Source organism: Nuphar pumila, chromosome 1, assembly GCF_984573655.1.
Source record: "Nuphar pumila chromosome 1, dmNupPumi1.hap1.1, whole genome shotgun sequence".
Taxonomy (NCBI): Eukaryota; Viridiplantae; Streptophyta; class Magnoliopsida; order Nymphaeales; family Nymphaeaceae; genus Nuphar; species Nuphar pumila.
The window spans coordinates 117067710-117211888 of record NC_143249.1 but is presented as its reverse complement, the minus strand read 5'-3'; the positions used below and the strand labels follow the sequence as shown (position 1 = coordinate 117211888).

Here is a 144179-nt window from a genome sequence, read left to right as displayed (position 1 = left end):
ATAATTCTCAACTTTCTGGATGGAGGACATTTTTGTCCTTTTCTCGAACCGTCGTTTTCCTTTTTTTGAACGGAGGACATTTTTGTCATATTCTTGACTCATCATTTCATGGCAAGAATAGTAAGAAAGGGTATTTAAGTCTTTGCAATCACACCAGACTTTGACGCTAACTGATGCTGACAAACATGGGGATACGAGCCACACATGCTTATATACGTGACACTCATTCGGACCCCCGAACACGCACGGTAGCAAACAATGCATCTTCGGGGGAGAACACACAACACCCTCCCCACTTTCAGTGACACACAAACGCGCCCTAAAGCTTTGGGCCAACCATCTCTTTCCACGTATGGTCTTACACAACTCTCATTGTGAGGGCCTCGTACGACCATAAGGGGAAAACATATTTGCTACCCTAATGCTCAAGGAACTCCGGAGCTCCTTCGGGAGGATAGTATTTTACCAAATTTGAATTCATGTGTGTTAAGCATTGTGAAAATAGTAGGAATCAACCTTGAAACATATTTTTTATGTAAAAATATGATTTTCTTATTTTTGAAAATTAAATACATTATATGTTATTGATTTTATCCATTTATCAGTCTCTACTAGACCAAACATATTAGATAACATCGGTAGAGTCAGACGTGAAAAAAATTGTTTTTCACTAAGAGGTTCTTTACACAAGGCAAGCAAATGTTATCCCTGCTTAAAGTGTCTAGTTAGTGCAACAAAGATCAAAAGTAGTTAAAGGGTACTGAAGCGTTTGGTACCAAAGATAAGCCCTTCTTGATATGCTAGTAGAAAATATTTTGTATTAACGAAGAGAACTATCGAGCTGAAAATCATATATACACGTACAAGTTGTATCAACTCAATCTAGCCATATAAATGTATTCAACATGGCTTGTTTGCTAAGGATCAGACCTTGGATCATGTTTTTTCATCGTAAGAACATGATTATTTAAATTATAAAGTTTTGATACATCATTGGCTGTTGATTTTTTAATCTTTTAAAAACTTACATGTAATCAGATGATTCAAAACTTACATTGTAAGAACGTGATTATTTAAATTATAAAGTTTGATGTAAAAAAACTGAACAAATAAAAAAAAGTAATTTTATTAGATCTTTGTTAGTACTATATATATATATATATATATATATATATATATATATATATATATATATATATATATATATAAGTATGTATATGTATGTATGTATATGTATAAAAAAACTTTTCTTGCGATACTAAAAAGATACTGACATCACTACAAGAAAATCGTGGATTAGCGACAACTTATATCCATCGTTAATTCGTCGCTAAACAGTTTAGCGACGGATTAGCGATGGATAGAGGCCATCGCGAATTTTTGCTCGCTAATTAGCGAAAAAACTTATCTGTCGTTGATTTCGTCGCTAATTTGTGACAGATTAGCGCCGAACATTATCCGTCGCTAAATTTTTTAAAAAAAATTTAAATAAATGATCCCTGTCGGGCGGTATTCCGGCAGCAATAAGCCGGACTTATACCGCACCCGACAGACATTGCACAGAATGATCACTCTGCCTCGTCGCCGGACTTGTATCGTCCTCCGTGAACCGGTGCTCTCCGGCATTGCCGTCCTCCGTGAACGGACGTCGTCGTCCTCCGTGAGCCGGCGTCGTCGTCCTCCGTGAACCGTCCTCAGTGAACCTATGCTCTTCGACGTCGCCGTCCTCCATGAACCGGCGCCGTCATCTTCCGTGAACCGGCGTCGTCGTCATCCTCCGTGAACCAGCATCACCGTCCTCCGTGAACCAGCGTCGTCGTCCTCCGTGAACCGGCGGTGACATCCTCCAGCGATCGTAGACCGTCCTCCGGCGTCGCCGTCCTCCGTGAATCGTCCTCCGTGAACCAGTGCTCTCCGGCGTCGCCGTCCTCCATGAACCGGCACCGTCATCTTCCGTGAACCGGCGTCGCCGTCATCCTCTGTGAACCAGCGTTGCCGTCCTCCGTGAACCGGCGTCGTCGTCCTCCATGAACCGACGCCGACGTCCTCCAGCGATCGCCGACCGTCCTCCGGCGTCGCCGTCCTCCACTCTCATGTACATGCTCTCCAACGCGCTCTCCGACATCGCCTTCCTCCGAAGAAGTCGGTTTAAATCGAGCGCGATCGATTTAAATTTCGAACGGGGAGAGAGGGAAAATTTCGCGCTCGGTTTAAATCGAAAATTAGCGAGGGATTTAGCGAGGGAATTTTCCCGTCGCTAATTAGTGACGGATTAGCGACAGAAAAATTCCCTAGCTAAATCCCTCGCTAAAATGTTTTTCTTGTATTGAGAATTAGCGACGAAACAATTGTTGTCGTTAATCCATCCCTAATTAGCGACGGATTAGCTAGAGAAAACTTTCATCGCTAATCCGTCGCTGCTTAGCGACGGATTCATGAAGAAAGTTTTCTCTAGCTAATATGTCACAAATTTGCGACGAAAAAAATTCGTCGCAAATTTCCGTCGCTAATTAACATTTTTCTTGTAGTGCATGTATGATAGTGAGACCACAAACAAAATGTCCACATTTGGTTCCAACAATTGCCCTTATGTCATGCATAGAGCAGCTAGTGCATGACTCGGCTTGGTTCGGCTCATCAGGAACTCGTTTGTGATTTTGTGATCCATTCGTATAGTTGGTGATCTGAGCCACGAGCAGCTCATTTAGCTTAAACAAGTCGAGCCCGAACACAAGGTGTTCAGCTCGGCTCGACTCGATAGTGCTTGTACAGATAAAAAATTTATATTTTTATGAATAATATATATTTTGTGTAATATATAAAAGGAAGAATGCATAAAATATATAAAAAGATGAAGATGAATGAAAAATATATACATAAAATATGGACTATTAAGTGTAATTTATAAAAAAGTTATATATATTTTCAAGTATAATATATAAAAATGTATATATTATGTATAAATAACATGAAATGCTTTTACACGAGCCAGCTCGTGTTGGGCTCGTCTCATTCTTGAACGAGCTGAACTCGAACTCAGCTCAGCTAAACACGAACATGAGCCGAGCCACAAACTCAATCCACTAGTAAACAAGACGATCCCGAACATGCCCAGTTCGGTTCGTTCGGCTCATTTACCAACCCCAGTCATGCATCACAACCTTATCATCGCTCTTCTAAAAAACAATGTGCCGCAATCGACTCCATCTTTTTTTAACATTTCTCCTCACAACTGTGGCCGTGGATTTATGTCTAAAAATCTCTAAATTTTTCAACGTTTTCTATTTTAAAATTTTTCATTTTTACCTTCTTTTTAATTATCAAGTTATGGGATTAACGCTCCTTCTTTCCAGGCAGTTATTCAATCACCCATTACAGTGGGGTTCGAACTTACATCATCCCATCACATGGTGATTTGCACAAAATGCACCTACCAATCAGATGAGGCCCTCCATTGATAATTTTGCATTTTTACTTGTACTACAAATTTCAAGAAGCAAAAAAAAATCAGGTTTTTCTTAGGCATCCTACCTTCTTTATAGGAATTTGTAAAGACCATTTTCTCCTTTCTTAGAATAAAGATAGTTCATGGATATTAATGGTATTTTGGGAAGGAAAATATAAGGAAAGGTGAAAAGACAAATGGAATTTCTCTTTTCAAGAGCGGGAGAAGCTGCCTTTGACCAGAAAAGGGAGAGGGCATGTTTGGAGTGAGGGAAGCAGAAAAGAGTTGAAGGGCAAAGTGGAGACATGCGGACCCGTTGTGGAGGGTACAAATCATTATTGACATCGTGCACATCCCTTTTGCTTTTGGTCCAGACATTAAAGTATATCATGTATATATATCCATCGACCTAAGTTATCCTAAATATACTACCTAATATTAAGTCCATCAGATGAGCCTGGGATTGCCAAGCAAGCAACCTTTTGATTTTGAACTGTTATCCCTACAACTGACATGCCCCGTGGGGTCGTCCAATTTATTAGGGTGAGTGTCTGGATGTAAGGCTCCGGACATCACATGTTTGATTCTCTCTGAAATCAAATTCACGCGATAGGTGTTAGAGACTTTCATGTTTTTTTTGCTTTTTTTTTATGAAACTTCACTTGACATAAAGACCTGGACTCAGCTTGCCATACTTATGGTCGTCGTGCCAGCGGTGTAAAGCTCCAAGACTAAAACCCCAGACCTCAGAGCTTATGCTGGGTGACGTAGTTGGAACGGGCCTTGGCTGGGCCTCTGCTGTTAGACAAGCAGCCGGGGTTCAATTTTCGTGGGTGTTATACTCTTTGTGTAAGCCAAAGAGGTGGCTTCATGGGGTCAAGGGGCGAGCTTGGGTTTACACCCCTTTGAGGGTCATTTTCTTATTCGTATATGAAAAAAAAGGCCCTACATTAAGAGCTTATGCTCAGTGTCAACTTGCACATAGAGATGACCCCATGTAATACTTGTGAATTTTTTATAATTATTTGATGAATAAAGATGAATTTTATGTTTTAAATTTTAGTTAAATTTTTTTATTTGAATTTTATTTGAAAATTCAATTTTAATTTGGAGTTAAATTTTATTTAAAAGTTAATTATAATTTAAATTTTAGTTTTAATTTGAATTTAAATTATAATATGACTTTAATTTGGATTTGATTTTAATGTGAATTTGAATTTAAAATTTAATTTGGATTGAATTTCAGTTTTGATTTAAATAGAATAAAGTTTCAATTTAATTTGAAACTAATTGAAGTAATTAAGGTTTTGAACCATAGGGTGGGATGCCCCCCCTATGTGGGCCCCTCCTATTTTCCCTACTTTAATTAAAGTCAAGCAAATTAATTAGTTTTCTAATTCGATTAAGAGACCTAATTGGCTAAGGGTTTATAAGTTTTCTAATTTATTTAAAAGATTAGTTAGCTAATGGGTTAAAAGTTTCCTAGTTGTTTTAGGGATCTTAGTTAAATAGGATTTCATAAAATGACATGTAATTTTAATAGATTTAGATTAGAAAAGTTAGAGAAAGAGTTTCCTTATAGGATTAGGAAACCCTACAAAGACCTATAAGAATGAGAGCTTTCTACCCCCTCCCACATGCCCCCTAGGTTCTTTCTCGCTATCTCCTATCTCTCTCCCTCTTCCTTCTTTTTCTCATAAACCTTTCTTGGAGAAGGGACAGTCTAGTGTGGTTGCATCTTAGTGGTGCATAGGTAGAGGCTGAAATCCGATAGTTGATTCAATATAGGTAAGTACCCTAGTTGAAATTTCTTGTATTTTGAGATTTAACCTTAGTTCCAGATATGAATTTAAACTTAGATAAGATTTTTTTTTCTGAATTTGTAGACTTGTTTGGTTGTAAGTTATTTTTGAGAGTTGTTTCAGACGTGTGAAGCTGTAGAATGTGAGATTTTTATGAAAAATGTATGAAAAATCTATACAAATAGATTCAGATCTAGGATTGATTCATGTGAATCCAGATCTTGATTCAAGTTTATGATTTAGAATCATAGATTGAATTTATGTGTGGGTTTTGCATCAGTTTCTATGAAAGTATGCAAAATAGCACATGAAAGTATGAATTTTGAATTAATCAAACTCTAAATCTTGTATTCTTTTGTGTGTTGAGCAGGTTGAAAATGTTTATTCCATGATTTAATATGGTTTTGAAGGATTAAAAATTTCATTTGGAGGTTTTCACAAACCTTAAATCTTTTTCAAAAATCAGTTTTGAGAAAAATGTATTATCTTAAGTGAAAATATTAGATATTGTGTTTAATTAATGCTATACATGATATCTCTATATTTTCAGCATGTTTAGGTATGTAAATGCATGAAGATAATATGGGATTGATGAATAAAAATTGTTGGATGCATATTCCTATTATTTTTAATAAAAACATAGTTTTTTATATGTTTTCTTGAAAAATGCATGTTGTTTTGTATTTTTATTCTAACCAGCCTTAAAGAAAAATCTGGTTCTTTAAAATGGTAAACTCATAAATCTTAAAAATTTAGAGAGATGTTCTGAACATATGAAAGCAATCTTCAAAAAAAAATTGGGTTCAAATGAGTTCTGGGTTGAAATATATGGACCTCTGCAAGTCAACACAAAATTTTAGTCTCGATAGAAAAAACTGTGTAGACTGCATATTTTTGTAAAAAACATAGCTCCTAATATATTTTGGGTTTGTGATTGATATTTTTATGTATATTAATTTGTATATTAAAACATACATGATAAAAATCTTGTAGTCTGATTCTTTATGGTTCAAAAGTTAAAAATTATGCAATATCATTGTAAAACTTGTAATTTTTTAAAAGCAGTCTATTAAAGAATAGAAATAACTTATATTTTTTAAAATTTTAATTCTCTATAGAAAATGAGTTTTAACTCAAAGTTTTTAGAGACTTGTGTCAAACATATCAAGCCACCCTCAGTAAAAATCTCAGAATTTATTTTATTTTGTGTAATGCATGGTTGACTGATCATTGGAACAAATGAACCAGACAGGACTATTATGTGAACAAAAAAGAGTTAGTGGTTTCTGAATTTTAATTCTCTAATCCGTAATGAGTTTAAGTCTAGGTTTTTTCTTGTAGACAGTCATCGTATATGCAAATGTACAATAAAAATCTTAGAGCTAAAATAATTCTATATTGGTTATAGCAAAATTTTTACTCACAGAGAAATTATATAATAACAGTTCTGAATTAAGAACTTGAAATTTTATGCATGTCATGGTACTGAAAGTGAACCAGATGGTCATAGATTCGATTTAGAGATGAACCAGATAGGTACATGACCTATTAGTGTACTGTATGTAAGACTTTTGAGGTTGCATGGTTATGCCATCACTAGTAGGCTGCACTCTCCAGCCAATCCTGAACATTGCTCTGATCATTTAATCTTGCCAGAGGACCCTCACTCATCCACTTCTTGAGGAAGGTCCACATTAACCTGAGTCTTAGTGTAACGCCCCAACTTTTTATAGTGAAAATTTTGGAGTAATTTTTTTTTTGAAATAGCGGAAGTGCGAAAAACACAAGTCGGGTGCATTACAGGGTACAACAGAGAAGTACTAAACATACCATTCATTAATTAAAACATTAATGTCATTAATTACATCCCATAATAGAAATGTAAATCTAATAATCAGAGTTCAAAGAGAAAACACTGAAAAAATGAGATCTCTTGACTACTTCCAAATGCGACGCCACAATGCTCCATTTATGCGCTGCCTGAAAAACATTTAAAGCAGAAGGGTCAGACTTTCCTGTCTGTGTAAGAAGCAATGTATTTATATGTGGTGCTCAGTGTCCTGTGTACAGATATGTGCAACAACTGCAGATATAACTAGCATGAAAGTTTATATAATTCTAAGAAGATAATTATGATTTCTAATTCATGATACAATGCAAAAGATGACTGAACTAAAAATATATTTATCTACATTAGTACAAGCTGTAGATTCCACAAGTTTCACTAAAGCCAAATCAACCGTATATAATTCTTCAGAGATAAGTTTCTAGCCAACTTAAATTATTTAATGCTTATCTTACTCTTACCCTGTGGGTACGCACAGGCATAGACCTCGTAGCGGACCGAGACCATACGGTGAGATGCCTAGTTCTCACGAAAACACGAACGTCCATGAAGTTTGTACCACCTACCCTCTCCAAGGTAGACCATGGGTCGAGTAACATACATCATTCTTTCAGGTGTACCCAGAGCCCGAAGAATCCGGTAACATATACCGTCTTTCAGGTATACCCAGAGTCTCGAAGGTTTTATATTTCATTTTACACTTTCTTTATAACCAAGTGCGAGTTATCGCACTACAAGGGGTCCGGTAACATACATCGTCTTTCAGATGTACCCAGAACCCTAGGAAACCAGTAACATATACCGTTTTTAAGTATACCCAGTATCCCGGGAAAACCAGTAACATATACCGTCTTTCAGGTATACCCAGAATCCCATAAGTATTATATATGTGCATAATTTTCATTCTTGTTTTATTTGGATCCAGTAACATACACCATCTTTTAAGTGTACTCATAACCTAGGGAAAACTAGTAACATATACTGTCTTTCAGGTATACCCAGTATCCCATATTTAAGTTATATAATGCATATTTTGTATTTTGTTAAATTCTTAGTGCGAGTCATTGCACCATACGGGTTTTCCAAAATTTCAACCCACATCCGGGGTGATCTAAGTGTATGCACATTACCCACTAGAAGCCCAATAGGCGGCAACCATAATTTCTCAGAATTCTGGTTCAACTTTGTGTCGAGTACTTATACATTCGGCATTTTAATTTTTTGTTTATTAGCTTGAGTGTACGTTTCGTACCCCCATTGGTTACGCCGCAACATGACATTATCCAACTTTATCATTTCTTGAGTGCTTGTTTGGGACTCCCAAAATTTAGCGAAACCACATGTTCATTCTTGAACTCTTATAATATCCTGAACAAGAAATGATCTTCGTTGTGCAAATATCTGTATCATGTGTGTTCCATGTATTGGACATAATCCCAAGGTCCATATGTGAATCACATATTTAGTTAACCATCAAAACTATTTCCTTCATAGATATTTCAATTGTATTTCTCCTAAAAAGTCTTTAGAAGAGCTTTTCTAAAAGAACCCTTCATGAAAATCATTTAGAAAACTCTTTACTTAATTTTTCATGTTTTTAGTCGACCAATAGACTCATTGGTCCACCAACCTTTTTGCTTCAAATCTTCTAAGCAAAAACGTTATTTTTTTTTATATATATAAAATTAGTCGACCGAAAGTTTTATCAGTCGACCGGACAGAATCTCTGTTTTCTGGAAAATTTAGCAGCATTCGACTGAAGGGTTTATCAGTCGACTGATCATAAAATTAGTCGACCGAAAGTTTTATCAGTCGACTGGACAGAATGTCTGTTTTCTGGAAAAATTTAGCAGCAGTCGACTGTAGGGTTTATCAGTCGACTGATCATAAAATTAGTCGACCGAAAGTTTTATCAGTCGACTGGTCAAAATGTTCGTTTTCTGGAAAAATTTAGCAGCAGTCGACTGAAGGGTTTATAAGTCGACTGATCAGAATGTCTGTTTTCTAGAAATTTTAGCATCAGTCGACTGAAGGATTTATCAGTCGACTGAACAAAATATCAAATCTTTTGGAAATTTTAGCAGCAGTCGACTGAAGGTTTTATCAGTCGACTGAACAGAATATCAATTTTTTGGAAATTTTAGCATCAGTCGACTAAAGGTTTTATCAGTTCACTGATCAGGATATTTGTTTTCTGAAAAAAAACTAGCATTAGTCGACTGAAGGTTTTATCAGTCGACTGAACAGAATGTCTGTTTCCTGGAAATTTTAGCAGCAGTCGACTGAAGGTTTTATCAGTCGACTGAACAAATTATCAGTCGACTAACTATTGTTCCAGTCGACTAATTTTGCCGTTTTTCTGTAACTTTTAAAAGGGTGTGTCTTTTTATTTTTCAAACATTTTGATCATTCTAAATGGACTGTTTTGCCACTCCTTTCATCCTCAATGTATGGGATCTTTCAACTATAAATATGAGTGCATTCAACACTCAAGAACATCAAATCCAATCGAATTATCCAATAGGAATGATATATCTTTATTTTTACCATGATTTGAAATAGCAATAACGTATACATAACTTCAGACTTGATTAAGATCATTCCATCTACAAAGTATGAAAAGTGTATTGAACAAGAAAATACAACCAAACAATAATTTCATGAATAATAATCCGAGATACTTAAGGTTCCACGCCATTCGCCTACTTAAATTTTGTTTCGATCTTGAATCCGTCATGGCTAACGCCCACACCACAAATATATGCATTTCCCTACATAGATTCGAACTGTAGGTTTTGATATGAGTACTACATGACACTAGGCACACACATAGGAACATAATGCCCTTACAAAGAACACCACAGTGCCCCAACGTTGTCCAAGGGTGAGAACCATTGGCTGAACCACTACATATTGACCTATTGGCGAGTAGGTGTTTCAACTCATGCCACCTCGGTCTCGAGGCCCTAAACATACCTACATATATGTGGTGCTTGTCGCGTAAACTCCATGATATTGCAACATAGACGTGCAACAAGACATCAATCACTTACATACAAATAGCAATGCTCCTTACCTCTTTGGAGTCTCACGACGGCAAGGCTGCAACCCCTTCTCTTCGTTAGAGCGGCACCCCACGTCGATAATGGATGTTCACGCATTCAGCAAGGGAGGTCCACACAGTCCAACAATGGAGGTCGACCAACATCGTGAGAGAGAGAGAGAGAGATACGTCTAGTGTAACTCCTTACCAAAAAAACTCTCATTTAACTCCTCTATTTAGGTGGAAGTTACTAAATTTTCAAAGCATTAAATCTTCACCCAAATCTCACATTTTTGGTGGGTGATGTCTATTTCCAACAATGCCCCCTCCTCTCTTTGGCATAATTTCCTCTAACTTCCCTCACTATTTGCTTTATGGGTATCCCTCTTCCATGTCACATGGGATTCTCCTCAATCCTTGGTAGAGCTAGATGAAAAACCAAAAATTTAGGCTTAACTTAATCCCACGTTTTTACCCTTTTCACCAAGGTAGAAATCATCACTTTCTTGTAAAAAAAATAATTTGTGCACAGGGGGGTTTTGAACTTGGGTGGTGGTATCACACACCGTGTGTCCTACCACAACACCACACCATCACTTGGTGTTTACTTTTGTAGAAAAATCTCTTTATGTCACAATGGGACATTTTTCCTTGTTGATGGATTTCTTTCGTTTTCACATGGATTTTTCACCTGTTTGGTCTAAACTTGCACTCGCTTACTCTAATCATGTTTCGGATCTCACGCTATCATTCTGAAACCATCAGTTTCCTTACTTGGCCTTGTGAACCGGGTCAGATCATCGGATCTCGTCAAAGTCCGGATCCAAGTACCCTTTCCAGTATTCGTTATTGGGTTCGCTCGACTGGCCCACAAGCCTCAATATTACATTGAATATCTCATAAACCATATTATCTCACGTAAACACACATTTTTATTTCATTAAAAATTCTTTAAAATTCATGGGTTTTACATCCTACCCTCCTTAAAAAGGATTTCGTCCGCGAAATCACAAACATCACTCGACAAAAAGGTTATGTAATTTCTTACTTATTGGCACGTCTTTTCTTTCAATGGAGTCGAATCAGCTTAAACTAAATTTTCAGTAGACTTCTTCGGGCAAAACTTAGCAATATATCCTGGTTGCTCACATTTGAAACACTTGCCATTATAGAGAGGGCAAACTCCGAAGGGATGATCTTCGTTGCATTGTCGACACTTGTGTTGGTCATTTGGTTGTTGTGATTTCCTTTGTTGTTGGCGGTTCGGGTAGCCTTCCTGTCGCATTCTCTTTTTTATAGGTGGTGTGAACTCCCTTTCACTAGGATTTTTCTCATTAGTACTCACATAAACCTTGATTTGTTGCTCGGGTTTATTCTATTGGTTTTTTTGCTCTTTGACCCAGTCTTCTTCCAATAGGGTCGCTACTTTGATGGCCTCATCGAGTGATTTTGGCCCTCGGGTGAACACCTTGGTTCTCAAAGCTGACTTCAATCCACGAGCAAACTTCATTGCTCGATCCTCTTCTACGGTGTATACATTTGGGCAATATCGTTCCAGACAACGAAACTTAGTGATATAATCCGCCAGTGTTGTTGCCCCTTGTTGTAGGTCTAAAAATTCTTGCATCTTCTTACTACGTTCATGCTTAGGAAAATATGCAGAGTTAAAAACCTCAATAAACTCGTCCCAAGTAACCTTTTCATTCTGGAACTTGACCGCATGGATTGTGTCCCACCACTTCTCAACGTGGTCCTTCAAACGATAGGTACTGAAGTTCACCTTTTGTTCCTCTGAAACATTCAGAACACGAAAAATACGTTCTATCTCACGTATCCATGTCTCCGCAGCTTCAGGGTCCGTCTTGCCCTTAAAAGCAGGACGATCCATTTCCATAAAGCGCTTGTAAGTGACTGTCCCTATGTTCTGACTATCTTGGGCTACCTATTGGAGGTTCGCACCCACTTGTTGCATTGCAACCACCTGCTGTTGCACAACCTCGGCAAGGTTGTTCACAGTGTCCATGATGTCGTTGCACCTAGCCTCCCATGCCATCTATCAGGACAGAAGCATAATAATAGTTAATCGTTAGGTTACACAATTATGCTTGCTAAGTAATATCCTTAGCAATCTTTCATAGTTCTCAAATGTACGATACACAATTCAAACAGTGCCACAATAAAATTTATTGGTGCAATAACTCATTTTATACATATATTCTTCGAACGACCTCAAGCGACACCGCATAAGGCCGCTATCGTCAGAAAATCACCATTCTAGATGACTCACGTTAGAGAACTTCCGCTCTAATATACTATCTGGAGAATTACCACTCCAATATCATAAAGAAAGAGTCATCAGTCAAATGACATCGTTAGAAGATCATCATTCTAACGGCATTGTTGAAGAATCACCACTTCATTAGAGAACCATTATTCTATTGACATTGTTAGAGAATCACCACTCTAACGATATTGTTGAAGAATCACCACTTCAACAACCTCATTAGGGAATCACCACCCTAATGGCATCGTTAGAGAATCACCACCCTAACGGCATTGCTGAAGAATCACCACTCCAACAACCTTTATTAGAAAATCACCACTCTAATGGCATCGTTAGGGAATCACCACCCTAACAGCATCGTTAGAGAATCACCACTCTAACGACATTGCCCAAGAATCACCACTCCAACAACCTTCATTAGAGAATCACCACTCTAATGGCATCGTTAGGGAATCACCACCCTAGCAGCATCGTTAGAGAATCACCACTCTAACGGCATTGCTGGAGAATCACCACTCCAACAACCTTCATTAGAGAATCACCACTCTAATGGCATCGTTAGGGAATCACCACCCTAACGGCATCGTTAGAGAATCACCACTCTAACGGCATTGCCGAAGAATCACCACTCCAACAACCTTCATTAGAGAATCACCACTCTAATGGCATCGTTAGGGAATCACCACCCTAGCGGCATTGTTAGAGAATCATCACTCTAACGGCATTGCTGGAGAATCACCACTCCAACAACCTTCATTAGAGAATCACCACTCTAATGACATCGTTAGAGAATCACCACTCTAACGGATTTGCTGGAGAATCACCACTCCAACAACCTTCATTAGAGAATCACCACTCTAATGGCATCGTTAGGGAACCACCACCCTAGCGGCATCGTTAGAGAATCACCACTCTAACGGCATTGCTGGAGAATCACCACTCCAACAACCTTCATTAGAGAATCACCGCTCTAATGGCATCGTTAGGGAATCACCACCCTAGCGGCATCGTTAGAGAATCACCACTCTAACGACATCGCTGAAGAATCACCACTCCAGCAACCTTCATTAGAGAATCACCACTCTAATGACATCATTAGAGCATCACCACCATAATGACAACGTTGGCATTACCCGGAATTACCACCTGAGCCAACTCAACTCACCACAATCCCTTTCCACTGTGGTTGGGAAACAAGAATTCCCACAACGCTCTTTCAAAAACCATAACACCCAGAAGTCTGGTGTTATGTAGTCCCCAACTATGACCCTCTGAGGAGTCGATTGCCATCATCGGCAACCCAGAAGCCATTTGCTAAGCATATAACATCATTTACGTTCTCATCACCAAGAACAACTGGGGATCTACAACATTCTCCAACGAGGAACTCAAAGGTTTAACGGGCACAGACAAGGCTTTCACCTTCTGTCCGAAAGATTATTTGGGAAGGTACCCCTCATCAATGATAGAGTCACTAACATCTCCAATGAAGTTGGAAAAAGGAAAAACATTAACTTAGAGCCTCATCCGATGACTCTTATCAACAAAATCATCGTTTCCAATGCGATTGGGATAATAATTTTGATATTTGTTATGATTCCCCAAATCAGTTTCGAGAAGGTAGAATACGCGAGAAGTCCCTGGGTTTCGCTCCAGAACTTCAACTCTCGCAGGAGTTGACACGAGACTAACTTGGGAAGCTATGCCCTCAAGTGCATCCACGTTTCCCATCTAGAAAAATATATACCATACTTTAGGTGGCACTCATCTTCTATGTATCCTCTAATGGGTCACAAGATGTAAATTGTCACCCACCAGCTGCAGTGCAGCAGCCTGTCGGCCTACCACTTCGGCGAGGTTATGTAGCATCTCCATAAATCATTGCAACGGTTTACCCAACCCATTCGTTTGGGAAGTAAAAGGCCATTATAACCTTAGTTATAACTCCATGAAAATATAATATGCAATTATATGTTTTTATCTCTACATTAAGAAAATCACATTTCTATATACTTACAGAGCCATCGCGGTCGCTGGAAGAGCCAAGATCTCAGATTTTTCAGTCCTGCTCTGATACTAAATCTGTAACGCCCCAACTTTTTATAGTGAAAATTTCGGAGTAATTTTTTTTTTGAAATACCGGAAGTGCGGAAAACACAAGTTGGGTGCATTACAGGGTAAAACAGAGAAGTACTAAACATACCATTCATTAATTAAAACATTAATGTCATTAATTACATCCCATAACAGAAATGTAAATCTACTAATCAGAGTTCAAACAGAAAACACTGAAAAAAACTGAGATCTCTTGACTACTTCCAAATGCGACGCCACGATGCTCCATTTATGCACTGCCTGAAAAACATTTAAAGCAGAAGGGTCAGACTTTTCTGTCTGCGTAAGAAGCAATGTATTTATATGTGGTGCTCAGTGTCCTGTGTACAGATATGTGCAACAACTGCAGATATAACTAGCATGAAAGTTTATATAATTCTAAGAAGATAATTATGATTTCTAATTCATGATACAATGCAAAAGATGACTGAACTAAAAATATATTTATCTACATTAGTACAAGCTGTAGATTCCACAAGTTTCACTAAAGCCAAATCAACCGTATATAATTCTTCAGAGATAAGTTTCTAGTCAACTTAAATTATTTAATGCTTATCTTACTCTTACCCTGTGGGTACGCACAGGCATAGACCTCGTAGCGGACCGAGACCATACGGTGAGATGCCTAGTTCTCAAGAAAACACGAACGTCCACGAAATTTGTACCACCTACCCTCTCCAAGGTAGACCATGGGTCGAGTAACATACATCATTCTTTCAGGTGTACCCAGAGCCCGAAGAATCCGGTAACATATACCGTCTTTCAGGTATACCCAGAGTCTCGAAGGTTTTATATTTCATTTTACACTTTCTTTATAACCAAGTGCGAGTTATCGCACTACAAGGGGTCCGGTAACATACATCGTCTTTCAGATGTACCCAGAACCCTAGGAAACCAGTAACATATACCGTTTTTAAGTATACCCAGTATCCCGGGAAAACCAGTAACATATACCGTCTTTCAGGTATACCCAGAATCCCATAAGTATTATATATGTGCATAATTTTCATTCTTGTTTTATTTGGATCCAGTAACATACACCATCTTTTAAGTGTACTCATAACCTAGGGAAAACTAGTAACATATACTGTCTTTCAGGTATACCCAGTATCCCATATTTAAGTTATATAATGCATATTTTGTATTTTGTTAAATTCTTAGTGCGAGTCATTGCACCATACGGGTTTTCCAAAATTCCAACCCACATCCGGGGTGATCTAAGTGTATGCACATTACCCACTAGAAGCCCAATAGGCGGCAACCATAATTTCTCAGAATTCTGGTTCAACTTTGTGTCGAGTACTTATACATTCGGCATTTTAATTTTTTGTTTATTAGCTTGAGTGTACGTTTTGTACCCCCATTGGTTACGCCGCAACATGACATTATCCAACTTTATCATTTCTTGAGTGCTTGTTTGGCACTCCCAAAATTTAGCGAAACCACATGTTCATTCTTGAACTCTTATATTATCCTGAACAAGAAATGATCTTCGTTGTGCAAATATCTGTATCATGTGTGTTCCATGTATTGAACATAATCCCAAGGTCCATATGTGAATCATATATTTAGTTAACCATCAAAACTATTTCCTTCATAGATATTTCAATTGTATTTCTCCTAAAAAGTCTTTAGAAGAGCTTTTCTAAAAGAACCCTTCATGAAAATCATTTAGAAAACTCTTTACTTAATTTTTCATGTTTTTAGTCGACCAATAGACTCACTGGTCCACCAACCTTTTTGCTTCAAATCTTCTAAGCAAAAACGTTATTTTTTTTTATATATATAAAATTAGTCGACCGAAAGTTTTATCAGTCGACCGGACAGAATCTCTGTTTTCTGAAAAATTTAGCAGCATTCGACTAAAGGGTTTATCAGTTGACTGATCATAAAATTAGTCAACCGAAAGTTTTATCAGTCGACTGGACAGAATGTCTGTTTTCTGGAAAAATTTAGCAGCAGTCGACTGTAGGGTTTATCAGTCGACTCATCATAAAATTAGTCGACCGAAAGTTTTATCAATCGACTGGACAAAATGTTCGTTTTCTGGAAAAATTTAGCAGCAGTCGACTGAAGGGTTTATCAGTCGACTGATCAGAATGTCTGTTTTCTAGAAATTTTAGCATCAGTCGACTGAAGGTTTTATCAGTCGACTGAACAAAATATCAAATCTTTTGGAAATTTTAGCAGCAGTCGACTGAAGGTTTTATCAGTCGATTAAACAGAATATCAATTTTTTGGAAATTTTAGCATCAGTCGACTAAAGGTTTTATCAGTTCACTGATCAGGATATCTGTTTTCTGAAAAAAAAATAGCATTAGTCGACTGAAGGTTTTATCAGTCGACTGAACAGAATGTCTGTTTCCTGGAAATTTTACCAGCAGTCGACTGAAGGTTTTATCAGTCGACTGAACATATTATCAGTTGACTAACTATTGTTCCAGTCGACTAATTTTGCCATTTTTCTGTAACTTTTAAAAGGGTGTATCTTTTTATTTTTCAAACATTTTGATCATTCTAAATGGACTGTTTTGCCACTCCTTTCATCCTCAATGTATGGGATCTTTCAACTATAAATATGAGTGCATTCAACACTCAAGAACATCAAATCCAATCGAATTATCCAATAGGAATGATATATCTTTATTTTTACCATGATTTGAAATAGCAATAACGTATACATAACTTCAGACTTGATTAAGATCATTACATCTACAAAGTATGAAAGGTGTATTGAACAAGAAAATACAACCAAACAATAATTTCATGAATAATAATCCGAGATACTTAAGGTTCCACGCCATTCGCCTACTTAAATTTTGTTTCGATCTTGAATCCGTCATGGCTAACGCCCACACCACAAATATATGCATTTCCCTACATAGATTCGAACTGTAGGTTTTGATATGAGTACTACATGACACTAGGCACACACATAGGAACATAATGCCCTTACAAAGAACACCACAGTGCCCCAACGTTGGCCAAGGGTGAGAACCATTGGCTGAACCACTACCTATTGACCTATTGGCGAGTAGGTGTTTCAGCTCATGCCACCTCGGTCTCGAGGCCCTAAACATACCTACATATATGTGGTGCTTGTCGCGTAAACTCCATGATATTGCAACATAGACGTGCAACAAGACATCAATCACTTACATACAAATAGCAATGCTCCTTACCTCTTTGGAGTCTCACGACGGCAAGGCTGCAACCCCTTCTCTTCGTTAGAGCGGCACCCCACGTCGATAATGGATGTTCACGCGTTCAGCAAGGGAGGTCCACACAGTCCAACAATGGAGGTCGACCAACATCGTGAGAGAGAGAGAGAGATACGTCTAGTGTAACTCCTTACCAAAAAAACTCTCATTTAACTCCTCTATTTAGGGGGAAGTTACTAAATTTTCAAAGCATTAAATCTTCACCCAAATCTCACATTTTTTGTGGGTGATGTCTATTTCCAACAATGCCCCCTCCTCTCTTTGGCATAATTTCCTCTAACTTCCCTCACTATTTGCTTTATGGGTATCCCTCTTCCATGTCACATGGGATTCTCCTCAATCCTTGGTAGAGCTAGATGAAAAAGCCAAAAATTTAGGCTTAACTTAATCCCACGTTTTTACCCTTTTCACCAAGGTAGAAATCATCACTTTCTTGTAAAAAAAATAATTTGTGCACAGGGGGGTTTTGAACTTGGGTGGTGGTATCACACACCGTGTGTCCTACCACAACACCACACCATCACTTGGTGTTTACTTTTGTAGAAAAATCTCTTTATGTCACAATGGGACATTTTTCCTTGTTGATGGATTTCTTTCGTTTTCACATGGATTTTTCACCTGTTTGGTCTAAACTTGCACTCGCTTACTCTAATCGTGTTTCGGATCTCACTCTATCATTCTGAAACCATCAGTTTCCTTACTTGGCCTTGTGAACCGGGTCATATCATCGGATCTCGTCAAAGTCTGGATCCAAGTACCCTTTCCAGTATTCGTTATTGGGTTCGCTCGACTGGCCCACAAGCCTCAATATTACATTGAATATCTCATAAACCATATTATCTCACGTAAACACACATTTTTATTTCATTGAAAATTCTTTAAAATTCATGGGTTTTACACTTAGGGTTCACATCCTCCCTTGGTGAGGTGCCTCCTTCGAGTCATCTCCCCCTCCTTAGATGCTTTCAGAATGACAAACAAGATTATGGCCACAATCTCTTCAAACTTTTTTACACATTTTGCCTTAGATATGGGTCACTTTGAAATTGTCATATGTTATTTGGTTAACATTTAAGGTGTTTGTTGTTAATTATTTGAACACATATTTTTGGATTTACAAATGATGCATTTTTTATGAAAAATGTCAGACACCAAAATTCTTTGCATTGGATGTGGCTTAAGTTCCATCCATGTATCAAGCTTACTTTGTGCTTTTATAATACATAGGATGACCTAGTTCATAATTTTTTCTCTTTCGCTTTTTCTCTTGTGCTTTAACACTAGAAGATGATGTGAGTGTAGACCCGTACACTAGAAGATGATGTGAGTGCAGACCCGTTTGACACATTTTTCTCAATGGTCATATTGTATTAAACAAATTCAAAATTATCTACAATAACAAGACAATAAATATAAGTAAACAAACATGCAACAAAGACATAGTACATAGGCTATTGAAAAAATATTGCAAAAAACAAACATACACTACAAGAAAAATGTTAATTAGCAACGAAAATTTGTGACGGAAATAATTCATCGCAAATTTACGATGGATTAGCTAGAGAAAACTAGTCATCCCTAAAAATGGAATTAGTTGCAAAATAAGCGACAAAAAAAATTTCTCTCAAAATCTGTCGCTAATTAGCAACAAAAACATTCAATTTCAAACTCTGTCACAACTTCGCGATGGATGAGCGACATAATTTTTTTGTCGCTAATTAGCAACAGATTTTGAGACAAAAATTTTTCATCGATAATCCATCGCTAATTTTTTATGTAAAATGGCCCATCTAGGGCACAAAATTCTCTCCTCCCCTTGCTCTCTCTCTCTCCCCTCTTTCGTCGATCCACCTCCCTTTCTCCTCCCTCGCTTGTTCCCCCTCTATCGCCTCCCATCCTTTGAGCAGACGCTGACGATCGAAGCTGTCGGCCACCCCTCTGAACACCACCACCGTCTCCTCCTTCTTCCCTGCTGCCATCGATGACCACCGACCATCGGCCACCCCCTCTTCGATCGCCGCCATCTCCCCTTGTTCCCTCAGCGACCCCACTGACGACCCACCACCTGTTCCTCCCGCTCCGGCAACTCGGTCGAAGTCCACCAGCGACCACGCCTGTGAGCTCGCCTGTTCACTGCCTCCCATACCCTCACACCCTTTCTGGGTTCTCTGGTAGTGCCCCAACATTTTGTTTGTTGCCCTCTTCTTCTCCTATGTTTTTTCGGTGACGCCGACCTCCTCCTCTAGTAATCTCCCTCTTTATCTCAATTTCAACATGCGCCTCCCCTCTGTCCCTCTTTCCAACCTGTCGGCAAAGGGCCTTTCCCCCCTATCACTGGTCCTTTTCGGCAGGGGCTCCGCCCCCCTACCCTTTTTTGTGCACGGTCGATACACAGATCCGCCCTCTGCCTTTGTGTTTGCTCGACCGACAGGGGGCTCTGCCCCCTGCCTTTGTTTTCATTCGGTCGATAGGGGGTTCAACCCCCTGCCTTTGTTCTCTTTTGGCTGGCAGGGGGACTTCACCCCCTGCCGCTGATGCTTCTTGGTGGGGTGTTGAGCCCCCATCTTTGTTTTCATTCAATCGGCATGGGGCGGAGCAACCTATCCTTTCAGTCAGTAGGGGGCGGAGCCCCTCTGTCCCCTATCCACTTTGTTTCTTTGGTCGGCAGGGGCTCTACCTCCTTGCTGTTGTCTTTTCTCATCGGGCAGGGAGGGCGAAGCTCCTATCTGAGTGGTTCTTCTGCAGACAGGGGGAGGGGGCTCTACCTTCTGTTTTGTTTTCTTTCATCAAACAGGGTGAGGTGAAGCTCCCTGTCTATGTCTTTGTCTTTGCCGATAGTCTTTGTCATTACAGGTGCGCAACAGAGTAAAATGCATGATGCTTAATGCTAAGCATCACATGCGGCTTAAAATATGATGCGAAAAGAAACAAGAAAAATGCAAATGCAAAAGCATACAAATAGGATAAATACCCGTGGTGAGTAAGTGATGCAAGCGCATCACATGTTATTTACTTTCTTAGATGCAACACTTTTTTGCTCACACACTCACTTAGTTGTGAATATCTAGGACTGTTTTACTGGAGTTTGGAGATGATGCTGAACAAAAATTAAATGTATGAAAATAAAAGTGCTCTTATTTTTATAGTTCGAATTCCATGCTAGTCATGATTGTAGTTAACGAGATATTAGAGTGTATTTGTTGTAGGTATATGTTTGATATTGTTGTGATATAAATGATCGAATGTATTACAATATTTGACATGATTATCCATGCTTGTATGAAGTTATTTTTTATTTGATTATATAATCCATGTGAAATTGTATCATAAAAACATGCTTAAAATGAATGTATCATGTTTATGAATGTGATTTTATCTTTCTAAATATCTTTGTGATGTATGTAAATATGATGTGATGGTGTTATACACAAAAATATTGAATTATCAATGCATGCATAATAGTTCATGGAATTGCATTTCATGTTAAGCATGTTTGTGGTAGAGAGAGGAATAAAAATTATGCATTAACTGAAACAAAAAAATTGCTCACCAATAATCACCAAACAAGAATTTCTAACAGATTTGTAAACCACAACAAAGTGTTAACCAACTCAATACAAGCAACAAGCAAAATAAAGACTTTATGACATAGCAAACCAACAAGGAGAAATTAGTCATTTCATTCCCATTAACTTGGAAAAATAGAACCTACTTTGTAATTTTATCTGAATGTGTGGAAAACTACTTTTGCTAGACAATAGTTTTCTTGGAGGTGAATGACATCATATATATATATATATATATCAAATCATTACATCCACCATCAATGCATAATAAATTAAATATTTTCTTCATCATAGCATTATTATGATTCTCTTTTAACTGGTTAAGATAATATCCATAACATCATAGGACAAAATGGCTATAAACCGTGAATGGATGTACTGTAGGATAGTTGATAATGAGGTGTCACTTGAATATATGGATGGTGTTAACAGTTTTATTGAATTTGCAACGGCAAGTGTCAGTATAGTAGATCCCACCAGTCGGATTAGGTGCTTCTGCAGGATGTGTAAGAACAATCAATTTGTACAACCTCATGGAGTTAGACATTACATATATAAGAAGAGTTTTGTCAGTGGTTATCAGAATTAGATGCTTCATGGTGAAGAATTTTGAAATAATTTGAACGCACGGGTGGATGTGGTGCACGATAATCTATATGTGGATTAGGTGCCCCCTACACGATGTGTTCGTTTGATTGTCACCGTTGATTTCTACCCAGCGACCATCCATTCCGACGACAAAAAAATGCGTTGTGAGCAGGCACAACTGAAATAGAAGGTCCACCTACACGGTTGTTTGGCATAGAGATTTTAAGATGATTGCGATACTTTCCATATGGACTGACAGATGCCCGTAGTGCGATGCCCTTCATTGAATTTGGGAAGAATCACAATTGGATAAAGAAATCTATATTTTGAGAACTACCATATTGGCCAACCTTATTGATATGACATAATTTAGATGTGATGCATGTGGAGAAAAATGTGTTTGATAATATGTTCAATACGGTAATGAATGTCAAAGAGAAAATGAAGGATAATTCGAAGGTCCGTATGAATTTAAAAGTAATATGTAAAAGACCAGAACTGAAACTCCAAGAGTATAATGGCAAAATACTGAAACCAAAGGCAAGGTACATGCTTGGACCATATCAACTAAAGCAGGTATGTTAGTGGTTGAGATTTCTAGATGGATACGTCTCTAACATTGCTCGGGCTGTGAAGATAGATGAGGGACAATTATATGGGTTGAAGAGTCATGATTGTCATGTCATCATGCAATGGTTGATTCTCCTAGCATTCCATGATATGTTAGACAAACCTATATAGGGTATTATCCGAGTTGAGTCAATTTTTTAGAACATTGTGTGTATCGGAAGTTATAGTAATTGAGGTAAAGAATCTGGAGGATTCTGTCGTCACTACTATTTGTCAGCTAGAGAAGATATTTTTGCCAAAATTTTTTGACATTATGGAACATGTGATCATACACTTTCCATATGAACTTAAGGTTGGTGGTCCTATGCAATATTAGTGGATGTACACATTTGAAAGATATATTTTTATTTATATTTTTCTCTCTAATGCTATTGAGAATTTATTGTATTACGAGATATATATTGTTGACAAATTCATGTTTGACCTCAAAAAAAAGGTTTGGATTAAAGCAAGAGTGGAGGGTTCAATTTGTGAGGCGTACACTTTAGAAGAGATTTCAAATTTCTCATCTATGTACTTTGAACCTCATATTTAAACATGTTACACTTACCCACCTCGTAATGATGATGGAGAACAAGTTACTGTGGCTGACAAACTATCGATATTTAAACCACTGGGCATTCCTTTGGCAGTTACTAGTCAAGACTCTTGGAAGATCAAGGGCAAGATGCAATACAAATCAATATCCTTTTTAATTGCTCAGAGATCGACCCCTACATCAAGTAAGTATACATAATATGTTATACTAAGTTCTCTATATACGTACATAGTTCAGTAATATAATTATTTATTAAGTGCAGACAATTTGATCTGGAGTTGCGAAGAGAACATCCACATCTCACTGATTCAAAAGTACAGAAAGAACGTGAAAATAAGTTTGAGGCATGGTTGAAAGAGTTGGTAAGGACAATGACATACATTCTTTCCGTGTAACCAACAATATGAAAGTGTACTAGGATCGAGGCAACAAGCACTAGAGGGGGGGTGAATAGTGCTTTTTAAAAATAATCTGCGGAATATTAAAGGATTTTGCAATTTGAAAAGCAATCACACAAAGAACACAAGATTTTATCCTGGTTCGGTCTATCCCGACCTACATCCAGTCCCCAAGCAAAACCCGCTTGAGATTTCCACTATCAACCCTATTAACTACAAGATCACACAGACAAAAATCGGTCTCACTTTCAGTAACAACCCTACTGAAAGCAAACAACTCCTTTAAACCAAGGAGTCATTCTTTTTACAGAAAATAAGTAACAACTTACAATACAACCTATGACCCTTTCTTTTGAATGCAAATAAGATGCAATTGGATTTTGAGGTTGTTGAAATACTCTACTCACAAATTCACTATCTCTGAAAGGGATTTGAGTGAAAAACTGAAGTGAAAATATCAAGTGAGTGAGAAAATAAATACTTGAATGAATAGGAGTGAAAAGCAAGAAGTAAATGATTCAAATCGATTGAATTCTTGTTGTTTTGAGTGTAAAATGCACTCATATTTATAGTTAAAAAATTCCATACGTTAAGAGTATGAAAGGGTGTCAAAACAGTTCATTTTGAATGATCAAAACATTTAAAAAATGAAAAGACACGCCTTTTTGAAGTTTCAGGAAAATGACAAAATTAGTCGACTGAAACATCAGTTAGTCGACTAATAGTTACTTATTAGTAGACTGACAGTTATCGTCGGTCGACTGATCTGTTAATCGAGCCGTTTGAAAATCTGAACTTTTGAAACTTAGTCGACTAGAGAAAAATTAGTCGACTAATAATATCATCAGTAGACTGAAAAACCTTTCAATCGACTGCTGCTAAAATCTTCTGAAAAACAAACTTTCTGTCCGGTCGACTGATAAAAGCATTAGTCGAGTGCTGCTAAATTTTCAGAAAACACATGTTCTGTTCAGTCGACTGATAAAACCATTAGTCGACTGCTACTAATTTTTTAGAAAACAGACATTCTGTCCAGTCGACTGATAAAACCTTCGGTCGACTAATTTGACAAAAATGATTTTTTTTAGAAAATATGGTGCGAAAGGATTAGTTGACTGGTAAGTCTATTGGTCGACTAATAAACACAAAAATTTAAGAAAAGAGTTTTTTAAACAGATTTTCAAGAAGGTTTCTTTTAGAAAAGTTTTTCTAAAGACATTTTAGGTAAAATGCAACCTAAATATGCACTTTAAGTAAGGCTCTTACAAGAATCTAAGACTTTTTAATGAATTAAACATTTGCACACTAGTCTTCAAAGATTCTTCATCGAATTCTTCAATTTCTTCATAGCCTTAGCTGAAATGCAGTTGATTCCACTTGCTCATCATCAAAACCTTGTACTTGAAGTATCATGTATGGCTTTATTGTTGTAACAATCTACCCCTTTTTGATGATGACAAACTTAATCAAAGATGAAGCATTTAGATGCATAGATGAAGATTTTACTCCCCCTATCAATATGCTACAAAACATTAAAAGTTAGTACTTTCAAAGCACATATATCACATATTGATTGGTTTGCATTTCCATTCATCATTACTTTATGCATTTATAAATGCATTCACTCAAAGCTTACTTTTTTTCTCTTAATTTCGCATTTCAATTTTAATGTAATGCTATCTTTTATCTTTTTCTCCCCCTTTGTCAGAATAAAAAAGAGTAAGGGCAGAAATAGCATAAGCAAAATAGATATACAAGTTTAAAATATTACAACCCATAAAGTATGAAAGTTTAGACAACAAAGATCAGAAAAGTGAGTTGAGCAAATCCTTGATTGAAGTAATCTCTTTCTGAATCGAAGATAGTTGTTGAGTCACATCCTCACGAAAAGTGTGTTGATGCAGCTCCAAAGCTTCCAGTCTCTGCATAACTTCATCATTGTCTTGACTTGTAGAAAATTTCTTTCTTTTTGCTTGAGCTAAAGGTGTCGCAGAAGATGGTGAGGGTTCAGAAATTGATGGTTCAGTAGGATCAGATGGTTCAGTTTGATCAACATTTAAAGGAGGCAGATATTTAATTTTCATTCTTTTAAAAATTGTTTGATCAAAGAACTCTTTCTGCTCAATATATTTTTCATTTGTTAAAGGAACTTTGAAATGTCTGAAAATACGAGTTAGAAGACAACCATAAGGAAGAAATGGTTTTTGTTTCCACAAATTTGTAAAATACAAATTGGCCCAATTTATAAAAATATTTCCAAATAAAACATAAAGAGCCGTAGATAGATCTGTGGAATAGTAATCAAAAGAACCAGTTTTAGGTAGAACATTGTGGGCAAGGATTCGTCCAGCAATGCGTGCACGAGTTTGAAGATTAGTATTTTTGAAAGGAGGGCAGTGAGATGCACCTAGAAGAAGAATTTGTTCAAAAATTCTTTCATCATTTAGTTCAACAGTGTTGAAAAGAGTGTCTGAAGGTGGAATTTCTAGAATTTCTCCAAGCAGTTTAGAATCAAACTCGATTTCTACATCACGAACAAGAGAAGAAAGAACTCCAGTTTCATGATTAATTTGTAAATTTGCGTAAAACAAGTGAATCAGAAAAGGATAGTGAAGGGTATCTGCACAGGCATCAAAAAGATATGAAATTCCAGGAAATAATTCTCTTATGTTGTAACGAGAAAACAGGTGAAACAGTACATTTTGGCCTGGTAAAATAGGTAGTGCAGAAATTGATCCAAAAGTATCATATAAGAGAGGATTTCAGAGTAATCTGAGTGAAAAACCATGTCTTGAAGAAGGTGTAGGAGGAGGAGAACCTAAACCTTTTGCAGATGCAGACTTCGTACGAGGCAAGATTAAAAACAAATTTACGAAAAAAATGTCGGCTTCCAAATGACGTCCGGCAAGGGGAAAATGTTGTCCGGCGTTTAAAAATGAAGGAAGATACGGTGGCTGACGGCGAGTGTGAAGGCTGCCACAAGGGGATTCTGACAATGGCTAAAGATACACCGTCACGCAAGAGTGTTCTGGCGTGTTTTGAAGATATGCTAGTTACTGCAAGAGGATTCTGACGTTTTAAGATCACGGCCAGAAGATTCCAGCGTCTCCTTGTCATGACAAGAAAATTCCGGCGAAGATCGAACGTCACTCCGAGGGTTTTTCGGAAGAGAGAGAGGAAAGAGACCAAAAAGGGGTTTTTGTTTTAAGGGTTTCGTTCCTTTAAAATAAAAACGAAAAGGTGTGAAAATAAAACGATGCCTATTTAAAAAAAAAACAGGTGTAAAAAAAATCCAAGGGGTATCGGGACCCTTCATTTAAAATTTTTAAAAAAATTTAGTCGACTAAAACTTTATCGGTCGACTAAGAATGTGTGACTTATTCTAAAAACATCAGTCGACTAGAAATATATCGGTCAACTAATATGGTGCGATACATTCTAAAAATTTTAAAGCATTAGTCGACTAAATTTTTATCGGTCGACTAATATAGTGCGATTTTGAGATATTGTTCAAAAATTAGCATTTTTATAAATCCAAAAATGAGCAAATACCTAGTTCTCTCCTAATTCTCATAAAATCTTCATTTTTAAGAGGTTTAGTGAAGATATCGGCATGTTGTTCTTTAGTGGAAATAAAATTTAATAAACTATCTCCTTTTAACACATGATCTCTTAAGAAATGATGTCTAACTTCAATATGCTTAGTTCTTGAGTGCTGAACAGGATTTTTAGAAAGATTTATAGCACTAGTGTTATCACAATAAATAGTTGTTGTGGAGTAATTCAAACCAAAATCTTTTAAGGTCTGTTTCATCCATAGTACTTGTGAACATGCTAAACTAGCCGCTATATATTCTGCTTCAGTTGTTGAGAGTGACACTGAATTTTGATTTTTACTAAACCAAGAGACTAAAGAATTTCCTAAGAAATGACAAGTTCCACTAGTACTCTTGCAATCAGATTTACTTCTTGCAAAATCTGCATCACTATATGAAACTAAATCAAAGGAAGATGATTTTGGGTAAAATAAACTGAAATCTGAAGTATCTTTTAAATAACGAAGAATTGTTTTACGGCAGTTAAATGAGATTCCTTTGGATCAGCTTGAAATCTTGCACACATACAAACACTAAACATAATATCAAGTCGACTAGCAGTTAAGTATAATAGAGATCCGATCATACCTCTGTAGAGCTTAGTATCTACACTTTTATCATTTTCATCTTTATCAAGAGAAGTAGTTGTACTCATAGGATTCCTTCTTGATTTCAATGAGTCCATCCCAAATCTCTTGAGAAGTTTTTTTGTATACTTAGCCTGATTGATGAAGATTTCTTCTTCAGTTTGCTTTATTTGAAGTCCAAGGAAGTAGTTTAATTCGCCCATCAAGCTCATTTTAAACTCTTCCTGCATAACTTTAGCAAATTCTTTACAAAGAGAATCATTAGTAGAACCAAATATTATGTCATCAACATAAATTTGCACAATAAAAATATCTGAATTAAGATTTTTAATAAATAAAGTGGAGTCTACCCGACCAATGGAAAAACTAGATTGTTCTAGAAAATTTTGTACTCTTTCATACCACGCTTTTGGTGCTTGTTTGAGTCCATACAAAGCTCTTTTCAATTTGTAGACTTTTTTCTGGATATTTCTCATTTTCAAAGCCTGGAGGTTGCTCTACATAAACTTCTTCATTGATGTGTCCATTTAAGAATGCACTCTTAACATCAATTTGATATAACTTGAAGTTCATGTAACTAGCAAAAGCAAGCATCATTCGAATTAACTCTAATCGAGCCACTGGTGCATAGGTTTCATCAAAATCTATGCCTTCTTCTTGATTATAGCCTTGTGCTACTAGCCTTGCTTTGTTACGAATGACTTCACCATTTTCGTTCAGCTTATTTCGGAAGACCCATCTTGTTCCAATTACTGGATGATCCTTTGGTCTATCAACTAGATCCCAAACATCATTCCTAGTAAATTGGTTAAGTTCTTCAAACATGGCCAAAAGCCAAAATTCATCATCACAAGCCTCATTGATATTCTTTGGTTCTAATTTAGATATGAAAGCAACATTTGCAATATATTTTTCTAATTGCCTTCTAGTTTGGACACCACTCTTTATTTCACCAATAACTTGTTCATGTGGATGATTAGGAATTTCTTTCCAAACCGATTGAAGAGGAATATTTTCTTGAGAAGTACTCTCTATCAAGGGTTCTTCTTGAAGTATTACTTCTTCTCCTTCGCTTAGAGGTATAATCTGCTCACAATTCTCATCAAATGCAACATGTAAAGATTCTTCAATACAAGATGTTCTTTTGTTGAAAATACGATAAGCTTTACTTCTAGAAAAATATCCAAGAAATATTGATTCATCTGATTTTGAATCAAACTTATCAAGATTATCTTTGGTATTTAACAAGAAACATTTACTACCAAAAATTTTGAAATATGAGATCTTTGGTATACGATCATAATACAATTCAAAACACGTTTTATGTAAAATTGGTCTAATAAGAACACGGTTCAAAACATAACATGTTGTATTTATTGCTTCAGCCCAAAAGTATTTTGGTAAATTTTTATCTTGAAGCATGGTTCTAGCACATTCTTGCAAAGTTCTATTCTTTCTTTCAACAACTCCATTTTGTGGAGCCACTCTAGGAAAAGCAAAGTTGTGAGATATACCATGTAAATCACAAAACTTTAGAAAAGATTCATTTTCAAATTCACCACCATGATCACTACGAATTTTAATTATAGATGTAGATTTTTCATTTGTAATTCTTTTACAAAGTTTAGAAAATTCCAAAAAAGCATCATTTTTGCTTTTTAGAAAAATCACCCATGTAAACCGAGAATAATCATCTACTATAACAAAAGCATACTTGCTACCATTCAAACTTTGAATTCTAGATGGTCCAAATAGATCTAAATGTAAAAGTTCAAGAGGACGTTTTGTTGAAACTATATCTTTTGCTTTAAAAGAACTCTTGATTTGTTTACCCCTTTGGCAAGCATCACATAAGTGATCTTTCTTATATGGTATTCTAGGTAGGCCTCTTACAAGATCATTCTTGGATAACTTTAAAATAATTTTAAAGTTAACATGTTCAAGTCTCTTGTGCCATAACCATTGAATTTCATTTGAAACAATAAGACATTTTTCATTAAAAGTGGGTAATTCATCTAGATATAGTTCATACACATTGTTCTTTCTTTTACCTTTAAAAATGATCTTTTTAGATTGAAAATCAGAAATTAAGCATAAATCATTTTCAAAAGAAACATGAAAACCTTTATCACATAATTGACTAATAGATAATAAATTATGCATTAAACCATCTACTAAAAGAACATTTTCTATCAAGGAAAATTTTGGATTACCAATACCTATTACTTTTCCCTTGTTATTGTCACCAAAGGTGACGGTTCCTCCATCCTTATTTTAAAGGGTGGAAAATAACTCCGGCCTTCCAGTCATATGTTTGGAACAACCGCTGTCCAATATTCATTTGCTCCTTATGTTGTGTACCTACAACAAAATTAGAAAACAGAGCATTTGACCCCTTTCTATTTTTGGGTCCATGAGAGTTAGTCTTAGGAACCCATATCCATTTGGATTTTGGTTTCCTTTGATAATAAATATTCTTTCTATAAAAGAATTTATCATGTCTAGAATAATCATGTTTAGACTTATAAGCATTATAGTTTTCATGATTAGATGCATTTCTATTAGAACTAGAAAGTTTAGTTCTATGAACAAATGATTGAGAATAATGTCTTTGATTTTTCACCACATAGTTTGGTCTATTTTGAGTATCAAAGAATCTATATCCCAATCCGGTTTTATTAACCGAGCATCTTTGAGAACCAAGAAGTTTTTTTAGATTCTCTTGACCATTTGTGAATTTGGTCACTATGGAAAGAAGATCATTTGATTTTTCTTTTAGACTAGATATTTCTTTTTGTAAGAGATTGGTTCTAACTCCAATTTCTTTTATCTCAAATGCTTGGAAAGAGTTTTCCTTCTTGAGATCTTCTATCTCTTGAAGTAACACTTTATTTTGAGAGTCAAGAGTTAAATTTTCAGTTTTGAACTCTTTATTTTTAGAACTTAGACTCTTAAATTTATCATATAAATCATTGAATGCTTCTAACAAGTCATCATAGTCAATTTGACTTACCGAATCTTCTTGTGCTACAAAGCACATGTTGGCGACTTCTTCATTTGATTCTTCATCGGAAGAGGAGTCACTATCATCCCAACATGCTTGAAATGCCTTTTTCTTCTTGAATTGGTCCTTGGGCTTGATTTTGAGAAGAGGATAATCTTTCTTGATATGTCATGCCTTTTTGCAGTTAAAGCACTTGACTTCATTGGGATTGGAAGAATCTGCTTTCTTTACCTTTCTTTGATATCTTCCCTTTTTGATGAATCTTCTGAATTGCCTTGTGATGAGGGCAATATCTTCATCTTTATCTTCTTCTGAAATTTCTGAGTCAGAAGTAGCCTTAAAAGCAAGAGATTTCTTCTTGGGCTCTTCTTCTTGTCTGTCTTGAAGTTGGACTTCATATGACATAAGGTTACCAACCAAATCTTCAAGAGTGAGAGTGTTAAGATCATTTACTTCTTCAATAGCAATGATTTTTCTCTCCCATTCAGGAGTTAAATACCTTAGAATCTTTCTGACTAAATCCACTTGTAAATATTCTTTTCCAAGGAATTTCAAAGTGTTAGTTATATCGGTCATTCTAGTTACCATGTCCGATATAGATTCATTTTGCTTCATTTTGAGCAATTCAAATTTATGAACTAGAGAAGCAATTTTAGATTCCTTTACCTTTGACGTACCTTCGTGAGTCACGAGAAGAGTATGTCAGATTTCATTTGTTGTAGAGCATTGGGAGATGCGATTGAACTCTACCTTGTCAACGACACAAATATAATGCATTCATTGCATTCGCATTAAGTGACACAGTTTTCCTTTCTTCATCGGTCTATCGGTTGAAATCAGTTGATGGAGTTTGGTACTTATCTGAAACAACTCTCCAAATATCGAGATCCATGGATTACAAGAATATTGTCATTCTCACTTTCCAGTATCCATAGTTTGTTCCGTCAAAAAGAGGAGGATGAACAGAGGAGCATCCTTCTTTGTGCTGAGATGTTGTAGTTGTCATGCTAGATGATGATCAAATCAGAATAATAGCAAACCTGCTTTGATACCAAATGAAAGTGTACTAGGATCGAGACAACGAGCACTAGAGGGGGGGTGAATAGTGCTTTTTAAAAATAATCTGCGAAATATTAAAGGATTTTGCAATTTGAAAAGCAATCACACAAAGAACACAAGATTTTATCCTAGTTCGGTCTATCCCGACCTACATCCAGTCCCCAAGCAAAACCCGCTTGAGATTTCCACTATCAACCTTGTTAACTACAAGATCACACAGACCAAAACCGGTCCCACTTTCCGTAACAACCCTACTGAAAGCAAACAACTCCTTTAAACCAAGGATTCCTTTTTATAGAAAATAAGTAACAACTTACAATACAACCTATGAGTCTTTCTTTTGAATGAAAATGAGATGCAATTGGCTTTTGAGGTTATTGAAATACTCTACTCACGAATTCACTATCTCTCAAAGAGATTTGAGTGAAAAACTGAAGTGAAAATATCAAGTGAGTGAGAAAACAAATACTTGAATGAATAGGAGTGAAAAGCAAGAAGTAAATGATTCAAATCGATTGAATTCTTGTTGTTTTGAGTGTAAAATGCACTCATATTTATAGTTAAAAAATTCCATACGTTGAGAGTATGAAAGGGTGTCAAAACAGTCTATTTTGAACGATCAAAACGTTTGAAAAATGAAAAGACACGACTTTTTGAAGTTTCAGGAAAATAACAAAATTAGTCGACTGAAACATCAGTTAGTCGACTAATAGTTAGTTCTTAGTAGACTGACAGTTATCATCAGTCGACTGATCTGTTAATCGAGTCGTTTGAAAATCTAAACTTTTGAAACTTAGTCGACTAGAGAAAAATTAGTCGACTGATAATATCATCAGTAGACTGAAAAACCTTTCAGTCGACTGCTGCTAAAATCTTCTGAAAAACAAACTTTCTGTCTGGTCGACTGATAAAAGCATTAGTCGGCTGCTGCTAAATTTTCAGAAAACACATGTTCTGTTCAGTCGACTGATAAAACCATTAGTCGACTGCTGCTAATTTTCCAGAAAATAGACATTCTGTCTAGTCGACTGATAAAACCTTCGGTCGACTAATTTGATAAAAATGATTTTTTTTTAGAAAATATGGAACGAAAGGATTAGTCGACTGGTAAGTCTATTTGACGACTAATAAACACAAAAATTTAAGAAAAGAGTTTTCTAAACAGATTTTCAAGAGGGTTTCTTTTAGAAAAGTTTTTCTAAAAACATTTTAGGTAAAATGCAACCTAAATATGCACTCTAAGTAAGGCTCTTACAAGAATCTAAGACTTTTTAATGAATTAAACATTTGCACACTAGTCTTCAAAGATTCTTCATCGAATTCTTCAATTTCTTCATAACCTTAGCTTAAATGTAGTTGATTCCACTTGCTCATCATCAAAACCTTGTACTTGAAGTATTATGTATGGCTTCATTGTCGTAACACAATATGTTACTTAATTGGTCGTATTTGAAATCATTGTTTATGCTTGTAGGTCCGCCATGGTGATGTTAATGACCAAGTAATATGTGATTTACAAAATAGTCCGACCAAAGTTGTGCAATGTTATAACGAGTACATCATAAATGGTTATCGATTTCATACAAAAGACTATGGTGTAAACAAGTCAATGATGAATAGTGGCGTGTGTGTCAAGTGTAATAGTTACGGTAAAAATGAACTTGACTACTATGGTGTTATTGAATAAATAATGGAGTGGACTTACTTAGGCATAAATATCATGGTAACTTTATTCAAGTGTCATTGGTTTGAACCCACAACAACAAGAGTCGACAAAGCCTTAGACACATGATATGTATGACTTCTCTTATGGTTACGATGTCACACATGGTTTGCATGTCACATCTTTATTATCCTATGACACACGTATGAAAGAATGTGATCCAAATGATATACCAAGTGGATGGTCGCCCAATGAAGAAGAAGGCAAAGAGGATGAAGAGGAGGAGGAGGAAGAAGAAGAATATGAAAGTCAAACAAGTGATGAGGAAGCATACTCGAGCTAGTGAAATACATCTTGTAATACATACCACATCACTTTCTTATATGCACCATCTATTTTAACATTATATCTTGCATATCATGTTACATTCTACAGTAACTTAGCATGTACATGCACAATTCATACATAGTTTTAAAACTGATTCATGTAGGACCTTTAAATCTTTATATATTTCATGCATATGTCATGTTCATGCTAAGATCAAGAGTTATGTGACTGATCCAAATAACATTTTTATTTGTTAGAATATGGTTCATGGAGGTCACATTGGTCGAACACCCAGTGGTCGAGGACCAAGTGGAGGCCGTGGGACAACATTAGGTAGATGTCTTTGTGTTATATTTAAACATAAGCATTCATTATGTTTTTGCTTATATGTTGATATAAAAATTGTTACTTGTTAATTGTCTTTATAGGATCCCAAGTCAGTGATAGCCAATCTCAACCTTCATCTTCACGTAATGCTTCGATAGATATATTATTTAAATAATTATATATTTGATTAGTTTAAATGTGCATCGTATGAATTTCTAACTCATTATTCTATATATGATGTTTAGACTGCATATGATACACCTACACCAGCTATTCATACACATCACGAGTCAACGTCGGTTGGTATGTATAGTTTCATAATGGTTAAAGTTATTTACTCAACATGTAGATAGAATGTGTACAAGGATTTACTTATTTTTGTACAATAGTCCAAGAGAGTCATACGGATGTTGGATCTTATCAGTCTGACACATGACGACTCATTGAAATAGTGTATATTGATAGTCGATCATAAGTATTTCATCATCACTTGTCCAATACTTATCTTATAAATAGTGTATATCGATAGTCGATTGTTAATGTGTACCAATTAATATGCAACGCGAGGTTCGAGCCACAAAAAGTGATTCAAGAAATTAAGAAATCACTAGTTCAGCATCTTTCAAGACCGATCACTTAATGGAAAGAGTATTCGAAGGAAGTGTTGGATAGATTATGGTTCTCATTCATGGTATATAATCGTTTATCATAACTAATGTGTTTCATATTTAATTTTTTGTAATAGTCATGTGTACTAACTTTTTGAAATTATTTGTAGGCTTCAAATCGCTTTGCGACTGCGAAGGAGGAGCAAAACGCGAGGATAGTATGGAAGAAGGTGGTTGTCAGTCGATTTGCCGACATGCTTCATAATATGAAGACTGTAGCAATAAAAGCAACGGGTGGGATAGATGATCTACTACAGTGGAAGGGCCATGACCATTCTACTATCAAGACAAATTATTGGGATGCAATGTTCAACAAGTAGGTGAGGCATGAATTTTGAAACCGCTCAGCAAAGGCTACACAAAACTGAGCGAAGATGCCCGATGCCCATCTACAGACAGGTGGTTCAAGGACTTTTGGGAGCCACCAGAAGAAAATGGTAACTTATCAATATATATATATATATATATATATATATATATATATATATATATATATTGTCAAATTTATAAGAATTTTTGCATACTTTATGATTAATTTTTTTATCATTTAACCTTGCAGCAAGCTGAAAAAAAAGGCACTGTGCCTTACAAGGATGTGTTTGTTGAAACACATAAGCGTAAAAGTACGAGAGAGTTCGTATTAGAGAAGGTGAGAGCGACAATGGTATGTATTTATTATATTAATAAATATTATAATATACAAGTTACCATGAATTACATTATCATAAACATTGTAATTCTTAATTATTAATTCATACTGTAATCATTACTTTGTAGGAGTTATTCGAGCAGCAGATGGTAGAACGATACGACGATGACTCCACTCAGTATCCGCCTTTTGATCCTGTAGCATGGGTGACTACAACCGGTGAACCCAAAAAAAGTCGTGTGTTCGGGTTTGGGAGTAATATGAACACCACAACAATCATTGTCTTCTCTAGCCATGGCTCTCAGATTTTTCTTACTAGCATTAACTCTCAGCATCCGATTGACTCTGCTATTTCTTGGGATGGTGTTCGCCAGCTTCTTTAGAACACAATACATGACTTTTTATATGAAGCCATTACCAACTCTGTCCATAATGAGTTGTGTAACTTTTTTCGGGACAAGAGAACTTCGTCTGTCTGCAATATGAGCTCCGGTGTCTGTCAGGTATGTATATCATTTATTTCAATACATATCTAAAGTTTCATGTCGTTAGATTTCAATACGTATATGCCTATCAACTCAGAACCTCAACACATATATGCTTTATTGAATCACTATTAAATTTATTTGACAACCTTAAAATACATCTATGCATGATTGAATCACAATAACCTTTTTTTGACAATGTTGGCATACATATATGCATGATTTAATCACTATAAAATTTTATTGATATCATTAGAATACATGTATGCATGATTGAATCAGTATAACACTTTTTTGACAATGTTGGAATACATATATGCATGATTGAATCACTATGGAATTTTATTCATAGCATTAGAACACATGTATGCATTATTGAATCACTATAAATTTTTTTGACAGCCTTAGAACACATATATGCATGATTGAATCACTATGAATTTTTTTGACAGCCTTAGAATACATATATAAATGATTGAATCAGTATGGAATTTTTTGGACAACCTTAGAACACATATATGCATGATTGAATCACTATGAAATTTTTTGACTACCTTATAATACATATATGCATGATTGAATCACTATAAAAGTTTTTTGACAACCTTAGAACACATATAAGCATGATTTCATCACTATAATTTTTTTTGACAACCTTAGAACACATATATGCATGATTGAATCAGTACAAATTTTTTTTTACAGCATTAGAACATATATATGCATGATTGAATTACTCTAAAATTTTTTTGATAACCTTAGAACACATATATGCATGATTGAATCACTATGAATTTTTTTTGACAACCTTAGACCACATATATGTATGATTGAATAACTATAAATTTTATTTGACAACCTTAGAACACATATATGCATGATTGAATCACTGTAGATTTTTTTGACACCTTTAGAACACATATATGCATGATTGAATCACTATAAAATTTTTATGACAGCCTTAGAACACATATATGCATGATTGAATCACTATAAATTTTTTTTGACAACCTTAGAACGCATATATGCATGATTGAATCACTATGAAATTGTTTTGACAACCTTAGAACACATATATGCATGATTGAATCACTACAAAAATTTGTTGACAGCATTAGAACATATATATGCATGATTGAATCACTATAATTTTTTTTTGATAATCTTAGAACACATATATGCAGGATTGAATCACTATGAATTTTTTTTGACAACCTTAGACCACATATATGTATGATTGAATCACTATAAATTTTATTTGACAACCTTAGAACACATATATGCATTATTGAATCACTATAAAATTTTTTGACACCTTTAGAACACATATATGCATGATTGAATCACTATAAAAATTTTATGACAACCTTAAAACACATATATGCATGATTGAATTACTATAATTTTTTTTGACAACCTTAGAACACATATATGCATGATTGAATCACTATAAAAAAATTTTGATAACCTAAGAACACATATATGCATGATCGAAACACTATGAACTTTTATTGATAGCCTTAGAACACATATATGCATGATTGAATCACTATGAAATTTATTTGATAGCCTTAAATGACATATATGCATGCTTGAATCACTATGAAATTTTTTTTACAACCTTAGAACACATATTTGCATGATTGAATCACTATGAATTTTTTTTGTCAGCCTTAGAATAGATATATAAATGATTGAATTAGTATGATTTTTTTTGACAACCTTAGAACACATAAATGCATGATTGAATCACTATGATTTTTTTTTACAACCTTAGAACACATATACGCATTATTGAATCACTATGAATTTTTTTTGACAACCTTAGAATACATATATGCATGATCGAATCACAATGAACTTTTATTGAGAGCCTTAGGACACATGTATGCATGATTGAATCACTATGAAATTTATTTGTCAGCCTTAAAAAATATATATGCATGTTTGAATCACTATGACATTTTTTTGACAACCTTAGAACACATATATACATGATTAAATAACTATAATTTTTTTTTGTCAGCTATGGAACAAATATATAAATGATTGAATCAGTATGAATTTTTTTTAACAGCCTTAGAACACATATATGCATGATTAAATCACTATAATTTTTTTTGACAACCTTAGAACACATATATGCATGATTGAATCACTATGAATTTTTTTTTACTGCCTTATAACACATATATGTATGATTGAATCACTATAAAAGTTTTTTGACAACCTTAGAACACATATAAGCATGATTTCATCACTATAAAATTTTGTTGACAACCTCTGCATTCTGTTAATATCCTTCATTTTATTGCCAGTCTATGTGTCATTCAGGCATGTTACTTTGATTACCTTAGATTAGGTGCATTGCATATAATTTATTTCATTATATTTTGTTTATCAATACTAACATTTTGGTTCTCTTGTAGGATGATCAGTGTGGAGGAGCTGATGGAGTCATGGATTAAGAGGCAGATCGAGACAATGAAAATGATGATGCTCTGAATCTTGGCGAGGAGTAGCTTCATGTATTGAATTTGTTTCACGTACTTGTTGTTTCAAATGAAAGTCTTTGTATATGTTCACTTATAACTAATTAAAACTTGGCGAGGATTATACTGGGTTGTTAAATTTGTTTCACTTATAACTTATTTTAAATTTGTTTCACCTACTTTGTATATGTATTTTTTATGTGTACTTTTGTTTTTTCTACACATGTTATATAAATTGTATAACGAGAAATTTTTTCTAGATATTTATATTTTAAACAAAATTGTTTTGTTTTTTTTTATTTTATAATGGATTAGCGATGAATATTATCCGTCGATAATATTCAGCGATGGATTTTTTGAAGAAATTTAGTCACAAAATGGTGACGGTATTTGGCGATGAATAATATTCGTGGCAAATTTAGCGACGAATTAGGGATGAATATTTATTTGTCTCAAAAATTGAATCAGTCGATGTTTTGCGATGGAAAATAATCCAATGCTAATCCGTCGCTAAATTGACGACAAAATTTAGAGACGGATACGTATTCGTTGTTAAATTTTTGCGACGAATATGTATCTGTCGCAAAACCAAATCAGTTCTTATTTAGCAATGGATCATGGCATTCGCTAATCTATCACAAATTAGCGACGAAAGTAGTGACGGATCAGTTCTGTCGCTAATTAGCAACCAAGGAATTACAATGAATGCTATCCATCGCTAAGCTGTCGCTAAACAGTTCAACAACGATTTTATGATGGATTAGCGTCGGATAGCATCCATAGATAATCCACAAATTTCTTGTAGTGATAATAGCCTATTGACAATGCAAAAACCCAAATTATTAAGGAAACAACAAAAAAATCAAGCAATGTTTCCAACATACTATATGTATCATACAAGATACGCAACATATAAACAACCAAATTGGAGGATAGAGGCATACAAATCATTGAAAAAATTGGAATAAACGATTGAACATGCAAAGATAATTTGAAAACCATGCAATTCTTATACAAAATAACTAACTCATGCCAATTGTGTAAAAAAGATAATTGATTCAAGCCGCAATTTTAAAAAAATAACTAGTTCATCTGTTAAAGATGTGCATATTAGAAAAAAATTGTCAATGATTTTGGAATACTCGAGAATGAAGTGATGCCGATGAATCGACAAAAATAGTTGCCACAAAAGTCGATGGTGAAAAGCTTGTTGAGGACTACAAAGAACTATAGTTTATGAGAAAATAACATTGGGGTGCGGACAATTGGTTTTTATACTCAATCCTTTACAAGCGCGACCCTCATGAGGTATATGCGTTGATTATTACATATATGTGACTTTAGTTCAGTATTTGTAAAATTATATGGTTCAGTTTAACTTCACATATATTTTTGTGCGAGCTTCGTGAGGTATATGCAGATTAAGTAAGATATTTGTGAGGCTACGGAATTCAAATTAACTTGATGTTTGCACATTTTTTTATATGAATTTAGTATTATATATGCAAGCTTAGTCATGTATTTACGAAGTTTCGAGGTTTGGGTTTAACAGGATATTCACAAATATGATTACACAAGCTTCGTGATGTCCATAAAAAAATGTTTAGACTTCCTTTTAAGTGAGAATTTGTGATACCGAATGAGCATAGTGATATATCATGCGAACTTAGTGAGTTTTGCACATGTGAGTTTTTTATTTTGAAATTTGGACATGGGACAAATTTAAAAAATTGTGGGGCATTTCGAGAAATGTGTCATTTTTTGTTGTACATTACAATCATTTTTCGTGATTATAATGGGTGAAGGGGTAAGGAATATAAATTTTTCCTTTTTCTTACTTGTTCTCGTCCCTCCTCCCCCTCAATATCTTCCTCCAGGGCCTCCACTTGCCACCTCTTAGTCTCAACTCGATCAAAAGGGATTGGAAAGTGATTATGTAAATACATAAAAAATTAAAAGAAATACATAAAAAGCAACATGAGTGCAGGCGGCAGCACAGAAGAAATGACATGAATAAAATGATATAAAACGAACACACAAATTTATCTAATACGAAAAATAATAGGAAGTGAGGGGGAAGCAAGTGGGAAGTAACAAAAAGCAAGAGGAAAATGTTGGGAAGCTAAAATGAGTTTTCCATATTTTGGAAGCGAGTTTACCAAAGCTTTTCCTCCTTTTGGAAAAGTGAAGAGTTTTTGGCTTTTGAAGCCGCTTTCTTATATGGAAAGAAACTTTCAGCAACTGTGGTTTTTACTATGAATAGCAATGCTAAAAATCTAAAAAAAATTGTAGATCTTATATGGTAGGGAGCAACGCATGAATGCTGCTATCAATTCAAGTTTTTCAGCATTTGGACACTGAACATTTCAGGAAATTGTAAGCTTCGGATTCTAAAAGCCTCATAATAATATGTCTGTTTGGACAAAGTAAAACCTATTCCCAAACCTGGCACTCTTTGACCAAACTGAACATGAACCGTCTCATCTATGCAACAACCAGTTTGAGGCAGGCTTCGCCAGTTCAGTACGTGGGGCCCACAACATGGTCAGCCAGACCCAGTATTCACGAGCTTGTTGCTGTAGAGGCCCAAGTAGATCGGGTTTGGTCATAACTCTGATCCGATCCAGCACCTTATTCTTGGATTTGGATTTTAAATTAATATCCCAGTGAATAATCACGTCATGTTCAGATTCATCCAATCATGCTTTTCTGGATTTGGATTCTGATTACAATTGTCTGTCAGATATATGTTTAAGATGTGGATCAATTCCAGATCCAGTACTATCACCATACAGGATCCAGACTCAAATTCAAGTTCACTTCACCGGATCTTATTTGAACCCCAATGCCGATTTGTATTCATTGCTTAGCGTTGAATTTTTGGATTGGGATCAACCCTGGCCCAGCCTGTCTCCTATCCATTTAAACCCCTAGTACAAAGCCAGTGTCTAGGGCACTTAGTTTTCAGTTCTTCAATTGATATGAATGTACCTATGCATTTTAGATTAAGGATGGGTCTGGTGGGGTCCTGGTCCAGCTCCAAATCTCATTGAACATAGTCCATAACGGCGTGATACTCTAGTCCAATCAGATCCGCCATTCATTCTGACCAAATTTGGCAACACTTGTCCAATCAGATCTCAGACCTGGAACAAAACAGTTGGCCATATGGACCCACAAGCTGATTGTTAGGACCTAGATCAAATCCGACCCAAATTTTGGCCTGAGGCATGCTAGATTCATAGCTCTCAGATGCTCTTTTGGATTTTTATGGACCATAGATTTCAGGTACTGTTCAGTATCTGCGTGGATTCATCCACGTACCGAGAAAACTCAGATTCTCTGGCATTTTGCATTGTACAGTACAATGTGCGAGTACAGTGCAATAACCTAGTTTATCCCACTTTTCTGGATATGTGAGTCCAAAAAACAGTCCCACTGAAAGGAGGGAATAAATGCATGTGGAGAAAGGAGGGAATTAGACCCAGCTCTCTTGCAGTGGACCGTAATTCCCTTTTCTCCTATGGCCAGAGGAGTTATATGTGCAAATTGATCGGATTCATCCGGACCTCCAATCCGAATAATATGCGTTATTTTTCGGCATGGATAGAAAATTAATATATGAATGTGTATTTGGACTTCATCGTCGGACCTTTTTTGGATTACGATTCAAACCCGGATCAACAATTTCTATCAAATGAATGTCTGGATCCCAATCTAATCCAATACATTTGTACTTTTTATACATAAAACTATGATTTCTAACCTTTTCTACAGGACCCAGTGTCACCATAAAAAAATTCGGATATAGACATAATTTCATCACACTGGATCTGAGAACCGATCCAACTCTCAACGGACCCAGTCTTGTTCAAACGATTCAGTGGCATGTTCCGGCTATGATTAAAAAGTTGTCCACGACACAGATAGAATCCACGTAGTGGTGCGAGATCAGATCCAGATCAAACCAATCAGCACGATCCAAATCCATTTTCAACACCCTTTACAGTTCACTCTTCTAACTCTCTGGTTCCAAGATTCCCCGCCTTGACCCCAATTATCCCAATATCCATGGTTCCAAACGTAAGAAACGCAAGAACCGAACCATAAATGGCATTTTTGTCATATCTTGTTAAGGTATAGGGTGATTTTCGGTATTTCCTGCTGCCCGACCCGTCTACGGGAAGAAAATAAAAGCCACCTGCGGCTCGAGGAGCTGCCCGAGGGCAGCGCTGCTGCGGTCCACAGTGACACGTCTTCTCCTTGTTTTGAAATGTGTAAAGCCATGCAGGGAGCGATCATCTTGCTCGGATCACTTGATGCGAAAAAATAAAATAATAAATGAAATAAATAAAATATTGAGGGGGCTTAAAAAGTTGTGTGGGAGGAAACGATGGCCGCTCATCACGCTAGCTGGTTGAAGAAATGGATGGTCCTCACGAGTGGTCAAAGTCAAACACAAAAATGCTTCCATTTCTGGAGTCCACATCGAGAGCGTTAGCACGCAAGTTCGTCCCCGTCCTTCATTGCAAGATTTTGGAGAAAAATGTATTATATATATATATATATATATATATATATATATATATATATATATATATATATATATATATATATATATATATATATATCATACCGAATCCCAATGTTTTTTCATAATTTCATATCAGGTATTACCTTTTATATAATCCCCAACACACTGTAAATAGACAAAAAACAGACTTCCCGTTATCATTATCTAGTTAACTTGGATAAAAAATGAGTTAATCCATATAAAATCCCCGTTATCATTATCTAGATAAATTGGCTCCAAAACGAGTTAATTTATGTAAAATGCAGCAGAGGAAGAACATATCGACTATCGAACTCACAACAGTGTCTTTCAATTTAGATGCTTTAAGTTTAAGCTCATGTAAAAATTACGGACAATTACGTAGATGACCCTTTCTTTTATTGGAATTACTATTACAAACTGCAAGCTAAGAAATATGACAAACATTGCGCTTTCGTATACTATTGTAGTTTTTTTAAGAACAAACTTACATGGTCCCTGATTTTTTCAGGCGACAACCTAGACAAGTGGTTCAACCAAGGCACCTAATTTTTTAAGCCGCAAAAAGGTAAAATCGTTAAAAAAAAAAATCAAGTGATCACATTTGATATACTTTGATTAATGAATTGGCCATGCTTGACAATCTCGACCAAAATAAGAAAATGTGCCAAAAGTGAATATCATCTACATCATTGTTCATAGAAATTAACCCCATGTCTCCATTAAACAGTTTTGACAAAAGGACGAGTTCAAATCAAGAACTTTAAAAATATAGGTCTGTTTCTGAAATTTCAAGTAAAATGTAGATCCTTACATAAAATTTTAGCAAAGATTATTTTCTCTCCCAAAAAAGTGGTGCATCTGATCTTCAATGGACCCTTACTGGCCCAGGGCCCTGAATGAATCAAGCCAAGGGATCCAGTAAAGTCTTGATATGTAGAGATATGGGTCTAGAACAAGGTCTGGTGATCCAGAGAACACACCGATCACCTAATCAACCAATCACATTGGAGAGCTTCATATATTGTCAGCTACGAGACCCATGCTCTTCCATGTGATTGATTGGGCACAGTGATCAGATGATGCCATTTTCACCCTATGTTATAGGGACACGTTAATTTTGGCCTTTCTGCTTAGTGACACATGACATGAATACATGTGACATGTGTAAGTAATATTTTATTATTTTAAATGAGTTTTTTATACTTTAACAATATATATATATATATGGTAAATATTGGTTACTAATGAAGTGTAAATCTAAATCATAGGTGCAAGTTGTATCGACTCAATATAACCATATAGATGTGTTGGTCATCAAGCCTTGGATCATGTAAAAATGTGATCTTTTGAGTTATGAAATTTTGGCATATTATGGAACATTGATTTTTAGACTCCTTTAAAAAACTAATTACTTGTCATATTCATATGATTCAAAACAAGTTTCCTGCTAAACAAACGATGTAGATCACAACACTATAAGAAAAATGTGTATTAGCGACGGACGCTATCCGTCGCTAAGCCATCGTTAATCCGTCGCTAAAGACATTAATGATGGATTTTGTGACGGATAGCGTCTGTCGCATAACCCTAGTCGCTAAACTACGACAGAATTTATCTGTCGCCAATCCGTCGCTAAGTAGCGACAGATTAGCGACAGATCATGTTTGTCGCTAGTTCATCGCTAAATAAAGACAAATTTGGTTATGCAACGAAATTTAATTCGTCGCTAATCCATCATTACTATTTAACAACATATATGTATCCGTCGCTACTCCTTCTATTGCAAGGCAGGGACAGGGTTCTCTCTGTCCCTGTTTTGTTGCAACTCACCGACAACTGTGAGGTTGCCGGTGACCCCCGTATTTAGACAACCAACGAGAGGGAGAGGCTTACCTGACGGCGACCGGCGACGGCTGCAACACCTCCTCCCGATTCTCCCTTCACGCTCCCTCTCTGCTCCTCTGGTGATCGAACAGGGAAATGAGAGGAGGCCCCCCATGGCTTTTATAGCCATGGGGGTTGGTCGGTTACCCCCTCCCTCCTTCTGCATTAATTGGGGCAGCCTGCTTCCTCTCCCACGATCTGCTTCGTGGGAGAGGAAGGGGCGTCATCCCCATCTCCTTCTGTAACCCCCCCACGATGGGGGGAGCGTTACAGAAAGGCTCCTAACGCAAGATAGGTTGCAGGGATTTGGTGTTGCTCTGCCTAACCGATGTCCACTATGTTTCAAGGAAGAGGAGCCCATGTTCAGTTTCTCTGATTATTTGGAAGTTTCTCTATTTGGAAAAAATCGAGCTCCTCAATCCAATTTTATTGTGGAATTAAAATGGTGGATGACGTCACAATTTCATTCCTCTTGGTTAAAAACATGCTGGGCTGTTACCTTTCACATTGTTTGTTGGAAGATTTGGGGATTGAGAAATGCCTCGTATCATGAAGGAGTTCTTCCGGTAAGATCAGTCATTGCTGGAATTGTGTGGTTAGCATGTACCGAGCAGTTTGCTGCACTTGTTTGGTCGGTTTTTGAGAACCCTATCTGGTTGTTTGTTAGAAGTGGGCTGGTTGCGGATGATTACTGGATGGGCAAATCTACTACGTTGACTATCTGGTTTTTACCGAATGTTCATTTAGAAATTATGATTTAGTCTCCTTTACTGCTTACAATCAGGATCAGTTCTTCTTAGGGAGGAGGAAGAGGTTAAGGAATTTCATAGAAGGGGAGTGTTAGACCTTTTTTTCAGAAAATTCTTCAGGGCTCGCACGCTGTGATGATTTCCAATAATATGAGGTGGTGCAGGGCAGTGGCTGATGCTGTTGAGGGGCGACATGCATCATCTATCGCCTGCTTATTTGCACGGCATGTCTATGTTGACAGTGTTCTTCATAAGGGCCCCTTGTTGGCGCTGGGTTTTGTTCTTTTGATGTTGCGTTGTGTTGGAAGAATAAGGCACAGGATTGGTTTTCCCCTTTGGGAGATCATTTGTAATTCCGTTTTTTAACTCTTAATATAAATCCAAGTAAACCACCACCCCCAACCCCCGCCCATCCTTAAAAAAAAAAAAAAAGTGGCCATAATGAGGTACAGTTATACACGCATTCACTATTCAGTTTTGGATGTAAAACTATAGAACCCAATTAGTAAATCGGATTTCAAATGCTTTACCAAATCTGACTTAAGGGTAATCGGTCGGTTGAATATCGTAACCAAACCAACATCCCCACAAATATTAGCACATTAGCTTCCAGGCCTCTGTAGTAACAATGTGCGAGTAAAGGCCCATTTATTTTACGAGAAAATGAAGCGGGTCATGTTCCTGCAGTGGTTGAAACAAGCACCTATATTAGTATATACAGGCCCCACATTTTCGTAGGCAACAAGGCATGACTTTATACCCTGGAAACAAGTGGGCCCTCAGGGAAGAAGGAAAAAGAAAAGAAAGCCTTACATTGTTGAGCACACAAATATACCATTTGGAACATGCATTAGACGATCTTTTAACTGCAAAATTATGCTTTTGTATATATGCAACTTACATAGAATAAGATTATAGCTCAAGATATTGATTTCCAAAGCTTATAATTCATTCAAGGGCCAGAGGCAAGTCTAAGGCATTGGGAGTTCCAAAATCACTGCTGTCAATACATGTAGAACTATGAAACATCCAATTACTCATCTCCTCGTAATCCCCTTTATCTTCATCTCACAAGTGGGATCAGCAAGTATTCCGCATAGAATAGCTGCAAGAGAGAGAGAGATAGAGTTAATACTTGTCAAATTAATACCCCCCTGATTAGGTTGAGAAACTTAGGACAAGCTGGGTTTAAGAGCCAAGTCACCAAGCAAATCTGCCAAGTTGCATAATCTTTGACTCGGCCTAGAAATTAGGACGCAAACTGGGTCAGGTTCAAAATCATCAAGGACGCAAACTGGGTCAGGTTCCAAATCATCAAGCAACGTGGCTAAGTTGCAAAAACATTGAACATGTGCTTCCTATCAACAACTTGGATAGCAAGACCTGACAAGCCTCCAGTTGGTAAAACCCTTGAAGTTACAGCCTGCTTTGACCTTGCGGCCAAAGATGCCCCTCGTGGGTTTCAAACTCATGGCATCCCATCAACGGTGACTTCACAAGTGGCCCCACCAGATGAGCAGATATATATATATATATAATGTGTTTATACATTACTGTAATAAGTAAAATAACCAAATAGGGGTATTTTAGTCTTTTCATTGTCTTGTAATAGGTTGTGCCTATTAGGGGCACAACAGTCTTTTATATTTTTATTTACTATATTTGTAATATTGTTTGGCATTGAGGGCACTTAGGTAATAGACCCTTAGAGTCGTTGGGACCTCTCCAATGGCTCTATTTATAGCCGTTGAGGAAGGTCCAAATGGCCCTTTATGTCCTATGTTGTGTATAAATAGGGGAGTTCCACTCTTGTAATGGCAATGCTTTTCTAAAGTTTTTTGGTAATACAATTTTTATATTTTTTTATTGTTCTCTTGGCCCTTAAGTGGCCTATATGTGCTTATGTAATTGACCCATAAGTGGTCCTTGTGCTTTTGAATATTGTGTTCATGTAAATACATAAGATGCACTTGTTCTTGTTCTTGTTTCATTACAGTGGGCAAGGTGTCCTATCAGTCTTGAATCACTTAACATGGGCAACTTAGATGAAGAGAGCTGATTGCTTCAACATCGTTGGGTACCCTCAAACCATTCAACTCAATCATCAGTACCAACAGCCAGAACCCAGTTAGCCAACCTATTCCAAGTTGATGGATCCAGCTCAAGCTTAGCGGCAAATTGAAGTGTTGAAAGTTGCTTAAAGTCTTAGGTCAGCTCACAGAGCCATTATCAAAGTTAAGGACCGAACTGACTAACATTAGTTCTGCTTTTGTTTACCTTCCAAATGAACATGTAGAAGGATGTGATGGCAACTTTACTCTTCAGATCGAGAGACCGTGCACGATGCCATAGGATAGATGCTAGGGTACCATGGCCCAATACCTGTGTCAAATAAGAAAGATGAGAATAAACAAAAACAAGTTGACTAAATCTGAGAACCACAAGAAGGCTGAATGAACACCGAAGTAAGATATTGCAGAAAGTTTGTATTCAGGGAATTGGACATGATATTTTGCCACAAGGTGTTTCCTCCAATTGTTGCTGTTCATTCTGAAAAGTAAACTTGAGCTTGGATGGTTATTAACATTGCTCAGTTTAAAATTACCAAGGACGTTTTGGTAGACAGGAAAAATAATGATGCAGGGGTTTGGACATTGGAAAATGAAATCTTGGAAGTGTCCCGATGTTTGACAGATCAATCTGGCTGATCTAAATTTGGGGGAGGTTGCTCAAGTCACAAAGTGAAGCTCATGGTTCTTATGCTGATTCAAGCACAGAAGCACCTCTAAAAGTAACAGAATTAGAACGTACCATCACAAGTTTACTCCAAAAGCATGAAGAGATGGACCCTACAACAATGGCAGCACCATATGCCATCTGCAGAAGATATATACAAAGCCAAAACACCTGGTGCAGTGAAGAGGGAGAAAAACAAAATTTGATCAATACAAGTAGGTGAACCAATGGATTGGAATTGTGCAGGACAAACAAGCAGAAAAAGAATACCAACCCGCTTTTGACCAAGTCGTACGCTAAAGGATTGAATTCCAAAAATTCGATCTCCCTCAATGTCAGGAATGTCCTACCAAAATATTTGGTGAAAATCAGTGAAAAGGATACCAATAAATAAATCAAGATGACATTCATGAAACATGCACAGAAAGAGTCCATAGTTACCGGAAGCTTCTTGCTACATGGGGAAACTTGTTTCCCTAAAAGCTCACTTTGGAAGCGGGAAACTCCTCGCTTCCCTGAAAGGAAGGGAAGCTTTGGGAAACCCTCGCTCTTGCTTCTTGTCACTTCTCAATCACTTCTTCCTCACTTCCTATGCTTTTCATATTAGAAAATTATATTTTTTTTATAATAAGCTCGAATGTTGGTTTTATATTGTTTTATATGTGTGTTCACATGATTTCTTATTTGCTTCAGCCACACTTCATATTGCTTTATATGTGTTTCCTTTTTATTTTTTCATGCACTTGCATAATGGTTTCATAACCGTACACTTGCTTCCCCACTTCCGCTTCACGCATGGCTTCTCCTATCTATTTTGTTTCCTGATAACTATGAGAGACACTAAAATGTTGGATATGAAGTTACTACTAAGAAGTTGTGAATAGAACACATAGGATAGGGCCTGACATGTATGCTTGAAGAAAATAATTGCAGACACCAACAGTGTCATAGCAGCGATTATTTTCTTCAAAGTAGTCCCTCAAGATCATTAGGCTTACAATGTTTGCACAAAATCATATTGACCCTTGAGCTACACTGAAAATGGGAAACATATTATCAACTTTCCATCAGAGAGAGAGAGAGCACATTTAAGTTCAATACATTGCCCTATGCGAGTATCGACAGAAAACTAGGCAGAATCATTAATTCTTTCTCTTACAAATAATCTGGCAAAAAAACCAAGCCAAACCCTATAGAACAAGCAGAGCAAACTCATAATCCACATTAACTCAAAAATCCGTGGCGTTGACTGAAGTTTGTATATAAGCAACAACCACACACTAGAATATTCAAACTTCAAAGAGAAGTAGAATATCTAAAGGGAAGTTATTTTAAGTATGATCCTCACCTTGAACAATGCTATGACAACCGAGAAGAAACTCATAAAAGCTGTTGCAAATATCAATGGCCTTGTAACAATGGCTGGTCTTTGGTAGACAAAAGTCTGACAAATTCAAGATAGCACTATCATGTAGTGATACAATATGATAGGAAATGAAAATGAACTCCATTAAAGAAAATTCTCAAGAAAGAGAAAGAAACACAAAACAATTTCCATGGACTATTCCAAAACAGACCTGCATATGCATGAAAAATGCAAGTTGGACGATGACAGCTCGGACTGCCAGGATACATGATGCAGCAATCAAGGCATGCTGTTTCCATCTCAAAAATGGCAACTGAAACAATCACAACAAATATATGGATTACAACTATAAAGTTTATAAAAAGTAAACTAAACACAAAAGTATTAAAACATAACAAGGCCAAATTTGCCAAGACAAAGCATGTGATGTTCTTAAATTCAAAAATAAAAAGCAAAAACTACGCTGGTCGAAATAAAGATTCAAGCCATACCATGCAACAATTATCCTTGACGATGATTAAGACTGAACCATTTATATATGTAATGAACACAGTTGAAAAAGGTGCTAGATTTAGACTGGCGTATGTCACAAGACAAGGTGGAGACATTTTGTCACAAGGTGCTGACATGCCCAAAGAACTTGATGCATACCTCAACACAGAGACACATATTAAGTGAAGTTTACATCTTGTCTCGTGCCTCATGCCTAGGATTATGCCACTTGAGCTACTTAGAGACTCAAACCTCACTAGAAGTTTTCTTCTTTTCTAATGCCGAAAAAAATGACGCCCTGTTGATTTTGAGGTTATATTTCTTCCAAAAGGGGGTCAAGCATTGGGTTTTTATTGCAATTTTCAGTTATCCTTTATTTTTATGAAAAGAATAAAGTGAAATCATGTATGCTTAGGCCTCAATGCACCTTCTAAAACCTTGGTAATAAGATGTTATACAATCATTTTATAGTCAACATTCTCCTCTTCGGTAACACATACAAATACTCTAGGAGGGTAGTATAACTCAACGACTAAAACAAGAACATAACCAATGGGTACACATAACTCACCACATTGAAAACAATATTTCTTGTCTACATATAATGACATTCAAAACAAGTGTATCGGTGATTAGAACAAGAGCATAATCACAATGCCAATAATGGGCTAAAATCACACACGAAGGTGTGAATAATCATCTCTTGTCTACATATAATGACACTAAAAAATCAAGTGTATCAACTACTAGATCAAGAGTATAATCATAAAGCCACTAATGGGCTAAATAAACACACAAAAGTGTGAATAAACATGTCTTGTCTACATAAAATGACACTTAAATAAGAGGCATAATAGGAAAAAATACAAAAGGTAAAAGAGCTTGTAATGAAAACAAACTAATGCCATTAATTTGTACAATCTTTTGAAACATCATGATTTAAAAAATAGATAGCCATTACATATAAACATAATTATGAGCATCTAATATAATAATGGCTAAATAAACAAATGAGTGATATAACACACTCATAAAACCAAAGATCAAACAACCGTCAGTTAGAGCCAAACTATAAGTTGACAATCTAAACTAACATAACCGAGGTACACACAACTCACCCCTACAAACAAACTTTGGTTCAACAATAAAAATATCAAGATAAATGATGCATCATATAAAATTCTGTGATGGACACAACGAATGCTATAAGAAGGCAATAAATACTCACGAAAATCATTTTCCAAATAAGTGAGTTCAAATATAAGAACTGATTTGAAAAAACAAAGTTTCAAATCAAATCCAATAACGATAGATGAAAAACTTATCTATGCACAACAAGATGTCAATTGATGCAATCATATGCAATGCAATCATAAGCATCGTTAATATAAGCAAGCTATATAGAGAGATAACTCAATATAGATTACAAGTCTAATATGATACAATCAATGCCATATAACATTAAAAAGGACAAAAAACATATATAGAGATTCACAAAGAACCATATAAAAAACCAAGTGCATACACAAGTACAACTAACCATGGATACTCACAAAGAGATTAAAAGAACTCATGCATATGCAATAATCTAAATAACTTAAAGCCACATATCTTATACAAAAGACATACATAAAAACAAATTTAAGCATATATGTAAGTGACAGATTTAAGGCACTAAGGGAACAATATAAAAAATTATATTTTATAAATAACAAGTATGCAATGAATCAAGAGTCTTTAATTAAGAAAATAGATGTCCGCCAAAGATCTAAGTGGACAAACACGTCCATCAATAATTGACAAGTACTAAAGTGAATCATGAGGGAAACGCCTATAACCCACAAAGGGAAAACACAAAGAAGCTTCTCATGATTCTTAACCCAATATTTCATTAAAAACTAAATGTGTAATATGAACGTAATATTTAAATCAAATGCAAAACATGTAAGATAATGTTCATTAAAGAGGCATGAGACTAGGAAAATAACATAATCATAAGGAACACAAAAAAAAAGCCAACATGAGAAACACCCAATATCATAACTATTGTCCCACAAAAGGACCATAAACGATATTTATTAAAGTGAAGACTTCCCATAAGAAATTATGCCCAATACCTTATGCATGAATAAACAATCTTATTCATCATGTGTGGCGATCATAAGTGCATAAGGATCAAATATCAATATAATTCTTTTTTTCATAAGCTAGATTATAATTTGTAACACTTCATATGCTACTTTTAATACACCAAGAGTAAAGAAAAAAATTAAAAACAAGTTTAAGCAAAATTTCATAAGATCATACTTATGAAATACACACAAGCACAAAGTGCATACAAAACATTAAGGAACTAAATAGAAAAACACAAAATATAGACAATATTCATCTTTATTGAGCATAAATGCTTAGAGAAGTATTAGTTACAAGAGAGGGGTTCAACCCCTATTTATACACAAAGAGAGAGCATGGGGTTCTATTGGGGAGCTCCCAATAGTCGTTGGGAGCTCCCAATGGTCACAAATGTGATCGTTGGGGAGCCCCTAATGATTGTATGGTCTTTTGACCATAGAGCCCATGCTCTTTATCAAAAAGACTTTAAATAAAAAAATAAATAAGAGAAAAACTGTTCCTAATAAACATAATTGTTACACAAGTAAAATGATGAAAATACTCCTAGAGGGTATTTACCTATTACATATATATATATATATATATATATATATATATATATATATATATATATATATATTGTCATACATACATATTTGTTTCATATTCTACATATATATATATATACAACTTAACAATAGAATGATATAACATGCCTTGTGCAGAGATGCTAACTTGATTACTCCTACTTGTCACATTGTTATAACACCTCTCAGTGAAAATGCAATTTTAATCTCATTACAACAATTTTTACATAATTATGATGGTCCAAATTTTGTGTTGATCTGGTAAACATGGAATGTAACAATTATTGCCACATGTTTTAGCCACAGTAAGGTTGTATAGCTAGTTGAGTAGCCTAATGTGTAGTGTTATGGATGACCTTGGTAACCTAGGACTGTTCTTTTTCTTGTTCTTCATGCCTTCCACTTCTTGTTTTAGTCGTTGATACACTTGAATTTTGAGGTTTAAAGGTCTAGTGAGGTAATTACTTGTTGAAATTTGCAATTATCATTCTCTTTGTTATGTGAAATTTTTTAGAAACTCTCTATGAAAATTTAAAATGTTTTCTACTTGTGATTCCTTATAGGAAAAAATGCTCATTGATAAAAAATCATGGATTTTGTATACTTGTAACACCCCAAAATTTCAAACTTGTAAACCTTTCAAAATATTTGAAAGAGACTAGAAAATCTTTTATTTTTCAGAGTTTTTGTTTTTAGTAAATCAACGGAAACTATTTTTCGAAAAGAAAATAGACAAGTCGACAACCTTAGGAGTGTTAGCATAAAAATCTCCATTTCACACTAGATTGAATCCTTGTAAAGCGTTCAGAAAACCATATGCATTAAAAGGAAATAACAAGTTTATACAAAAATGGGATTTTTTGAGAAAACCCTTATACAAAATGCAAAACTTCAAAATATATCCTGAACGCAGAACGCCATCAGAAACAGTGAAATCTTGAAGTCATCTTGCAATCGCATCATCGCCCGTCTCGTAAACCTAATCATCACCTGTACCCATAAAATGGGTCAGTTTCATGAAAAACTGGTAGGTACACAAGTAAAAATGAGTCATAACTAGCATAAGCATTTGAATCACACAGCAAATAAGCTATCTCTAGCAATGAGCAATTGATTTCGCAAGCAAATAAGCAGTTCATTAACACAAGATATGAGCAATTAATTAACATAAGATATTAGCAGTTAATTAACACAAGATGCACAATCAATAAGTAATGTGAATAGGAGAACTTTGTTTCGATATTAACTCGTCTGCGGGTACGCACAAGGCACGAAATGTAGAAACAACTAAAACTAATCTGGGGGTTTATTATGCCATGTATTTTCAATACCCCGAATAGCTAGCTGAGTCCGCTCCTAAGGGGATGGCTAATGACCGAGAGAGAATTCTTCAAAGGTCACTCGTTCAAAGGATGCATCCAACTTCTGTAGAAGTCCATGAGATCTACCACCTAAGATAAATTCCGATAGTCCTGTCCCCTAACTCCGATGATTAGGGACACTAAGTCATTTGCCCGAGGAGTGGTTGTTAACAACTTATCCATCGGAGTTTTTGTATCATCTCATCATCTCCCTTGACGAAAAACAGTGGGTGAATGGGTGCGTCAGGTTTTATTCAACTGACGACCCATTCTACATGCTCTGGTCTTTCAACCCACTCGAGCATCTTGCCTGTGAAGGCGAATCATCACCATTTATGTGATTTTCATTTCATCATTGTGCCTTTGCACGTTACGAGGTTACTAGAAACCTCTCATCCAATCATCGTAGTAAAAACACACCGTACATGTCTAAAAGTACGACTACAATGAGAGGAGTATGGGTTTCTCAAAAAGAAACCCCAGCTTAAATGTGCTGTGAAAGAAATGATGCAACAAATATTTAGTTTGTCTTGGCATGCTCTGGTCTTTCAGACCAACTCCAGCATCTTGCCTATAAAGGCAAAACATCATTATTTAAATGATTTCCATAATGTGACATTCACACGCTTCGAGGTTACATGAACCTCTCATCCTACTCATCATAGTACAAAGAATACCGTACCTATCTACAAGTACGGCTATGATGAGGAGGGTATGGGTTTCTTAAAAGAATACCCAACACAAAGTTTCACAAGGACATGATAGTAAGAAATTCATTTTGACATGTTTAGTCCTTCGAAACAGAAAATATATTTTTTCATGATTTTAGGATCATCATGGATCTGAAACACTTCGACCAAGTGCACCGACTTGGGGGTGAACTAGTTGTTATTTTGCAACTCACAAAATTCTCAAACTTTGCTTTGCAAGACTGTGTACTTGAGAAGCCGGAATCTGTGCAAGGAATCCTCTTCTCGAGGTTATAGTGTCCGTATACAAATTTTCGTCTTTTCGAAAAGAGCGAAAATGGTACGCGTCTTGCATGCCCTGCGAGGCTTGTATCTAAGAGATTACAAGTATAAAAAATGCAAGCCTATGCACCAAGCGCGGTGGCAAGGTAACGACAAAAAGCAGTAATGCGAAAGCAACAGCCTGTGCACTAAAGTGTGATGGCAAAGCAAATACAGAAATAGTAAATACAAAAGCAAGCATGTGCACTGAAGCGCGGCGGCAAAGTAAAGACAGAAAGTAGTAAAGACAAAAGTAGAAGCGAAAGCAAAAGCCTGTGCACAAAAAGTGTGGCGGTAACAGAAAGCAATAAAGACAGAAAGTAAATGCGAAAACAAAAGCTTGTGCACAAAAAGCTCGGCGGCAACAGAAAGCAGTAAAGACAAAAAGTAAATGCGAAAGCAAAAGCCTGTGCACAAAAAACGTGGCGGCAACAGAAAGTAAATGTGAAAGCAAGCTTGTGCACAAAAAGCGCGGCAACAATAGAAAGCAATAAAGACAGGAATCAAAAGGATAAGGATCGCGAAACCGCATCCTTGAGTTAAAGGCGTACATATATAGATATACGTAAACATATATATGTATGTCTTTGTCTTTGTCCCTTTTTCCCATTTTAGTTTTAGTTGCTAAATTTTAATTCGTCCATTGTCCTTTTTTCCATTTTAGTTTTAATTGCTTAATTTTAGTTCGTCCATTGTCCTTTGCGCAACTTTTCCCTACCTTGGGGAATTGTGGTGTTGCAGTCTTCGAGTGTAAATGATGAACGTCTTGGACCGCGGGGCGCGAGCGGGCTCCGTTGAGTAAGTTACGAAGAAACAAAAGTGAGAACTCAAAAATAAAAAGGGATGTCAACTTGCCTGCCTCAAAAATAAAAAGGGATGCAGCTCAACCAGCCCTTCGCTCCAACTACTCATCATACTTTACCTGCATTACCTGTCCCCTATATCACATGGGTGCGGGTGCGGGGATTCGGCACTTCCAAAAAATCTGGGTGCGGGGGTGCGGCAGGGGCAAAAATGTAATATATATATATATATATATATATACAAGGGGGGTCCGGGGGTTCCCCCCGGCGGGGGTCCCGCTGCACGGTCAGTGGGCGGGGGTCCGGGGGGCGCCCCTTGTGGGGGGTTATAGGGGGGCAGCGCACCCCCCCCCCCCCACCCCCCCGATTTTTTTTTTAAATTTCGCAGCCCATTTCATAGGGCAAATTTTTTTTTTTTTAAAAAGCCAAAAAAAATGGACCATCCGCATCCCATTTCATAGGGCAAAATTTTAAAAAAAATGGACCAAAATGACCCTGGGTGCGGTCAACGCACCCAGGGTCGGGTTGACTGCACCCGCGTCGAGTCGCGTCGACGCGGGTGCGGCACCCTGCTAGCCGAGTCCCCGTAACATAACTTGTCCCCCATAAAATGGGGTCAGACTCGCTAAAGTCTGGTAAAGTAACCTAAACTCAAACTTAAAGAAAACATATCAAGCATTTAAAGGTAAAGATATATTATTCATCTATCGTTAAGTGATAAACAAGGAACAATGTCCTATGAGTCATTCATTTCAAGCATTCAAACATAAAGCATTTCATCAGTTAATATTCTATTCAACCTTAACTCACGTAATAAAGCATAATCTATATGCATTCAAGTCATCGCATATATATATATATATATATATATATATATATATATATATATATATATATATATATATATATATAAGACGTTCAGATCATTGCGTCATTTTCATATGCATTCATAATTCTTATAAACAATAAGTCAAATCACATTTGACCATTCTAACGTGAAACACACACACATACCTTATAAGTAATTTAGTTAGATATTTATGATACACATCAATCACGATACATAGGTGTGATATATTTACTCAGGCAATCATAATACAATCATTTGCAATAAAACTATGTAGGTGTGATGTATCATTCACCTAATAAGTCAAAACTAGTCATTTGTAGGTGTGATGTGTCATTCACCTATATGCTAACATAAGCATCATAATCATAACCTCATATCAAGATCTAAAATAAATAAGGATCTGATTATCATATCTGAGTTCAATATATAATCATGCTATAATAGAAAAGCCAAATTTATAGATTCATAACTGGTTATCTCAATCAACTCAGAAGATCATCACAATTCATCATAACATTTCATTTATTCATAATAAAGATTTACAAAATCCACGTCGGATCACCTGGTCTGAGAAATGTACAACCTCACAAGGAGTTACCGCCCTAGATGGATGGTCTGCTTGGTCTTGGATAATGCACTTCCTCACAGGAATATACCGTATTCGTGGGCTAACCGTTCTTGAACAATGCACTTCCTCACATAAACTTACCGCTCTAGCTGAATTACTTGATCTGGTCATGCACACCCTCACAGAGAATCCTTTAGGAACAGTTTCTCAATAGGTACCATATCCAGTGAAAACTATTGTGATACATGCATTAATACAATTGACCACTCTCAGGGTCGATAGCCATCAACATGGGCACAAGCATATATACAATCAAAGCATCACATCATACATCACTTCATATGGCATTAAAATTATAGAATCACATATTTAACCAATAAGGCTTTATGAACCAAAGTTCACTATTGAACTTAAATATTTATCACATGCATTCATAATTTCATTTCACATGGCATTTAAATCATATCATACATAAGCATATTATCTGATGCATCACATCATCGCCACAAAGAACATTGCACTTCATAAATTGAACCTCGAAGCATGCGTAAACAAAACATGAGTTTTATGCATGCATACGTGAACATGTACATTTCATAATACAAAACAACTAAACCTCAACATACATAACTCCTACGCAGTTCGAGATTTGCACACATGATAAAAGTTATATGCATTTTTCACCACATGAATCGATATATCACCTTAGATATAATTGTGCAAGGGTTGGTCAAAATCTCATTGACCATCCTATCGTACATCATACGCATATATTTCTCAAGCAAACAAGACATACAAGTTCAAAACAATTTATAACATTCGCATGCATTCTTCTATACAAGAATAAATGAGTCTATCATATAACAAGACAATATATATAACATTCACAGTATGCATCAAACACGACTGATACATATCCATAGTAGTTATATGTGCACCATGTATCAAATTCATACAAACACATAAAGCAACATAGCATGCGCAAACCAAAGTATGATGGCACACATTGCATATATATTATACATTCATAAGTGCACGAGCATTCAAACCCACACACAGGTGTACCTGCAGCAAACACACTCCATTTTCCGCTAACTACAATCATGACAAGCATACTCTCCAAATTACAATCACAAGAGTCCTAGATATCCATAACTAAGTGTAGTGTGTGTACAACGCCCCGTAATTTTTACCCAAAATTTGAAGACTTTTTTTTTTTAAACAGCGGAAACAAGAAATAAAATAGGGTTAAGCATTTCGAGACATTACGGTGGAGAGAAAACCCAAGACATTTATTTCATTTCAATATTAATGAAAATCATCAGAGTTTTAAATGATATGAACAATTAAAAATTACATTATACCCAAGCGATCCCTGGAACGATAAATCCAAAAATCTCGATCCGATGCCTCATCCCGCAACCGCTCATAAACCCTATTCTTTACATGAAAAAATAGTAAATTGATTGGAATTAGACTACCACGTCTAAGTAGGAATTACTGTAAATTTGGCAAATATACTAAGTAACAAGTATGCAAGGGATTTGTTTAATTACAGACAATAAAACATAGCATGAGAATATGAACATTATTAAACTGCTGCACATTGTTAATTTAAGTTTCTAGCTAGAATATATGAACACTACCAAGACCAAATCAACCATTACAGGAGTACAGAATTTATTTCATGATAAGGTAATATCATTTGCAGCATTTAAATATATCATGGCCACCGATTCCATTGAATGCTTAAAAGTAAGTGAAGCAGACTATGCAACAACTATAACAGACATATACATAAGCAAGTAAAGCGGATTGTGCAACAGCAGCAACATGCATATCAGTCATGTAACAACCACAATATAAATTCAATTATCTTATATCTACACCTTTCAGTATTTCATTTCATCACAAGCTCAGAACATGCTGGAAGAATATAAACATGTCTCCCTAGTAATTCCAATCACTGTGATACTTAAAATATTCTAATTGATGTTTATCTTTTCTTATCCCGCGGGTACACACGGGCCAAGGCAACCATCACAGAAGAGAACGTTCGGGGGTATATTATTCAAAGTTGTTTTATCAACCCGAACATTCTAACTGTGACTGAAATCCCTAGGAAGCGGCCAGTGACCGAGAGAAACTCCCAAAGGCCAAAACTAAAACAGGATGCATCCTTAACGTCTGCAGAAGAACATGGAACTACCACCTAGGACACATTTGGTAGTCCGGGTCCCCCAACTCTGAGGACTGGGACCAATGAGTCGCTTTATGCTCGAAACTAAACACATATCCCTAGAGTTTTGTACCACCTACCCTCTTCAAGGTAAGCCTGAATTTGAGTGGGTTAATCTTTTCATTTAATAAATTTCCCGAAGTACAGGGCATAACTTCCTTCTACTACCACAGCAGTAGAATTCCCAACCTTAGTCATTTTACCAAGGGGTATAGAACAGTTCTCATCCTTTGTCGTATTGATTGCATAACCCACTCAAAGTGCTTTGGTGCCTTTAAACCAGTCAAGCACAAAAGTTATTATTTAATTTCTTTACCAATATACTTGAACCAGACCACGTACCTACATTAGGTACTTAACCCGTATCGCCCATTGGGCAAGGTTTCCCAAACAATCCCCTAGCAGGAGGGGATAACCCTGACTAACTTAATCATTTACCCATTTAGTTTACCATTATATTATTTTCTTTTAATTCACAATGCACCAAGGAAAAGAAATTCACATAATTTGAGTACATGCAATACACAATGTCAATACATAACATCTCTTTGATATGTCTCACTCAATTTCTACATAAAGAGATCAAGGATTTATCTTAAGAATTGAAAACTATCATTGAGCCTAAAACAAGCAACCTCACAGTCCTTAAAATCAACTCCTAATAATTTCTGTCAGTAAGACGTTCCAGCCACTATCTTGAATGTCAGCTCTCCAATTGTCATTGCTTTTAACAGAACAACATGCTGATACAAAGGTACGCAATATCCAATAATAGCTAAAGAATGAGCAGCAGATGAGCTAATTTGATTATTGTACTTATTCAACAACTACATATATGTTTTCGTGCAATACCAGGTACAATCAAATAGGGCATAATCTGAACGTGTAAGTGCAGCAATGTACAATAAAAAACATGTATATGTGCAATTTATGAAATAGAATATAACAGAAAACCTCTACTCTGTGTTGGGCATGAAGTAACATATAACCAGAACTCGAGCAGGGCCTGTACTTTGATTTAAAATGAATCGAATGAAAACACTAGAATTAAGCATGCATCTACATTTATCGATCAGATGACAAAAGGTCACAAGGCATGTACAACTGCCTGCAGTATCGCACAATGATTCATCAATCGAAAACACAAAACTTACACATGCATTTCAAGTTAACTAATCAGAATATACCAATGTATGCAGTTATCATTAACTAATTAGAATATCTCAATGCGAGCAGTTATTGTTAACTAATTTGAACAAATCAATATGAGCAGTTATTGTTAACCAATTGGAATATATCGATGTATGCAGTTAATGTTAACTAATGGGAATACAATAAGACAAAACCCTGTTTATATGCGAAAAATCCAAATAAAACTTATTAATTAAGTACACAACCCCTAATTAAACTCCCTAATTAAACTATGTAATCTGATTGAGTGCCCTCTCTGTACGTTATCAACAAGCTAATGATCCTACTAGTTAATCATTTGGTTTAGTAATAACAATATCTGATGTACATATCCTTTTTTTTTCTTTTGTAATTTAGCATGCAGGGTTTTCGCAACAGCCAAGACGCCATTCACATTATGCCTAGAGGATATGCATATGAACCACCATTTCCCACAATTCAAGTTATTTTAAGCCCACCATAAGAACCAGATTTCTAAAATGCAGAAAATAAAGGATTCACATTCAAAAGAAAAAAATGCAGGAACTACATAACCTATGGGTCATTTGTATGACATCTTCAGCTTAACAAAAGAGGATATATACCTAAAGCACTACTAAATCATATCAGATGTAATCAGGTGGAATTAACCATTTTTTCATAACAATCTAAAACCCCCAAATCGTAGATTTGGGGTTTTCGGTTTGGGGTAGACAGACGACCCCAAATTGGGGATTCCCCCCCCCCCCTACAAATCGACCGATTTGGGGTTTTGGACAATACACTTCCCACCAACCCATGATTGACCTGAAAAAAATTACAGAAACCCTACCGTAAATCCCAAATTTTTGATTTGGGGATTCACGGCAAACCCAAAACCCCAATTTTTCGAGTTAGGAGTTACGACAAATCCAAAGCATGCTTGAAAACTCAGTAGATATGTGAAATCACAGTAAAACCTACCTCAGCGATGCGAAATCCCCAACTTTGTTTGATTGTTTCTCCCTAGCCGCTGTGAAGCCAAGCCCTCCTCACGCCGACTCCACGAACACGAACGAGATAGATGGAAAAACTAAAGTAACCTCGCTGTCGTGCTCGTGTGAGTCGTGTGTCTTTCACCGGCTGGTGTAAGAAAGAAAGGAAAATGAGAGGGAGAGGAAGAGAGAACGAAAAAAGGAGGGTAGTAACGAGAGGAAGATAGGTGTGGGAGGGGAGTAAATAGGGCAGGTGGACCCAAAACGGAAGGAGGTAGTTACCTCCTCCTCCCCGGCGGCTGCGCACACCCCTTCCCCTTTCACGCCATCGCCCTGCGTTAGGGTTCACTCAGAACCCTACGCAGCATATCGGGAGCCCAGTATCGGGTTAAAAAAATTTTTAACACTTACCTTGCGTACGCGGGGCGCGGCTCGGGTCTGGATCCGAGACCCGGGATCCAACCGAGTGTTGGATCCGCGTCCCTCCTGCGATGTGGATCCGTAAGTTGGATCCATATGGATCCAACCGTAAATTTATTAAAATTATTTATATATATTATTTATCTATTTATTTCTAATATATGTATATGATATTATATATATGGACCCCCAATTGATATGGGTCCTGGATCCGAATCATGGATTCCAGCAAATTATTATAGATCCAACATTAAAATTTTTAATTAGATCCATACAACATTAGAATCTCCGAGGTCCAGGATCCAAATGTTGTAATGTGGATCCACCCCTCACATATGCTATTACAGACCCTGTTAAAACATATGTAATAATACATCTATATATATATATATAAATATAGATGTATATTCACCATAATACCCGATAGGGGTATTATGGTCTTTTTACAAGTACCCAATAGGGGTACTTGTTTTATTTCTTTTATTTCACTGTTTTTATTTTTTGTTTTTTATTTTTTAAATGTATTTTTGGATACCGAAAAGGGGCCTCACAATGGAGTCGTTGGGGCCCCCAACGGTCACAATTGTGACCGTTGGGGGCTCCCAACCACTCTATTGGGAGCCCCTTTGGTCTCCTTTTCTTATAAATAGGGGGAACCCCCCTTGTATGTTGTATTGCTCTTGAGAGCTCCTCTTCAATAATAGTGATATTATTTTTCATGTGTGTAGCCTTTTTATAAGGCCCTTCGTATATCCCTTAGTGGATTTCCTCTCTTGTGCTTGTTGCACTTGTCCGTGTGGGACATAGTGAATGCTTTAGCATTCTTGGATTCTTCCGCATATTTCATTACATGGTATCAGAGTCATACGATCTTCTAAGGTAAAATCGTGTATCTCTCTACTTCCTTTTTTCTCTCACACCTCCATTTTGTAGCAATGGAAGTCAAGATTGATCTATCATTCAAGCTCAATGGGAAAAATTACATGATGTGGGCATCCGCAATGGAGAATAATCTCAAAGGCAAGAAGCTTTGGGGTTATGTAATGGGAACCGTTCCGGAACCCCAACTTAAGCTCACAAAGATGGAAGAAGATCAAGAGAAAGCACTTGAAGGCGATGCTCGTCTCAAGGCTATTGAAGATTATCATCACCAAATGGAAGATTGGGAGAGCAACCATGCAAAAATCCTAGCATGGTTTATGAATAATGTTGAACTTAAGGTATGTGCAAATATTGCAAAATTCCGCCGGGCAAATGAAGCTTGGTTTTTTATGAAGGGTATGTTTACCCAAAAGGATCTTGCAAGAGCTTATTTTTTGCAAGAAAAAGTGAGAACCACAAAACAAGGTGACATGAGCATACAAGACTATTATAGTGCTCTAAATCCTTTGTGGGATGAATTGGCTCTATTAGAGCCTAAATGGGTGTCTATGGAGGATGTGGTACTAAGACAAAAACAAATGGAACAAGATAGATTGTTTCAATTTTTATTTGGGCTTCGTCCCGAATTTGAACAAGTTAGATCCTCACTTCTCCATAGATCTACGTTTCCTCCCTTAGAAGAGGCTATTGCCGAGATTACTCAAGAAGAGACTAGGCATAATATGGGTAAAAGCATTGATGAAGTTCTTGCCGTATCTAAACCCGGCAATCATGTCAAAACATACAAACCACCTCATTTTGGTAAGCAAGGGAGTGGTGGAAGAAAAATGATTATATGTCATCATTGTTATGAGCCGGGGCATATTAAACCCGTTTGCCCAAAGCTAAGTGGAGCATTCAAGCCAAAGGTGGCTTCCGTTGAAGAATCATCCACCAAAGAAGATAAAGGCAAGAACGGAGATCTCAAAGATACTCTAGGACAAATTTCCTTGGCTCTCCAACAAATTCTAAAGGCTACTTCTTCCACCTCCGGTGCCGCCATCGCCTCATCATCACCTCCCGTTACGTACTCTTGGATTTTAGATTCCGGAGCCTCTTTTCACATGACTCCTCATGAAAATGCATTAACCAATGTGCACACCAATATAAAATATCTTATGTCTCTACGGCCGATGGAACTTTTCTCAAAATAAATGGTGTTGGAACTCTTGATTCTAAAAATGTTCAAAATTTCCTTGTTCCAAAAGTTAGAATAGTTCCAAAATTAAATCTTAACCTCTTTTCCATTTCTCAAATAGCCGACCATGGATGTGAAATATCTTTCTCATCCCAAGGGTGCTTTATGCAGGATCTCCGGTCCGGGAAGCGGATTGGGCAAGGCCAGGAAGAGAGACCTTTATTTTATGGATAACTTAATGCTTCCAAATACCTCATTTTGTACTTATGTCCAAGACAAAAATATTGAAACTTGGCATAAAAGGCTTGGACATCCAAGTTATTCTAAAATGTATTTTTTTCCTTTTGGACACAAATTTTGTAAAGAAAAAGATATCAATTGCAAAGATTGCATTTTTGGAAAAATGAAGTCTACTCCTTTTTCTATTAGAACCTTTGTGACAACAAGACCTTTTGAATTGGTGCATTCCAATGTTTGGGGACCATCTCCGGTTCTATCCAAAGGTGGTTATTCGTATTATATTACTTTTATTGATGATTATACTAGATATGTATGGATTTATTTCCTTTCAAAATCAATTTCAAAGTCAAATATACATTCTTAGATCCGATTCGGGTGGAGAGTACTTATCAAATGATTTTCAATCATATCTAAAACAACATGGCATTTGTCATCAAAAATCTTGTCCAAGAACTCCTCAACAAAACGGTCTAACGGAAAGGAAACATAGACATATTTTGGAAATCACTAGATCCTTACTCATTTCTAAAAATATTCCTAAAAGTTTTTGGGCCGAAGCCGTGTTAACCTCCACCTATTTAATCAATAGGATGCCATCTTCAAAATTAAACAATATCTCTCCCTATGAAAAACTTTTCAATATGACACCCGATTACAATCGGCTTCGTATTTTTTGGTGTAAATGCTTTGTTCTTTTACATAAAAGAGATAAATTGTCACCTAAAGCAATAAAATGTGTATTTTTAGGACATGGTGAAAATCAAAAGGGCTATAGATGCTTTGACCATAAAAACAATAAATTATTTGTCTCCAAAGATGTGACCTTTTTAGAAGATGAAAATGGATTTGAAATATTGGAAAAACCAAATGAAATTGATTATATGTTTATCAATGATCTTTTAGAAGATTCAAATGATGACTCTTTGAGTCATCCGGAAGTTTTAGAAAATACTCATGATTCTCATGATAGTGATGTATCACCAACTAATGGTGACAATCTCCAAGTATACACTCGGCGTGAGGAAGCCCAACCTATTAGTGCTTTAGAAAAATTCTTGCGGCTTAATGAACCCCTAGAAGAAACCTCTCTTAGGCGTTCTTCTAGAGAATCAATTCCACCTAATAGGTTTGTCTCATATGAAACTCTCTCACCTAACTATAGAGCTTGTCTAATAGCCTTGCATTCTTACTATGAACCTTCCTATTATAATCAAGCAAAAAATATACCTCATTGGGTTGAAGCAATGAAAGTTGAACTAGATGCTTTAAATAAGGCTAAAACTTGGGAAATAGTTCACCTTCCTCCAAATAAGAAAGCTATAGGGTGTCGATGGGTCTACAAAGTCAAAACAAAAAGCGATGGTTCCCTAGAACGTTATAAAGCTAGATTAGTTGCTAAGGGATACTCACAAGAGTATGGCATCGATTATGAGGAGACTTTTGCTCCCGTGGCTCGCATGACAAGCGTTAGAACTTTAATAGCGGTAGCATCATCTAAGAAATGGCCTATATTTCAATTAGATGTTAAAAATGCCTTTCTTAATGGTCAGTTGAATGAAGAAGTATATATGGACCCTTCGTCGGGAATTAGCGTTAACCAAGGTCAAACTCTTCGGTTATTAAAAGCTTTATATGGTCTTAAACAAGCCCCTAAGGCTTGGTATGATAGATTTAGTGCTATCATGTTACAATTGGGATTTCGCTCATGTTATACTGACACTACTCTTTTTGTTAAACGTGCAGGTAATAGTATCATCATCCTTCTACTTTATGTTGATGATATGATCATCACTGGCAATGATGAAAGTGGTATTCTTAATGTTAAAAATATGTTAAAACATAATTTTGATATGTTTGATCTGGGTTTTCTCAGGTACTTTCTTGGTATAGAAGTAGCATACTCTCCTCGAGGGTATATATTGTCACAGATGAAGCTTGCTGCAGACATATGTTCCAAATCTGGGATTTCAGATGACAAAAAGGTGGAGACTCCCGAGGTTATCAATGCTAAACTACGACTGGAGGATGGAGTTCTGCTGGATGATCCTACGCCCTACAAGCAACTCATAGGCTCCCTCACCTATCTGACTATCACCAGGCCGGATATTGCTCATGCTGTGCACTCTGCAAGCCAATTTCAGCATGCTCCTACATCTGTGCATATGAGTGTTGTGCTCCGGATTATTCGATACATCAAAAATACTTTGACTAAAGGGCTATTCATATCCTCACTCTCTTCCTTAGACTTACTGGCTTATACTGATACTGACTGGGGAGGAAACCCAAATGATCGAATCTCAACTACTGGCTTTTGTGTTTTCCTAGGAGATTCGCTAATTGCTTGGAGGTGCAAGAAACAGCAGAAAGTCTCATTGTCTTCTACTGAATCAGAATACAGGGCTATGGCAACTACTACAATGGAGCTTGTGTGGCTTTGAAGTCTTTTTCAAGATATGGGAGTCGAAATTACCAGTGCTTCGAAGCTTTGTTGCGACAACAAAAGTGTCATCTACATTGCCAGCAACCACACCTTTCATGAGAGGATTAAACATATTGAAATGGACTGTCATTATGTACGTGATGAATATCTTCGTGGGACAGTTACACTGCCATATGTCACTTCAGAATATCAACTTGCAGATTTCTTTACCAAAGCCCTGCCTGCTCCTCGCTTCTTGTTCCTTCTTGGCAAACTTTCGGTCATTTCCCCGTAAAGTTTGAGGGGGGGTGTTAAAACATATGTAATAATATGCAATAATACATCTATATATATAAATATAGATGTATATTCACCATAATACCCGATAGGGGTATTATGGTCTTTTCACAAGTACCCAATAGGGGTACTTGTTTTATTTCTTTTATTTCACTGTTTTTATTTTTTAAATGTATTTTTGGATACCGAAAAGGGGCCCCACAATGGAGTCGTTGGGGGCTCCCAACGACTCTATTGGGAGCCCCTTTGGTCTCCTTTTCTTATAAGTAGGGGGAACCCCCCTTGTATGTTGTATTGCTCTTAAGAGCTCCTCTTCAATAATAGTGATATTATTTTTCATGTGTGTAGCCTTTTTATAAGGCCCTTCGTATATCCCTTAGTGGATTTTCTCTCTTGTGCTTGTTGCACTTGTCCGTGTGGGACATAGTGAATGCTTTAGCATTCTTGGATTCTTCCGCATATTTCATTACAGACCCCTCTAAAATGTTATAGACCTGATATAAAATTTTTCTTATTAAGAATCTGAATTAAACTTCGTTGATCCGCTTCATTCATCCTGGATCCAATATCAAATTTTATCCCGATAATGAGGATCCATTACCAGAAATCCAATCCATTTGACCGAAATCCATTATTAAATATTCATTTTAAGGTTCGTGGTCCGATATCTAAGATCCGAATGGAATATCGGAGTTCTAAACAGGATAATTGGGATCCAACATTGAAGATCCAAATAGGTTATCCAAGATTCAATTACAAATAAATAATTAAAACAATAAAATATTCTTGTATCACCTTAATGACTTAAAAATCTAAATTTATTTATCTGATAAAAATCGTGGGTATTACAGTGTGAGCATAACTTATATTTGCAATTCATTTAAATTTTCAGTGCAACGACACCATGCTTACACAATTAGTGCCTAAACATGCTCTCTACAAGTTCAGTTAAGGTCGAGGAGTTTCGAAGTCCGCAAAGACTGCTACCCAAGCAATACAACGAACCCTTGGTGTGCGATCGCAAATGCCAATTATAAAAATATTAACCAAAAATAGCAAATTACCCTATAAATCATTTCCAAGAGCCAAATAACACACAAATACACTCCAATAATTTACAAATGCCATAAAAATATATTTAAATATAATATATATATATATATATATATATAAATAGTGATTTATATCCCAAAATAGTTCTATAAATGCAAATTATATCCTGATTGGCTTGAATAAACAAATGAATATGTAATAAATAAATAAATAAAATTCAAAAGCTAGAAACACATTTCTAATTTGGAGATAAAAAAACTGAGTTTTTGATTTATTAATAATCCTTAAAAATTATGGGTTTTACATCCTACCCCCTTAAAAGAAATTTCACTATCGAAATTTATAAAATCATTTAAACAGGTGAGGGTATTCATCAGGTCATTGACCCTTCTTACCCAAACCATCTGGCGAAGAAAAGATCACAAAATAAATATGAGTCTTAGGTATATTTTTAAGTTAACATCAACTACATTTCAAACATCACAAATTATACAGGTCTTTCATATTTAATATTGACACCTTTCATATATGTGCATCTACAGGATTTAGAAACAAATACCTTACTTGCGACAGTCGTCTTACTCGCATCTCGTGGCCACTGTTACCGAACTGTTGTGATACCATTTGTAACGCCCCAAAAATTTTAACCTTAATTATAGTTTAAATATTGAAATTTTGAGACCAAATTTTTTTTATAAGTATAAATCAGATCTTATAATGCGGAAACGATTTTTAAAAACGGTTAAGACTTTGGGCGCGGTTAAACTAAAGATAACAATCAAATCAAAATGTACGGGATATACACATTTCAAACCACGTACAATATAAGACTGAAATATGAAGAGTTTTAATTTCATTTCAAATCAGAGTATGAAAACAATACTTCAATCTCTACATGGTCAAGTACTTAAAACGAAAAGATCATGAATATCAAGATTGTAAGGTAAGAGTGGACCCTCGAGGATACAGCTCGACCAGCCCTTCGCTCAAACTACTCATCATACTTTACCTGCATTACCTATCCTCCATAAAACGGGGTCAGACTCGCTAAAGTCTGGTAAAGCAACCCAAACACAAACTTAAAAAAAACATATCAAGTATTTAAAGGTAAAAATATATTACTCATCCATCATCAAGTGATAAACAAGGGAACAACGTCCTATGAGTCATTCATTCCAAGCATTCGAACATAAAGCATTTAAAAGCATTTCATCACTTAATATTCTATTTAACCTTAACTCACATAATAAACCATAATCTATATGCATTCAAGTCATACAAGTCATCGCATATATATATAAGGCATTCAGATCATTGCATCATTTTCATATGCATTCATAATTCTTATCAACAATAAGTCAAATCACATTTGACCATTCCAACGTGAAACACACGCACATACCTTATAAGTAATTTAGTTAAATATTCATAATACACATCAATAATGATACATAGGTGTAATATATTTACTCAGACAATCATAATGCAATCATTTGCAATGAAACTATGTAGGCGTGACGTACCATTCACTTAATAAGTCAAAACTAGTCATTTCTAGGCGTGATGTGTCATTCACCTATACGCTAACATCAGCATCAAAATCATAACCTCGTATCAAGAACTAAAATCAATAAGAATTTGATTATCATATCGGAGTTCAATATATAATCATGCTATAATAGAAAATTCAAATCTATAGATTCAAAACTGGCTATCTCAATCAACTCAGAAGATCATCACAATTCATCACTATGTTGGTGTCACGTATCATTCACCTAATAAGTCAAAATTAGTCATTTGTAGGCGTGATGTGTCATACATAAGCGTCAGAATCATAACTTCATATCAAGAACTAAAATCAATAAGGATCTGATTATCGTATCTGAGTTCAATATATAATCATGCTATAATTGAAGAGCCAAATCTATAGATTCATAACTGGCTATCTCAATCAACTCAAAAGATCATCAAAATTCATCATAACATTTCATTTATTCATAATAAAGATTTACAAAATTCACGCCGGATCACCCGGTCTGTGAAATGTACAACCTCACAAGGAGTTACCGCCCTAGACGGATGGTCTGCTTGGTCTTGGATAATGCACTTCCTCACAGAAATATACTGTCTTCGTGGGCTAACCGCTCTTGAACAATGCACTTCCTCACGTAGGCTTACCGCTCTAGCCGGATTACCTGATTTGGTCATGCACACCCTCACAGAGAATCCTTTAGGAACAGTTTCTCAACGAGTACCATATCCAGTGAAAACTATTATGATACATGCATTAATACAATTGACCACTTTCAGGGTCGATAGCCATCAACACGGGTACAAGCATGTATACAATCAAAGCATCACATCATACATCATTTCATATGGCATTAAAATTATAAAATCACACATTTAACCAATAAGGCTTTATGAACCAAAGTTCACTATTGAACTTAAACATTTATCGCATGCATTCATAATTTCATTTCACGTGGCATTTAAATCATATCATACATAAGCATATTATCCTACACATCACATCATCGCCATAAAGAACATTGCACTTCGTAAATTGAACCTCGAAGCATACGCAAACAAAACATGAGTTTTATGCATGCATACGTGAACATGCACATTTCATAATACGAAGCAACTAAACCTCAACATACATAACTCCTACGTAGTTCGAGATTTGCACACACGATAAAAGTCATATGCATTTTTCACCACATGAATCGATATATCACCTTAGATGTAATTGTGCAAGGGTTGGTCAAAATCTCATTGACCATCCTATCGTACATCATACGCATATATTTCTCAAGCAAACAAGACATACAAGTTCAAAACAATTTATAACATTCACATGCATTCTTCGATACAAGAATAAATGAATTCATCATATGACAAGACAATAGATATAACATTCACAGTATGCATCAAACACGACTTATACATATCCATAGTAGTTATATGTGCACCATGTATCAAATTCATACAAACACACAAAGCAACATAGTATGCGCAAACCAAAGTATGATGACACACATTGCATATATATTATACATTCACAAGTGCACTGGTATTCATACCCACACACAAGTGTACCTGCAGCAAACACACTCCATATTCCGCTAACTACAATCATGACAAGCATGATCTTCGAATTACAATCACAAGAGTCTTAGATATCCATAACTAAGTGAAGTGTGTGAGCATAACTTATATTTGCAATTCATTTAAATATTCAGTGCACCGACATCATGCTTACACAATTAGTGCCTAAACATGCTCTCTACAAGTTCAGTTAAGGTATCTTACCTTAATAATGTGAAGAACAATGAATCGAAACTCAAAAGATCGAGGAGTTTCGAAGTCCGCAAAGACCGCTACCCAAGCAATACAACGAACCCTTCGTGTGTGATCGCAAACGCCAAAAACTCAAAAAATGTCAATTATAAAATATTAGCCAAAAATAGCAAATTACCCTATAAATCATTACCAAAAGCCAAATAACACACAAATACACTCCAATAATTTACAAACTCCATCAAAAATATATTTAAATATAATATATATAGTGATTTATAGCCCAAAATAATTCTATAAATGCAAATTATACCCTGATTGGCTTGAATGAACAAATGAATATGCAATAAATAAATAAATGAAATTCAAAAAACACATTTCTAATTTGGAAATAAAAAATGAGTTCTTTATTTATTAATAATCCTTAAAAATTACGGGTTTTACATTCTGTGCAATATACTTTCTCATTTGACTATTGTGTAGGTGGTGTGATTATTCAATCAAGTGTTCCCACTTGATTGAGGTGTGTGTTCTTGCATATTCATCGGATTCGATCCACTTTATTACAATATATATGTGTGTGTATGTATACAATGATGTAATAGGTAAATACCCACTAGGGGTATTTTGACTATTTTCATCATTTTACTGGTGTAACAGTATTGTTTATTAGGGACAATTTTTCTCTTATTTAGTTTTTTTATTTTTTTATTTAAAGTCTTTTTGGTAAAGAGCACAGGCTCTATCGTCAAAAGGCCTTACAGTCATTAGGAGCTCTCCAACGGTCACAAAAGACCATCCAGTCATTATAGGCTCCCCAACTATCACACTTAGTGACCGTTGGGAGCTCCCAACGACTCTATTGGGAGCTCCCCATTAGAGCTTCATGCTCTCCCTTTGTGTATAAATAGGGGTTGAACCCCCTCTCTTGTAACTAATGTTTTTCTTAAGCATTTATGCTCAATAAACACAAATATTTTTTATATTTTGTGTTTTTTCTATTTAGTTTCTTAATGTTTTATATGCACTTAATGCTTGTGTTGTTGCCCCTTGTTGGCTATTGTTTTGTCCGATAGTGGACTTGTGCTTGTGTACATTGTGATTGTAATCTTGTAAGCCCTTAGTGGCATTGGTTTGTGCATATGCACTTTTGTGAACATGATCTTGTAAAGCCCTTAGTGGCATTGTTTTTGTATTTTCTGCTATTTCATTACATCTATATCTTTTAACTAATTTTCATGGTCAATGATATGGAAGATAGCAGCAAGGTGACTGCCAAACAAACTTAAGTTGTTATGAACTAATCCTATCATTCAATAACTTCCTCCTTGTTCACCCACACTCCTTTCCTAATTAAGAATTTTGGCTTTGATCTCTTCCTTTCTTCTTTTCGTTCATCTAAATCTTCGCAGCTTTCTTTTCACTTCGCATTATATATAGGTCTTGTGGGAAACTTGTTCCTCTGATTTTGAGGTTTTGAGGCCTTAATTTGAACCATAGGGACCTGGAAATTTTCAATCTAAACCAAATTGTTCTTTCTTTTTAATCGAGAAAAAAGAATCATGAGGTGCCTCACCTTAAATCATCTCGCTTTGCTGTAAATCATTGGTCTTTTTAAATTTCTTATGTGCCTGTTTTCTATCCTTCCTTTCTAAACTCTTACCACGCTACCCCGCACTGCACCAATACAACTATATCATTCCAACTTTAATGGATGAACTTGTTAAACATTTACATTTATGAGGTTCATGAAAATTGTCGGTGAATGTTTTCGGTGAAACAGACAAATTGACATCCATCATTTGTAGGAGATAAAATTTTTGCACATTGCCTGGAAACACCTTAAGAATGATCAGACCAATAATTCCAAATCAACTAGAATTTAAGTTCAGCTATCTCATATAAAAGCAACACCTTTATACTTAGTGTCATCCAGAAAACCTAACTTCAAAAAGCAAATGAAATGCATGGGAATACACATGCATGTGTGCATACACACAAATCTCCAACATAAAGCCATTGAAAACTTCAAGTTGACTAAGTCAAAATCGCCATAATAAACCCATACTACCAATTAAAACTTACTGTTTCCTCCCTAAAACTGCAATACCATTACCAAAGCACTTCATCAACAATGCGACCAATAACCATTAAAACCAAACTCAGAACCATGTAAAGCTTAAATTTCACTTTCACCATCCACCTCAAGACCACCATTAACAATGTATGATGCCATTAAACATGCAAACTTTCTCCTCTAAAACCATAAGTTCTGAGCCAAAATAACATATCTTCAATTTCACTGCCAGACAATGACAGAACCTTCAAAACACCTACAAACCAAATTCCACTTAGCCATCTTATACCCATGAAAATGTCAAGCTAACCATTGTACAACATCCTTTTTATATAAAAATACCTACAACACCAACATACACACAAAATCCAATAATGCAACTTCAATTGTTAATAACAACAGTTTCTCAGTTGTCAATATTAAGTAGATTTTTGGTTTTTTTATCTGGTTTCTTGTACAGAAATATAAATAGGAAGTTTAGCAAATAATAATTTAAAACATAATGAAATTGTCATGATTATGATCATAAAAGAGTATGGTGATCTTATCAAATTTAGATATATTCATGGCATTTGCAACTATGTCCAAGAGTAAACCTAACAATCCAAGAAATTGGCTTTAATTAGATCACGTGATTTTTAAGTTAAAATCTCAATTATCTCAACCACACATGAGATGACAAGGGCTTGCCAAACAATTTTTGTCAACTTTGATCACTTATCAGTTAAGTCAACACTAAATTTCAATTGGCTTCAGCTGGTGGAACAGTGGCAATCTCAATTAAATCCTTGCATCAGCAACCACAATTTGGAGCTTAAAGATCACAGATTATTGATGAAATAAAATAGGCTTACTAGAATAGATTTGAGGAAGAGGCAATGAGCATCTTACATTGATGGAATATGCAGTTCCAAGAACAAAGCTGATGAAAAGGGCCCAAAATAGTGGCCAGGAACCAATTATCCACCCCATGATAAAACTCTGCGATAGACATACAAATAAAAAGTTTCTTTTCATCATCATTTTAAAATATCAAAGTTGCTTCACAAGAAATTCTTACATGCAAAACAAAGAGAATGATTCTGCCTTTTATTGATATGAAGGATTAACATGTAAAAGAAAATAAAGTCCCGAAACATAAAACATCATGAAGATTAAACTTTCAAATATCTTAATAAGAAACTCTCATGTGCAAAATATCACCCAATTATTCTTTAGTTATGAACTTATGATGAATAATATTCCTATGACAGCATAAACAAACTCTTGAGTTTCATCACTCAAGGACACCACATTTAGCATGATGACGAAAGTCTTTCAGAAAGCCATTTCTTTCACCTATATCAAGATCAATCCATATCTGTCCAATTTCAGCTCAACCTGGAGTCTTTGCCCCCCATTTCCATAGTAGACAATATTCATGGTGGCACAAGGATGAGGGAACTTGGCAAGGACCAAAACATCAGAACTGTGCTTCTGGAACTTGGTAGTTGCTTTAGAAGTACTTTTGGGTGTTGGTAAGTACTAATGCCACATGCCTAGCTTCCCTCACACATTCAAATATAATCATGTGACAAGGAAATAGCATTGAGAAATAGCAGCTACTAGGTTCCATTTCAAGACTGCCACAAGCTTGAGTTCATGTTTCAACAACAACAACAACAACTACGCCTTCATCCCAAAACAATTGGGGTCGGCGATATGAACCAACAAAGAAAATCATTATGGGTCTTCCACATGAATCCTTCTCCTCCATTCATTTCTATCCAATGCCATGTCCTCGGTGAGGTTCAAAGCATTCATATCCTTTCTTATCACCTCCATCCATGTCTTCCTAGGCCTACCCCGATACTTTTCATAATAACGATATGTATCATACCATATCATACGATGTGGTACAATACGTATAACATTGGTTTGAACAACATCAAAACTTATGTAGAAAAGAGAACAATTTGAACACTAATATTTTGGAGAATTAGAAATCCACATTAATAGTCACGTAATATAAGGGGGAATAACAAGGTCAACAAAATCAAAAGAATTATAAGGACCCATCTATTTCAAGGGAAGGAAGGCCCCCGTATGAAAGGCATGACCTTTGAAAAACTCAGAAATGAGGGAAAATACTTCACCATGGGGAAGGTATGAAAGGGTTTCTATAGGAAATGGGTGCATTTCCTCTATAAAAAATTGGGCCCACTTTTTTATGAAAATGAGCATTATTTTCACCATTTTGAGTGAACTAAATAGGCCCTAATTCACCTGATATATGAGGAACTGAGAGCAGTAAATGCTACTGAAATAATTCATCTTTCAAAAAAGAAATCTATATTCGAACAAAAAATAGAATCATTTGAAATGCAAAATGTTATGATCTATTGAGCTCATGATTGGAGCAGCTAAAACAGTAAAAACTATAATAACCATATAAATTATCGACAATCACTTCAACAGTGCCATAAAGAGAAAAGATGTAGGACAATTGCAAGTGAAATGTGTCAGAGATGATCTGCGTCAAAACATCACTTCTAATGGATGCTTAAGGACAAGTTTAATCAGCTGGACTCATTGCTGTGTTGTTAATCTCATAAATAACATGCAACAAGTAAACACTTGGTTATATGTCCACTATCCAGCAGAGGGGCTTTCAAATTTCTCAAGGGTGAACAAATATCTCTATCAGCTATATCTCTGCGAGGCTATTTCTGGCGATATTATAGGTTTGGTGAAAAATCACGCAAAAATCTCGGGGCTTAAAAAAATAAATATATATATAACAAAAATAAGTGAGAAAATATCATTGATGGCTAGGCTAATGCTCTATATATGATCGAGCTCTAGATGAATAGTTATCGAGTCAAGTGACTTGCCTTCCCCAGCTTGAAGTCAAGTGAGGCACTCTTTCTCTTAAAATAGAGGCTATTTTGCCTCCCATTCTATCCATCTTGCATAGATAATAAAATAAATAAGTAAAAAAGGCAAAATAAAGAAGAAAAACACATTTAAGATATAGAAAATAAATAAAAACAGTATCAATAATTAATAATATCGTGATATTATCAAATTGTCGATATTTTCAAAATATCGTGATATTTTACCTATAAAATCATTTTCTGAAAATACAGCGATAATATCATAATATTTTGAAAATATCACTGATATCTGTGACTATTCATGCAGCTAATTACTGTTTAATCTTGTCTCAATGGCTAGGACCGGGAAATAAATCAAGCAACTCACAGCCTGGAATGGTTCAGCTTATATAAAAGTTTGTTCTGGGCCTTCAGGCTCATAAAATAGGCTTCGCAAGCTAATCGGATGGCTGCTTGTGTAGATTACTGAGATTAACACTACGAAGGAGGGATCAGGTTCTCTTGGCTCATGTAGGCTTGCTAGAAAGGGCACATATACAGTTACATAGTTTGGTATAGTACACTTGGTTGAGGTGCATGGCTTGAAAACAGTAGGTCTGGTTTTTTATTCTTACTGTTGACAACATATCTTTTTAAAAGCTAGCCAGATCAGCCTCACTTCAGATCACTATGAGCATGGTTCACGCCAGCTTTCAGCCTAAATAAACTGAGCGTGAATAGCCCAAGCTCTGTGCATTCGCTTTGATCAGCAGACTCACCTATGGCTAGTCTTGTAAAGCGCATGACATATAGGAAATATAGCCTATATTTATTACATTCCCGCTCTCAAGATCCAATTGTTTTTCAAGGTTGAATATATACAGTTCATATTGAAAAACTTAAAACAACTATATAGATACAAAAGACCCTTAACAAGAATTACCAGACAGGCAGAGGCAACAATAATTCCTGTTCCAGTTTGTACTGAATATTCCCCAGATGCAAGAGGAAGATTTGGCTTGTTAACCTGAAAGGAGAGATAATATATGTAATAATATGCATAAATTTTATATATCTAAAGAAACGATTATATGAAAAGGAACAATGTAACAATGGAGATGCTGGAATTAATTAAAAAATAAAAGAAAGTAATGTAATGTGGAGGTGGGATTATGCAACAAAGAATGACCAAAACAAATGCTTCTAACCTACCTTGTCAATCTCTATGTCAAATAACTGATTTAATCCAACTATATAAATGTTCATGAAGAGTGCTGGCACCACAGCCTGTGGGAAAAAAAGTCAAATGAAAATCCAACCAAAATTCAACATGTAAAGCAGTGCAACAATAACATAAACAGTTACCTTCAACAATCCAGTAACAAATAGTGGAGAAAACTCCGATATGCTTTCAACAGCAATAAGAGAGACTGATACTATGCTTATCGCCTGGACAAAAAGCAATGCATGTAAGCCTAGTACTCACAATGCAAATAAATAAATAAAACTTATGCTAAAGAGTTGACTTACAGTGCCTATAACAGTATGAGGCCTTGAAAATCTACAGAAAGCATCCAAAGACTTTTGAATTGAAGCCCAAGCATTTATTGGGTAAATAACCTCAGGCTCTGATTCAAATGTTTGGTCTGATGAAGCACTAGGACAGTAATGATGCTGCCGTAATAATGTTTTTTTCTTCTCAATGATTGTGGCATGATGTCCCCTTTCACATTGATGTGACCTTCTAATATGCTGCCCATTTAGAATAGCAAAGGCTTGTATATTTGAAAATCTAACTCTCCCTAAAAAGCCAGAAATTTCAGCAATTAACAGATGCAAACCAGCAGCATTCAACATTGTAGGTAAAAATTGACTAGTTGAAACCATAACATAAGAATCAATACAACAAGAATTTAAGAAACTTTTCAACGGCAAAACAGGCTCAATTCATCAATGAAATAACTCAAAAACAAACACATTAAAGAAAATTTTTAATAGGAATATAAGTTCAGTTTCAATTTCAAACAAGAATTATTCTCTCCAATGCTACCTGACACTACCTCTATAATCATGCAACAATGAAAAGAACCAAAATTAGCAACAAGAAACTCATCAAACTAAGTATATGATTGACAATAAACTTATAATGTCTGCATCAGACGATATTTTTGTTAAGATGTGCTTCTAACAGTATGTGTGTATTGTAGTTGCCCCCGAACCCGATATTGAGGTTCTTCTCCTGGCCACGGTTTTATGGAGTTTCCGCTATTTTGTCTGGGGGTGGTGTGTAGATACAACTGTTGTTTTGGTATACCAAGAAGTGACACGTGGATGTTGTTTTCTCTGGTGCCCCGATATTAGATGTTTTCTAATGTTCCAATGGATGGTGTTGTTTCATCATATCCGTTGAGGTTTAAGTTTAAAACTCAGTAATAAAATACAATTTGTGTGCTAAATTATCCTGTGAACCATACTTGACCTCGGAAATTTTTATCCATTTGGTGTATCCGCGGGAACTGTAATAAAAAGAGGAACGTAAATTGTGTGCATTTTAATAGGAACACACATATAATTTATTCATGCATATGCACTGACATCATGCATCTTCCTGTTATGCATTAGATCATGCATATTTATTTGTATTCCTTATTTATGATGCATGGTTGAATTTTATGATATTGCATCCTGTTGCACGATAAATGTCTTTAATGCTTATGAAATTATGAAAAGTGTTTTAATAGCATCTCTCTTAATTATTGCATGAATCTTATCTGTATTCTTTATGCTTATTTGTTTCATTAGGGAAATTCGTACGCAGAATTTCTTGGATTTTGACACCCTACTTTTGGTATTTTTCGCAGCAGCCTCAGATGACCAGTGAAGCGACTTGCTCATGAGAGAAGTTACGAGGGGATCACATGATTGTTTGGCAGACTTTTATGAACAGCGGGGCTCTTTCTTTTTATTTTCCTTATGCACTCTAATGTCCTTATTTATTTGTCTCATGACTCTAGCATTTCTTAATTAATAAAGTTGATTCAATTTGGGTTTGGATTGAAAGATGGGGTGTAAGATCCCTTGTGGTGTGTCGAGTTTCTTAGTTGTGGTGGAATTGTAAAGGCGGTCTTTGGGAAGATTTCCTCAGTTGATTTGAAAAAAAAATTATGCACTTTTTCTTAAGTATGAGTTGGAGTCATTAGATCGGGAGTGTCGACTTGTTTATCATCTGAGATACCAGACTTGTCAACAATATCTAAAGCAAATTTAGATTGAGTTAGTAAATAACCTCTAGAAGAATAAGTTACTTCTGTACCAAGAAAGTATTTTAAAAAACCCAAATCACTCATTTCAAAATTTGTTTTGAGAAATTTTTTAATGTTGTCAACTCCCTATTTGTCACTTCAAGTGATGATCATGTCGTCTATATAGAAGATAAGAATAATAATACCTGCACCAAATTTTTTAACAAACAAAGTTGTGTCAATAAGATAAGATTGAAAAACAAAATCAAGCATTACTTAACTAAATTTGTCATACCAAGCTTTTGGGAATTGTTTAAGACCATACAGAGTCTTATTTAAACAAAGAGTTTTTCCTTTAGTAATATTAATGTCAGGTGGGGGTTCCATATACACTTTTTCGGCTAAGCTTCTATTGAGAAATGCATTCTTGACATCCATTTGATATATATGTCATTTCTTTATAGCGGCAAAAGCTATTAAGGTCCTAATTGTGGTCATTCTAGCAACTGGAGCAAAGGTCTCTTCATAGTCTATTCTATACTTTTGATAATAGTCTTTGACAACTAATCAGGCCTTAAATCTCTCAAGAGTACCATCACTCTTGGTTTTAACTTTATACACCCATCGATATCCTATAGGCTTTCTGCCTGGCGGAATATCTTGAATAGTCCAGGTATTCGCATTTTTTAAGACATTTAATTTCGTTGTCATTGCTTCGACCCATTCAGACTCTTCCTTTGTTGTAGCATAGTTAGAAGGCTCTATTTAGGAATGTATTAAGGCAATATAGGCTTGATACTTTGGTGAAAAAGACTCATAGGACACAAACTTTTCGGGAGCTTTTGAGACTCTAGATGATCTTTTTGTTGGTATTTGTTCTTGTTCTTTAGTATATTTTTCAAGGGCACATGGTTGTTCTAAATTACCCCACCTAGAGTATTGAATACAATCTTGACTATCATGAAATGATTCGGTACTTATCATGTCATTCTCATCTTCTTGACTTTCATGAATATCGCCTTCATGAATCTTTTGAACTAAGTCCAATAAAAAAGAATACTCATCTATTTTCTTAGAATTCCTTTTTTCAAAAAAACTTTCTGTTTTCAAAAAAGATACATTTCTTGACACATACAATTTTTTAGTTTTAAGATCAAAACATCTATAGCCTTTTTGGTGATTCGCATATCCTAAGAAAGCACAAGGAATAGCACGAGGAGAGAGTTTGTCATTTTTTTCAAAAAAGACAAAGCATTTGCACCAAAAAACCCTTAACGTAGAATAATCTAGGATTTGTTTGAAAAGTTTTTCAATAGGAGATATATTGTTTAATAAAGAGGATGGCATTCCCCAATTGTTTGGGATGAAGAAGTTGTTGTTGTTGTTGTAAAGAGGATGACATTTTGTTAATAAGATAAACTGCAGTTAGAGTGGCTTTGGCTCAAAAAGTTTTTGGTACTTGATGTGTAATGAGTAAAGTTCTTGTTGTTTCTATAATGTGTCTATGTTTTCTTTCTTTGATGTGCAATACCGTATAAATTCAAATAATCTTTAAATTCTTTTGATAGAAACTCTCCCCCTAAATCAATGCGAAAGATTGAAATATCATTCTTAAATTGATTTTTGAATAGATTATGAAATATTTGGAAGTACGAGAAAACTTTGAATTTATACTTAAGAAAATAAATCCAAGTATGTCTTGAAAAATCATCTACAAAAATTACATAATACATAAAACCACCTTCTGATATAACAGGTGCAGGTCCCCACACATCCAAATGTATTAACTTAAGTGGTCGAGAAGAGACAAAGGTTCTTGCATGAAAAGGTAATTTCTTTATTTTACCAAGAATACATTTTTCACGTATAAAGGTTTCAAAATTATAAAAAAAAAATCATCTTTAGAAAAAATTGTATTTTGGATATACTAGGATGACCAAGTCTCTTGTGCCATAGATCTAAATTCATTTTCTGAACATTACAATATAATGTATTCTTCGGTATTTTCAAAAATTTCATGTAATATAAGCCTCTTTCTCTATGGCCTTCCCAAATCAGCTTCCTTGACTGGTGATCTTGGACTTGACAACCATGCGAAGAGAAAGAAACATTATATCCATGGTTAGATAATTGAGAGACAGATAAAAGATTTAGATTGAGTTTAGGAATATATTTAATTTGTGGATTACAAAATCCTTTTGAGTTTTGAGAAATTTTTTCAAAATTTCATATTCCTTTGATTTCAAGAGATGTTCTATCGGCGATATAAATATTTGATCCACTTGAGTTATGACATTTGGATAACATATCAATGTTTTGTGTCATATGAAACGAGGCACCTGAGTCAAGAAACCAAAGAGATTTACCGGGATCAAAGATGCCAATGGAAGAGACTGCGGCTCCAGTGGATGAAGATGGTCCTTTGAATAGTGGTTGAAGTGCATCCACTAATTGAGTCAAGGGCATGCTTCCAATGGATAGTTCGCTTGATTCTTGTGGAGATCCAACAGAGGCAACCTTCTTTTCATAAGATTTTTTCAATTTTGGACAATAAGTTTTTACATGTCCCTATTTTCGACAATAGTAACAAATGACTTTCTTTTTTTCAAATTCATTTCCTTGTTTTTCTTCGTTTATCCTTCCATAGTATGGGGGTTTGTATGTACGAACATGGCTTTTCGGTCTAGATACGTCTAGAATCGAGTCATCATCACTCTTGGAGATCCTATTTTTAAGCCTATATTCTCTTTCATGCTTAATTCTTCTATTGTGTCTTCTATTGAAGGAACCTTTCATCGATGAAGAAGAACGAATTTGGTTGATTCAAATCCCGATCTTAGTTCACTAATAAATTGGAAGAAGTGCTCCGCATTTATTTGGTTTTGATGGAGTTCTATGTCTTGTGGACAATGTCACTTTGGTTCAAGGAGAGCCAACTCTTCTCATAACTCGAACAAGCTATTATAGTACTCTCTAATGCACTTGTTCCCTTGAACCATATTTCGAACTTTGTCTTGTAAGTTTCACAAGTGCAATGTCTTTAAGAGAGTACATTCTCTTAAGATAGTCTCAAGCATCGTTTGCATGCTCAAATTTTGTAAGACTTGAACATTTTTTGATATCGACACTACTTTGAGGCAAGACATAATCTTGGCATGTCCCATTCTCCGTTCCTTCCACTTTTTTTCGTAAGTGCTAATGGCTTTGTCTTTATCAACCTCCGTAAGAGGTATTTCTTTCTCACCTTCAACCTTTGTAAGGATTAGCTTAGGTTCCAACTCGATCACATCCACTAATCTCCACAATCCCTTTCCCCATATAAGGTGCTTTATAATTGCAGCCCATGTAACATAGGTTGAATTGTTAGCTTAATGGGTTTAATGCTGACATTATCATTGTCATCCATTTTACAAGGTTAAGAAAGGACAAGAATAGGGAAGAAGAAAAGAAGAGACAAAAGAGAAGACAATGAATACTCTACCATGGATAATGAGTATGAGTGCTCCTCTAAGCTTCCAAGCTTTTACACAATCATGTTTTTTACACACTTGAAAAAAACTTCACTTCTTTTTCAAACTTTGAATGGCACGCTTTTCGATGCACTGAAAGAAAAACTTAGCTTGATCACTAAGCTCTGATATCATGTAAGAAGATGAGATCTTGTATCACCAACAATCGAATCTTCAAATGGCACGCAAAGATTCATACAAAATATCCACTCACAATAACCTCGAAGGTTTAAACAAAATGCCCAAAAAGGGGTATGCAAAAACAAGAGAAAAAATATGGTTTTATTGAATGGGAATCACCCTCATAATTCATACATTGTGAGGGGGCAAAGGCCCCATAAATATACACATAAAGAAGGACTATGAGAGGGAGTCGTTAAGCTCCCAACGCCTCTAAATAGAGCCATTGGGAGTCCAACGACTCTCTACCTTTTTGATTAAGTCAAGAATGTTGACTACTCAAAAGGTTAAAGCTGTCCAAAAAAAAAAAAAAGGCAAAGATCCTCTAACTAAACTACTCTAACTAAAATAAAGAAAGAGAAAAATTCCTAGTTAGAATAGAATATTACATATTATTTAACACATCTTGCATTGAATCAGTTAATCTAAGCATTTCTTACTTGTCTGCCAACAAAACACACTACATTATCCCATTACCATGTGTGTGTAGCTTCCTGACCTTTTATATCCCAGACCATCCCAAACCATTTTAAAAAACTTGCAGAAGTTTTTTTGCTTAATCTAACCTTGTAGATGCGTTTATTGTTGCTTATTTACTAAAAAAACTTTTGAATTGAATCAATTTAACACAATTTCTTGATTTTGTTGAAATTTTTGGTGTAATACGAACCATTGATTTTTTGGTTGAGCCAAAAACACATCAAAACATGAAAAAGGTTTAAACTAATATATGTTTTCTACTAAATAAATCATTTAGATCACATATATGGGTTTAGATTAAACAAAAAACACATGCAAATATGTTTTCGAAAGGGGTCTGGAACGATCTGGGAGATAAATGGTCTGGAAACTAGACATACTCTCTCTCTCTCTCTCTCTCTCTCTCTCTCTCTCTCTCTCTATATATATATATATATATATATATATATATATATATATATATATATATATATATACACTCAATAGTTCTATGTATATATAGGTTAATATTTGGGAATACTGAAGGCACAAAACCACGAGTATAAATCACTTTCTTTTATATTTTGTAGATTGGACCTTATGAATGTCATCTACAAGGTTAGTTTAGTAGAAAATGAGTTTTGAGTCATATGATTTTGACATGTAAGCAGACTTTTTAAGAGCTTAAAAATTCAACAACAGAGTTTTGAGTCATGATTTTGACATGTACTAAAATTTCATGACTCAAAAAGACATTTTTAGATCGAAATAATATGATCCAAGGTTTGATCCTTAGCAAACAAACCATGTTGAACATATCTATGTGGTCAGATTGAGTCGATAAAGCTTGAATAGCACCAAATATTAACCATACACACACTCACGAAAAGATATATATATATATATATATGAAAAGTGGTAGCAGCCTAACACTTTTGAGCCTATCAGCAGCCTAGCACCAGCAACTAGGGGTTTTCGGGTTGTTTTTTGCAAGATTTGCTAGGAAATGAAACTTGGATCATGTTTTCTTTTATAAAACAGATGATTTTTTAAGCATTCAATATTTTTGAAATTTGCAGACCGTTGATTTTTAAATCTTTTAAAACCCTAACTGATTGTTGGAATCAAACGATCCAAGAGTCAATTCTTACAAAATCAAACATGTAGATCACATTTGTATGGTCGGATTTTAGAAAAAATGGAAAAAGTCCTTCCATATCCTCGTAGGCTGACGGTAGGCTCAGAAAATGTTAGGCAGCTACCTCCTACTATATATATATAACCTTGGACCAAGTCAGAACATAATTTGCTAATCTTGATGAGTCAATTGCTGAAACAAATGACAAAGTTGGGCCATGTTTGGCTAACATCAGTCTACAATTGCTGAAACAAATGCTGGACATAGCTTGGTAGTCTTACCTGCTTAAGCATGCAGCTTAGTTAAACAAATAGCACATACAGATCCGAGGTGTTTTACCAGTTTGTGTTTCAAAGTGTTCACCAGTATTTATTTAAAATTTCCTTGTACATGGAATACTTCATCTTCAGAGCTGGTGCTTAATCATGCATTTTGTTCTATACCCTTTCATGTTGGCGCATTTTAGGGTTATCCTTTTCCCTCAGTTAAATTTCCTCTTACTTGATCTAGATAACAAAACCTAGCAGACAGGAGAGCTCATACATGAAGCCCATCAGCTAATGATTTACGAGCTGGGGAATTCAACTGCATTATCAGTGTAATACAGTGTTGTGAAAAGCGTTGAGGCGTAGCGAGGCGCTCCACTAAAAACCGATGCGAGGCGTAAAGAGTAAGCCTCAATTTTTTTTTTGAAAACTTTAAAAAAATTATAAAAAAATATTTAAAAATACAAATAAATAAAGAAATACTTCATTGATGAAATAACAACCAATAAGAAATAAAAAATCTCAAATAAGTACTAAAAAATATGAGATTAACATATAAAAGTAACTAAAAACTGATTATATAACTGGAAAATATATGAGATTAACCAAAAAAAGTTAAAATATACTAAGAAACTGATTACATAACTGAAATAACTGGAAAATATATGAGATTAACCTACAAAAGTTAAAATATATGAGATTATTCTAAAAAATATGAGATTAACATATAAAAGTAACTAAAAAACTGATTACATAACTGGAAAATATACAAGATTAACCAAAAAAAGTTAAAATATACTAGGAATCTGATTACATAACTGAAATAACTGGAAAATATATGAGATTAACCTACAAAAGTTAAAATATATGAGATTATTCTAACAAATGTGAGATTAACATATAAAAGTAACTAAAAAACTGAATACATAACTGGAAAATATATGAGATTAACCAACAAAAGTTAAAATATACTAAGAAACTGATTGCATAACTGAAAAATATATGAGATTAACCTACAAAAGTTAAAATATATGAGATTATTTTAAAAAAATATGAGATTAACATATAAAAGTAACTAAAAAAATGATTACATAACTGAAAAATATATGAGATTAACCAAAAAAAGTTAAAATATATTAAGAAACTAATTACATGACTGAAATAACTGAAAAATATACGAGATTAACCAACAAAAGTTAAAATATAGTAATATACTAAGAAACTTATTACATAACTGAAATAACTGGAAAATATATGAGATTAACCTACAAAAATCTTGTTGAAAAAAAAAATTGCGCCTTGAGGCATAGAGGGCCGCGCCTCAAGGCACATTTTTTATAACACTGCAATATTCCTTTTTGTATTGTCTGTGCATCACTGTATAACACTTGAATTCATTTTCCATTTATACACCTTCATGGGCCACTCACAGGCTCTTCTGTAAGCATTCAATAAGAAAAAAATAATGACATGTACATCTGATTTTAGCTATTTGACCCTAATGTCTTTAGATTGATGGATAGACATTTCAGCATCCTGTCATGCAGATCAGACTTAACTTATTTTTCTCTCTTTGGATAATCAGAGAGAAAACCACAGATTTTCTAGTCACCAGTAGGAATTATCATTTACTGAGTCCTAGTCTGACGACCTCGGCTAAAAACCCCAAGGGACATCCGGCCCACAGAGTGGAGTCCTCAGCTTCGGCCCTGTGGCGAGGAACACAACTTTAGGCGATGAACTTCTCTTCAACCTGAAATGTATGAGCTGATCCCCCTGGCCGAGGTGTGGATCCCTCAAGGACAACCATCTTAACTGTTGGCCGTGTATACTAATTAAGAGCGTTCTGATCATTACAAATCATTTCCATTCCTCACTATACAAATATTTATGTGGTTTTATATTTGATCTGTTTATCGAAACTGCCTAGCCGTCTATAATCCACAATCCTGAACATCTGAATACATCTATTACCAACGTGTTCCGGATTTGTACCCTGAAGTATTCGCTAGTTGTTTGGTAGCAGAGACACCTATGCGAGGCAAGGGGCAATCCGTATTAATATCTCCTTCTGGAAAATTTCCACCGCAAAATTGTGAGAAGAAAAGCAAATCGAATGGAAAAAACTTTGACTACCATCCGTAAACCAAAAAGTTAGACAAACTACCAAATTCACCACAAAAACACAAAAGTAACGAAAAGAAGGTATAAAGGAAAATGTACATCTGTTGTGCTTGAGAGAGAGAGAGAGAGAGTAAAATCATACTTGGGTACTCAACTGTCTTCAAAACATCCCATTTCAACTTTCTCCTAGGCCAATAAGAAGCATAATCACCTACAAACACATTCAAACAATAACTAATAGAACAAAAGAAAGCCAAAACCAAGAGGACCCAGAAGAAAGAATATGAAAAGCTCGACTCGACAACTTCATGGAAGAAATGGTATACCCTTAGCAAGGCTCGAAAAAGCAACAGCTCTACAACATTTTTGCTTATTGAGAACTCCAACAAGAAGGGAATCCATCTTTAGCTCTGCCACAAGTCTACCCCTGGGTTTGAAACTCAACAATTTGAGCTATACCCTTTCATAGAAATGCATGAATTACTATATGACTTGTTACAGATCAACACGAGTCCTACAACCACTCTAATGGGCTTCCACAGTAAAAAGATGAAGATTGCAGGGTTTTAGGCAAAATGGGTATGTTCGTTTCTGTAGAAGAAAATGAAGCTGCCAAGATTTTAGGCAAACGGCTGTCTCAGGCATCAAATTCAGCAAGGTGGGTATTCTTGTTTCCACAAGAAAACCTAAAGAAACTAAGATTTTTAAGCAGATGGGTGCCTCGGCGGTCCACTCCGAGCATGCAGAACTCACTCTCTCTCTCTCTCTCTCTCTCTCTCTCTCTCTCTCTGCAGGAAAGCACACAGTGCACGGGTGGATACGCAACAGATTGGACTTTTATAGAGTTGAAAGACTGAATTAAATTTACTAAATCACCCCCTCAATGTATAAAAATCCATGAGAAACTCTCAGTTGTACCCTGGCATTCAATTCTGATGCCATGTACACCACCCTCACGTATGTCAGATGCATGCTTGTCTGAATTACAAATCACTGCCAGTGCACTTGCGGATACGCAACAGATTGGACCTTTATTTGAGTTCAAAGACTGAATTGAATTTACTGAATCAACCCCCTCAATGTATAGAAATCCATGAGAAACTCTCAGTTGTACCTTGGCATTCAATTCTGATGCCATGTACACCACCCTCACATATGTCAGATGCATGATTGTCTGAATTACGAATCATTGCCAGTGTACGAGCGGATAAGTGGACTTTTATAAAGTTCAAAGACTGAATTGAATTTACTGAATCACCCCCCTCAATGTATAGAAATTCATGAGAAACTGTCAGTTGTACCCTGGCATTCAATTCTGATGCCATGTACACCGCCCTCACGTATGTCAGATGCATGCTGGTCTGAATTACGAATCAGACATTTTACAAAGACTGCGGTATCACGTCAGAGCTACCCCTAACGGTAGTCCTATGGGTGTCAACGGGTCGGGTTTGGTTAGGACCCTAGGTTGAACCAGACTTAAACCAGATTTTCGGGTTTGATATTAGATCTGAACCCGGGTTTAATCGGGTTCACTATAAAAAAACATTACCTGGACCATAAAAGAACTGTAAAATCATATTTTTTTTATCATTTTTACATTAAAATTTTGTGAACTAGAGTCTTGTTCGAGTGATATAAAATTTCACAAACTATTCCTGGGTTCATGTACTAATCATACCTTTTAATCTGAACCCGGGTCTTAATCGTGTCATTTTATTTATCACCATACCCAAACCCTATAGGGTTTGATCTGGGTCGGGTTTGGGCAAACCATGCTCGTTGACACCCAATTGCCCTCTGCATTCTAAAACACTAAGGCTGGACTCAGCATGTAGCGAAGCAGGTTATATGTTCCCCCCCCCCGAACAGGGGCGGTACTCCATCTCATGTTCGGGTGTTTCCAAAGAGCGCCACGTATAAGATGCAGACCGGCATGTATCCCCATGTGTGTCAGCATCATATTGCATCGTAATGTGGTGTCGTCGCAAAGACTTAAGTACCCTTTACCGCCATTGTCTTCCTCTTCCTTGAACAGACATAAATGCCCTCTATCTAGAAAACTGAATCGGCGGTTCGTGAAAAGGACAAAAATGCCCTTCATCGTTATCGCGCCAAAACGTTCCGCAAAGTTTGCGTATGCAGCAAGTTGTATGTTGTAAGATTTAAATAGTTCAAAACAATTCATTCTCGCCCAAAGCAGAAAACTCTACAGGTGCATTCTTTGCTTTCATCTGTGTACAACGGAGCATCCTTTCCTTTGTTCCAGAGCATACATTTCCGTCTTACGCACAGTCGCAGCATCGTTGCCACCTTCTGTTGCGTATTAGTTGTTACTGTTGCTTACTCTATAGTTGGAATATCCAAAATCCTATCGTTTCGGTGAGTTTCGTGTAAGGTTTTGTTATTCAATTTGTAGGTTTCTTCTTATACAACGACTTGTAAGTTTGAGAAATCTTATAAAGATGTGTACTTATGAACCCAAATGTTGCGACGATTTGTAATCATGATGATCGTCTAATTTGTTGTGCAGGTTAGCAATGTTTGTGCCTCATCAGAGAAGAGATGCATCGTCGTTCTATGGTTTGTGTATTAGAGAAGTGATCCGCCAGTCCCATTTATCCAAGGTTTTTGAAAGATACCAAAATATACTTAAGATTAAGAACGATAAAGACAGGGAAAAAGCGTTGGAATTGTATTATGCGGAGGATTATCCATCAGATATCGAGGCTGCGGACCAAATGAAGAATGCTGAAGAACGAAAGATGCAGAAGAAGGATGACGAAGAGAAGGCAAAGCAAAGAAATACGGAGGAGAATGAAAAGAGAAGGCGGAGGAAGATGGCAGAGCAGAGGGAAAGGGAAAAAAAGAGTGCGGAGGATTGAGAAAGGTATTTTAACAAGGTACAGATTGAGTCAAGGGCGGTAATGGATAACTGGATCTTGGACAATAAAGCAATGTGAAACAATGCAAAGCTACTGAAGGAGGCAGAGGAGAGGCGAAGGCAAATGAATAAGGAGGAAGTGCAACGGAAGAAGAAGGAGGAGGAGGAACAAAAGGAAAGAGAAATGAAGAAGCAGGAGGAGGAAGTGCAGGAAAGAAGGAAACAAGACTTGGAAGAGGAAGAAAGGCGACAGAAGGAGAAAGAGGAGGAGAAACAGAAGGAAAGAGAAAGGAAAAAGCAGGTGGAAGTAAGGCGGCAGGCGGCAGTCGGAAGAAAGACAGCGGAAGGAGAAGGAGGAGGAGAAAGAAAGGTGGCGGAAGGAGAAGGAGGAGGAAGAAAAGGAAAGTGAAAGGAAGAAGCAGGTGGAAGAAAGGCGGCAGGAGGAAGAAAGGCGGCGGAAGAAGAAGGAGGAGGAGGAAGAAAAGCGGCAGAAGAAGGAGGAGGAGGAGGAAGAAAGGTGGCAGAAGGAGAAGGAGGAGGAGGAAGAAAAGGAAAGTGAAAGTGAAAGGAAGAAGCAAGAGAAGGAAGTGCTGAAAAGAAGGAAACAATATTTGGAAGAAAAAGAAAGGCGACGGAAGAAGGAGAAGGAGGAAGAAAGGCGGCGGAAGAAGGAGGAGGAGGAGGAAGAAAGGCGGCAGAAGGAGAAGGAGGAGGAGGAAGAAAAGGAAAGTGAAAGTGAAAGGAAGAAGCAAGAGAAGGAAGTGCTGAAAAGAAGGAAACAATATTTGGAAGAAAAAGAAAGGCGACGGAAGGAGGAGGACGAGAAAAAGGACAGAGAAAGGAAGGAGGCGAAAAAAAGAGAGAGAAAGGAAGAAGAAGGCGCAGAAGGAGAGAGAAAGGAAGGAGAAGGAGGACAATGAAATGAAAGAGAGAGAAATGAAGGAGGAGGCGAGAAATGCGAGAGAAAGGAAGGAGAAGGAGGAGGAGAGAAAGCAGAGAGAAATGAAGGAGAGGGAGGAGGAGCGAAAGCAGAGAGAAAGGAAGGAGATGGAGGACGAGGAAAGGAAGGAGAGGGAGCACGAGAATAGGAAGGAGAGAATAAGGAAGGAGAAGGAGGACGAGGAAAGGAAGGAGAGAGAAAGGAAGGAGAAGGAGCTCGAGAAAAGGAAGGAGAGAATAATGAAGGAGAAGGACGAGAAAAGGAGAGAGAAAGGAAGGTGATGGTGGAGTTGATAGTGAAGGAAAGGGAAAGGCAGTTGGAGGCAGTGGACCCACCAGAAAGGCCTAGGTTGGAGGGAGAACAGGAGAAAAGAGTGACCAAGGTAAATAAATTTGATCTGTCTTTCAAGATTTAATAATATGTTTAGCGATTTTGGTACAACGATTACTGTGTTAGGTATTAATATCTATAGCGATTACTGTGATAGTCTGTGTGCAACCAATATTATTTATAGTGGTTAGTAGAATAGTATTTATAAGTACAAATGGAACTAATTGACAATTGGTATGAATAATATGCTATTTTTTGTTACAGGGAGGTCACAGGAGAAGTAGAGCACCATGTGAAAAGCTCGGAGGTCGGTGTCAATGGCCTGTAGTTCTGTCATGGTATGGTCAGTTGAGTGCATATCAGAAGAACCGATTACGAAATATGCACTTCGGTGCCCTTTTGGACCAGCAATATTTTGAAACTTGCTGGAATACCATGACCCACCTGGTAAATAAGTGGAATGATAAGACTAACACATTCCAGTTTGATTCTTTTGAGATGACCATGACTCTAGAAGATATGGCGAGGATCACTGGTCTTAAGTGCGATGGCAGTGCTGTCATATTACGGCATTCAAACTATAACGCAAGGGAAGAATGCACGGCCCTTTTGGGAATGTCGATGGACGAATGGAGTCAATGTATTTTTGGTGGAATGAAGTCCACATCAATGAAAGTGTCATTTATCCGTAATAAATGGGAAGGTCGCTCTGCTACTTGTGCATCTGAAACAGCTGACCAAGAGTTGCGCGACTTCCTTCTTTATTTTTTTGCTCTTACATTATTTTCCGATTGTTCTGGTTCGAGAATAAGTTCCATGTGGCTGCAGTACCTGACAGACTTAGACGAAGTCGACAACTATATCTGGGGTGCCGCTATGCTCGCACACTTGTACAGTCAACTCTACCGTGCAAGTAATGGTACGAAAACAGTTGGGGGATTTTGCCCATTTGTTCAGGTATTTATTGATTGCATAGTTAGTAATTGTAGACTAATTTCATTGAAGGTTGTAGTGTTACTAATAATATTGTTTTTGTTAGGCTTGGGCGTGGGAACATATTATCCCATTGCGTCCATGTGCTGCCCCTGCGAGTTGTGGTTTTCCAAAGATCAGTCGGTGGGCTAGAATAAACGTCACAGTGCATAATGCTAAGTCCATTTTAGATGGGCTGCAACTGAATGAGGTAAACGTTCTAAAATTGTTTACTTATCATTGAGTATTATAAATCGTTGTAATGTTTAGCATTCTTAAGTAATCATCGTTGCAGGAATGTCTTCCGTAGTACATATTGTTGTCGTCATATCATGCTTAAGTAAATTGTAATATATTTGTCACTCGTTATTAAAAAGAATTAGCAATGTACAGGTTTTGTGGAGACCTTATGGAGATGGGGAGGCCGATGACCAAGACGTTGTTGCAGAGGCTGCTAGATTGTCTGACCACGATTTGTGGCTGTTTTGCAATTATGAAGCCGAGTTGTAGCATGGTAGTCGAGTTCTCCTACAATCTGGCTTAGGGAAGTCCATCCCAAATATGCTTTTGGAAGTGAGAAAGAAGTTGAATAGTGGTGGGTGCAGGAACGTGAATTGGCGCGAACTCTACAGGGATGAATTATTCATTTGGAACTCGGGTGGTGTCTATGCCGTATCGTATGATTCTAACGGACGACAATTTGATCCCTTGTATTTCGAACGCTATTGGGAACCAATGCGCTGAAATCTGTCGATTGATAAAATTGGGAACCCATGCATCCCAACTGCCCCCTCTCATGTTGCAGCCCAACCTCTACAACCAAAACGTCGTCTCTCTTCTGTTACAACAACAATTCCCTCAGCAACAAAGCGCGATGAGGAGCGAACAATTGCTACAAAAGAGCACATTGTCTCTGCCGCAAGGTTTGATCTTATGGAGAGGGAGGATAAGAAATTAAGGACAAAAGTTAGCAATATGGGGATACAATTGAACTCAGTTGTGAAGATGATGACCAGCTTTTTTAGTAAGATGCACGCAACCCAGAGGCCACCCAGGATAGAGGGTCCACCAATAAAAACAGAGAAACAAGTGTATGCTATTTCATCTGATTCGTCAAGTGCCTACTAATAAACCATGGGCATTCTTTTTTATCACGATAGCTATTTGTTGTAATTGTATAATTAATTGTCGTAACTTGACATTCTTTTATTGTTTAATTCTTTATTATTACATGTAGGGGTGGCAATCGGGTCGGGTTGGCGGGTTGGCGGGTCGGGTTGGCGGGTTGGCGTGTCAGCATACCTCAACCCGAACCCGACCCGTTTATTAAACGGGTCAGCTGTGGCAAACACGAACCCGACCCGTTTAATAAACGGGTAACCCGACACGACCCGCCAACCCATTTAATAAATGGGTTGGGTCGGGTAAATGGGTTTTCAGGTTGGCGGGTCGGGTTGGCGGTTGACGGATGGGGTTGGCAGGTAGGCAGGTTGGCGGGTCGGGTTGACGGGTCGAGTTGGCGGGTTGACGGGTCGGATTGGCGGGTTGACGGGTCGGGCAGACGGGCAGATGGGTTGGCGGGTTGACCCACCCGCCTAACCCGTTTATTAAACGGGTCAGCCGGGTTGGCGGGTTGGCATACCCCCAACTCGAACCCGACCTGTTTAATAAACGGGTTACGCGGGTCGACCCGTTTATTAAACGGGTTGGCTTAAGCCCAACCCGAACCCGCCTAAGAGGCGGGTTGGCGGGTCGTGTCAGAAATTGCCACCCCTAATTACATGTAACAGACACGTTTCGTCTGTGGATCTCGTAAATAAATAAGTTTTAATCGAAAATAGATGTCTGTTGTTCAGAATGCGTGGCATTGAATTGAATAAGGTCGCCATCGTTATGATAGAGCATTTCTGCCTAGCAATCGTTGTATTTGTCTCCTCTTCGAAAATACATCACAATAAGAATTTGCGATGTAGGCCGTGAACAATAATTTAACGAGTTCTGACATCGTAAATGACATCAGTGAATAGCGATCAAAGAAGATTGATGCGACGAAATCACTACTGATGATCATAAGTAAATTGTAAGTAAATTACAATCGCGCAATAGGATGCCGACCAACCAAAATCGGTACGATATTGTTCTCTGTCAGAAATCGCTCATTTGCGAGGATTTCAATTCATGAGGTCAACAACGCAAACGGCAATGGCTTGTCCCTTTGTAAACGTTGTAAGTCAACAAGGATTTGCGGTGTTAAATGATACTAGTATAAAGCGACAATGAACGTTGTTAAAAACCGACAATGGCTACGATATTTGGCATGAATATATCGTTGTATCCATGTTTGATGATCAATTGAGTAATCGTCAAAGATTATTCATACCTGGAAAACAGGTTTGTTCTGGTCGGGTCAATCTCCCATTCAACCATTGTTATAATATGAAGTCAAAACGACGATTTTTTAATTATTTAAAAGCCAATCATTTAAGTTGCGGGTTGTCTTCGATAAAAGGCGATATTCGAAAGGACGGTTTTTAATTATTTAAAACGAAATCATTTAATTAGCGAGTTTTTTTTGAAAAAGGGCAGCATTGGAAAAGACGTAAGCTATCACCACGCAAATAAAATCTTACTTAGATCATAAAATAAAACGCAACCTTGATCAATGCCCAAAAAAAACTTACTTGAACAACCCTTCGCATCCCGCTTAGAGTGACAGTCGAACAATACCCCCAAATCATTATGCTGCGATACCAAATATCGCTATTCGACGATAACCAAAAAATCGCCATTAAGTGATGTCATGAATCGACTTCCAGCAGAAGCCACAAATCACTATTTATCGATTAAAGCAAAAATACAAGCACGAACAACAAGTTGTCGATGACAAATCTCTATAAACTCGTAACAAATCCGACGATGTTGAAATTGGGTCATGCAAAGAGGCATGACAACTAAACTAATAGCTCACACGAGATTCCTGTCCAGCTGACAGCACAATCGCTTTCCCGCGATATCCACAACTGGCTATGCAACGATTACGAAGTCTACTTACGCAGCTCCAAGCGATTGCGAGAAATCGAACCTTACATTTCAACGACGCCATTCCTGGACGAAGAAAGATCAACCATGGAACAAAGAAGGAATTCCGGTCAATTTACCAACGTTAGTTGGTAAAGCTATGATTGTAAATAAAAGACATCGATTCAACTTCTTCTGCAGCAATTTTTTCGTGTTCTCAACACCTTCAATTGTTATCTTGTGAAAACTTTTAGCCATATGTTGTAAATAAATGGCTAATCAATGTGTCGTTTCTCTTCCTCACTTCATTTCTTAATTGGTAAGTAAACCTCTTCGTCTGTTACAGGGTGAGCTTTGTTCGCTTTAACAATGGAAGTGCAAGTGTGAGTGGTACTTCACAATTTCTCACAATCGCTTTGGAGTTCTTAACGTGGGATCGTTCAGATCCCTCTGGTTTTTATCAACAAATGTTCATTATCACTTTATACTAGTATCGTTTAACACCGTAATTCGGTGTTGACTAACACCGTTTACAAAGGCTGAGTATTACAGCATAAATCGCTTTCCGCGATAACCACAACTCGCTATGCAACAAATATGTAGTCGAATTACGCAATTCCAACCGATTGCCATAAATTTTGGATTTGTCGTACATTATTCATTGATCATGTTGGTTGAGCAGTAGATTTTTTGGGTCATAAATAGTCGCACAAGTACTCAACGGTGTGATTATCTTCTACTTCGTGAACCAGCAACAATCAAACTGACGGTTCCTTCATACACCTGGACTCCCCCCCCCCCCCCCGAACGTAGAAAATTATGGTCGGTGATACAGACGAAGACAGCTACACGACCAACAATGGCGAATCATGCGTATATTGTCTTCACATCGTCTCCATTTTCAACAAAATCTATCTCTTTTAAGCCGTTATTTGCGATTTGTGTTGTGTACTATGTAATGTAATTTCCATATCGTTCATTGCAATGTCCTTATTCATTTCAGTAGAACATCCACCGACGAAGTTGGGCGAAAACTTAGTCAATCACTCATGGAGGACATCAAACGAATGTGCAATGAATTCTCATAATGCAACATGATCAGTAATTTTGTTCATATGAAACTAGTAGGAGTTGTCTATATACGTAAGCCATGTGTACGTGTGCGTTAACAACACCATATTTGCTTCAAACAGACTATATCTGATTTCGTCAGTTATATTAAAAGCAACGCACCAAGCCAGACTATAAGCATCGTCAGCCCGTATTTCATGGTATATCAGTTGTATTTTATGTTGCTTTTGGTTATTGATTAAGTCTGATTGATTCGTATGTTAACGTTGTTGTTAGCAATGTTTCAGTATGCAGATGATCTTACGCCGTTTGCCATACTCCAATGGATTTAAAGACGGCCTACCTTATTGGGTTAACGGTAATCATTGCAGAGACCTTTTGTCAAGTGAAAAGGTAAGCAAACAAACCTAGAATGCAAGGTTACAGCATGACAATGCTAACAACATTTTTTTGATCTATTTGCAGATATTGATTCCTACACTCTAGCAATCAGAAAAGCATTGGGTCTTATACGTGATGGATTTACACGAAAAACAACTTTGGTGTTACAATTCTTTGGAAGTTGACAGTGGTTTACGGCTGAACATTTCTCATCTCGTAAGATTCCATCTATATGAGTATCGTGTCCTGTACTGGGGTCATGAATTTACTTTGGGTCACATTATTCTCAGATCGGTTTCGTCAAAGCCATTTTGGGAGTCGATATTAGCGAGTGGATCTATCGCACGACATACCATGCTCTATTACAAGATAATGGTGTTGATCGTGGCGTATTTGTAATGAAATACATTGAAGCGATATACAATGGTGCAAAACCCTGTTTCGACGTTGTATGTCATTTCTTGTCTTATGTTATTAGTGATTAAATGCATGTCTATTGGTTTCACATTACAATTTGTTTTTGCAGGTTGATATACCTGGATTCCTTGAAGAACTCTGCCAAATATTGACGTCTTTCCTAATTGCGGAGGCGAAACTAGCAAAACCGCCACGAGGATGTAAAAGGCAGCAACCAGCGGTGCCCAACATGCATGATTGATAGTCGCAAAATTAGATAGCGATGTATGCAATGAACGAAGCCTTGTAATGTTCGAAATGATAATAGTCAACATCGTTATGAAATATTTGATGTGTAAACATCGCCTTATTGCTAACACGCACAAAATGAAAATCGCAGAAGAGACTCGAGATGAATGCGGTGAACAAGTGCAAAAAATGTCGCTTTCGTAATTACAAATAGTACACAACGTTAAGACAGGTTTGTTGTTCAGAAATGGTGGTCTAACGTCAGCTTCACTACTACTACCATGAAATGTTGTGTAAGAATTTGTAATTTTTTTTAATTTCAAATGACTATTTACTTTAATTATGATATTGCATACATATGAAAAAAGTCTACATGGATACAACAACCGCGTCGAAGATCCTATACACTCGATTCAAGAACAAGTCGCTTTTGCAGGAATTTTCGGTTTGTCGGTTCCTTATTCGCGAAGCAAAATGGAACACATCCTTAACCTGTGCGATGTGTCATTCAAATATTAATGAAACGTCCTATCACCCTCAGTCAGTTTTCAAACTAATACGACAGTTTTAATAAACAAAGAGCAAATCTCACATAAAATACCCTCCGCATTAATGAATTTGAACAATGGCATGTCAGACAGCTATTCTCAAAACTAATCAATGCGATGGGACCTGGTAGTTCAAATCACGGTAGCACGTAGCGGGTGGGTTTTATTGTAGAAATATTTTTTGGTCTTATATAAAACCACAACTTTGTTCAGAGCGAACATTACATGCCTTTGTTACTAGGAATCGCGGTAATCCATTTCCGCACTTTTCGTTCACGGAAAGCGAGCTATACAACGATTTCGGAACAGCAACAAAATATCTTTCGCTGTACAGTATTTTAAATTACCGAAGACCAACATTACCAGGATTGGTTAAGCGCATACAACACAAAACTATGTCTCTATACGTTTTAGTTTTCTTAGATGTAGCAGTACAACGATTTACAAGAGTGTGTTGTAATGTTCAAATTATATTTCAACGAAGACAAATTTACAATATTTGTAGTCCTACAAAATTTGCCTATCGGAAGATGAACCCCCGTCAACGGAACCGGGTTAGATGAACCCCCTTCACCGGAACGACTGCTCCTCTGAAACCTCCTCCTCGCGAGAAGAAAAGGACGCGGTGAAGCTCCTGATGGTCATCCTCGGTGCGACAACCGTGTCCCTCGCCACCGCTGACAACCGCAAATTAAGTGCCCGCGACTGCACCGCCGACAACTCCACGTCAGCCAACTCCACCTCCGCCGACCGCTCCTCACCATGTTGCGACTGCACAGCCGTAGTTGGGCGAGAACGGTGATGGCGAAGTTCGTTAGGTTGTACAGAGAGAGCAATCAATAGGTTTTATATTACAGATTTTGTCTCCCGTTCTTTTTGAACTTAATCAAATTTTCGCATATTTTCTCGCGTAAATCTGGTATATCTTCCTACAACAAAAATATGTAATGTGAAACCAATATATAACAGGAATCCTGAATAACAACAGATGCAAAGTTCATACAACGATGAAAACAACTTCTTCTCCATTGTATATTGCTTCAATGTGCTTCATTATGAATATGCCACAATCGAACCCATTAGTTTGTACAGGAGCATCGTCAGCACAGAGAAACATTCACTCGGCAATGTCGACACCCAAATAGTCCTTCAGGAATCCTGCTTGTGATAAAGGGAAAATATAGTATTGTCCGGTCCACCACAAATAGCTACGCTTCACCTGTGGGCAGAAGCTTACCAAATGCATAGCGTCACGTTCTACACCACTGTGACAGTCCAATGAGTTGTAGCACCATAGTTGTTTTTTCACAAAATTCATCTCGTATAAGACCCAATGTTCTGGATTTTGCCACAGCGCAGGAAGTAAAATCTGTGAATCGATACAATAATTTATAATTCCATAGACAGATCCTGATGGGGATGTAACGACTAAAACTTGGAGAAGAGGTTTGTTAACTTACCTTATCAAAATTCGCAAAATCTACGAACTCTTCATCGATGTTCCGACAAGGTAGTGCATCTGCGAATCCACTAGTGTATGGCTTTCGCCGGACATACATCTGTTGCACGTAATAGTAAGGTTTAACCACCAAGAAAAGTGAGTAAGTCATAAAAGCAATTAAAACAATGGCAGGCCAGACATACCATGAAATAAGGAGTGATGATGCTTACTGCATTGCTCGTTGCGTTGCTTTGAATATAATTGAAAAAATCACACATTGTCTGGTTGCAAAAATTTACAAACTTGAGAACATACAAACCGAAGACCTAGTAAATGATACTGGTTGCGTACGTACAAAATTACTGATAGTGTTCCCGTCTGCAAATTCATCTCGCATCTCCTCGATGTAATCTAGGACCTCCTTAGGGAGTTGCTGCCCACCCTTATCTGTGGATGTTGCACTGAGTGCACCATGAGCGTAATATTCAGAATTCGACATTGAAATTATTTTCTACAGTAAACAACAAAAGATGAAATACGACATGAAAAGGCAGAAATATACGTCTTAAGCGCTAAAGCTGGTACTGTGGGAGTGGTTGTCTTCTTCCTTGGTGACGTGGCTGGTCGTATTGCTCCCATCGTGCTCTGCTTTGGTGCCATGACTGGTCGTATTGCTTCAATCGTCCTCTCCTTTGGCGCCATGCCTGGTCGTACTGCTCTCATCGTCCTCTTCTTCGGTGCCATGCCCGGACGAAGATATCGATGCCACCTTTGCAACGCAGATACGGAATTGATGTCGTCAGTCAAATATAAATGAAATGTCCCTTAACATGCCGCCCTTTTTCGAAAACCACCCACAAACTAGATGATTGTGTTTTAAATAATTAATAATACATCATTTCACATGCCACCCTTGCTCGATAAACGCCCGCAAATGAAATGATTGTGTTTTAAATAATACAAAATACATCTTTTCCCATGCCGCCCTTTTTCGAAAAAAAACCCGCTAATTAAATGATTTCGTTTTAAATAATTAAAAACCGTTGTTTCGTCTACCGCCCTTTATCGAAGACAACCCGCAACTTAAATGATTGGGTTTTAAATAATTAAAAAACCGTCGTTTCGACTTCATATTATAACAATGGTTGAATGAGAGATTGACCCGACCCGAACAAACCCGTTTTCCAGGTATGAGTAATCTTTGACGATTACTCAATTGATTATCAAACATGGATACATCGATATATTCATGCCAAATATCGTAGCCATTGTCGGTTTTTTAACAACGTTCATTGTCGTTGTATACTAGTATCATTTAACACCGCAAATCCTTGTTGACTTACAACGTTTACAAAGGGACAAGTCATTGCCATTTGCGTTGTTGACCTCATGAATTGAAATCCTCGCAATTGAGCGATTTCTGACAGACAACAATATCGTACCGATTTTGGTTGGCCGACATCTTATTGCGGGATTATAATTTACTTATGATCATCAGTAGCGATTTTGTCGCATCAATCTTCTCTGATCGCTATTCACTGATGTCATTTACGACGTCAGAACTCGTTAAATTATTGTTCACGGCCTACATCGCGGTAGCACGTAGCGGTGTTAGTCAACACCGAATTGCGGTGTTAAACGATACTAGTATAAAGCGATAATGAACGTTTGTTGATAAAAACCAGAGGGATCTCAATGATCCCACGTTAAGAACTCCAAAGCGATTGTGAGAAATTGTGGAGTACCACTCACACTTGCACTTCTACTGTTAAAGTGAATAAAGCTCACCCTGTAACAGACGAAGAGGTTTACTTACCAATTAAGAAATGAAGTGAGGAAGAGAAACGACACATTGATTAACCTTTTATTTACAACATATGGCTAAAAGTTTTCACAAGATAACAATTGGAGGTGTTGGGAACACGAAAGAATTGTTGTAGAAGAAGTTGAATCGACGCCTTTTAATTACAATCATAGCTTTACCAACTAACGTTGGTAAATTGACCGGAATTCCTTATTTGTTCCATGGTTGATCTTTCTTCGTCCAGAAATGGCGCTGTTGAAATGTAAGGTTCGTTTTCTCGCAATCGCTTGGAGCTGCGTAAGTAGACTTCGTAATCGCTGCATAGCCAGTTGTGGTTATCGCGGGAAAGCGATTGTGCTGTCAGCTGGACAGGAATCTCGTGTGGGCTATTAGTTTAGTTGTCATGCCTCTTTGCATGACCCGATTTCAACATCGTCGGATTTGTTACGAGTTTATAGTGATTTGCCATCGACGACTTGCGGTCCGTGCTTGTATTTTTGCTTTAATCGATAAATAGCGATTTGTGGCTTCTGCTGGAAGCCGATTCATGACATCACTTAATGACGATTTTTTGGTTATCGTCGAATAGCGATATTTGGCACCACAGCATAATGATTTGGGGGTATTTTTCGACTGTCACTCTAAGCGGGATGCGAAGGGTTGTTCAAGTAAGCTTTTTTGGGGCATTGATCAAGACTGCGTTTCATTTCATGATCTAAGTAAGATTTCATTTGCGTGGTGATAACTTAGATCATGAAATGAAACGCAATTTTGATCAATGCCCCAAAAAAGCTTACTTGAACAACCCTTCGCATCCCGTTTAGAGTGATAGTCGAACAATACCCCCAAATCATTATGCTACGGTGCCAAATATCGCTATTCGACGATAACCAAAAAATCATCATTAAGTGATGTCATGAATCGTCTTTCAGCAGAAGCCATAAATTGCTATTTATCGATTAAAGCAAAAATACAAGCATGGACCACAAGTCGTCGATGACAAATCACTATAAACTCGTAACAAATCCAACGATGTTGAAATCGGGTCATGCAAAGAGGCATGACAACTACACTAATAACCCACACGAGATTCCTGCGTCTCATACCCATCTGTCGAATGCATCAGAGCCTGTCATGATAGAGAAAATATAAGACACTGCATTAAGTTTCACAAGAAATGCATACCTCTTCACCACATTGATTACATACCAATAGACTTGTAAAACTGAAGCGATCCTTGCCGGAAATCTAGTCGAGAGGAATGAAGGTTTCAACGTTTGCTGGTACTTCTGTAGGGTATTGCTGCATGTTGGACATTACATGAGTTAGATATTGACAAGCTTCACGTAATGGGAAGCAATATAATGTCTTACATACCTGTTCATTCAAAGGGCTTTGTTGTTTTTTATTACAGTTTGGTTATTTCTTAGTCCTTTTATTGCCAACCAATTCTAGTGCACCCTTTGACCTCCGACGACTGCGATCAGAGGCGGGTTTTCTTTTGATACCCTGCGCTTCATGAATATGTCCATCATAATCAACAACGTTCACTACTGACTTGTTGAAGATAATGTTTACGCTTCGGCGCAACTTCTCGGGAGTGTCAAGCGAAACATGATTTTCACCTACGCTGTTCGATCCCATTATCTTTGGCTGATATTCATTCGTTGCAACGGACTTAATGTGAATTGACTCCACGTTTTCAAGTAACTCCATTGCAGCTTTTCTCACAGATACATAGCATTCTTCACTTCTCGATGCCAAATCAGCAACATGCATGAATGACCTACACAGTTGTTGGTAACGAGAGGCATTATCCGTAACGAGCATTTCAATCTTTGTGCGTCTCTTCCATCTTCGCATTACGTAAGACTCGGGTATTTCTTGTATCTTCTCTTGATTGATTGCCTTTAATGCATGACATCATAGAATACCTTTGAATTCATACATTTTGCACGAACATTCAACTCTTCCGTTGTCAACATTGTACGTGACATGTGTTTCTTGCCTTTCGTGATGGTTTTCGCCCTGCCATAAAATATGGTATTTGTGCATATTCTCGGTTTGCACGAGTCCTTCTATTTTGCAATTCATGACATGTAACACCTCTTTCTTGATCTATTCAAATACAGTCAGTGTATACAGAGCTGCAGGTCGCATCAATATTTTCATGCCAAGAGTTAGAGTCGTGTATTGAAGCATTTCACGTCTTGTTCAAGCTCACTCTGTCTTAGACCGTCTACAAATAAATCATATTGTTCCATGAAACGAAACATTGTTAAACATGAATACAGGGTCTTCTTCAGCGTGACATGCATAGATTCAGCTCTTTGTGTGCTTATCATACCTGCACAAAAGTATTGTCTTCCATATGCCAATGCCCACTTCTCTTTTTCTGCATATAAATTTTGTAACCACATACAATCAATAAGGTCGTATGTCTTAATCATTTGCTCCCAATCTGACTTAAAGGTGACCTCGTCTACGCTATGAAGTACACACCTTGTAAACTTTTTGTCAAACCCTGTATTCTGATTAAATATGTGTCCTATGTTTCTTGCTGCATTTTGAAAGATATGCCACAAACATAGGCGATGATGTGCATCTGGCCACACATGAAGCACTGCAACCGCAATTGCGTGATCACCATCTGTAAGTACAGTTTCAGGATACTTCCCGTTCATTGCCTATGTGAATACTCTGAACAACCACTCAAAGCTTTTCTTGGTCTGGTCATACAAAAACGCCCTGCCTAATATACAACTCTGTGCGTGATGGTTCACTCCGACAAACTGCGCAAATGGCCACTGTTCAGTATTAATCTTTACTGTAGTATCAAACACAAGCACATCATTGAAGCATTCATAATCCACTCTTGACTTTGAATCTACCCAAAACATATTCACAGCATATACATCTTCGTCCACTTGCATTGCACTAAAGAAACCATGTTCATTGCTTGATTTATTCTGTAAGTAATGAACCAAAGAACATATTTCTTCGTTGTTCATGTTTTCTGTCCTCTTCCTTCTCAAGTGGTTTCTTAGATCCAAAGGTGTGAATGACACATTTTCGCGACCACCATCCATGCGGGTAAACAAATTGTATGTCTTCCTTGGTGCAATGCCGGCGCTATCGGCTATTTCAGCCATTACAGCATGCGCTACAGTTACTTTACGATGTGACCTTAGCATATGAGTCATACATGATGCAGATAACTCATGATTATGATCACTGATTAAAGTACGCACGACAAATTTCTCATTCGGATGTCTTCTCAAAACCATTCTCGCTTGACATCCACATCTTGATTCTGACATGCTCCTTGTTGAATTTCCCATTGATTTCTTCCAACCTTGCTTGGAACAAACATATGTCTTTCTAACCACGACACCCTGTGCATTTTTTGACCAGGAAAACCTTCTCACACTGAAGCCAACTTTTAAGGCATAATCATTGTAAAATTTATATGAAGCTTCCTCATTATTAAACTGCATTCCTTCTACAGGAACAGAGTCAAGTGTAATTCCATGTACATTCCCAGTTCCGATGCTTTTATTGTGTGTACTGACATCAAAATCTGCCTCATTATTGACTTGCATTTCTTCTACTGTAACATTCAAGTCAAGTGTACTTCCATGTATATTCCCGGTGCCTACACTTTTATTATGTGTACTGTTGTAGTAGTCTATCTCATTATTGAATTGCATTTCTTCTACTGGAACATTCAAGTCAAGAGTGGGTCTAATGACTGCACTCTTCTTTTCATGTGCATTATTAGTGCAGATGTTCAATTCTTTGGTTGCGTCAATAGTATAAATATTCAATTCTCCAGATCTTTCGATTGATTGAGCTACATCATCTTTATTACAACCTGATGATAAGCTCAACAATGTTTTAAGCAATATATCAATCTGTGTTTGCATCAAAATAGCAAACAAATCGATATTAACTAACAAAAATGTATCTCACAAAAACGGAAGTATGTCACTAAAACAAGGGTTTTTCGATACAATGCATATAATGAGTTAATGTAGGATACCTGATGGGGTAGAGGCCCTTCATAGCATTTGTAAACAAGCATTCTTGTCAACAGGTCCCAGCGTCTTACAAATATCAATAAGTTTTCAACCATCGTAAGAACATGATCTACCTGCAATAACCAAACAATGCCTTAATGGCACACCATACGACATGCCTTCTTCATCGATAGCATGATGAGATGAAAAGCTACTCACGCTGCCTTAATGGCACTGGTTGGAATGTTTGTGAATCATTGCTTTCTTCCATAATGCCTACAAACAACGAAAAAGAAGAGAACATAGTGGAGTTAGCAAGCGTATACGTTTACTACAATTTAATCAGGATGCATATAACAACGGATACCAATAAGGTTAAGCAAGTCAAGGCAACGATTTAATGAATGACAATATCAAAGCAAGTGCGGTTTGATGTTTGCTTATACTGAGCATCGAGTTGTCGTCGTACATGTGTGTTGACGATAACGCTCTCATTACATCCACTAGGCTCAAAAGCGAGTCCAATCGAAGTCGTTGAAAGAGCAGCGACATGCCTGCGAAAATTGCCCCCCCCCCTTACCCCCCACATGCAAGTAACGATGTGTTTTTGCAAGCACACATTTTCAAAGTCTGTGTACAAATATCTTAGAAATACTTATTACATAACATATAATATCTTACAAATCGATATACATATCGATTTGTAAGATATTGAAAATTGATACGGCAGTTCAGCATTAATAACTTACAACTCGACAATCAAAACCATACTATCTAAAAGATCGATAAATATATCGCACAATAAATTACAAATCGATAAGAAAGAAATTGAGCATAATAGCAAACAAATCGATACAATGCATATAATGAGTTAATGTAGGATACCTGATGGGGTAGAGGCCCTTCCTAGCATTTGTAAACAAGCATTCTTGTCAACAGGTCCCAGCGTCTTACAAATATCGATAAGTTTCCAACCATCGTAAGAACATGATCTACCTGCAATAACCAAACAATGCCTTAATGGCACACCAGACGACATGCCTTCTTCATCGATAGCATGATGAGATGAAAGGATACTCACGCTGCCTTAATGGCACTTGTTGGAATGTTTGTGCATCATTGCTTTCTTCCATGATGCCTAACGACAACAAAAATGAAGCAAAGACACAGGAATGTTTTGTAACACAAGGCAGGCACGAGAAGGCGACAATGTGTTGTAAAACAAGATAAAAAACAAGGCGGAAAACTCGACTGGAGACGAAGGCAAAGTTTGGGTTGATAATGGGAGCTACTGTTACAGCAGATGGCGCAGGAGTTTAATGAATAGGGAACGTCTCCACTTTAAATAGTTAACATCAAACTTTCTGGATGGAGGACTTTTTTATCCTTTTCTGTCCTTTTCTCGAACGATCATTTCACAGCTTTTGAATGGAGGATATTTTTGTCATTTAATCGAACCGTCATTTCAGGGCAAGAAAAGCAAGTAAGGGTGATTAAGTCTTTGCAACAACACCAGAGTCCGATGCAAAGGTATGTCAACATACACGGGCATACGAGCCCCATGTGCATGAATACGTGGCGCTCATTCGACCACTCGAACACAGACGTGGGATTCAGTGAATCATCGGGGGCGAACATACACCACCCTCCCCAGCATCTCCTGTATGAGTACCACGTTTTTTGTGAGAACCGTCGATGCCTCATATGAACGATATTTAGAGTTTGCAAAAATGTACAGCAGAAAAGCCAAAATGAAAAATAAAAAGAGAAACGGGAACAAGATTTTTCAAGTGAATGTAAAACGAAAACGGAAACAAAGCAAAAAATGATTGGGAAATGTTTAAAAAATAATAACATAATAAATTAATGAAATAGAAAATGAAAAGCATGTATTCCACAAAACGGAAATGCTTGAGAAACATGGGAGAAATGTATCGAAAATGTTTCTCAAATATGAGAAATGTGTTGCCCCTAGTATGGAAAACGTGTTTTTCATATGTTGTTTGGCGTTTTTCAAACATTTCAGAAACACGGTATTTTCCGGTTTTGAAAATGGTTTCTGGAGAAGCGAGTTTCCCATCCTATTATTCCATTTCGGGTAACCCTAGTTAACATCATGGCTGTTTGGATGTTGTTCATTGCATGGATAAAGTGATGCCTTTAGAGGTAGCTCTAACTTGACACCGACTCTTTTGGATAAGGATCAGTTTGTGTTTGTCCCACGTCCACTTTCATCTACGAGACATTGTGCTAGATGTGTCCCGCCAAACTTGACCAAGAGTCCCCAGTGTGTTCTGTTACTGTATGTAAATTTGTGAATTAGGTATGGCTTGGGTTGGATCTGATCAAATTTTGTCAAGTATAGAACATGCTCCATTTACATCAAACCCTGCTTTAGCATGGGTACAGGTATTGGGTATGATATCATTTTGTGAATAATAATAGAACATGGTCTATTTACATCAAACCCTGCTTTTGGCATGAGCGCAGGTAGTATTTTTGTCCTTCAAAGTAAAGATGGGTCTGTTGAGCACTCAAACCATATTACCAATTGTGGCACTCTTATCAACACTAAGACTAATTGTTAACCGCAAAACTAGATTGCTTTTTTCTATTTGAAGATCAAAAGAGAGATGAGAACATCGTAAACAGGTAAGGCCAGATGCTTTAAGGCAGGCTTGGTAGCCCGTGTTGGTGAGGAGATGAGAGGGTGACGCAACATCTTGGGGAGGATGTAGTTAAAATGGTTCATCTCCACTCTCAACACCAGCCGTTCCAAACACAGGTGAAATTAATTACACCCTCGTTAAATACCATCTTTGACTCCCAAACAGAACATAGCTGGTGTGCTTAGTAAGAGCTTGGGTGTCTATGATTTCACTCGGGGTTCACCTCACATAGGCAGGCTCATTAAGTGACCGGATTCTCAGCGAGTGGTCTCCGTTGCTAAAAGAATGAAAAAAAGTAATTGAATGTTTCTTACAAACGTCAGTGTTTTTTAGCTTCAATAAAAGTTACATTTTCTTTTGTTTTTTGCTTTTCTAATATATATACTTTATCATTTGTAACAAGACAAAACAATTATACAAATAGAGTAGAAAATTTTGAGTGATATGCCCAATTCTAGAGGTATCAACGGGTTGGGTTTGGTTTGGACCCAGGTGAAACCAGACCTGGCTCCGATTTTTTGGGTATGATATCAGGTTCGGACCCAAGTCTAATCGGATCCATCATAAAAGAAACCATATCCTAACCGGATAAAAACTACATGAACCATACCGGTAAAATAATATTTTTTATCATTTTTACATTAAAAAATTACGGTCTTAATTGAAACTCGGTGGGGCCTGGGTTTGGTATAAAATTTCACAAACTATACCCTGTTCTATGTATTAATCGGACATTCGAGTCTGGTCCCGAGTCTTAATTAGGTATTTTTATTTATCACCATACCCGGACCCTACAGGATTTGGTTCGGGTAAACCCAATCCGTTGACACCCCTACCCAATTCTCTCCCTCTCTCTAAAAAACAATCCTAAGCCAAACAAAAAAAAAGGGTAAACAACTTTTTAAAAAAAGAGCGTTGTTTCTGTTGGCTCGTGCGGGGTAGAAAAAATATAAAGTTGGATGTAATTGAGGCTCATCTAGGGGTGGCAAAACCTGAGACGACCCGCCAACCCGCCTTTTAGGTGGGTTCGGGTTTGGAAAAAATGAACCCATTTAATAAACGGGTCGACCCGCCCAACTCATTTATTAAACGGGTCGGGTTCGTGTTAGGGGTATTCCAACCCGCCAACCCGTTTAATAAACGGGTTAGGCGGATGGGTCAACCCGCCAACCTGACCCACGAACCTGAGAACCCGTTTACTCGACCCAACCCATTTATTAAATGGGTTGGCGGGTCGTGTCGGGTTACCCATTTATTAAACGGGTCGGGTTCGTGTTTGCCACAGCCGACCCATTTAATAAACGGGTCGGGTTCGGGTTGAGGTATGCTGACCTGCCAACCCGTCGGGTCGACCCGCCAACCCGACACTATTGCCACCCCTAGGCTCATATGGGTCTATATGAATCCAATTCGAAAGAGCTAGGACACATGCATAAAAGGTCTGAGCTTTGGAACTAGGTCCTGGTTAGTAGCTGGTAAACTATCATCTTTCTATGTACTAAAAATAAGCGACTAGATATCGTACAAGGGCTCCGCTCATTTGATAGGGATGACTCATGAGCAGAGCACCAAGCTGAAGGGCAGTTTTACCAATTGAAAGCCTGTCCTTTTCTTAAAGAACAAATAGAAAGCTGTCGCCGGTGATGATAAGGGTTTTTCTTATCCTAGACAGAAAAAAAGAGAGTGGCTAGGACTCCACACGTTTCATTTAAATCTAATAGAGGCCCAAGATTATTCCATTTGCGGCCTTAGAGTTCCACTAATTTTCTAATTGGTGTCTGCCACGACTTGTCTTGTCCAGGCACATTGGACTCAACTCAAGACACAACACATTACCAAATTATCATATTTGTGTCAAGTACTCGAGCAATTAGGAGAAGATGTACCAGGTCCAGCTCCATAAATAAAACCCGACCTGTGGCCATGTTGAATCCGGGTCAGTCTTATGCAATTTGAATCCAATCAAATTCTATTGTCTGTCTGGACTTTTAGGCCGAGTACTTCTGGATCAAGGTCAACGACATATATCCAGAATAAGGCGTGCTGTGGGTCCAACCCCACTAAGCCTCCCTGGTCGCCTCTAGAGTCTCGACAGCTCCATTGGGAACATTAAACACGTTATGTTTAGATTTTGAATTACAAAATCACAAGTATTCTAAAAATTATCACCGTTAGGGCACCTAAGGCTGGGTGGTCGTGTCCTCCTCAACCCGGAGTTTTACTTCACTGGCCATCAAGACCATATTACCCTCATAAGCACAACAATATAAAAAATCACACTTGTTTTTAATATACTGCAAATTATTACAATATTACCCTGACTTTTATTTCTTCAATTTTCTTTGTCATCATATATGTTTTAATCAATGAACTGAGATCTTCGTATTTCTTAAAATTATTTTATCATGAGAATATGCTTTGTTAGATACACTCTAGCATGCCCCCAAAGGGATTTGGCGTAGTGGGATGAGACTTAGAACGTTAGGCAGGTGGTCTAAGTTCAACTTTTATGAGTGTCACCCCTTGCCTAAGCCCAAGCGTGGCGTGGCGACTTTCTGGGGCAAGGGTAAGCCCACAGAGTTTTATACTGTTAGGACAGTAACCGTAAGTATGGCAGGCAGAGCCAGCGTGACTAGGTCTCAGATGTTAAGGGTGGTTTCTCCGTGTAAATATATATAAAAAAAAATACACTAGCATTATTCAGCCAAAGAGCCAAAGAATCGTAAGGTCAAAGCTTAAAAAAAAGGTGGTATGGAATCCACTCGACAATTGATATCAAGGGCATTTGCTAATGTAGGCCAGTCTTTTGCCTGCACTAAGGTCAACTGTTGGTGGAAGAAATGATATCCTTTGGGACGGCACCTGGTTCAAACATTCTATAAGAGGTGCCACATTGACCATAGCCTTGTTTTAGTGTGTGATGTAAAATTCTAGTACATTAGTCATCGAAGATAGTTTCTCATTGATTTTGACTTTGCAACAAATGACACACAACCTAGATATCAAACTCGTGACATCTTTCAATTTGAACACCTCAAGCAAACTCACTTATATAGCAGGTGTAGTGCATAGCCGTGTGGGTGTCGACTTCACTAGTTTCTACCATCATTCTTGTGAAAATATTTGTTTCTAACAATAACAACTTGTAGATCATAACTTTTGAATTTATTTAACGTTTTATTGATCAGGTCCCATCAATATTATGTCCACAGTTTATTTAGTGAGAATCAGGTTAAACAGGAATCCATAAAAGGTATTTTAAAAGCTTAAGAATTCATATTGCCAACAATGTCTCCGATTTATAATAGAAAAAATATGATTTTCATGTCAAAACAATTCAACTAAAAGTACATTTCTTAATAAATGAAGCATGCCAAATGCTGTGACAAAGTTTAGATTTAATGAATGTTGATTTCTCTCTCTTTATATATATATATATATATATAAACTAGAATATGAGCACTGAAATATGAGAACTAGAATAGGAGAACTAGAAATATAAGCATTTTCTACACTTTTTTTTGCAAATTCAACCATGTGGATGTGCTTGGCATAGTGAATTTGCTAGGAATCAACCATTGGATCATGTATTTTCGATGAAAAAATGTGATTTTTGAATGCTTGAATATTTGTGAAGATTATGAGTCATTGATTTTAAAACCTTAAAAAAATTGTGTTTATGCATCAAAATCGGATGATTCAAGAGCAGGTTCTTATAAATTCAAGCATGCAGATGCATCTCTATGGCTAAATTCAAGAGAAAAAGACAAAAAATTCATGAAAATATTGGTTCACAATTGGTTATTATATTTTCATTTGTCATATTCTAGTGATTATATATATATATATATATATATATATAAAGTATGGAAAATGAAATATGTTTAGCAAACAAATATGTTTGCTGGTATGAATCGAGATTTTGAGTTTTTTTTGCAAATCCAACCTTGCACATGCATTCAGCGTGGCATATTTGCCGGAAATCAACTATTAAATCATCATAATCAGATCAAGAAATGTGATTTTTATGCTTGAATATTTATGAAAATTTTAAGTCATTGATTTTCAACCCTTAAAAGATCCTTCTTTTACGTCATAATTGGATGATTCAAGAGTTTGTTTCTATAAAACTAAGTGTCTACATCACATCTGTCTAGTAAAATTTTTGAAAAAAGTAAAAAACTATAAAAATCTTGGTTCTTACAAGTAAACATATTTGGTTGGTAAATATGGGTAGGTGTGAAATGATATGTGATCAATGAGTTTTTCAATGTTATTTTATTTTTAAATTCTAACCGTACAGATGTAATCTATCTACTTGATTTTATAAGGATAAGCTCTTGAAGTGTTCGATTCCAACTCATGGGTGGATTTTTATAAGGTTTGAAAAATCAATAGTCCAAAATCATTGTAAATTTTTTAGGCTGCAAATATCATTTTTTTTATATAAACCACATGATTCAGGTGTGGTTTCCTCGTAAATCCACCATGCCCAACACATTTATTGGGTCGGAACTAAGAAAAAAACACAAGGGCAGAAAAAACCATTTAGCAAGTATCAATTTTACACCTCTCTCTCTCTCTCTCTATATATATATATATATATATATATATATATATAGCGAGAGAGAAGAGAGTAGCTACTCAATCGTTAACTACTCAACCCAACATCAATAAAACTGGCTGATGGATCTTTTTTAGATCCAACGGCTATCAGCCTTTGTATTTAAACAAGACAATAGCCCAACCCTAACCCGATTCCTTTCATTCCAACGCTCCCATCTCCTCTCCCTTTTTCTCTCATTCTTCATCTCCTTCAATTGATTTGCTTCTTGCTGGATAACTTGTCTTTTATAATGTTTTTAATTTGTGTGTTTCTTTTTATGTGGATTAACCTGGTTTGAAGAATGCACTGGCCTCCGGAGCAGACAAAGATGAGGAAGACTATGCAGGCCGGAGAGTAGAATCCATTATAATTTTTTATCATATAGTGATATATAATTTTTGTTTTATTTTTAAATTTTGACTGGACACATGTACTTGATTTTATAGGGATCAGCTTTTGCAGTGTTTAATTCCAATACATGAGTAGGGTTTTATAAGGTTTTAAGTAAATGGTGAGACATAAAAGAGTAAAATATGTAGCTAAGCACAATAGTTTCTTGCCAGAAGTGTGTTGTTGTTTCATATCTCAATTTATATGGCAAGAAATGTAAGATTTTACTTTCAGGACATGTTATTTTAGTAATATATACATAATAATGTTTTATGTACTTTTGATGAAAATTGGTTACTGTCGATCACGCTCTGCCTTCACTCTATTAGGAGCAATCCAAAGAAATTTGTTTATAACAGAATTTCCTTTTTTTTCCTTTCCTTATCCTTATCTTTCCTTCTGTTACGGTTACCATCAGAGCCTATAAATGCTTGTAAAGAGAATACGCATATGATTATTAGAAATAAACAGCAACACCACATAGCGTGGTTGTGTCCGTAGATGTAGGATTACACCAAATCCGAACCATGTTATATGCTTCGTGTTTCTTTTTCTCTAATATTCTTCATGGTATCAGAGCGGGTTCTGTAGCATCCTGCGTGAATCATAGAGAAAGGCATAGGTATGGCGAGTTCAACCGAATCTACAACTTTCACTGATAACAATGAAGCATTGATTCATGGGACAGTGGTAGTGCAAGAATAGGTAACTCTCTATCTCAAAATTACTTCTATATTATTGAATAGAAGTAACTACATTTCATGGGCCAAATTTGTGAGATTGTACCTAAGTAAAAAATCTAAATTGGGTTTCATCACGGAAAAATGTTTAAAATCTGATGAAACTGACCCCAAATATAAGGAATGGCAATCGTCTAATGACATTGTAATGTGCTGGTTATTGAATGCCATGAAACCAAACAATGTTGGAGATTTTTTGTGCTTAGAAATTGCCCAAAAAGTATGGGATTTTGCTCGAGAATTATACAACGAGCAAAATAATGTCGCTCGAATGTATCAACTCACCCAGAGCATACATGAACACCGAAAGAATAATCTACCTTTCAATGTTTATCTTGAAAAATTCAGGAGCATGTGGGATGAGCTTGACGCTCTCACAAGTCCCTATAATGATGTGATCACTCTAAAAAAACTTCGTGAACACAAAAAAGTGTTTCAATTATTTGCTAGCCTTGGAGAAGACTATGAACATTTACACAATCAAATTCTTATGGCAAAAGAATTGCCTTCATTGTCAAACGTCTGTTCTACCATTATGTGTGAAGAATCAAGGAGGAACGTTATGAACAAACAACATGTGCCAGAAGAACGTGGTGATAAAGTGGTATTTACTGCATCAGCAAATCAAAATTCAAGGACTTAATATGTTAAAAGTAAGGGACATAGATTTATATGTTCACAATGTAAGAAAGAAGGGCATACCAAAGACTGTTGTTGGATATTACATGGTAAACCGACTAATATAAACAAAAATGAAAAGGATATGGGTTGGGCTCAGACTGCGTGTGTTGAAGGGAAGGGCAATCAGGTTATGATGAAAATGATAGCTGAAATGATTAGAAATCTTGGGAAAGAGAAGGGCGTTGTCAATAATGAATCCGGAGTTACGGCATTGGCTTTCATCGAGTTAGGTAATGTTCTTTCCAAGACTTGCTCTCGTGTCTGGATAATTGATTCTGGCGCTTAAGATAATATGGCATGTTCAAAACCAGATTTACATGACATTGAAGCCATCCATAACTATAAAAATGTTACAGTGGCAAATGGTGTCTCTGTTCCAATTCAAGGTTCAGGTAAAGTTAATTTATTTGAAACTAAAATCAATGCTATATATATGCCGAGTTTGACGTCAAATCTTCTCTCTATTTCTAAAATTACTCAATCGTTGAAATGCAATGTTATATTCTCCTCTACTTTTGTAAAATTTCAGGACAGATTAACAATGAAGACTATTGGTGAAGGCAGGATTAAGAACAGTTTATACATGCTTGATAAGGAAACATCGGCTCATACAACCCGTGTTATGAATAATGATAGTCTTATGTGGCATTACAGATTAGGTCACCCGTCGAATAAAGCTTTGTCTAAATTATTCCCTGAAATGTCGATTGATGTTCATACTTGTGATGTGTGCCAATATGCTAAAATGACACGTCTCTCTTTTGATTCTTCAAAAACAGTCTCAAATAAACCTTTTGATTTAGTTCATGCGGACGTTTGGGGACCAACTCCAATCATTTCTTATAATGGATTTCGGTTCTATTTGTCTATTATTGATGATTTCTTGAAAGTGACATGGATGTATTTGCTTACGTCTAAAGACCAAGTATTTGATAAATTTGAGTCTTTTTATAACATGGTGTCAACTCAATTTGACACAAAAATCAAAGTTCTTAGAAGTGATAATGGGTTTGAGTTCAAAAATAAATATTTTAAGTTTTTTGAAAAGTTTACATGGTTAGATCATCAATATTCTTGTGTCATGACTTCCCCAACAAAATGGGGTGGTTGAACGAAAGAACATGCACATCTTGGAAACCACACGGTCTCTCATGTTTCAAGCTAATGTCCCCAAAATTTTTTGGAGCGAGACAGTGCTCACTGTGTACTATAATATTAATAGGTTGTCCAGTAGTCGGCTAAAAGGAAAATCACCTCTTCAAATGTTATATGGGAGAAAGATTAACATAGAACATTTGAGAGTCTTGGAAGCACTGTATATATCTGGGTTGATAAAACAGAGAGAGATAAGTTGAGTCCACGGGCAAGAAAATGTGTTTTCCTCGGATATTGTTCAAATAAAAAAGGTTATCGTTGTTATAATGTTGAAGCAGCTAAAATATATATTTCACGTGACATTAAGTTTGATGAAACAAATATGTTTTTCAAGAAGAAGCAAATCGGTACATGTCGATAGGGGGAGATCGCTTTACCTAACGTTCACACTTATGATGATTTGCTGATCCCGTCTGAAGACAACTCTGAGTAGGTTGTTTCTGAAAATGAACCAGCTCAAGATGAACAAGTGATTGGTCAAGAACAAAATGAACGGGTTGATGAAGATCAAAATGAATGGATTGCCATTTTCAACGAATCTTAGCATGAACTAGATCTGAGGAGGTCTCACAGAGAGATTCGACAACCATGGTATCCTAGTCACTATGTTACATATAGCTCGGTCACACATCCCATTCAAAAACAAGTTTCTTATGACTGTTTTTCAAAGTGTCATGTTGCCTATCTTACTGCCTTGGAAAATCAATGTGAGCCAAATACTTATGATGAAGCCAAAAATAATCCAGTATGGGTTAAAGCTATGCAAGAAGAATTAGGCGGACTACATAAAAATCACACTTGGGAGGTTACCACATTACCTGAAGGAAAACAAGTTGTAGGATGTCGATGGGTATTCAAGATTAAGTATAACAACGACGAATCTATCGAAAAACATAAGTCACGATTAATCACAAAAGGGTACACTCAGATCTTGAGAATAGTCTATGAAGAAACCTTCACACCTGTTGCTAAAATGAATACCGTTCGTATACTTTTATCTATTGCTTGCAATTTTTGTTGGCCTCTTTTTCAATTGGATGTGAAAAACGTATTTTTGTAGGGAGATTTGCAGGAAGAAGTCTATATGACATTGCCTCCAAGACATCCTCAAGAGACTTCATCCTTGGTATGTAAACTAAAAAAATCAATATATGGATTGAAACAATCTCCTAGAGCATGGCATCTTAAATTGAGTAAGGCCCTTGAGAAGATTGACTTCTCTAGATGTGCTGCAGACAATTCGTTGTTTATTTACAGGAAAGATGACAATATTATTCTAATATTAGTATATGTCGATGATATCATTGTCACAAGAAATAATGATGCCAAGATTGATGAAACAAAGAAACTACTTCAAAAAATGTTTGATATCAAAAATCTTGGGCGATTAAAATATTTTTTGGGAATTGAAGTTTCCCACTCAAAAAAGGGGATATTCATGTCTCAATGAAAATATGCTCTTGACATATTGAAAGAGACAGACAAGCTGGGATGCAAACCAAATGATACTCCAGTCGAAGCAAAGGCAATTTGGGAAGAAGACGAACTTGCCACATATATTATGAAATATCAAAGATTAGTAGGCAGATTGATTTACTTAACCGTAACACGGCCAGATATAACATACGCCATGAGTCGTGTTAGTCAGCACATGCATAAACCCTGTCACAATCACTGGAAGGTAGTTAATCACATCCTCAAGTACATCAAGAAAGGCTCCGGGTCAAGGATTCTAGTACAAAAGAAATAATCATGTAGATATTAAAGGCTTTTCTGATGCAGACTGGGCTAATAGTTTGGACCGTAGATCGACAACAGGCTACTACATATATGTGGGAGGAAATTTGATATCCTGGCGAAGTAAGCGACAAAGGGTGGTCTCCAGTTCAAATGCCAAAGCAGAATATACAGCAAGTGAGATTACTTGGGTAAGAGCTCTATTAACAGAAGTGAAGCTTGATCCAAAATCACCAGTTCCTATGTTTTGTGACAACAAGGCCCCAATCCACATAACAGCCAATCCTGTGTTTCAGGAAAGGACAAAACATATAAAGATCGATTGCCACTCTATTCAAGAAAAGGTGCAGAATGGAGAAATTCAAACCCCTTATGTCCACAGTGATGATCAGCTGCAGATGGGTCAACTAAAGGCTTATCGAAACATCAACTCATGAGGGTATTAAGCAAGTGGAGCTGTTTCAATGCCTACGCTCCACTTGAGGGGGAGTGATGGAAATTGGTTACCTTCTGTCACGCTCTGCCTCCACTCTATTCGGAGCAATCCAAAGAATTTCCTTTTTTTCCTTTCCTTATCCTTATCTTTCCTTCGTTGCTGTTACCAATGCTTGTAAAGAGAATACACATATGATTATCAGAAATAAACAGCAACAGCACAGAGCGGTATGATTATCAGAAATAAACAGCAACACCACAGAGCGGCGTGGTTGTGTTCGTGGATGCAGGATTACACCAAATCCGAACCACGTTATATGCTTAGTGTTTCTTTTTCTCCAATATTCTTCAACTTTCTCCAATTTGAGAAAGCAGCACTTGCATGAAATGGAAGGAGTGATCCTCTTCTTTACAGGATTCCAAGCTTTATCTAATTTTTATTATGTTCAGGTATTTAAATTGTTGATTGTCTCTTGTGTAGGTTGGGACCCATATACGTATTTTCAGATGTTAGCAGAGTCGCGTAGTACTGTGGAACAACCTGGTACTACAAACACTCTGCGTGTGCAAAGGGTAGAGTTTGAAATTGTGTATGAGCAGGCTGAAACCCCCAAGGCAGCGGAGATCTCAAGCATGCATGTTCAAATATGCTTGACGAAAATGGTGTTTTGATATTGACTGAAGAGCACGAGCAGAAAAAAGTTGGGGTTGGTGGCCATCTGTGTCGTTCAAAAAGTGTGGTAGACCTCTCATTTGGGGATGTGTGGTTTAGATAAAAGTCAACCAAATGACTTTAGCAGGTTCATATCACCATCTTAGGACTCACTGGTCGATCAGACTCTATCCCAAAGATTGGACGATTGTATGAGCAATCGTCTTTGAACAGTCTTCTCTGCAATTTGCATTATTTTCTATTAAATATTAAAAGGTTGCTTAGCTTATTCTCATCCTCATTGAAATTTGAAATTATGGTGTTGCTTGTGACAAATTCACTGAAACTTGAAATTATGATGTGTTTGTGGCAAATTCTTGTCAACAATCTGATGGGCATTAAAATATTTCTTAGTTATAAGTGGATCCTACTAGATTGCATAAGGTTGATGACAACGATGACAATGATCATGATATTTTCACTGAGGACAAGTATTACCTCCCTCTCTCTCTCTCAAAAACATTGAAACACTAAGGCTATGATTGAAAGCCTCAAATTTCTGAGGGATTTCCTTTGATAGTATCTGAGAATGGAGTCCACCCACCCCTCGCCCCTATTGTCGTGTTTGTGAGGCATGGCTCATGCATGCCTTAGGTGGCCAAGAGGCCTCATGCCAATGGTGCCCACATCCCCACTATTGTAGTGGTCAGTTGTTTTGAGTCAAAGCCTTTTTGGTAAAAAAATTTCTTTGGTAATTTTTCTTTTTATCTTTCAAATTGTTTTTCAAATTGCATCTTATCTCCCTACATGGACAAAGATTACCAAAAAGCAGAACGAGAGATGTGGGAGCCATTCCATTTCATTTAGGATCACTATAAGATGAGAGAATGGGGAAACAATCAGTTAATCCATCTAAAAAGAAGTTCCTAAAAACAGATCGGTATAGCCTCTCTCACCCAACAGTGGGTGGTTCCCCTGTTAATCACCAGTTCAAAGACACCAAGATGCTTCCCTCATTCTCTTCTCTACTTCCCTCCATTGACATTTCTGGTTGGGCTAACATGGTGATATGAACCTGCTGATACAATGATCTAATCATATAAATATCAAGCAATGACCTCACACAATAAAGGGAAAATTAGACGATTGCTACTAGACAACAAATTTAAGATGAACTAATGCTAAATACTAAAATCATAGTCCGTTAAAGTGAGGATGCATATACATTCAGCAAAACAATAAGAAGCCACTCTATCCCTGGTACCAAATGCAGAAAAAAAATACAGAAGTGCAAAATACGCCCACAGTGGACTTATCTAAAAAGGTCTAAGCCACTCTACCCCTGGTACCAAATGCAGCCTTACTTTTGTGACCCCAGCAAAACAAAACCATAAATCTTAGTACATAAGATTTCCTCTATGTGCTGATTCCAACAGCAAATGTTGTGTGTTGAAAGATGGAACAAGTCACCACCCAGGCAGCTTCAGGTCGACCAAAAGATGCTCACTCCATCTCCAGCAAACCTTAGCCAGAGAAGAGCAGGTTGAACTGGACATCCCCTTTGTTCAATTCAAACTGCTACAAAGATCCCATGTTCTTCCAATGGAGCAAGGACCACCAACTGACACACAAAATACTAAGACCAAAAATCAAAAGTCAACATTACACTAGAACTTTGTACCGAAAATAATTCAATTTTTTCATCAAAATAATTCAATCCAAAGCATGTATACTAATAAATAAATGATGAGAATACACATGCCCAGGCTCAAATAAAAAAAAATCTTGCATCTATGTTTTTGAAGTGGTCTACACCAAACCATTCTCATATTAGAGAGGATTGCATTACTTCTGACAGAGACTTCTGCAATCTGCTTCCACGCATACTCCTCAGATGCACCATCAAAATCCTGCTTCCTCTTCAGCACCATATGGCCACTCATCTCTCATACAGCAGGGTTCACTTGTGTGTTCAGCAATTCTTGACTGACCTCTCTCAATGCTTGTTTCTCAGCACAGCACTATTTTCATCCATCCAAAAAGCAGTCTCTCTCTCTCTCTCCCGCCTTACAAATTTAAAAATAAAACAAAAATTATATATCACTGTATGATAAAAAAATATAATGGATTCTGCTATCTAGCCTTCCGAGTCTTCCTCATCTTTGTCTGCTCCAGAGGTCAGTGCATTCTTCAAACCTTGTTAACCCACATAAAAAGAAACACACAAATCAAAAACATTATAAAGGACAAGTTAACCAGCAAGCAAATCAACAGAAGTTTCTTTTTTTCGACAGAGAAAGCTGGGGTTAGGCAGTCCCCTACCAGTTATACAACCATACCATTTGGGGTTCGAACTTGCAGCGTCCCAACACAAGGTGACGTGCACTAACTGCTCCTGCCAAACAAGCCGAGACTCCGTTGGTAGCAAATCAACTGAAGTTGAACAAACAAACCATCATACTGATCAAGGACTAACTTCAAAATGTGCAGTTTGTTCCACACAGGCATATCTGCATATGAACCAAGCAAATATGAGAAATGTTGCTAAATACAGAGACCAAGTTACAGACAGGCAACACCAAAACCACCAACCAAGGGTCAAAAATCCTCTATAGCTCATTGTCTAAGTCATTGCCACTCAAGATTATAGATGAATGTGAAACTTAGATAAAGACTTGGTACAAAGTGTCACAACTATCAGGGAAGTAAAAGTTTCAAAAGAAAATGCTAATTCAGCTTATGGTATTGAGAGTAATGGGTACGTGCTATGAAATATGCTAAAATGAAACGTGCTAAATGAGTGTTTCAGGTTTTTTTTCATTTATTTTCAAATTCTGACCGTACAGTTGTGATCTATGTACTTGATTTTATAGGGATCAGCACTTAAAGTGCTTGATTCCAACACAAGGATGGGTTTTTATAACATTCAAAAAATAAACGGTCCAAAATCTTTGTAAAATTTTGAGGCTCTAAATATCATTTTCATCAAAAACACATGATGCAGGTGTGGATTCCTCGTAAATCGACCATGCCCAAAACATTTATGGGTTCGAAACTGTGAGAAAAATACCAAAAGAGCAGAAAAACCCATTTATCACGTTTCATTTAGCACTTACCCATTTCTAATGGTATGGATAATCATAACAAACATAACTGAACATGTCGCAGAGGCAGAGAGACAAGTGACTAACCATTGTTACCAATCTCAGTGCACCTACAAGTCATTTACTAAAGGCACAGAGTATTTAGAATGGATGAAAATTTTCTAAATCCTGTTATTTGCAACAAATGAACTGGGTATAGACTCAAAACAAGCTCTCAGTTGGCAATATTGTGCACAAAAGCCATTACGTCCAGAATGCAAAAGGCTTTCATGTTATCTAGACCATAAATGCATACATGTACTTCCTTAGGTGTCGAGCCACCCTTCGTTGATCGCCTGGTAGGTTCACTGGTTCTCCTATAAAAGTTTCAACTTGTATAATCCAAGAACATCATCTTATCATATTATTATAGAATTGGTTTAACCGAGATTCCTTTAATCAAGTCAGTTCTCTATCCGGTCTTGAAAGGAACCACAAGTATTATCTTCCTGAAAAGGAACCACAAGTATTATCCGGTCTTGCAAGGAAACTGGCAGCATGCCTGGGAGCTGGTCGATGGCCCCACTAGTGCTTCCCCAGTGTGGATGGTGGAGGATAGGCATGAAATCCCTAACCAGCCCCTTTCATCTCTTCCCTTCCATTGTGAAGATGTGACAATGAGACCAAACTGGTTAGGTACTCAGAACTGGTTCAACCTTGTTATCACCAACCTTCCATCAATTATCCCACCCTTGAAACCGATACAAATTTCCAGAACTAATTCCAATCCATATTTCACCCCTTTAACCACACCTTGGACCCAAATTAGGGATGGCAGTGGGCCGGGCCGGGGGACAAGGTCTCCACCCCCGCCCCGCCTCAAGATTAGAACCTCCATCCCCGGCGGGGATGGATTTTAACCTCCACCCCCGCCTTGATCCCCATTTCATGTCCTCCATCCCCGGTTCAAACGGGGATGAGGGGGGGAAAAGTGGCAGGGACGGGGCAGGGCGGGGAGCGTGGCGGGGGCGGGGAAAATGGTACATCCATCCCCGAACGGGGATGGATTTTAACCTTTGTCCCCACCTCCATCCCCGGTTCATACCCTTCATCCCCGGTCCAAACGGGGCAAGGCGGGGCGGGGCCCCGCTTTCCCCCGGTCCACTGCCATCCCTAACCCAAATCAGTTCTATAATTTCCAGTCAGACCAAATCCAATATTCTAACCCTAACCCACTAAACCATCAATACCCCTCTTGTGATCCATATCCATTTCAAACCCACTTGAACCAACCCATTTAACCCCCTAAAAAATGGACCCAAACTCGACCCAATATGTTTCAAATGCATACCCAAACCCAATATTTTGGTTCTAATCTACCAAATCAACATCAATACTCATCTTTTGACCCTCTTAGCCTTGACTTGGACCCCTACCGACTTCAAAAATCAACTACATTGACCCAATTTGACTCAAATACCTACTAGAACCCAGATCCCTACTCAAACCAATTGGGTCAGAAACCAAACCTATAATTTCAGTCTTAACTCATATTATCCAACCCAAACTAAAACTTATTGGACCCAAACGAAACCCTAGTTTCAATATAAACTGGGTGAAGACCAGACCCAACAATATTATGGGTCCTGATAAGGTTCAAACTGAACTTAATATTCTTAAACCTAGATCCAAAATCAGTCCCAACGAAATCTAAGTCCAATCACATATTATTACCTTGATCCAATCAAGATCCAACCAAATCCCACTTGTATCCATCCACCTGATTACCTAGTCCAAACAAACCCTATTCAAAACCATCGCCCTACCTATCCAAGCCACAACCTCACCAAAGACCTACATTCGATCCCAACCAATTCTCATGTCCAAGATAATTAACTCACAAGTCCCAAGATCCAATATCACATCCATAGAACAAGCGCATTGGATCTTGAAGCAAATCTATGACAAGAAGGAGAGAAACCCTTACATGTCCCTAAAACTACTTAGACCCAATTAGGAGAGACGCAGTTCAAAGGCGCCTATCCGAAAACCTCTCCCAAATCTCATCCCAAACATAAATCCAATTAAAGAATATTTGGATCCAAAACCAATTAAACCCCACCTTAGAACCCAAAATTCCAACCCAAGATAAACCCACTTTGGACCTAAAACCAAATCTAGTTGTTCTACCTATACCTAATCATGTTTAAGGTCTAAAGCCTACTAACCAGATCAAAAACCTGCTTAATTCAACCTCACCTAAACCAAATCCGTTCCATAACTTGAGTTTGTTTGAAGTGGGTCATCCATAAACATGTGGAGTGTGGGATGATGAAGCAAGAGATTCAAGTCATCTACTTATCAGTATCTTCACATTGGATCAAACCTATACTGGATCCAATTGATCTAAATCACCACAAGCATCCAGAAGACTATGGATGGTTCAGGAAGAATATCCCAAGGTTTGAAGAGCATATCCTGTTTGGTTCACTAAACTTTTAGAGTAGTGTAGAAATCTAGTTCTATATTGCAGGCCCATAACCCACAAAGTGGAACAAAATTAGAAGAAATGTAAGTGAGATCCACATTTGAAGGAAAGTGTTCTCTAACTCGGGGAGAATGATGATGGCGCAGACCAGGTCCATAAGGGATCCATTTGGATCTAGTTTAGTTTAGGATTTTTATTTAGGTTTATTTAGATTTGGATTTTTTTAATGTAATGGATCCATCTCTTATGCTATCTCATTATAGGGATTTCTAGTTGTTGGATTGAATTATTGCTATTTTTTAAAATTTGTATGCATTAGTTATTTGATTATTTTTTATTAATCCTGTTTTTGGTAGTGTAATTCGTATGAGTAGCATAACGTTGTTTTTTTGTGAATGACTAACCGATTTGCATCAGAATGTAATTTACCCATGGATTTTACTTTTTGTATTTTATCTATTGCTAGGATTAAGATAGCACTTTTTATTTTACTCACATTGTACTTATAACCAACTATAGTTGAGAGAATTCCAATAACATTGCCAAAACAGAAGACCCCTCGACCAACGAGAGTGGGACCCAAGACCAGATGGAGAAACAAAGCATAAAAAAAAAACAGAAAGAGTTAAGCTTAAACAATCGCAGCCAGCAAACCATGCAGCCCCCCACTCCCCCACCGAATGCGAATGGCAATAAGGACATCATAGTTGGTATGGTCACCAGCGTCGTCAAGACTACATGCCCACCCCTATAAATCAGGTCGTTTCGTGTAGTCCAAATCACCCACCACAAGGTAAACAACCATGTTTTCCACATGAATCTCTATTTTTTGCTACGCCTTATTTATAGGGAACCCCGAATGAGATCTCTGAAAATTGAGTCATTTCTGACTTGCACCTCAGGTACCGTCCACATAGCCTGAAGCATTTCTTACGTGATGGGGTAGTACCAAAAGAGGTGCTCAGTGGATTCTTCTTGCGACCCACACAACATGCATTTACTGGCCAATTGAAAGCTCCACCGTTTCAGGTTGAGTTGGGTCTGTACACGATCATGCAATATAAGCCATGCCAAGATCCTAGATCGTGGAGTGGGGCTATTTCCCCACAGTTGATCCCTGGGAAACCAATCGACTCCAGGAGGATGCAGTGATCCATAAACCTTAGCAATCGTAATTGCGCCAGATGTGTTCCTTGCCCACTCAAAGAAATCTGGTGAAGTCCCCCCGAAATGTCTGCAGTGCATGAGGACCCGCTTTCATGCTTTCCACAAATGAGAACTCGGCATGCGCATCATATTTAGACAATCGATTAAATCACCTTGATGAAGGTGATATTTGCATCTAAGAAAAATAGCCCAGGGATCCGAGGATGACTCCAAATCAGCCCACCATTTGAGAATATTGGCCATATTTCTGAGCTTAAGGTTTGAAATGCTCAAGCCTCCTCGCTGTGCATGTTGTGTTATTAATGGCCATGCAATTAGGTGCTTCTTCTTGCCACCAAGACATCTGTTCCATAGTAAGTTTTTTAGAATCTTATCGATCCCTTTGACAACCGAAAAAGGCATCTGCAACACCGTTAAGAAATAAGAAGGCAACGAGGAAAGCACATACTTTATCATTGTAACCCGACCTGCTATGGACAAATATCTGGCCCTTCATGAGCTTAATCAATGATGAATTGCTTCAATAACTTTTGTCCATGCCAGGGCACGAGGCTGAGCTACTTGTCACGGCAACCCCAAGTAGGTGGTCGAAAACTCTTCCACCGGACAACCAAAAATCGTAGATGCTCTCGCTAGAGAGTCTCTATCAACGTTGAATAGATAGATGAAACTTTTCCTTTCATTGATGTGCAACCCTAAGATAGTAGCAAAAATCTTTAGAATGAGAAGCATCATGGTCATCTGGTAAGGAAGCTTCTCCAAAAATGATAATATCATCTGCAAATTGAACCACATGCTCGAAAAAACCATTAAAGGGAATGGGGTTCAGAAGTCCTGCTTCGACTGCTCTGTGCATCAAAACGACAAGCCCCTCGGCTGAAATATTAAAAAGCAATGGTGATAAGGGGCACCCTTGTCATAGTCCTTACTCCACTGAAAATGACCCTCCCCTTTTGCCATTTACCACTACCACTGCTTCATCCTTAGAGATAATCTCTTTGATCCATCGTTGCCCAAATCACATAGCTTCTAGAGTTTGAAAGAAATAGGTCCATGACACTGAATCGAAGGCCCTGCAAATATCGAGCTTTAACATATAAAAAGGCCTTCGACTACACTGCATAGAATGCACCACCTCAGATGCAATGATGTAGTCATGCATGATGCTTCTAGCTGAGATGAAGGCGAGCTGGGTGCAAGAAATAAGAGATGATATGACGCCTTTAAGTCTCGTTGTCAATACCTTAGCAATGATTCTTCTTAAAGCACCCATGATTGAGATCGGTCTGAAATGTGATATGTCCATTGATGCACCCTTCTTTGGGACCAACACCATCATGAACCGATGATAATCAAAGGAAAATCTTGCGTTCCGGTGAAACTCTGCAAAAAGAGCGTAAAGGTCCCAATTAACCATCTCCCAGTATAATTTGTAAAAGTCAACCGAGAAACCGTCCAATCCCGAAGATTTGAAATCAGATAGTTTCCTAACAGCCTGCTTGATCTCCTCTAAAGAAAACAATACCTGCAATTGTTGAGCTCGGTGAGATGACAGAAAATGAAAGTGGAGAGTGCTCATATCCCGGGTGAAAGTTCTCCCTTTGATTGATATAGATTGGATTATGCTCCCACGATAGCGCTCAGATGTTGTTTGATGAAAGAAAGAGGCATTGGCATCACCTAATGCCAACCATAGAATTTTCGATCTCGGTCTCCATTTGATCTCCTCCCTAATTCTCCATTCAATGATCCGATTTGTAAGATCCCCCATGCTTTCTTTGATGGCCCGCTGTTGTGTTTCAGGCGCATTGGGATTAGAGGCCAGGTAATCCTCTAGATTCGATAGCTCTTGTTCCCATTCCCCCAAATGAGAAAGACGAGACACCCCTCTCTCTTTAATCCACCAAAAAATTTCAGCCATCAATCGTTTCAATTTGACACATAATATGATCACAGCCCTGGATGTCTGCACTGACTCCGTCCAGCTTCTTTGAACAGTAAAATTGAATTCAGCATCGCTGACCCACCATTGTTCAAACAAGAAGGGTCTCACCCTTGTGAAACCCATGCCCCAGGTGATGATCAATGCCGCGTGATCCAAAATCATATGTGGCATTACACTGACCACAATGTCATGAATTTGCTCCATTAAGTTGACATTTGCCAAAACCCGGTCTAAAATCCTCAGATAGGGTTGTAAGCGCTTGCTGGACCAAGTGAAGCGTTCTCCAATATGATCAAGTACAAACAAGTTGTTATCTATGAAAGTTCAGAAACCCCGTATAGATGGATTCAGAGTAACCAGAGCGCTAGAGTCATTGCAATTGAGCAAGCAGTTGAAATCTCTTGCGAATAGCTGTGGTTGGGAAAAAATTGTAATGATACGCTGAAGATCATTCCAGAAAGCAGGCCGGAAGGCCGAAGTGATAGGGCCATACACACAAGTGAGAACCACCTCTGAGACTGGATGGGGCAAGGGGAAGTGTATGGATATAGAGAAACGCCCCAAATCGACAAGCTGTGCTGGAAGGTTCGGCTTTCACAGTGCCAAAATGCCGCCTTTGTGCCCTTCTGCTGGCTTGTATGCATGTCCCGCACCTCTCCAAATGAAAGCCACATCTGCTAAGGAGATAGACATATCTTAGTCTCGATAATGACTGCAACGTCTGACCTAGTCTCCTTCAACCACTGGGATAGGAAAAGCCTTTTCTTCGGGCAGTTGAGGCCCCGTAAATTCCAACATATGAGTTTCATGGCTATTAATCTTGAAAGGCCCTTGGCCTCTTGAGCTTAGAGGATTGTCTCAGAGGTGTGATACAATCGTAAACATCTGCGTTTCACGTCATCTGCTTAGTTCTCTTAAAGACATTCATGTGTCTCGCTGTTGGTTCGACACATTCATTCACCATCTCTTCTAAAGTAACAATCTGCTCCTACGGCAAATGAACCTGTAGTTTCAAGAGCACCTCTCCAATGGGCATCCCCAAAATTCTTCGTGCTGCCCTTTCAGATTGGCATTGAGCGGAGTCATCCCTCCCCCTCAAACGATTGCAACTCGACTTCAAGTTTGTATTGAACTCTAGAGTAGGCACCCGATTATGGGATATGGGATATTGATCGGCCCCTGAATATGGGATAACCAACTATAGTTACCAAGAAACAAAAGAAATGCGTGAAACAGAAGGTAGTAGAGAAGCAAGTGTGAAAAACTAATATGAATTTGGAAGTAGGAGACAATTGTGAAGCCACTATGGAAGTACATGAGAAATGAATCATATTTCTCGGCAGATGAGGAATAGTTAATGCCCATTTTGAGATTACAATCAACAATGTTGACCAAGTGAAGAAGCTTCGCCTTTTCATAATCGATCTATCTATGGATACCAAAATATTAAATTGAAAAAAAAACTGAGAAATGAAAAAGGAAATGCATAAGAAATGACATGAAAACAAGTAGAAAACAATAAACAATCAACATATAAGCTTGTTATAGAAAAAATATTATTTTTAATGTAAAAGATATTGGAGGTGACAAGGAATGAATGGAAAACAACAAGAAGTGAGAAAGAAACACTATGGAAGTGAGGCAAGATCAATTTACAAAGTGAGGGTGAATTTCTCATAGCTTTTCCTCTTTATTATTGAAGCGAGGAGTGCTTCCAAAAAAATGAGCTTCCCACGATGTGAATTTTTCAGTAGCTATGCACCCAACTAGCATTTACTATAATAGTAGACCTCTATGTTTATTTAACTTCCTACTGTTAGAGAAGGAAAAAAAGCATGGTTGGTATACTCGGGACTCGGTACAACTCGGTGAATCGAGAGAGTCAACTCGGTAACTCGCCGAGTTAAGAATTTTTATTTATTTATTAAAATAAATAATAAGTATGTAATTTATGATACAAAAATAAAAATAATATATTAAGTGTGATTTATTATATATAATAATAAACATAACTTCAATATATATTAAATACATTTTTAAAATATTAAAAATTTGCATTTTCACTATTTGAAATTGACAAATAGTGTGTTATTTGCAAAATATCATAATGTACTTGATGAAACATAACTATCACATTATAATCATGATATTTTATATTCTAAACATAAAATTTTAAAAAAAACATAGATAATTGCATGAGAGTTAATTATATTCAATAAAATAGTGTTATTTTGATAAAATACTTATTTATTATTATTATTATTTTATTATTAAATATTATTATTTAACTCTTTTTTCTCACTCAATTGCATGCTGATAAATTCTCACCCACGAGTACCAACACCAAATGCAACTTACCAAAACATGTTTAATGCTTTGGAAAATATTTGAATTTTCAAATTAGCATTTAGTTCTCATCCACCGAGTTCTCTCTCTCTTTTCAAATCTAGCTTTGAAAACTTAACACGCTTTTAATGTTTTCAGTTAATGTTTTAATTTTTTAGCAAAACATGTTAATGTTTTTAATTAATGCTTTTAGTTAAGAGTCAAGATGTTTCATTCACATGGTAGCTGACTCGGCTGAGTCAAAATATGTGACTCGGCTGAGTTTGGTCCTGACCAAGATATACTAGTTTTTTTTAACTCGGTTAGGTCCCGATCCGAGACAACTCAACCGAGTCACGAGATGACTCGTCGAGTTTGCCAACCATGCAAAAGAGAGAGGAGGACCCTTTTTTAAGTAATTATTTTATTTTTATTTTTATTTTTATTTTGACATAATATTTTCTTTGTTTGATTGATTTTTGGGTATTTGTTGTTCTTGAACATTTCTTGATTGAATCTTTTGTTGTATTTGTATGTGCTTGTATATATATTGGACAAGCAAATTGAAAAAGATAATTAATTTAATTTATTTATATTCTTGTTTTTGTATATTTTGAATGAATATATATATATTTTTGTTTTATTTATTCTTCATATTATTTATAACAAGTTCAAACTTTAAGAGAAATATTGAAGCTTACACCTCTTTCATATTTTACAAAAATGCCTCAATACACCTCTCTCTCTCTCTCTCTCACACACACACACACACACACATATATATATAGTCACTAGAATATGATAACTAGAAATATGGGCATTTTCAACACTTTTTTTTGCAAATCCAACCATATGGGTGTACTTGGCATAGTGAATTTGCTTAGAATCAACCATTGGATGGTGTATTTTCAATGAAAAAATATAATTTTTGAATGCTTGAATATTTGTGAAGATTATGAGCCATTGATTTTAAAGTCTTAAAAAAAATCTAGTTTATGCATCAAAATAAGATGATTGAAGAGTGGGTTCTTATAAAACCATAGATCACATCCGTACAGTTAGATTCAAGAGAAAAGAACAAAACATCTATGAAAAATTCAGTTTAAACATTAGTTCTCATATCCTAGTGACTCTCTATATATATAAGAGAGAGTGAGTGAGTGGTAGATGCTCATCCCTTAGGTGTGCAGCTACTAAGCTATTAGTGGAATGCTGCTGAGCGCATCACATCCTCGTTATTGCATGTAAATTGGTGAGTGGAAATATGACGTTTAGCAGTGGTTTCGGCTCGCTGCTAAATATCATTTCAGAAAATGACTGATGCATCCATCTTGGGGCGTTAGCGATACTTTCAAGTGCCGCTAAAGGCTCAAAAATGTTCAAAAACAAGTTTTTAATATTTTTTTGCAGTTTTTGGGTGTTAACCGTCTATCACACCCACGATTGGTAGTTGCAAAGCTACCATTATATATATATATATATATATATATATATATATATATATATATATATATAAAGTTAATCTAACATTAAACTAGTTGTGTTTAACATTTGATAGATTCAATAAGATGAAAATGACTAAAGCTATTTTAAAATAATGACAATTTTAAAAATACAAAATTACTTTTTGAGTTTCAAAAGTTAACTTTGATAACTTCAAAAAGTTACATTTTTATTTTTTGTAAAAGGTGTTTGACTTTCCAATTTCATTCAAGTTCGAAAGACCTATTATGCACTAAAAATGAGTTGCATTTTAAAAACTTGATTTTATAATATTGAATTCATTTAATATTAAACTTAACTAGTTTAATATTAAATTAACCCATATATATATATATATATATATATATATATATATATATATATATATAGAGAGAGAGAGAGAGAGAGAGAGAGAGAGAGAGAGAGAGAGAGAGAGAGAGAGTCGTATATGATTAGAGTTTCCTCTTATTACTTTTTTTGTTGTTTTCGACAAGAGAGCATTGTCAAGAGACCGTGAATAAACGTTTGTCAACAAAGTGGTTGCGTTTTTGTCATGCGAAGTGAGTTGCCCTGTGCGGTTTCATTTTGAATGCATTCACGTGAGCACTTTTGCTTTTATAATTGGAAGGTATTGGTTATACATCATCGTCAATATTTGTTTTTGTCACACAATTCTCTTTTTTTTTTACGATCTATGCAACCAATATCCTACTTTTCGAGTGCAGTCCTCATGACAACAAGGCCTACCATTGAATTTTGGGGATGGTCAACTGCATGGTTAATTGTGTCAGACTAGCAACTTTAGGTTTTAGGTTTATATATAGACAACCATCATCTTTTCCAAATTGGTCTTGATGGGTGTCGCGGAATCTTTTGGACAACCATCATCTTTTCCAAATTGGTAACGTGACAAAAAGAAAAATGGTCCCTATTTTTATTATTGCTCAACCAATCGATTGACAATTAGCTGGACTCCTGTTAGTTTATGATCTAACCGTGGTATGTTTACCCTTTAGGTGTGGACTAAGATAAATGAGATTTCATCATAAAATGGGTTGCTTCTGGTTTATTAGTAATCCGGTTTGAGAATTATGGGTTGGATCCAGATTTAGGTCCAAGGATATGAGTCCCATGATGACATAATTGATCACATTTTATGATATATTGTTACAATTACCAATTATTTATCTAGGAAGCATACAAGCTCAGGAGCAGTGCTGTCAGTTTCGGTGTGTATTGGCCGGCCGATACCTATCATATATCCAGAAAATCAATATGATACTGAGCCGAATCGGCTATTTTTTAATAAAAATAAAAAAATAGCTTAAATTAATTTTTAATATTATTTTAGTGGCTTTAACACGTGTTACCTTCTGATTGACACGTAATATTTTTTAATTTATTTTTTGGCCAATTTAGATCGATTCACTTGAGAATCTGTATCGGCCAATTCACTTGAATCATTGTGCTGCCGAATTCAGCTGTTTTGGCCGATACCGATACTCAGCTGAATTGTTCTGTATTGGCCCAAAAATAATACAAAATTATTACATGTCAATCATTACATGACACGTGTTAAAACCATTAAAATAATTTAAAAATATTAAAATAATTTAAAAATATTAAAATATATATTTTTTAAAAATTAGCCGTATCAAAATTCTGCGATGCTGATAGCATTGCTCACTCATTTGTTAGGGGCGATGGGACATTACTCCTTGGTAAGTAAGGGAACCTAGGATTTGATGCCAACGAGCGCAGTGAATCTCCTGTTATTCAAAAAAATATTATTTGAAAAACACACAATAAATAACCCAATAATATATAAAAATATTATTAAACTATGTAGATTGGGAGGGCCCACAGTTTTTAATGCATGAATTTAGTTTTTGTCCAAGTGGGATCACTTTACTCGTGTAGCTCTCATGAACCTCTCATCAGGACCACCACACATGAGAACTAGTAGTCTACATGTCAAGTGGAGCCAACTTTCCTGGCACAAAGATCACCCAAAAAATAGGTGAAAAAAATCTTAGCCCTTCAATTTTGTATCTTGAAGATTGAATGGTTCATAATGGTTTCTCGTGCATTTGATAGGTGATTACTAATCTAGCATTGATCATGGGCTCATGCAAAGTAAACGACTACGTACAAAGCAATATCAGTTTGTGGATGGTGACAGGGTGAACCAAGCCAATTCGTCTGGTTGCCACGTGTACAGAAAAGGAATTAATATTTTTAGGGGTAACATGTCAGCAATTTTTCAGACTGACTTTGCCCATCCCTAATAGAAACAATTATTTTTTGTATTTTTTTCAGTTTTTTAGTCGATCAAACCCTATAGATATGATATACACATATTTCTTAATAAAAACCAAATTTTAGATAATGTGAACGTGACGTCTTGTAAAATTATAAAATCAGCTAAACCCCATTTGGTCAAGTGATGATCGAGTAATCTTTTCTGAAGGAGATACATTAGTGACATTTATATCTGAAAAATCCAGATCCGGTGATATCACTCATGGCCTTCCAAAGGTTGAACACGTGTTAGAAGTTTGATTGATTCATTTTCGATGAACCTAAAAGAAAAAGGGGTTGAAGGTTGGATACAATAAGAATTCTTGGTTGATCAATACAGTACAATATACAGAAATTTCATTGCATGAAAAATCATAATTTTACACCAAGAAACAGTATCTAATATATGATTCCTATCAAACAGACTATGTTGAATACGTGTTAATGAGAAGATACAGCTTGCCCCATGGTTTATACTTAATTCAGGTTAGCTACGAACCATGGAAAAATGCAAAACACAATCTTTAGCAGAGGTCTCTCCCACAGCTAAAAGTCAAATTTCCTTCTTTTCAAGTCACGCAGCCAGCAACAATCTACATGAGTTTGCACCTCACTACCCCCATATATATATATATATATATATATATATATATATATATATATATATATATATATATATATATATATATATATATATATATGAGAGAGAGAGAGAGAGAGAGAGAGAGAGAGAGAGAGAGAGTAGGGTGTAACATCAAACTCACAAAGGGTTTGACATTACGTTGGATGCCCATGCGTTGATAAAATATAAGAGCTTTAGCTTCCATCCAGATCTTTCACCATAAAACATGTTAAACATGATCCATAGGTTAAATTTTGCTTTTTGAACTTAAATCTATATAAATCAAGTATGTACCACGGTAAGTTATGGTGATACAATATCACAATAGAAGCAACTAGAGTGTACATGTGTTTTATGTGCTTGATTTTATAGGAATTGACTATTGGATCATTGTTATCATGCAAAAATTTACCTTCGTAAGTCAACTGATCTTTTGAAAAGCTTTTAGAAAACTCGTCTTCGTTTTAAAAAATATGAAAAAGTTGAAAAATTAGGATTCACCTGTTAGTACGAGGTTCAATCGTTTCTGACGCCTTAATCAGGGGTAATCGAACCAAGGATTGAACGATATGCCTTGTTTTGTTTAAATGTCTAAAAAATTATTCTAGATCCTAGAATGCAGAAAGAATCGAACACACGTGTGATATGATTTTGAAAAGAAATTTATGGAAAACATGATGCATGCCTGGGATTGTTGAAAAGCTTTGAAAGAAAAATATTTTGAAATCGATTTCCTGAAATTGAATTGCTAAAAGATCAAATGGTTGGGCATGTAGCCTTGTGAGCTCATGCATGATGCAACCTAAGCTAAGTGATGCATGGATGCAGGTTTGTGAAAATTCTTTTTTTAAAAAGATTTTAAAAAAATCATTGATTTGTAAATCTCCTTTGTTTTTAAAATTCTTCTGATAAAAAAGGTTTTTGTGCCTTATAGAATTCAGATGAAATAAATTCGTCATATATCTATGACTATGACCACAAATATATTTTGAATATATCTCAATTGGATTTTAAATTGGAGGTTTTGTAAAACAATTTTGAAAGATTTAGAAATATGCAATGATTTTGAAAAATAGGTTGTTTGTAACTTAAAAGAAATTAATAAATCTGAATTTCATTCGTATCCTAATTATGGCTACAAATACGAATTTCACTAAGTTTATCAACTTCTTAAAAGAAGGTGCACGTGTCATTCGTGTTTCACCATTGTGAAATTGAAAAATTGCATATGCATGACAATCCATAGCAATTGATATTATAAAAAATAAACTATATGCAAATGCAATCCTAAGCTACGCAGAAAAGGAAATTTCTACTATTTTTGGTATTTGATTATAGTTTATATTGAATAATTGAATAATAAAATAAAGAAAAGAAAGAAAAAAATAAAGAAAAATAACATCTTGAGCTTTTTTGCAAAATTAGCAAACATGTTAGTAGAAATATGTAGGCTTTTTGGGATTTATTCAACAATATCTAAAAATTGAGGGATATTTGTCCGTAATAAGCCTTTTCCCCATGCATTCATAAAATAAAAATTTTAAAATAAAATAACGGATGATGAATGATCTAATAAACTATAAAAATAAACTGATTATAAAATAAAAAATTCAAAATTAAAGACAAAAAGATCAAAATACCCCTAAAAATTGTTATTAATTACAAAAAAGTGTTAAAAATCAGGGTTTTTCAGAAACAATTTTGAAATATGCCTAATCTGAAGACCAAATGAATTTAAATCAATGTTAAATAAGATAGAGAGCACCCTGACATGATAAAAAAAGTAATCAACATATAAAAATATAAAACTATTTATGAAAAAGATGAAATAAATGAGAAAAAAATCATTTTTTCCTGTATTTTTGCAGAATAGGTCTCTACAGGAACCAATTTTTGCAAAACAGTAAGATAAAGTATCAAATGACCTCTAAAAATCATGAAAAATGATATGAACACTGTTAACAGCCCTAAAAAACAACATAAATTTTATGAATATGCTTGAAACAAATATTAAATTAAAAAATTAAAACAGGTTGCTGAATAGGTTATTTAGTACCTATCATGATGTCAGGCCATAATAGAATATCAAATAGAAATAAAAATTCATAAAATTTGACAGGGATAAACTAGACATAACGATAAAGAGATCTTTTTTTACGGATAAGAAAAATCATCTTTGGTTAGGGAGATATGATTCTGGCAAGATGCACTTGATTCTGACCAATGCCTGACGATCCAAGAAAAGTAGATTCTGGTTTCAGGTTAAAAGAAAATAACAAACACTCTACAAAAATCACCAAAATTACATGACAAAAACTAGACATGCAGACGAATCATTCACTTTTTACGAATTGGAGAGATCATCTTCGGTTAGAGAGATATCACTCCGACAAGATGCTCTTGGATCTAAACCATGTCTGACAATTTAAGAAAAGCCAACTGTGTTTTTGGGTGAAAATAAAATAGAAAACTGTAAAAAATCACCAAAATCACACAGAATAAACTAGATGTGTAGACAAAGACACCACTTTTTATGGATCTGAAAAACGATCTTCGGTTAGGAAGATATGACTCCGGTAAGTTGCTCCTGATTTTGCACATCATTTTGATGATGCAGAAAATAGGTTTTGGTTCTTGAATTTAAAAATGGGACATCAAGTCCTGAAAAATCATAAAAATTTTTCAGATTCATGCAAACATATAAATATAACCCTCATAAAAAATTCAGATCAAAATGACAAAAATAACCACATAAAATCATGCTATTAATACGTGGCCAGAATCAAGATTGATGCAGGATTGTCAAACAAGATTAAAGGACTTAATCTAATATGCATAAAATGAAAAAGAAACTATATATGCAATATTTTTTTATTTTGAATGGATGAAATAATATAAATCTAAATCTAATATGCTCATAAAATAAAGAAAAATATAGAAAACAAAAATTTCATGGGATTCACTTTGATGTAGCCAGAGTGATTATGAGAGGTCATGAGAGGTTTGGCCTATGAGAGGTCAAATCTCTTTTTCTTGTTGGCTGAGATAAAATCGATACCTAAGCATCAAAAATATGAAAAAAAGGCATGAAAATCAAGGGTTTACCTACAGCTGGATTGGTCATGGATGCTACCACACAAAAAACACATTAAAAAGGAAGAACAAAAGAAAAAGAGAGAGGCGGCACCATGGGAAAAGAAAGAAACAAGAAAAATTAAACAAGGGAGAGAGAGGGATTTCACCTTGGGGTTGGAGGAGCTGGAGCTAAGGGAGAGAAGAAGCCTAAGGGAGAGAGGGATCAGATGGGTTGGACGTGCACCCTAAAGCCCCTTTTTATAATAAAAATTTGGAAAGAGATGAGGGTTCTAGAAGGTTTTGGATTGGCTTAATTGGTTAACAATTAGCAGAAAATTCCAAGGGGGGCAATTTTTCTAGAGGAGTTCTAATTAAAACTTTGTTTTGACTTTTACTAATTGACTCTAACCTAATTGAAGCTCTAAACCCAAATGTGGTGCCACCTAGGTGGGCCCCATATTTGATTTTAAAAATAATTTAAAACAAAAGTTAAAAACAAAAGATAAAATCAAAAATCAAAAATCAAAATCAAAATTCTAAATCAAATAGATTTCTAAAATAACAAGAAAGACAAAATGAAAAGAGGGATTCAAGGGTGACGCCACCTATGGTGGGTCTTTTGGATTTGTATTGGATCTAAGATCCACTTTAAAATTTGAGTTTGATAAAAATCCAAATAAAAAATCTGATCCGGATCTAGATCTGACATACTAAAAAGGATGTTTTCTGAAAAGGGCATTTCAAAATGTCAAATATAAAGTACTGGGTTTTAGATTTAAAAGGTCAATTTTGAACTCAGGTTTGAAATTAGAAAAAGGTTTGAATTCGGATCTGGATCCAAAGTTTTAAAATGACAAATGGATCTAGATCTCAAACAATGAGTCTGGATCCATGTTTGAAAATGTTGAGAGATCCTGGATCAAAGATAAAGCATCTAGAATAGATCTCATATAATGAAAAGAATAAGTTGGATCTTGGATTAAAGACAGAATTGAAAAGTGAATCCAGATTAAAATATTGTGATGGAAATGGATCCTGGATATGAAAATTAAAGAATGAATCCAGAATGACAAATAATTGGATCCTAGATATCTGATGAAATAATCTAGGTTCAGAAAGCAAATTGAACTCTGGATATAGATAATAGGATGAATTGAATAGAAGGATCTAGATCTGGAATTGAGAATGAATATTGGATATCAGATCCAATATTAGATCTAATATCGAAATTGGATCTCAGATATAGATATAGTTTCAGAAAGAGGATTGATCCGAGTCTGAACTCAAAATCGACTAAATTGCCACTCTGAGTGAAAATGACTGAGATTAGAAATGATTTGCCCTACAGGGCGAAGATTGGCACTTGGAGAATAAGGTTTGAACCAGTTTAAACTGGATGGAACTGGGTTCTAGGGTTTCTAAACTCAGGTGAACTAAAAAGACACTGACTTGACTAAACTTCTTGACCAGGTGATAAAAAATAAACACAATTCTCAGTGAAATGGTAAGAGATTCACTGTAGAGTGAAGTGAGTGACAAGAATATACTGAGTGTGAGCTAAAATGACACTCAACTCTACTAAGATGAACTAAACCCAGAGCTAAATCCTAGCTAGGCTGACCAGAGTTAACTCAATTCTAGCTGAAATGAGCTTAATTGAGTTAAAATGGACTCCAAGAATGTGGAAAACAAATTTGAACTAAAACTGGATCACTTGAACTTCTGATGAGCTTAAGTTAAACACAAGGAAATGGGGTCGACTGGAATTGACTGACTCAGAGACAATTAGATGGAATTCAAGCTAGAAATGAGCGCATTTCTCATGAAATGAACAAAATTTAGTTGAAATGAAATGACACTACTCATCGTGAGCTCATGGGAGCTAGAAATAACTGACATTCTAACTCTTCTAAACCTAAAATAAGCTTGGCTGGGTCTAACTGACAAGGATCTAAGTTGACCTAGGGATAAAATGGTAATTTTTTTGACAAAATGGGGTGAAATGATACCTAAACTGGAATGGACCTAGGGGTTAGACTCCGAGTAATAGAAGGGGTCGACATCTGTGAGGGGGGGGGGGGGGGGGTGTCCAAAATGGACTTGAAAAATTTGTTGTGTTTACAATCCTCACACAAGTTTTTATAAGGTTTAAAAATCGTTAGTTTAAGATTTTTACAAATATTCAAGGCTTTAAAATCATGTTTTTATTAAAAAAATGTGATCCAAGTATCATGATACCATAGCGGTATACTCTTGTGTGTGCTAGCTACAAAATGGTAAATCTAACCATACAAATGTGCTTAGCATAGTTTATTTACTATACCAAATGATTTTTATCATGTCTAATACAACATAAAAATGTATTTTTAGAGCTCACAATTTATAAAATAATAGTGCTTTAAAAATGGTATAAAATATAATTTTTGTATTAACTTTAACACATGAAAAGTAATAAATAGAGCATGCTAAACATGATGAATTAGAATTTTATTTTTAAGCTTAGATCTATGTAAATCAAGTGTGTACCACCACCACCACCAATCACTCGTAGAAGCACCATATATATATATATATAATGCGCTGGATCTGCCCACTTTTTCGTTCTACCCAGTTCTGCAACTTCAAAATTATAGTTTTGTGGTATTTTTTTCTCACATCTAACACCATAAATATGATCTATAGGTTTTGTTTAGTGAGAATCAACTTTTGGATTATCAGAATTTGACATGTATATAGGTTTTTTGGTGATCCAAAAACAATGGCTATGAAGGCATCAATTTTCTAGGCTCATAAAAACACATTTTTTTCTATAAAAAATATGATCTAAGAGTCAATTCCCACTAAATTGAACATGTTAAACACATCTAACAGTTCATATCTATCATAAAACACTTTAAACTATGAGGCAAAATATAATGCCCTAAAATTTGGGGGATTTTTTTTATAAAGATATTAAACCTTTGAAAAAACAACCGAAGTCTTTTCGAATAGTTTGAAAACAATCCCTAAACTCAAGCACGCCGTATATATAATCAAATCATTGAAGACATTTACAATACACATTCAAAAACCTATTTTATTTATTTCATAAATGAAATTAAGAGTTACAAACGCAACCAAAATTATATAGCAGTTCAATCCAGTTCATCTAAAAAAATCAAAGTCCTCGTATTGCGATAATCCTCCTTCTATGTACTTGGATCTAAAAAATATAAAGAAATTGAGCGTGAGACACATCATGTCTCCGTATAATTTCTCAAACCCTTACTAGGTCTTTAGAATGTCAAACATATAATTATAACACTACAATAGGTTACATACTTTCTTAGGTAACCATGAATCATCCTACGATGATTCAAAATGCAATACTCATAATTTTATGTGTATGCCTCAACATACAAGTCACACATATCTATATACATAATCTACACAAACTCTATGCATATTTTATGTGTAGATCAAAGCACACAATACATGTATAACCCAATACATGCATATCAAACAACTAATGCGTACAAGTAGTGTGAACTTACTCTTATGCACAATCAATCAAGCATACAATTATGCAATATATCACATTCATGCATACATTTGTGCAAACATTGAATTTATGCACGTAATCATAATAATAATCACGTTGAATTCAACATACAAATACTCACATTGAATTCAACATAAAATCATACTCACATTGAATTTAATATGCATTTATGCATCAAACATAATTCAAATATACAATCATGACTTACCTTATACATGACTACATTTCCTTTACCTTTTAATTACATTTCGTTTGCTTTACATGATATGCTTACAACCAATTCATATTAATTTCATTCTGTTACCCCAAGGCACCACTTCTGGCCGACTATGGGCACTCAAGTCTCATAAGGGAATATTCATTCAACCAATTGTATTTTTCATATTTTAACCCCAGTGAGTACAAGAGGCTCACACCAGAGTATGAGACATGTCATCACGTCATCTCTCAAACTGCTAAAAATCATAACGTATTACTAAGGTATATAACTGCAGCTCAAACTCCGTCACGTGTATTGGAGCACAAAGTCTCTTTAGACCGCTGTGGTAAGGGAATGGTTTACATTTGACCCTCGTTTGCGAGAATGACTAACTGCTACATTCATAAATTTTCATAAGGTTGGTGCAGTGCAAGTTCGTATTTGACCCACTTGCTCGACTTCAATAGTACGAGTCAATGTCACTCCATTTTTCAGGTGTATCTATTAAATGAAACCTTTCTTATCTTTCGAGAACTTTTTCTCAATGCATAATATTTAATAAGTAAACACACATGCTAGGCATTATAAAATCAACAGTCACACTTAGGTCAATACTTATAGTTATCATGTTATTCAATCATGTAATTCATGCATATCATATTGTCAAAATTATAATAAAAACATGAATAGAAGAATTTTAATACATAATAAACACATTGGGTCAATACCTATCAATTCAGCAAATTTAATCATGCACATCACAATTTAGACTTATTTGTCTTATGTGCAAGTTTTAAAATACGAATAGCGAACCTTGCATTCGAAACAATCATTGTGTTAATACCCTTCACTTCTGCATTCAAAAGTGTATATTATACAAATTAACATGAATTGCTAAATCTTCTCATTCAAAACAATGATTTGGGTTAATACCCAACACAATCATATCTTTCAAATATACACCACTTATATGATACACCATTCGCCACATTCATAATTGTATAATGCAATTCAAGGTTTCACATGATGAAATCATCGTAAGGGTCAATATCTATTATATTCTTAAAATTCTAACACACATTGTATATATATCACATTGCATTTGTCATTCTGAAAAATATCAAATATGAATGGCAAAACTTTGCCTTTAAAGAAATTATTTAGGGTCGAGACCCCTCAATTTCACAAACACTCATATAAACATTTATAATTATAACATCCACCGATTTCTACATAACCTGACCTAAACAAATACCTTATAATGTATGCAAACAATTAATTTTTAATGTATGCATCCATACATTCCATCCTATTTCATATATCATCATCCCACACATTACAAACATTTATTTAATCTCATTCCATCCACCCCTGCGCAATCAGTCCTACGTAGTTACCTTCTAATGCATGGAGTCAGTCATACATAATTGAAATTTCTAATGTATGAACCATATATTATGTCCCAAAACTCAACAAATCATTTATACATTAAAATATGCACATGTAAGCTGCGTATCATACATTCATTCACATATATATATCATTGTATATATATCCATCATAATCATGTAATTCTAAGCATGCACAATTACATAGGTAATTATCACATTGGACGAAACATTCATATGTATGTCTTAAAAGCATAAGTACCTATTACATCAAACATTCCTACGTATGCTTTACTTGCATACATACACACTATAGCAAACAATCACACATATATCATTCTTACATACACACGCATCACAAAACACAAATCTCAGATTCATAGGCAATGTACGAACCATAGTCATAATATACATTCATATACTAAACCCATATATGCATGTATTACATTCCATATTCGTATGTATGTTACATAGCATACACATGAACCACAATAAAATGTACTCACATAAGTTGTTCTTGCATACACGCGTATCCTGTACACATCATAAACATTAAATGCATAAGCCTCGTCGACATACACTCACATAACATACACTTAATGTTCACCATTACTGCAGTCAATTAACAATATACCAATTTCATCTTTTATTTTTAAAGTTTAACCTACAAAATAGAGCACTTCTATTCAGTTTCAGATCACCCTGCTCAACAATTATAATTTATATTAACGTCCACAATTTCCCAACTCCAGTTAGTTAAATAAATTATTCTAAACATATACGAACCCAAAAGATTGGTTCCAGCATTAATTGGACCCACTTGACAGCTTTGCGCATCCCACGAGCATTAACATGAGATAACAGGAACTGCGGTAGTTACGCTACAGTTCTGGCATCATTGACGGTGACACACACACACACACACACACACACACACACACACACACACACACACACACACACACACACATATATATATATATATATATATATAAAGGAAAAGTCCTCACCACAAATCTGTGAGGTTTAAATCCACTAAAAATGGGGACACCAGGCGATGGCAACAACGATGGTGTGGCTGCAGCAGTGAGACCCATGCAAATCAATGTAGCTATAGTGGCGACAGAAGTAGCGAGGCCCACATAGCCCAACATGATTGTGGCAATGCACCCAGAGATAGAGAGTTCAGGTGGGAGGGAAAATGAGAGAGAGAAAAGGCAAATCAGACTCTGAGAGGGTCCTACTTGTGCAATGACCATCGCCGAGCAATAAGGGATCACAATAATTGGCACTAACAAACTAAAATACAGAATAAACAGTCGATCACCAAAATTTTATAGAATTCTAGTGATGATCAAATTTGTATGACCAAGCATGGAAGGGGAACTTCTGATCTAAAGCTCAACCCTTGATATTTGAGTGATTTACCGAGATCAAATAATAGCTAAATCATGATACATAAATAGAAATTCGGAAGAAAAAATTCACAACAAATTCGATTTAGAAATTTGCTAGTAGTACCAATTTTTTGACGTGTTTCATCAATTTCTAGAGAGCTTCAATCGATGACTCTGGAGAAAGAAAACAAGTGGGCATGACGGTGGTGGTTGGTTGTAGCCGGCTGAGCAGCAACTTGAGAAAGAGCTCAAGTGGGCTTAGCTCGGTGCTTCATGAAGTACGAGAAAAAAGGAAGACAGGGGTGGCAGTGGTGTTGCTCAGACGAACAAAAAGTCGAGAGTAGAGGGAGGATCAACAAGGGTGAGCACGGGGCTGATGCTGGTTGGTTTGCGTCAGTGACCTAGTGGTACAGTGGTGGTGTCAATAAACCCAAAGAGAAAAAAGGGTTTACTAGGCGAAGAGGAAATTATGGGTGGTTTGGTGGTGGAGGCCAACTACAGAGGAGGTGGTCAGTGACTCTTGCGGTATGGTGGTGGTGGTCGGCTGGAGTTTTGCTAGTGGGAAAAACCAAAGGAAGAACTGAGAGAGGACTAAGTGATGGTAAGAGAAAAAAAAAA

The 144179-nt window shown here is 36.4% G+C and overlaps 2 protein-coding genes across 2 annotated transcripts; both read right to left on the bottom strand.

Moving 5' to 3' along the window:
• Positions 1-46353: 46353 nt before the first annotated feature.
• On the bottom strand, positions 46354-88242 carry LOC149849115 (putative homogentisate phytyltransferase 1, chloroplastic). The gene is made up of 13 exons (XM_089998518.1): positions 87757-88242; positions 87573-87641; positions 78043-78314; positions 77878-77961; positions 77725-77799; positions 77456-77539; positions 74549-74638; positions 49835-49936; positions 49606-49701; positions 48532-48603; positions 48333-48428; positions 47799-47903; positions 46354-46626 (listed from the first exon to the last, which is right to left on the bottom strand). Exons 1-13 carry the CDS (start codon positions 87830-87832, stop codon positions 46585-46587), a joined length of 1263 nt encoding a protein of 420 aa, XP_089854644.1. The 5' UTR covers positions 87833-88242; the 3' UTR covers positions 46354-46584.
• Positions 88243-126304: 38062 nt separating this feature from the next.
• On the bottom strand, positions 126305-127435 carry LOC149849114 (uncharacterized). Its single transcript, XM_090007195.1, has one exon. It carries the CDS (start codon positions 127433-127435, stop codon positions 126305-126307), a length of 1131 nt encoding a protein of 376 aa, XP_089863321.1.
• Positions 127436-144179: the final 16744 nt, after the last annotated feature.

What these genes read in the sequence shown, in the direction of transcription:
- LOC149849115 (XM_089998518.1), bottom strand. Translation starts at nt 87,832, where the DNA reads ATGGATTCCCTTCTTGTTGGAGTTCTCAATAAGCAAAAATGTTGTAGA. An exon ending in GAAGACAGTTGAGTACCCAA is followed by an intron (nt 78,315 to 87,572) that starts GTATGATTTTAC and finishes CTGGCTTTTTAG; the next exon opens with GGAGAGTTAGATTTTCAAAT. An exon ending in CATTTTTCATGCATATGCAG is followed by an intron (nt 49,702 to 49,834) that starts GTCTGTTTTGGA and finishes TGAATTTGTCAG; the next exon opens with ACTTTTGTCTACCAAAGACC.
- LOC149849114 (XM_090007195.1), bottom strand. Translation starts at nt 127,435, where the DNA reads ATGGAGCAAATTCATGACATTGTGGTCAGTGTAATGCCACATATGATT.